Source organism: Prionailurus bengalensis, chromosome B1 (genome assembly GCF_016509475.1).
Source record: "Prionailurus bengalensis isolate Pbe53 chromosome B1, Fcat_Pben_1.1_paternal_pri, whole genome shotgun sequence".
Classification (NCBI taxonomy): domain Eukaryota; kingdom Metazoa; phylum Chordata; class Mammalia; order Carnivora; family Felidae; genus Prionailurus; species Prionailurus bengalensis.
In genome coordinates this window covers 111,797,532-111,941,710 of record NC_057344.1, presented here as the reverse complement: position 1 = coordinate 111,941,710, position 144,179 = coordinate 111,797,532, and the positions used below count along the sequence as shown (strand labels likewise).

The following is a 144,179-nucleotide window of genomic DNA, read 5'->3' as shown; positions in this document are numbered from 1 at the left end:
TGAACCATGAACCGTGAGATCATGACCTGAGCCGAAGTCAGACACCCAACCGACAGAGCCACCCAGGTGCCCTCATAACAAACCTCTTTTAACCACATCTGTGTATATGTTAATGAAGTGACTTTTGTAAAGTACCTAAGGATGGGGGGGCTGATCACAAGGAGAAACAACCATGCAATTAGAAGACTGGAACTTTCAGTCCTACCCCCAGATCTCTGGGAAGGAGAGAGAGGCTGTAAATTGAGTTCAATACTAATGGCCAATGATTTAATCAATCGTGTCTATGTAATGAAGCTTCCATAAAAACTCAAAATGACAAGGTTCAAAGAGATTCCAGGCTGACAAACCAGAACTCATCCACATGCCACCCTGTTGGACCCCAAACTCTATGAGGACAAAAGCTCCTTCATTCGGGGCCTCATCCTATTTATCTCTTCACCTTAACTCATATCTTTTCATATCCCATGTAATAAACTAGTAATCTAGCAAGTAAACTGGTTTCCTGGTTTCTGTGAGCTGCTCTAGAAAGTTAATTGAACTCCAGGAAGGGGTCATGGGAACCTATGATTTATAGCTAATGGGTCAGAAGTACAGGTAACAACCTGGGCTTGCAATTGGCATCTAAAGAGGAGGGAAGTCTTATGAAACTGAGCCACTAACCTATGGGATCTGATGCAATCTCCGGATAGGTGGTGTCAGATTCAGTTGAATTGTAGGACATCCAGATGCTTGGTGGTGTGGGACATCCCACCCAACCCCCAACACACACTGCAATTGGTGACCAGAGTCATTACATGGTATGTTTTATTATGAGAAGTTATTAAATCATATTGGCCAAAGTCTTCTGAAGATCACCAAGAAACAAATATTAAACCAAACAGGCTACCACTTAATGAGGAGTCTCAACTTTCCTTCTTAATTAAACAGGGCCTGGTAATAAGCAGAGGGAATTCATTTTCTTTCTTTGCCTCACCTCCATTCTCTTTACATCTATATACATCCCATTGCAAATATCTGTGAACTTCACCACATTTTCCCTTTTCTCTACATTATTTTAGCAGGTTTGATATGAAGCATATCTGACTATGACCTTGATTCCTAATTATATTATTTGAATTTAATGCTCTGCTAATGTTGTAATGTCAACATTGACATTATTATGGTTTCATTATGCATATATCATGATATAGCATGTGTTGGGCATTGTCTTAGGCTATAGCAATAAGGAAACAGGAGGAACAAAAAAGTATATTAGTTTTATAAGGGATAAATCACTGTGAAAACATTCAAATTTTTAATGGTCTAATTATTATTTCATAATTCTGTTCCATAATGTCAGTGGGTTTAATTTTAATATATGAATGTATGCAATATACAAATGGTTTTGTGTGACTGTTCAATAACAAGAAAACTGAAATTAAATGAATATAAAAGGAAAAATTTTGCTATCTACTACTTTGGAGGAATATTATCCTATCAATATGCCTAATCTAATTAGTACATGATTATCTGATTCTCTGTCTCTATGTTACTTTTTTATCTTTTAGGGGGAAACAATTCCTTTTAAAATCCTAGCTTCAATGAACTTTGATGTCTTCAATTCCAGGGCTTCAGTATACTTTAGTAACTCTATCTGACCTCTTCAATTCCAGTGGCTTCAATACACTTAAATAAATCTCTCCCATGGCCCCACTTTGAAATTTCTCTTCAACCAACTCTAATACTTAACCCAAAAATACCTCTCCCTGACTATAGCTTTCTATCATACCAGCTCTCTCATTCCTACTCCACTTTTAGACTTAAACTATGTGCCCCTGATTTGTCCATTGACCCTGCTGGCCTAAAATCCTTCCACATCTAAATGGAACACTATGATTACCTCATGATGGGCCATTTCTCATCAACAAGTTTAACTCCCCAGATTTTGGGTCTAATTTCATAGGAACTTCAACACAATTTATCAATTTTTTTACTGATCTTTTGTCATCTCTCCCATGTATTTACTTAGCATTCATGTGAGCTCTCCATCTAACCCTAACCTCCTCATTCTTAGCAGATGATCTTGCCTTAAATGCCACTGCATACTTGGTTAAGTCTCAACCATCTTCTTCCTTTTGTTCGTGCTCAGAGAAAGAGGTATACCTCCATTCCTTCATGGTTAATTCTATACTTTTATCATCACCTCATGCCTTCCCAATCTTTCACTTCTTTGTACACCTTGCTCCAACAACTTCTACCTATCTCTTCTGTATGTTCAATCTCTCTTTCTCTCTCTCTACTAGGTCTCTCTTTTCAGAATACAGCATGCCCAACTTTCATCTATTTTCTAAAACAACACAACAAAAAATACCTTCTTCTGATGCCATAGTCACTAACCCTTTATCTTACTTAATGCATGGGTTTATATTTCACATCTTATTTTCCCCACTTACCCTCATCCTATTTACCTTCAAGAGTTAAATCCAACTCATCTTTAAATTATAGTGCATGAGAGCTAGAACAAATAATCCTAAAATTTGTATGGAACCAGAAAACACCCTGAGTAGCCAAAGCGATCTTGAAAAAGAAAACCAAAGCAGGATGCATCACAATTCCAGACTTCAAGCTATACTACAAAGCTGTAATCATCAAGACAGTATGGTACTGGCACAAGAACAGACACTCAGATCAATGGAACAGAATAGAGAACTCAGAAATGGACCCACACACGTATGGCCAACTAATCTTTGACAAAGCAGGAAAGAATATCCAATGGAATAAAGACAGTCTCTTCAGCAAGTGGTGCTGGGAAAACTGGACAGCGACATGCAGAAAAATGAACCTGGACCACTTTGTTACACCAGACACAAAAATAAAGTCAAAATGGATGAAAGACCTCAATGTAAGACAGGAAGCCATCAAAATCCTTGAGGAGAAAGCAGCCAAAAACCTCTTTGATCTTGGCCGCAGCAACTTCTTACTCAACATGTCTCCAGAGGCAAGGGAAACAAAAGCAAAAATGAACTCCTGGGACCTCATCAAAATAAAAAGCTTCTGCACAGCGAAGGAAACAATCAGCAAAACTAAAAGGCAACTGACAGAATGGGAGAAGATATTTGCAAACGACATATCAGATAAAGGGTTAGTATCCAAAATCTATAAAGAACTTATCAAACTCAACACCCAAGAAACAAATAATCCAGTGAAGAAATGGGCGAAAGACATGAATAGACACTTCTCCAAGGAAGACATCCAGATGACCAACTGACACATGAAAAAATGCTCAACATCACTCATCATCAGGGAAATACAAATCAAAGTATGTATCATTTTCTTAGGAGAAATCATTCTTGCAGCCCAAGCCTGATCACTTCCTTTGTCAAACATTTTCAATAAACTGTTCTCTTCCTTCAGAGAATTATCCCAATTGCCAATTATATATAATTTAGTATGATTGATTTATAAATTTTTCCTCCTCACCACTCTTAAAACTTTCAGAGAAGAGGCACATGTCTGATCTTGATAAACACTGTCCCTCCAATATACTACAGAGATCCTAAAATGTATTTGGTGTTCAATAAATGTTTATAAATGAATGTATATGTTCATTGACTACTTCTCATAGATCCCTCTTTGAAAGGCATATTGTAGCTCTTTAATCCAGAAAAACTAATATGAGTCTTTCAGTTTAAAACAAAACACCTAGTTTTTTCTTCATATTGGCAATGCTAAAAGAGAAAGAGTATGTGTAGAGAGAAAAAAAAAGGCAGTTCCATGGAAAATAGAAAGCCAATTCTCTGCCACTGTGGAGACCCTGTCCACTGTGGGAAATAGACCTGAATTTCTTGAAGTTTCTTTCTTCTTCTGAAACATCTCATTTTCAGATTATTGGCCACTAAAGCAAGTAATAGGCTATCCCTTGAAGGAAATTTTGAAAATTTTGTTTTATATATCTACAAATATTTTGAAATCTCTCCCATTTTTTGAGCACCTATGTAACAAATGTCAATTCAGCCTATTGACTTGTTTTAAAGCAATATACTATGTAATAGATCATATATCCACAGTGATCTTCAATACTGAATATAACTATTTTAATATGCCACAGAAAAAGTTTTCTTTACCAGAAGAAACTTAGCTAACCCAACTTCACTCTCACATTGAAACTGGGACTTTGATACCACTAAAGTCTTCTGATGAAAAGATGATGAATGTGGTATAAAAATATGATAATAAATGTCCATTTTTAGTGAGGAATTTTAATAATCTATTAATTTTGCATTGATTTTACATGTTTCCTTTTCCCAGAAGATATGATTTTGGTTCTTTCCCACAGAGACTTAAAAAGTTATCTTTTTTAATACTCTTCTACTCCTAGAATACATTGTCCATCAAATTGTCTGCCTTGGATTTTTCTAAAATAAAGGAAAAAAAACAACACTTTAAAAATTTTGTATATAAGTTTGCCAAAATGAAATTCCCATCAAAGGAAATGTATCTCTCTTCCTCTATTTATTTTTTTCTTTTATGAATACTAAGTAGTAGGTGTGGCTGGTCCTCCAATAGTCCTTTCATAGAAAAATTTAAGTTAAATTCCTGAGAATTTAGGTTTCAGGTTTCAGCTGATATTTCTATTTCTTAGAGACATCATCATGTAGAAAGATGCTCTAAACTGATAATAATGTAAACCTGAAGGGGAAAAAATTAGGTAACATATGTAGCTGGAAGCATTCAATTCTGTTTTTTTGTATTGAAAGTAATGCTACTAAGCAAAAAAGACAGAACCCTCTTTTTAAGTCCTCATAAGTAAGTTTTCATTGTGTTAAGTTCTCACTGAGTTAAGTCTCATGTCCAGAGGACTGATATTTACTAAGGTTTCCTAATGACATTTAGCAACAATGCTAACTCTAAAAAAGGAGACATACTTCAGCAAAATATTTAGATTGTAAACGTTTAGAGAATTAAAGAGTTTGTAAGTGGTTATTAGCACAAAAAAATGCATAGCTAAGGAAATGGAAAATGAGGTAAGAACTGTTAATGTTTTTTATAGTCAGCATATAAGTCACAAATGAGGTTTGTAATTATGGTGTATGCATAGATGTGTCATTAAAGACACATTGTGGTGGGGCACCTGGGTAGCTCAGGTGATTAAGCATCCAACTCTTGATCTCAGCTCAGGTCATGATCTCACAGTTCGTGAGGTGGAGCCCCACATCAGACACTGTGCTGACAGCATGGAACTTGCTTGGGATTCTCTCTCCCTCTCTCTCTGCCCCTCCCCACTCATGCATGCTCATGGGTGCTCTCTCTCTCCCCCTTTCTCTCAAAATAAATAAATAAACTGAAAGAAAGATGAAAGAAAGAAAGAAAGAAAGAAAGAAAGAAAGAAAGAAAGAAAGACACATAGTGGTAAAGCCAACATCAAAATAAGCTCAAAGCATTGGAGCAAACCCTTTCTAGTAATAAGTATACATCACTAACTTACTAAAAAAGGTACCACCTCAACTTGCCTTGAAATTTTTAGCCTATGCCAAACAAGAGTCTTCTCTGAAGAGTAAAATCTGGTAGTATATGTTGATGCTCAAAACTAATACTGTATGGGGGTTCTTAAAAAAATAGGTTTAGAATTACCATATAGTTCATTAATTCCACTTCTAAAATTGGATATATAGAAGAGAGTTGAAAACAAAAACACGAAGAGATATTTATACACCAATATACAGCATTGTTCACATGACAGAATTCACAATAGCCAAAAGATAGAAAGAACCCAAATATCCATCAGCAAATGACTGGATAAACAAAAATGTGTACATACATTCAATGGAAAATTATTCAGTCTTAGATAGGAATGAAATTCTGACACATGAGACAACATGAGTGAACTCTAAAGAAATTATGCTAAGTGAAATAAGCTGGTTACAAAAGGACAAAGATCATATGATTTCATATATATGAGATACATAGAGTAGGCAAATTCATAGAGACAGAAAATTGAATGGTAGATGCCAGGGATAGGGAAGGGGAATGGGGAGCTGTTGTTTAATGCATACAAAGTTTCAATGTGGGAAGATGAAAAGTTCTGGAGATAGATGGTGGTGATGGTTGCACAACAATATGAGTACACATAATGTCACTGAATCACTTAAAATGATTAAATGGTAAATTTTATGGTATGTATATTTTATCACTTTTAAAAATCTTACAAAATAGAGGTTAGCCATATAAAACTTAGAAAATTCAGACAGGCAAAAAATTCTCATAATATTACAATTTCATATAACTACTGTTAACATTGTGGAGGAAGGGAAACAAATACTAATGATTATGATGAATGTGACATGACTATTCACTTCTCTCAAGGAAAATGTAGCACAGTTTAAGCAAAACCAAGTTGAAAGGATCTTTAAATACATCTTTACATATGAAAAACAAAAACAGAGTCCCAGAACAGCTAACGTACTTCCTCCAACTTCACAGAATTTAAAATACATCTTGACTCTTAGCTAGTGTTCATAAACACAAAATATCTATTGCATACATATTTTATCCTACCTACAAAAAAACTAATTGAGTCTTACACAAATTAAATCTATCTATAGTAGCCAGAGTGTTTCACATTTAAAATCTTGTTGAATAGATAAAGATAACACAAGGTTATAGTACTTTAATAATTAGCAGATAGAAAGGCTGTGGAGAGGATGATTTAGATGCCATCAGAGCTTCTATTAGGTATTTCAGTACCAGAAATGATATACATTTGCGTCCAAAATGATCGTTACTGCTTTGTGTTTTCATCTCTTTTTTCCCTTACATCTAGATTACTCATTATCACATTGTTTCTCAAAAGTGTAAAAGTTAATCTTTGGTGTGCAAAAGGAAACTGATTAACACATTGAGCATAGGCCATGGCTCTTACGCAATACTTTATGTGGGCTCACTACAATAAGAGGGAAAAATCCACTTGATCTGGAACATAGCCCTAGAAATTTAGCTTGGCTTGAATTTTAAATAAACATATGTACACACTTCATGTGTGCACCAAAGTTGAGGCTTATCAAGAGTATGTTTCTATTACACACATGCTCAAAAAAGAAGACTTTGTGGTTTTTTTGAGTACACATACCTGCATTACTTACCTCACAAACACCCAACCTGTTTCTGGTCTGTGTGGGTAGTCCCATTCACACTTCATATCTCAGAGAAAAGCTAAGTAATTTGTTACTTTAAAACAAAACAAAACAAAAACCCCCAGAAAACAGAAAACATTTCTTGGTAAGGCTCCAACATTGTTGAGGTATGAGAGAAGTCCATAGTAACTTATCTGGAAAGGGCTCAGTGATCCTTGACCTCATTTGTGACTGTGTTTCCTCCTTCCCTGAATGCTTATTATCCCCATGACCCCAGCGAAGAAATGATTCATCTCCTCCAAGATGAACTTTTCAGGGTATTTGTTATTTAATATTTGGCTGACTCACACATACAATGGAATTTTTTATTGTTTTTCTTTGATTTCTGTTTTATTCAGAGGTTCCTGATCATGATCTTTTTCACCTCCTGTGACTTGTACATGCTTTTCCTTAGGAAGAAGTGCTCTTCCTCAAATACCACATTTCTGGTAAGCACCTATTTGTCCTTCAAGTCCAAGTTAATAAGAAACCTCTGAGAAGCTTTTCAGGCTCCTCACTCCCATCTCATATTGGGCTGATCACATATACACCCCTGTGCTACGAGGGTATCTTGACACAGACATCTCTTGTCCATTTACTCCATTATATTACAATGCTCTCAATTCATAGAGAAAAGAAATATGTCCTCTCCTACTTACTATACTATTGCTCTCTTTTCAGAGAGAATTTTTTTTCATCTTTGTATTAACTGCACCTAAAACAGTCAGTTTCAAATACATTACTACCCAATTAGTTTTTTCTTTGATGTTGATTATTTAATTCTAAATTCTAAAAAGTAGTCTACTACCTTACTATAGGAGCTGAGACTCAAACGTAGGTCTGTTTCTAAAGCCCAAGATATTTCCCCTTCAACATGCTATCTTTTTATCTGTTCACTAAACCTCATTTTTTTTCCTGCCTCCTGACCATATGGTTAGACTTCATTTCCCAGCCCTATGTAAGAAGAAATGAAATATGCCATTCTAGGGCCTAGTCCCTAAAAGTAACTTCCTGTCAATTTGCTACCACTCATTGCTTTTCTTGTCTGCTGGATAGATTCAGTAGATTCAGCGAAGGAATCCAAGATCCTAGAAAATAACAGAGCCACCAGATGGGTCCCAAGTCACCATGTGAAAAAAAACAGGAATACCCAAGTAGAATTATTTTGAGAACAAGAAATAATTTCATATGGCTTTAAGCTCCTACAATTTTTGAAGCTTTTAGTCAGCATTTTGCTGAGTGGCAGTTACCAGAGTGGTTGCACCAGTTTGCCTTTAGTGCAAGAGGGTTCCCTTTCTCTGCATCCTCACCAACACCTGTTGTTTCCTGTGTTGTTAATTTTAGTCATTCTAAACAGATGTGAGGTGATATCTCATCCTGGTTTTGATTTGCATTTCCCTGATGATGAGTGATGTTGAGCATCTTCTCATGCATCTGTTAGCCATCTGGATGCCTTCTTTGGAAAAGTCTCTATTCATGTCTTCTGACCATTTTTTTTAATTTACATCCAAGTTAGTTAGCATATAGTGCAACAATGATTTCAAGAGTAGATTCCTAAATGCCCGTTGTCCATTTAGCCCATCCCCCCACCCACAACCCCTCCAGTAACCCTGTTTGTTTTCCATATCTAAGAGTCTCTTACGTTTTTGTCCCCCTCCCTGTTTTTATATTATTTTTGCTTCCCTTCCCTTATGTTCATTTGTTTTGTATCTTAAAGTCCTCATATGAGTGAAGTCATATGATATTTGTCTTTCTCTGATTAATTTTGCTTAGCATAATACCCTCTAGTTCCATCCATGTTTGCGAACGGCAAGATTTCATTCCTCTTGATTGCCAAGTAATACTCCATTGTGTGTGTGTGTGTGTGTATGTATGTGTATATATATATATATATATATATATATATATATATACACCACATCTTCTTTATTCATTCATCCATCGATGGACATTTGGGCTCTTTCCATACTTTGGCTATTGTTGACAGTGATGCTATAAACATGGGGGTGCATGTGCCCCTTCAAAACAGCATACCTGTATCCCTTGGATAAATGCCTAGTAGTACAATTGCTGGTTTGTAGGATAGTTCTATTTTTAGTTTTTTGAAGAACCTCCATACTGTTTTCCAGAGTGACTGCACCAGTTTTCATTCCCACCATCAGTACAAAAGAGATCCTCTTCCTCTGCATCCTCACCAACATCTGTTGTTGCCTTAGTTGTTAATGTTAGCCATTCTGACAGGTGTGAGGTGGTATCTCATTGTGGTTTTGATTTGTATTTCCCTCATGATGAGTGATGTTGAGCATTTATTCATGTGTCGGTTGGCCATGTGGATGTCTTTGGGTAAGTGTCTATTCATATCTTTTTCCTATTCACTGGATTATTTGTGGTTTGGGGTGTTAAGTTTGATAAATTCTTTATAGATTTTGGATATTTTTTGGATGTTAAGTTTGAGAAGTTATTTATAGATTTCGGATACTATCCTTTTATTAGATACGTCTTTTGCAAATGTCTTCTCGCATTGCATACGCTGACTTTTAGTTTTGTTGATTGTTTCCTTCTCTGTGCAGAAGATTTTTATTTTGATGAAGTTCCAATAGTTCATGTTTGCTTTTGTTTCCCTTGCCTCTCGTGATATGTCTAGCAAGAAGTTGCTATGGCCAAGGTCAAAGAGGTTGCTACCTGTATTCCCTCTAGGATTTTTATGGTTTCTTGTCTCACATTTAGGTGTTTCATCCATTTTGATTTTACTTTTGTAAATGGTGTAAGAAAGTGATCCAGTTTCATTCTTCTGCATGTTGCTGTCCCGTTTTCCCAACACCACTTGTTAAAGAGACTTTTTTTTTTCCTTTGGGTAGTCTTTCCTGCTTTGTTGAAGATTAGTTGACCATATAGTTTAGTTTTCTATTCTGTTCCATTGATCTGTGTGTCTCTTTTTGTGCCAGTCCCATAGTGTCTTGATGACTGCAGCTTTATAATACAACTTGAAATTGGAATCATGATGCCTCCAGTTTTGTTTCTCTTTTTCAGAATGGTTTTGGCTATTCAGGATTTTTGTGGTTCCATACAAATTTTAGGATTGTTTGTTCTAGCTTTGTGAAAAATATTGGTGGTATTTATAGGGATTGCTTTAAATGAGTAGATTGCTTTAGGTAGTATAAACATTTTAACAATGTTTGTTCTTCCAATCTATGAGCATGGAATGCTTTTCCATTTCTTTGTGTCCTCTTCAATATCTTTTGTAAGTGTTCTACAGCTTTCAGCATACAGATCTTTTACCTCTTTGAGTAGGTTTATTCCTAGGTATCTTATTGTTTTCGGTGCAGTTGCAAATAGTATCAATTCCTTGATGCCTTTTTCTGGCGCTTCGTTATTGGTGTATAGAAATGCAACTGATTTCTGTTCATTGATTTTATATCCTGCAACTTTGCTAAATTCATGTATTAGCTCTAGCAGGTTTTTGGTGAAGTCTTTCAGGTTTTCTAAATAGAGTATCATGTTGTCTACAAATAAAAGTTTGACTTCTTCCTTGCCAATTTAGATGCCTTGTTTTTCTTTTTGTTGTCTGATTGCTGAGGCTAAGATTTCCATTACTATGTTAAATAACAATGGTAGACATCCTTTTCTTGTTCCTGACCCTAGGGGAAAGGCTCTAACTTTTTCCCTATTGATTATGAATATTAGCTGTGGGCCTTTCATATATTGCCTTTATGATGTTGGGCTATGTACCATCTATTCCTATTTTGTGGAGGATTTTTATCCAGAATGGATGTGTTTTTGTCAAATGCTTTTCCCTCATCTATTCAGAGGATCATATGGTTCTTATCCTTTCTTTTATTAATGTGGTGTGACACGCTGATTGATTTGAGAATATTGAACTAGCCCTGCAGCCTGAAGATAAATCCTACCTGATCATGGTAAATAATTCTTTTAATGTACTGTCAAATTCAATCTGCTAGTATCTTGTTGAGAATTTTTGCATCCATATTCATCATGCATATTGGCCTAAAATTATCCTTTTTTAGTGGGGTCTTTGGTTTTGGAATCAAGGTAATGCTGGCCTCAATAGAATGAGTTTGGAAGTTTTCCTTCCATTTCTATTTTTTGTAACAGTTTGAGAAGAACAGCTATTAAGTCTTTAAAGGTCTGGTAGAATTCCCCTCGAAAGCCATCTGGCCATGGACTCTTGTTTTTCCACAGATTTTTGATTACTAATTCGATTTCTTTACTGGTTATGGGTCTGTTCAAATTTTCTATTTCTTCCTGTTTCAGTTTTGGTAGTGTGTATGTTTCTAGGAATTTATCTATTTCTTCCAGTTTGCCCAGTTTACTGGCATATAATTTTTCATGATACTCTCTTATAATTGTTTGTACTTCTGTGGTATTGTTTGTGATCAGTCCCCCTTCATTCATGAGTTTATTTATTTGGGTCCTTTCTCTTTTCTTTTTCGTAAGTCTGGTTAGGGTGTTATCAATTTTATTAATTCTTTTGAAAACTCAGCTCTTAGTTTCATTTATCTGTTCTACTGGGGGTTTTTTATTTGTTTCTATGTCATTTGTTTCTGCTTTAGTCTTTATTATTTCCTTTTTCTGCTGGCTTTAGGCTTTATTTGCTGTTCCTTTTCTAGCTCCTTTAAGTGTAAGCTTAGGTTGTGTATTTGAGACATTTCTTGCTTCTTGAGGTAGGCCTATATTGCAATATACTTCCCTTTTAGGATTGCTTTTGCTTCATCCCAAAGGGTTTGGGCTGTCATGTTTTCATTTTCATTTGCTTCCATGTATTTTAAATTTCCTCTTTAATTTCCTAGTTAACCCATTCATTCTTTAGTAGCATGCTATTTAACCTCCAAGAATTTATGGTCTTTCCAAACTTTTTCTTGTGGTTGACTTCAAGTTTCATAGCATTGTAGTCTGAAAATATGCATGGTATGGTCTCGATCTTATTGTAATATTGAGGGCTGATTTGTGACCCAGTACATGATCTATTCTGGAGAATGTTCCGTGTGCACTCGAAAAGAATGTGTATTCGACTGTTTTGGATGGAATGTTCCAAATATATCTCTTAAGTCCATCTGGTCCAGTGTGTCATTCAAAGCCATTGTTTCCTTGCTGAGCTTCTGCTTAGATGATCTGTCCCTTGCTGTAAGTGGGGTGTTAAAGTCCTCTACTATTATTGTATTAGTGTCAATGAGTTTCTTTATGTTTGTAATTAATTGATTTATATATTTGAGTTCTTTCAAGTTGGGGGCATAAATATTTATAATTCTAAGATCTTCTTGATGGATAGACCCTTAATTATGATATAATGCCCTTCATCACCTCTTGTTACAGTCTTTGGTTTAAAATCTAGTTTGTCTGATGTAAGTATGGCTACTCTGGCTTTCTTTTGGCGTCTTTTAGCATGATAGATGGTTCTCCATCCTCTCACTTTCAATCTGCCCATGTCTTTAAGTCTAAAATGAGTCTACTGTAGCAGCATATAGATGGGTCTTATTTTTTTTTATTTTTTTTTATCCATTCTGATACCTTATGTGTTTTGAGTGGAGGAGGATTTAGTCCATTTACATTCAGGGTGATTACTGAAAGATATGAGTTTAGTGCCATTATGTTACCTGTCAAATTAATGTTTCTGGTGATGGTCTCTGTTCCTTTCTAGTCTCTGTTGCTTTTGGTGTTTTTGTTTTTGCTTTGTTTGTTCCCCCCTCCCCAACTCAAAGAATTCCCCTTTAAATTTCTTGCAGGGCTGGTTTAGTGGTCACAAACCAAACATGTTTAGTTTTTGTTTATCTGGGAAACTTTTTTTTTTTTACTTTTTTTTTTCAACGTTTATTTATTTTTGGGACAGAGAGAGACAGAGCATGAACGGGGGAGGGGCAGAGAGAGAGGGAGACACAGAATCGGAAACAGGCTCCAGGCTCTGAGCCATCAGCCCAGAGCCTGACGCAGGGCTCGAACTCACGGACTGCGAGATCGTGACCTGGCTGAAGTCGGACGCTTAACCGACTGCGCCACCCAGGCGCCCCATATCTGGGAAACTTTTTATCTCTCCTTCTATTCTGAATGCCAACCTTGCTGGATAGAGTATTCTTGGCTGCATACTTTCCCCATTCAGCATGTTGAATATATCATGCTACTCCCTCCTGTCCTGCCAAGCTTCTGTGGACAGATAAACTGTGAACCTGATCTGTATTCCCTTGTAGGTTAAGAACTTTTCTCCCTGGCTGCTCTCAGGATTCTCTCCTTGTCTATGTATTTTGTGAATTTGACTATATGATATGTCTTGGTAATGGCTGACTTTTATTGAATTTAATGGGAGTTTTCTGTGCTTCTTGGATTTTGATGTCTGTGTTCTTCCCCAGATTAGGGAAGTTTTCAGCTATAATTTGCTCACCTATACTTTTTGCCACTTTTTCTCTCCATCTTCTGGGACTCCTATGATATGAATGTTATTACATTTTAATAAATCACTGAGTTCCCCAAGTTTATCTTAGTGATTCATTACCTATGTTTCCCTCTTCTTTTCAGCTTTGTTATTTTCCATAATTTTATCTTCTGTGTCACTAATTCGCTCATCTGCCTCATCCACCCTCATTTTTATGGCCTTCATTTGGGTTTACATCTTGGTTATAGCATTTTAATTTCAGCCTGACTAGATTTTAGTTCTTTTATCTCCACACAAAGGGATTCTCTGGTGTCTTCTATGCTTTATTCAACCCCAGCTAGTATCTTTATAATTATTGTTTTAATTTCTAGTTCAGACATCTTACTTATATCTGTATTGATTAAATCCCTGGCCATCATTCTTTGCCTTTCATTCTTTTGAGGTTAATTCCTTTGTCTGCTGTGTTCTCTCCCTCGAATTATGCAGATTATTCTGTTAATCCTTAGATCAATTTCCTAGGTATTCAAAATGTTTTGATGTTGATCTAGCTATGTTTGAGGCATGAGACAAGCCCTGGGTCCTCTTATTACTCCATCATTTTAACTCCTCTCTTGTTCTCACATGTATTCTTATTCCATGTGTTTGCAATAGGAAACTTACTTGGGGGGGGGCACATTCAATCCTTTTCATTCACTGCTTACCAACTCCAGAAACAGTTACTTAAATCTTCCACTCCATCTCTCCTACTTAAATGCTCTGTTATTAGAGAATGTCTACTATATTCTATCTGCAAAAGGGAGACAGTATAAGGGATTCTTCAGTACAAGGGATAACATGGTGATAGAGATCTACATCTTCTCCATTATCCTTCACCTTCTCTTGCCCTTGAGGCCATATTGGGATCTCATGTCTGGCAGGCATTCGACTCCATCCTTGTTCACTACTTTGGTTTCTCTATTCTTTTTGTGGTCCATGGAGGTGTTTGTCTTGTTCTTGAGTTGGTTCTTTCAGATATCTCCTTATAAAGGTTACCTTTCGGGGTGCCTGAGTGGCTCAGTTGGTAAAGCGTCCAACTTCGGCTCAGGTCATGATCTCATGGTTCATGAGTTCCAGCCCTGTGTCAGACTGTGTGCTGACAGTTTAGAGCCTGGAGGCTGCTTCAGATTCTGTGTCTCCCTCTCTCTCTCTGCCCCTCCCCTGCTTGCACTGTGCCCCTCTCTCTCTCAAAAATAAATAAAACATTGAAAAAATAAAGATTATATATCATTACTCTTTGACACAGGTAAGATGTATCATAGCCTGGAAGTCCTCTGTACTTAACCCTTCTCTTCTTTGTAACTATTGACTTTCTCTCCACCTCAAACATTCTGAATGGGGATGTTCCACCCAGGGTCTAGAGAAAGAGGGTATGGTATGGACAGATACCACAAAGTATGTATCTACACATCCTTATAATAAATCCCTAGAAGTGGAGTTCCTGTCTCAAAGGTATGATACCTACAGCTTTTGATATATATTATAAAATTGCCCTCCAGAATACTTAAACCAAGTTATGCTTCTGATTGCAGTATGAGACTATAGCCAACATTATGTATTCTCAGCAGCTGTGATTAATAATTGGCATTTATTCAACATTACCTCTGGTGAAGTCAAACTCCTACATTACCTTCCCCTTTCATCATAGTCATACTTCAGGGAAAGCAATGTTTATATAATAGCATGGCACTTCCTGAATGTCAATCACAGAGTACTCTTCCTGTCAGTTTGCATCTTTGGACTATTTTCACATTCTTGCATGAATGCAACTGAGCATATGGAATGTGTAACATTACGATTTATAATAAATATATATTTGATCCTTATCCCTGTTTCTGGAGTAGAGCTCCTAAAACCCTTGATATTCATAACAAACCCCTTTTAACCACACCTGAATTTATATTAAGTCATATGAGGTGACTTTTGGAAAGCACATAAGGATGAAGGCTGGTTGCCAGGGCAACCAACCATGTAATGAGAGCATTGGAATTTTTAGTCCTACTTCCAACTCTCTGGGGAGGGGAGAAGGGCTGGAGGTTGAATCACTTGCCAATGGCTGGCATTTTAATCAATCATGCCTGTGTAATAAAACTTCCATAAAAACCCAAAAGAACTGGGTTCGGAGAGCATCTGGGTTGGTGAACATGTGGAGATTCTGGTAGAGTTGCATACGCAGAGAGCATGGAATCTCCATACCCCTTTCCACATATCTTGCCCTATGCATCTCTTTTCCCCCTTTCCTCATTCCACCCAAGGAGAGGTGGAGAGATTTATCTGATTGTTACATTTGAGAAAAGAACACTGGGCATGTTCACCTCAACAACTTCAGGTGTTCTCTGAAGAGCTAGGTATGTGAGAACATAGAGTCTTCTTTGCTCCCACAGGGATAGGCTATGTGAGCCCTTAACACTGGAAGAAATAGCTGCAGAAAAGGCTTGGGCCAATGTATCACTGTCATGACCTGGAGCTAATCTGTGATGTTCTCAGGTTCAGTCATCAAACCTATTTTGCTCTCACACTAAGACAATCCTATAAATTATCTTTTCCCTGTAATAATGGTTTTTATTCCTCTTCTTTATTGGGCCAAATAGATATGTGGTCCAATCAGAGCTAATCGCAAAGTTTTTCGAAGGGTAATGGGGAGGAGGGGTGTGAGGCTTGCTTTTTCCCTCTGGACTTGAATGGGGAAAGATGTGAGCCTGTATGTCTACAGGAAGAAGGCAGCCCAAATCAAGGATAAAAGCCAGGTTCTGCTGACATCAGGTAAATTCCTAAAACCGGTTATTCCTGAAGACAACTCTCTAATTTAGACTTCTAGATTCATAATCCATCACATTTTTTTTTATTACTTAAGCTGATATTAGTTGGATTTCAGTCACTTCAAATAGAAAGAGTCCATACACAGGAATTAGCAAAAGGATATTAAGTAAGAAGATATAAGATAATTGCTTTTGGAGTTTGGAGAAGGAAGTTCAGGCTGGGATGAGCTTCCTAGAGAGGCTCTTAGTTTGGATCAGTTAAAGACACCATCAATGAATGATCACTATTATATGCTAAACACAATGATGAATAAAACAAAGCCTCTAATCCCAAGTTATTTACTCTCATTTACTGGGGGAAGATGGAGGTGTAAAAGATTATTTCCATATGAGATGACAGGTTCAATAGCAGAACCATTTTCCCAGTGTGCTATGAGGGCACATAAGAGTGCCTCCCCCATGGGGACTGGGGTGGAGACTGTCAGAAGCTGACACCTGAACTGCTTCTTGAAGGGACTAAGCATAGGAGTTGGCTGAAAGAAGATGGCAGCATAGGGCTTTCCAGACAAAGGGAAATGGAGTTGCTTAGGCAGAGAAGTATAAAATAATATGATGTTGGGGGAGGGGAAGTGCTGACCTAAGCTTGTTGGACCTTGAAGGATGAGGAGGAAGATGGAAACATATGATCACATATGTGGAGCATATGATTTATACAGGGGAAGAGTTGGAGACACCCTGGAAAAATAGGTTGCAGCAGACTTTAAAGGACCTGAAATAACAAGAGGGGCAAGGAAACATAGCCCTTATAATAAGTGATGAGATAAAACTGAAGCAAGCTTTTAACAGAGAATTGCATGATAAAAGCACTGTTTTTAAAAACTAATCTGGCAACAGACTATAGCATGGATTGGATGTTACAATACCAGTTAGGAGACTATTATATTGGTCACACTGAGAGAAGGCAAGGACCTGAACTATGGTAGTGGAAATGAAGTGGGAATGGATGAAAGAAGGAAAGCTACCTATCAGTGTTTGTTCCAATCCTATAGCAACTGGCTTAAAATAGGTATCATGAAGAAATTTTTCATCTCTGCTTGTATGGTGGTTATGGGTGAATGTTTTTCTCTACATAGGTCGCAAATTCTCAAAGGCAGGGACTACAGTTGGTTCTTTGTGATTCTCTAGGTATATAGCAGGTATTTAAAAAATATTATAGGCTTTAATTAAATTCTCAAATTGGGTTTCACTGTTGTTTTTGTTTTTGTTTTGTTTTGTTTTGAGAGAGAGAGCACTGGGCAGGGGCAAAGGGAGAGGGAAAGAGAGAATCTTAAGCAGGTTCCATGCTTCTAGCAAACAGCCCGATCTGGGGCTCAATCCCATGAGATTAGGACTGGAGATGAAACTAAGAGTCAGATGCTTAACTGCCTGAGCCACCCAGGCACCCAGGTTTTGCTGGTTTTATTATTTTTTAAAACTTTCTTCAAATATGTGTCTATGTTTAACTGACAAGGTTATATTGTTTGCATTGTTATAAGAGTCAATAGGAAAATGAGTTCAGTAGGGCACTGGTCCAGGAGAGAGAATACACAGTGATCCCACTATTGTTTACTAAAGAACCATAAGAAGAGATTTAATCCTATTTACCTATGAAATTCCCCTAAGATAAAAAAATGAGAACTCTCTTTTACAAAATACATGGAGACGTTATATTAAAAAGACTGAGGAGGAATAAGGAACAGTCCCTGCTCTCAAAAACTGCACAAGGGGAAAAATGAAGATAGCAATAACTATTAACGTCGATCATTTTCTTAGGATTCAGACATAACATAAGCCCAGGGAATTTTAAGGTTTTAGGAGGGGACCTATAGTTTAATAAATAAACAAATTGATGCTCTCAAGATTATTTTCTTCTACATAGCTTTTTTTTAAATTAGGAAGCCTGATTAAAAGAAAATCAGTTTAAAAAAAAGTAAGCACTGGTACCACTACCATTAACTACAACCCTGATAACTGAAGCCAACACTTTTGCTTTGCTACCAATAAAGCTATGAGTGTTCACATCTTCTGGCATGTGTTTTGTTGATTAATGCAGCTCATGGAGGGATTACAATTTCAGGTAATGTCATGAATGTCTGCAATTGATAAAGCAATGGTTCTTTTTGTTTTACTGGTTGCAGACTGTACTCCCAGAGATTCTAATTCAATAGATGGTGTAGGAATCTTTCAGTGACCACAAACCCTAGATGATGTTGAAGCAAGAGCTCCATGGACCATGTTTGAAAATCACATACTGTCTATATCTAGGTTTCCTATGTCATGAATATCTGGATTCAGGTATGAATCTGAGTATGTAATATGGGACCTAATTAAAATATAGTGGCACAGATAAGAAACAGACTAATTTTGTTCAATGAAAAGGGAAGGCAGGAAGAGGATAAGAGAGAAACTCCAAAAGTAGGTGTATTTGATTTAAGATTTAAAAGATGAGAAGAAATTTTACAATTTGGAAGGGGCAAGAAGAGAAATAACAGTGAAGAAAAAAAGTGTATGCAGAAGAATGACAGGTAGATGTGACAAAATATAAGACTACAAATATAACTTGGGCTACCTTATGCAAAGCCTTGTGCCCTCAGAGGAGCAATTTACCCTTTGGGCTTATGGTTCCCAAACACAACAGTTGCACAGGAAATCTCCTAATGTATTTATCAAAATGTAGGTAGATTCCCAGGGCCTCCAGCAGACCCACTGAGTGAAATCCTTTGGGGAAATATCTGGATATCTGGACTTACAAGAAGGTCCCCCAGGCACTCTGATTAGCAGCCAGTATGGGAACTACTGGTAAACCAAGGGCTTATCCAAACTGACACTTTAGGTCCTTGAGAGAATACAGCATTTGAGAGTTAATTTCAGGAAATATCCACCCAGGAGAGCAAAATATAAGAAGTTCCAAAGCCAGAAATAAGGCAGTCAGAAAATTTCCATAGAGTAAGGGATAGATTACAAAGATGAGAATTTGGTAAATAAATTGGGCCAAAAAAAGGAGAAGATGTGGACACCAGAAGGCAGTTTCTAGAAATAAAGACAATGTGACACAGAGAAGTGTCCGGTGAGAGATTTAGCAGGGGTGGACTTCCTGAACTGTATGCACTGTCCACAGTGCATCTCTGTCCACAGAGATGGTTTAATAGCATCCTTAATCTAGCCAATGATGAACAGATACAGACAATCGGAAGTTGAAAAGACAGATCTAATGAAAAAAATATGTATTGAAGTTTGGAGATATGATTCAATAGAAATGTGACTTTTAAGCAACAGAGTAAAGAGGCACTGAATCATCAAGAGGTAAGAGGGTAATCTGTGCTGCATCTCTTAGTTTTGTAAATTACATAGGCCTGTAAGGACTCAGCTTCCTTTCCCTTCATATAAATATATAGAACTGTTCTTAAAACTACCAGTAGATGGTGCCAGGGCTTTGGTAAAGAATAAGGTTAACACCAATGATCGTAAATTCAATATCTTGTTTTTAAAAAATAAAAATTTGTGTTAAAGAAAGAACAAACCCAAATCAGGAAACTGGATAAATATCTGAAGGCTTATTTCTTGTCCAAGACTTACATTACTCTGATTTTCACACTCTAGTTTTAACTTAAGACCAATAAATTGCATAACCTAGCCAGAAATAAAACAGATCATGAAAGCCACAAACATAAAAACTGAAGAATGTTGAAAATGGTTGTCATGTAAGAAATGTTTATTTGCTATAAAGAAGCCATCTATTTTCAGTGTGAGTTATGACTTGTGGGCTTTAGGCATTTGTATACATACAAATATATTCCAAACTGGACGAATTAATTATTTTTTATAGTAGGCTCCACGACCAACATGGGGCTTGAACTCACAGCCCTAAGATCAGGAGTAGCATGATCTACCATCTGAGCCAGCCAGGTGCCCATAAACTGGATTATTAAATATTATTACTATATTCACATTTTCCTCTGAATTCAAAAGTAAATATTTTTGTGGGCCACTAAAAGTATCATGGGTCCTATACATTATGTCTATTATGCCTAATGGATGAATGCACTCTGGACCCATTAAGTTATCCTAAGAAATGAAACTTAGAGAGTAAAACTAAGGGGAGAAAATAAAGGTGAGGAAGAAAGTATCCCAAGATGTCCATTAAAAATTTCTTTAAAGCTTCAAAAGTTATCTTAATATTATATTAAAACACTTCAAGAAATGTTTTAAATTGCTTCCCATCAGGGAAAATAAGGAGAACAAAATTTCTTAACTGATTCCTTGGTCAACGCATAAGGTGCAATTGCAGTGAATCTAAAACTCCCAGGAATTCATTGCTGAGGGAAGCAGAATGCAATGTACACACAAGACATTGATCAAGTGCTGTTGCGAGAAGAGGTAGAATCAATTTATGAGAAAGAATATTATCACTTTGAAAGATCTAGGTTTCTATTTTGTCAAGAGGGGAAGGATAGAAAAGCAGAAGAGAGCTGCTGTTATTTTTCTCAGGATCTAACTCTGAAAAAGGAAGTTTATGACTGCAATATTGAGAGTGTGCAGTTTTCAGGCCTCCCCTGTACAACGGTAGCAACTTTAAATATAATTCAACATCTTAGGAGTCAGAGAGCTGGAGAGTAGAAGGGCCTAGTCACTGGATTCCTGGGGAAGCAAGGAAAGCCATTCTAAGGCATTCTGAGAGACAATGCGGGTGTCTAGGATCACAGTCAGGAGGGTAGGGCCACTCTCCAAAATGGAGTGATGCCTTTGAACACCATCCTTGCTGTGGAAATTGCTTTATTTGAACTTACCTCCCATTAATTTTTGCTAGACTTCAAATACAACTATTTGATGGAGAGTGCTTTAGTTTTTAATTTGTCCTTAATATTTTAAATATTAAAATAATAACTCATCAAAAATGATCTATATTGGTAAACAAACAAAAAAATCTTTCATTCACATTGGAATGACATGGAGCACCTGGGTGGCTCAGTCGGTTAAGTGTCCGACTTCAGCTCAGGTCACCATCCCACACTTCATGGGTCCGAGCCCCACATCCGGCTCTATGCTGCCAGCTCAGAGCCTAGGGCCTGCTTCAGCTTCTGTGTCTCCCCCTCTCTCCGCCCCTCCCCCACTCACGGTCTGTCTCCCTCTCTCAAAAATAAACATTAAAAAAAATTACGAATGGGAATGACATGATTTGCTTTTTTAAAACTAATTTTCTTTTAATGTTCACACTTCATAAAGACTATGGAGGGAAACTATTCATCTACATAATTAATTCTCCCTATAACCTTTTTCAAAAAGTTAGAGCTACCAAAAAAGAAAAATCTTAACAGTGGGAATAGTGGATTTCTGAACTTCCTGCTGTAATAATAACAAGTTAACATCAAATTGGAATGTATTCAAATTCCAAAACAAATACTTAATTATTTAAACTCAATCTACAGATTTTTGGCACAGAAATACCTGTGTAGGCGAAGACTTCCCAGAACCTACCACATTAATGACTCAGACGGGGGGGGGGGGGGGGGGGGGGGGGGGGGGGGGGGGGTTGGAGACAAAAACCGTGAAGGAATATAGCCTTTTACTGAGGAGTGATGCTTATTAGGGGATTTGAGTCCAATACACGGTTCCAGACAGATGGTAGTGAAAGACTAGCTGACCATATCCCTATTTTTCTCAGCTTGTTCCCCCCTCTCCCCTGCCACTTTACCCCATGAGAGGCAGAGACCGGAATAACAGTCTGTCCCCCAGCTCCTGCTCTTTCAGAGGCATGAGGAACAATGCCACAAAATGACTTTCGTGGCAGCCCTCCAGTTCCAACCCACAAGTCTGGCGATCAGATTTGGGGAAGATGGGTGGGTGTAGGATTCCTAGTGAGTACCATACACACGGAGAATAAGCAATATAGATTGTTTGTTTATGCGTCTCCAAACAATCCTGACCTTGGGCAATCCACTCTCACTTGCGGAAATGTAATGCAGGTCACAGAGCATTTGGTATTCACCTTCCGTTCTATTAAGCTTGCACTATATCCATCACGGAGAAAGAATTCCCTGATGACCAGCCATTCAGAGAAGCAAAATAGGGGTTAAAATCAAATTTCCTGGGTTCAGATCTGGTCTCTGCTACTTATTAGTTGTTTATTGGCCATAAAATGGAGATGATGATAATAATACCTGCATCAGAAACATCTACTGGAGCACCTGGGTGGCTCAGTTGGTTAGGTGTCCGACTCTTGATTTCGGCTCAGGTCATGATCTCACAGTTCATGAGATTGAGCCCCACATCAGACTGTGCACTGACAGTGGAGCCTGCTTGGAATTTTCTCTCTCCCTCTCTCTGCCCACTGCACACACACTCTCTACCACTCTTTCAAAATCAATAATTATTTTTAAAAAAGAAGTATCTAACAAGGATTAAATGAGATAATTTATATAAAGCTCTTAGCTTCCAGCACCTATCACGGAATAAGAGTTCGAAGTTAGGTATTAGCCATATTATTTGTTATTCCAGGAAATGACACTTCAGGACATGTCTTTTAAAGATGGCTGAGTCCCCATAGCTTGCATAGAAAGAGCTAGGGCAGAGGAGTATCCCCCACTGCCTCTGCCAAAGGCAACTTGAGAGTTAGACTTTTGTTTTTGAACTGCAAATGTTCAACAGCAGTGAACAAGAAAGAAACCCCGGCAGCCGTTTCCTCTGGAATCTGGCTAGTGATTTGTCATCTGGGAATTAACTCAACTTGTGGGTAGAAATAAACAAATCTTCCTCCCTACAACCCTATAAAACTACCTAGGGTTATTCTAATTATTTTCTGTACCTAATCCCCACTTCCCAAAACTATATAAAATAACTGCCATCTGCAAGCAAATGTGGCACTCTTGAGGTATGATCCTGAATAGCAAGGATGCATATCTTTCTGTGAATACTGAATATTTTTTTTCCATTACAGGATTTAACAATAATGATATAGACAAGCTCTGTGTTGAAATAGTAAGTAACCCCTTAATGTCAAAATTTGGCCTTTATTTCCTTTCATAAACCACTTCTTATTTCATAGTGTATTACTATACTATTATTTATAAAGCACACTTAGTCAATATTTAATTCAAAATTATTATGAAGAATAGAGTTATCTCCCATAATTTCAGGTCTACATGTTTTCCACCATACACAATTTGTTTCAAGCAAAATAGAAAAATCCCTATCCTCACATTATCAGTGTTCTTTCTTATAGAGAATATGCCATTTCATACATATCCTTCAAGGTCTCTCAGAGATAGAGAATCAGGTAGCATAAGAAATGAAGTCTGTTCCACAATTAGTATCCAGCTCATATTCATTGGGACTACTTGAAGAAATTTAAAAAAAAATTTTTTTTAATGTTTATTTATTTTTGAGAGAGAGAGAGAGAGAGTGCAAGTGGGAGAGGGGCACAGAGAGAGCGAGACACAGAATCCGAAGCAGGCTCCAGGCTCTGAGCTGTCAGCACATCCCTTGCCTCAAGCCTGTGTTCCTCTCCTTTAATTTGTGCTACATACCCCTAAAATGAAGTTGCCTAGCTACCCATTTTCTAAATTATTCATTCTCTCTCTCACTATTAGCAGCCTGGTCACAGAAATACTGTGAAAATGTTAGCATAATCAAGCAAACACCTTGATTTCTTCTTTTATTCAAAACACTATTCCTTGAATACCCTCTGTCTCAAATATTGTACTAAGTGTTGCTTATGTAGTGACAACTAAAAGTTATAATCTTGGGGTGCCTGGATGGCTCAGTTGATTAAGCCTCCAACCCTTGATTTCCTCTCAGGTCATGCTTTCATGGTTGTGGGATCAAGCCCCGTATTAGGCTCCGTGCTGAACATGGAGCCTGCTTGGAATTCTCTCTGTCCCTCTCTCCCTGATCCTTTCCCACTCACACACTCTCTCTCTCAAAATAAATAAATACACATTAAAAAAAAAAGTTACAGTCTCATCCTCATAAGGCTTACATGAAGTGGAGGAATCATATATGAGACAAATAAACTAAAAATAAATATATAATTACAAATTATAGTGAACAAAAACAAAAAGAAGAAGAAAAGAAAGCATATGTCATTACAAAAATGAGGCACACAACTGATGCTAAAGGATCAGAGAAGATAAAATAGAATAAATAACTTGAGACCTATAGCATTCCACAGGGGTTACCTGGGGGGAGATTATTATTTTTTTAATGTTTATTTATTTGTAAATAAGAGAGAGACAGAGCATGAGCAGGGGAGGGGGGAGGGGCAAAGCGACAGACAGACAGACAGACAGACAGAATCAGAAGCAAGCTCCAAGCTCCGAGCTGTCAGCACAGAGCCTGATGCAGGGCTCGAACTCACAAACCGCGAGATCATGACCTGAGCCGAAGTTCAACCAAGTGAGCCACCCAGGTGCCCCAGGGAGAGATTATTCTAAGCACAGCACATGCAAAGTCTCTAGGACAACAAAGAACTTGTCACCTCAAGAAACTGAGAAAGTCCAATATGGTGGAACATCATGAACAATGGGGAGAATCTTATAAAAAGGACTTAACTTCATATAACTTCTTTTAATTCAATTTTTTAATCTAGAAAGTCAGTTAAAAAAAACCTACTGCTAGATAATTTACAGTGTGAATTTAAATTTCAGGTTTCCAGAAAAATTATATAAATAAGCCTGTATTCCAACCTGTCATCTTCCACACTCTCCCATACACCACTCCCCTAAGTCCTGCCTATGTCTTTTAAATTATTTATCAAATGGTCTAAAACTAGTGAAGTACAAACATGAAATTAATTTTGCTTTTCTCCTTTTAACCATGCTCTATAAAATCTCTGGTCTATATTTTAACATCTTAAAGCAAATTATAATCACATCCAGTTATGAATGTCTAACCTAGTCTAATCCAAATTTTAGAACTTCAATCTCAATTAAATTCTGGGTTGTTTTCTTCCCCTCCTACTATTTGCCTGAGTGATTTGGGAAGGAGAAGGGCAAGTTCTGCTCATCCACTCCTCCTATCCCACACCTGGGTTCCTTTCGCCTCTTGTGTATTGATGAGAAAGAGATACAGACCCAAAGGTTTTCAAGGACTAGATTCTAAAGAATCTTCTATGTTAAACTAAAGAACATCAGCTTTATTTTTTTAAAGAGACATAGAAAATATTAAAGGATAATTACACAAATAGGATTTCATTTTAGAATGGCCCGTTTGCTACAATATAAAGAGTAGCTTAGAAGGAGACAAGGCAAGCATTTTGATTACAAAGAGAACACTGGCCTCTTAGAATCTCACTGATTGTTCCCTGTACACGTTTATTCACACAAACTTCTCTCAAAATGTCATGCAACCTCTGTTGGCTTTGAAATACTCCTTAAAATTCTTTCTCCAGACTTGGGCAAGGCTGACCAATCATTTTTAAGATTTATTAAACACTAGTCTCCAAGAAGTGGAATTTCTGTTTGATTCATCTTGCTTGTAAAATAGCCAGATATTAATATGGGACTCTTTTGTCTTAAAGTTTCATCAGTGGCCCCAAAGTCTAAGAATAATGTGTAAATTGAGGTGCGACACTACTGAAGCAATACATCTTAAGGACTGTGAAACTGATGCTGCCAACATTGTTCAATCTTCCACCTCCATTTCAGTAAATGTTGAGAATAAAGAAGCCAATAGAGAAAATGCCTTTGAAAAGAGTTCTAGGCTAGTTCTCTCTAGGTAGAGAGAATGAGATGGGAAAGGGAAGGAGAAATTATTTTCCCTCACCTTAATCCAGGAAAAAGGAGATTCCCTCAAAGAACTTGACCTACAGCATTTGAAGATTGGGAAACCAGAAACTGGACTCTGCCTCTGCAACAAGAATTCTAAAGATGCAAAATTGACTTTTGCTGAGAAGATGGCAGTGTAGGAGGACGCTGGGCTCACCTCGTCCTGCTGATCACTTAGATTCCACCCACACCTGCCTAAATAACCCAGAAAACTGCCAGAAGATCAGCAGAACAGACTCTCCAGAGCCAAACGTAGACAAGAGGCCCACGGAAGAGGGTAGGAAGCAGGGAGAGGCGGTGCACGCTCCACGGACTGGCAAGAGGGAGCCGGAGAGGTGGAGGGGGAGCCCACCGGGCAAGGCAGAGCCCCTGAGTCTGACTTGCAAAAGTGGAGGGGCCAGACTGTGTGAGTTCTGACAGCCAGCAGGACTTAACATCTGGAATGTTATAAGTCAACAGCTCTGCTTGGAGAGCGGGAGGGTGAGAGGACACCAGGAGGGAGAGGTGTTGAGCCCTGGAAGACAGAGCTCAGCTCAGCAGGGAACAAAGGCACTGGCCAGCGCCATCTCCCTCTCCCATCCCCCAGCCGAAACCCCAAAGGGAACCAGTTCACCTAACTTGTTTGCACCGTGCAAACATGCAACACTGTGCTTCTGTGGATCCCTCCCTCCCGGTGCTGCAGGGCCCCTCCAGCAGAGGACCACAGACAGCAAAGCAAGCTGAGCCTGCCCCTCCTGCCCCTGTGCACCTTGTGGATCCACCCCAGCTAATACACCAGATACCGTCAAAGCAGCACCATAAGCCTGGCAGTGTGCAAGTAGCCCAGACAGGGGCCACACCACTCCACAGTGAGTCCTGCCCCTGGGAAAGGGGAAGATAAGGTACACACCAGTCTGACTGTGGCCCCAGTGGGCTGGGGACAGATATCAGGTCTGACTGTGGCCCCGCACACCAACACAAGTTACTCCAGACAGCACAGGGGAAGTGCCCTGCAGTTCCACGCCACCCCAGGGACCATCCGAAATGATGAAACAGAAGAATTCTCCTCAAAAGAAACTCCAGGAAGTAGCAACAGCTAACGAATTGATCAAAAACAATTTAAGCAATATAATGGAACAAGAATTTAGAATAATGGTCATAAAATTAATCGCTGGGCTTAAAAAAAGTATAGAGGACAGCAGAGAATCTATTGTTACAGAGATCAAGGGACTAAGAAATAGTCATGAGGAGCTAAAAAATGCTATAAATGAGGTGCAAAATAAAATGGAGGCGACCACAGCTTGGATTGAAGAGGCAGAGGAGAGAATAGGTGAATTAGAAGATAAAATTGTGGAAAAAGAGGAAGCTGAGAAAAAGAGAGATAAAAAAATCCAGGAGTATGAGAGGAGAGTTAGAGAACTAAGTGATGCAATCAAACGCAACAATATCCGTATAATAGGAATTCCAGAAAAGGAAGAGAGAGAGAAAGGGGCTGAACTGTACTTGAACAAATCATAGCTGAGAACTTCCCTAATCTGGGGAAGGAAAAAGGCATTGAAATCCAAGAGGCACAGAGAACTCCCTTCAGATGTAACTTGAATCGATCTTCTGCATGACATATAGTGAAACTGGCAAAATACAAGGATAAAGAGAAAATTCTGAAAGCAGCTAGGGATAAACACACTCTAACATATAAAGGGAGACCGATAAGTCTAGTGACAGACCTATCTACTGAAACTTGGCAGGCTAGAAAGGAATGGCAGGAAATCTTCAATGTGATGAACAGAAAAAATATGCAGCCAAGAATCCTTTATCCAGGTTTGTCATTCAGAATAGAGGGAGAGATAAAGGTCTTCCCAAACAAACAAAAACTGAAGGAATTCAACACCACTAAATGAGCCCTACAAGAGATCCTAAGGGGGATTCTGTGAGTGAAATGTTGCAAGGACCACAAAGTACCAGAGACATCACTACAAGCATGAAACCTACAGACATCACAATAACTCTAAACCCATATCTTTCTATATTAACACTGAATGTAAATGAACTAAATGCTCCAACCAAAAGATATAGGGTATCAGAATGGAAAAAAAAAAAAACAAGACCCATCTGTTTGCTGTCTACAAGAGACTCATTTTAGACCTGAGGACACCTTCAGATTGAAAGTGAGGGGATGGAGAACTATCTATCATGCTACTGGAAATCAAAAGAAAGCTGGAGTAGCCATAATTATATCAGACAAACTAGACTTTATATTAAAGGCTGTAACAAGAGATGAAGAAGGGCATTATATAATAATTACAGAGTCTATCCATCAGGAAGAGCTAACAATTATAAATGTCTATGTGCCAAATACGGGAGCCCCCAAATATATAAAACAATTAATCACAAACATAAGCAACCTTATTGATAAGAATGTGGTAATTGCAGGGGACTTTAATACTCCATTTACAGTAATGGATAGATCATCTAGACACAGGATCAATAAAGAAACAAGGGCACTGAATGATACATTGGAACAGATGGACTTGACAGATATATTTAGAACTCTGCATCCCAAAGCAACAGAATATACTTTTTTCTCAAGTGCACATGGAACATTCTCCAAGATAGATCACATACTGGGTCACAAAACAGCCCTTCATAAGTATACAAGAATTGAGATCATACCATGCACACTTTCAGACCACAATGCTATGAAGCTTGAAATCAACCACAGGAAAAAGTCTGGAAAACCTCCAAAAGCATGGAGGTTAAAGAACAAAAGAATGAATGGGTCAACCAGGCAATTAGAGAAGAAATTTAAAAATATATGGAAACAAATGAAAATGAAAATACTACAATCCAAATGCTTTGGGATGCAGCGAAGGCAGTCCTGAGAGGAAAATACATTGCAATCCAGGCCTATCTCAAGAAACAAGAAAAATCCCAAATACAAAATCTAACAGAACACCTAAAGGAAATAGAAGCAGAACAGCAAAGACACCCCAAACCCAGCAGAAGAAGAGAAATAATAAAGATCAGAGCAGAAATAAACAATATAGAATCTAAAAAAACTGTAGAGCAGATCAACGAAACCAAGAGTTGGTTTTTTGAAAAAATAAACAAAATTGATAAACCTCTAGCCAGGCTTCTCAAAAAGAAAAGGGAGATGACCCAAATAGATAAAATCATGAATGAAAATGGAATTATTACAACCAATCCCTCAGAAATACAAGCAATTATCAGGGAATACTATGAAAAATTATATGCCAACAAACTGGACAACCTGGAAGAAATGGACAAATTCCTCAGCACCCACACACTTCCAAAATTCAAACAGGAAGAAATAGAAAACTTAAACAGACCCATAACCAGAGAAGAAATTGAATCAGTTATCAAAAATCTCCCAACAAATAAGAGTCCAGGACCAGATGGCTTCCCAGGGGAATTCTACCAGACATTTAAAGCAGAGATAATACCTATCCTCAAGCTGTTCCAAAAAATAGAAAGGGAAGGAAAACTTCCAGACTCATTCTATGAAGCCAGCATAACTTTGATTCCTAAACCAGACAGAGACCCAGTAAAAAAAAGAGAACTACAGGCCAATATCCCTGATGAATATGGATGCAAAAATTCTCAATAAGATACTAGCAAATCGAATTCAACAGCATATAAAAAGAATTATTCACCATGATCAAGTGGGATTCATTCCTGGACTGCAGGGCTGGTTCAACATTCGCAAATCAATCAACGTGATACATCACATTAATAAAAGAAAAGATAAGAACCATATGATCCTGTCAATCCTGTCAATGCAGTAAAAGCTTTGACAAAATTCATCATCCTTTCTTAATAAAAACCCTCGAGAAAGTCGGGATAGAAGGAACATACTTAAACATCATAAAAGCCATTTATGAAAAACCCACAACTAATATCATCCTCAATGGGGAAAAACTGAGAGCTTTCTCCCTGAGATCAGGAACATGACAGGGATGACCACTCTCACTGCTGTTGTTTAACACAGTGTTGAAAGTGTTAGCATCAGCAATCAGACAACAAAAGGAAGTCACAGGCATCAAAATTGGTAAAGATGAAGTCAAGCTTTCACTTTTTGCAGATGACATGATATTATACATGGAAAACCTGATGGATTCCACCAAATGTCTGCTAGAACTGATACATGAATTCAGCAAAGTTGCAGGATACAAAATCAATGTACAGAAATCAGTTGCATTCTTATACACTATAATGAAGCAACAGAAAGACAAATAAAGAAACTGATCCCATTCACAATTGCACCAAGAAGCATAAAATACCTAGGAATAAATCTAACCAAAGATGTAAAAGATCTGTATGCTGAAAACTATAGAAAGCTTATGAAGGAAATTGAAGAAGATATAAAGAAATGGAAAAACATTCCATGCTCATGGATTGGAAGAATAAATATTGTCAAAATGTCAATACTACCCAAAGCTACCTACACATTCAATGCAATCCCAATCAAAATTGCACCAGCATTCTTCTCGAAGCTAGAACAAGCAATCCTAAAATTTGTATGGAACCACAAAAGACCCCGAATAGCCAAAGTAATTTTGAAGAAGAAGACCAAAGCGGGAGGCATCACAATCTCAGACTTTAGCCTCTACTACAAAGCTGTAGTCATCAAGACAGCATGGTATTGGCACAAAAACAGACACATAGACCAATGGAATAGAATAGAAACCCCAGAACTAGACCCACAAACGTATGGCCAACTCATCTTTGACAAAGCAGGAAAGAATATCCAATGGAAAAAAGACAGTCTCTTTAACAAATGGTGCTGGGAGAACTGGACAGCAACATGCAGAAGAATGAAACTAGACCACTTTCTTACATCATTCACAAAAATAAACTCAAAATGGATAAAGGACCTGAATGTGAGACAGGAAACCATCAAAACTCTAAAGGAGAAAGCAGGAAAAAACCTCTCTGACCTCAGCCACAGCAATTTCTTACTTGACACATCTCCAAAGGCAAGGGAATTAAAAGCAAAAATGAACTATTGGCACCTCAAGAAGATAAAAACTTCTGCACTGCAAAGGAAACAACCAACAAAACTAAAAGGCAACCAACAGAATGGGAAAAGATAACGGACATAGGGCTGGTATCCAAAATCTATAAAGAGCTCACCAAACTCCACACCTGAAAAACAAATAATCCAGTGAAGAAATGGGCAGAAGACATGGATAGACACTTCTCTAAGTAGACACTTCTCTAAATAGACACTTCTCATGGCCAACAGGCACATGAAAAGATGCTCAACGTCGCTCCTCATCAGGGAAATACAAATCAAAACCACACTCAGATATCACCTCACGCCAGTCAGAGTGGCTAAAATGAACAAATCAGGAGACTATAGATGCTGGAGAGGATGTGGAGAAACGGGAAGCCTCTTGCACTGTTGGTGGGAATGCAAACTGGTGCAGCCGCTCTGGAAAACAGTGTGGAGGTTCCTCAAAAAATTAAAAATAGATCTACCCTGTGAGTCAGCAATAGCACTGCTAGGAATTTACCCAAGGGATACAGAAGTGCTGATGCATAGGGGCACTTGTACCCCAATGTTTATAGCAGCACTCTCAACAATAGCCAAATTATGGAAAGAGCCTAAATGTCCATCAACTGATAAATGGATAAAGAAATTGTGGTTTATATACACAATGGAATACTACGTGGCAATGAGAAAGAATGAAATCTGGCCCTTTGTATCAATGTGGATGGAACTGGAGAGTGTTATGCTAAGTGAAATAAGTCATACAGAGAAAGACAGATACCATATGTTTTCACTCTTATGTGGATCCTGAGAAACTTAACAGAAACCCATGGGGGAGGGGAAGGAAAAAAAAAAGGTTAGAGAGGGAGGGAGCCAAAACATAAGAGACTCTTAAAAACTGAGAATAAACTGAGGGTTGATGGGAGGTGGGAGGGAGGGAGGGTGGGTGATGGGTATTGAGGGGGTAACCTGTTGGGATGATCACTGGGTGTTGTATGGAAACCAATTTGACAATAAATTTCATATTTAAAAAAATAAATAAATAAAATAAAGATGCAAAACTGTGACCATTATTTCCTTGACTGTAAACAGCAGAGACGGCTGCATTGGACAAGATCTACGTTTCCAATGACAGTGGACAAAGGTGTTTGTCTCATAGGACCCAGATGTGGATCCTGGGGCAGAAAGGCAGCCTAGAGCATGAGAGGTCAACTGGAGAGGCCAAAGGTCCACAATGGAGAAGTATATTTCTGGGAACTTACAGGTAAAGGGGAACTCAAAAGCTGTTAGATATGGGAACATTACTTGTTTAAAGGGAACAGCATTCATAGGTCCTCTAGCAGGGGGAATCTCCCAAGGGGATAAAATGCATCTCAAGAGAAAAAGAGTCCTCTTTGACATGCTTCTTATCTTTGTCCCCTGGCTTTGACTCAGGGTGTACATGTGACTCTCTTTTAACAAATACAATGTGGCAGAAGTGCCATTGCAGGACTTTAAAAGCTAGGTCAAAAAAGACAACGCCGCTCTCATTTTGTTGCCGGATACAACTGGATCAGTCAAATAAAATCTTTCTTACCTCTTACCTGTCTTTTCTGGAGGAAGGGAAAGTCATACCTCGGAGAGGAAGAGGAAGTAGAATTAGGAAATCATGACGAGGCAGAACATGCTTTCCCTGTTCCTAGTCAAGCCGAAGAGAGGGGACAGGAGAAACCTAAATGAGATAAGAATCCTAAGTTTTGATATTATACCTGATAGGAATTTTTATTTACTAAAATGAGACTTTCATATGATTAAAAGAGCCAGAAAGTTGTTAGACCTGCCAAACATTTCATCTAGGTCAGGAAGGAGTAATTCCAAAAGCAGGTTTGAAAAAAAAAAGAGACTAGACAATAATTCACACACCACAGAATCTAATTTATTTGATAAAATGACTACACAGTTTATGATGTCTTTTGAAGCAGGTATAAAACAAGAGCTATGGAGTGAACAGAAAGAAGGAATTACATAGAAAGTAAAAGCCATCTGCTGACTGTATCAAGGCAGGCTAAAATCCTTGGTCTGCTCAGGGTTAGGGCTTTATATGAAATAAATAAATTAGGGAGTACAATTATTAGGAACACACACACACACACACAGATACACACACACAGACAAAGAAAAATTGAGGTATACTTGCTCTTCTTTATATAATACTTCACTGTTAAAAGTTTAGTGGGTTTTTTTTTTTTGTATTTCCTGCAAGCCCAGTGAGTATTGAGCAATATGGGATTAATTTAAAAACTATGAAGTATTCTATGTTGTGGGAAGACATGCATGACCAGTAGATGAAGTGGCACTAATAAACCAGAGTAAGCCGTACATGAATCTCTCTTTTCTGCATGCAGCCTTTTTTTTATTTCTTTCCAAAAGCAAGAAAAGAAGTTTGTGTTTCTCTTAGATGGTCTTTTGCAATATGTCCTATAATTTAAATTTCCTTAAAATAGATACATGTTTTTGTTTTGTTCTGTTTTTTTCTGGGCAGGGATTCTTCTGTCAATAGATATATAGGGCCTATAGTGCCTCCTCAAGGAGGCAGGGGACCCACTTTTAAACAAAACAGTGAGGTGGAAGTGACATTGCATGACTTCCAAGGCTAGGTCAGAAGACCTAGCTGGTCAGACAACAGCTCCCACTTTGTTTTCTAAGATACGTGCTTTGGGACCCCCAGCTGCCACACAGAGAGGTGTTGGTGTTGGCCCTAGTGTTGCCATACTTTGAGGAAGCCCAGGCAACAAGAGAGGCCTCATGAAAGTGTTCCAGTTGATACCCCTGTTGAAGTCACAGCTGACAAATAACATCAGCCACCGGACAAATGAGAGAAGATATCTCCAAATGATTCCAGAACCCAACCCTTGAGTCACCCCTAGCCATTAAGTTTCCCAACCAAGACCCCAGACTATGAGCTGAAACAAGCTATTTGAATTACACCTTATCCAAATTCCTGATCCACAGAATCTGTGAGCATAATAAAATGTTTAGTTTAAGCTACAAATTTGTGAGTGATTTTTTTATACAACAATAGTAAGTACAATAAAACATTTTTTGCAAAATATTGACTTATCCGGCTAGTTTCTAGAAATTAAAAACTCCACCAGTCTCTTTAGCTTATCAATCTCATTTTCCCCTACACATCTGTTATGAGTTGAGTTGTGTCCCAAAAACTTCATATGAAGTCCTAGCTCAAGTACCTCAGAATAGTACCTCAGTATCTTATTTGGTGATAAAGTTTACACAGAAGTAATCAAGTTAAAATAAGGTTATTAGAATGAACCTTAATCCAATATGATTGGTAGTCTTATGAAAGGGTGAAACTTGAAGACAGACATGCATACAAGGAGACAGCCATGTGAACATAAAACTGGCCATTTCCAGCCAAGGAGGGCCTCCTAGAACTGATCCTTCTCTCACAGCCCTCAGAAGGAACAACTCTGTCAATGCCTTGATTTCTGATTTCTAGCCTCCAGAACTGTAAAACAATAAATTTCTGTTGTGTAAGCCACCCAGTTTGTGGTGCTTCATTATGAGATCCCTAGAAAACAAATACAGCATTTAAGCTACAGCCAGTAGTCAGGGAGAATTCCCTGGATCCAGGACAGATGTAAGATTTCATAGAATCGCATTTCATAGAGTCCACTATTGTTGGATATGTCCTGACATATGAGTATTTTCTACAGTAGTCCCATCATACGATCCACTGACCTATTTATTCCTGTGATGGTAAGGATATTACTATGCCCCCCAAAGCAGCCATTTCATCCTTAACCAACTCTGTTATTCACTTCATAAGCCCAAATCATCTGGGGATCACACAGACTGAATTTAATCCACCTTACATAGAATAGTCTTTTACATATTCTGAAACAGCTGCTTGTCTCACAGGAGTATACTCTTCAACAAAAGACACATCCTCAGTCTCTTGCAAAATTTCCTTATGTGATATGATGTCATGTCCTTTCACCACCATGATTATTCTCTTAATTTAAGTCAATTTATGCCAAAACAAGAAAAAAATTGTATAATAAAAACTGTCTGGTAATACCACAGACTACCTTACATGGCAGTGAGTTTACTATCACTGACAAAAGAGGTTTGAAGATTCACTCAGGGATATTGTAGAAAGATTAAATCTGAGAAGATATTAGACTGGCTGTCTTCAAGGATATTTTTTAATTTTATCATTTTATAACATATTAGACACCTAAGATTCTGTTATATTGCCTCAGAAAACATAAAATTTCTAGAAAAAAAATGAGGAATTCTTTTCTAATCTTGAATGGGGAATGGACTTTATAAGCATGGTTCCAAACATCAAGGCTATAAAAGAAAACTGAAAGCTTAACTTCATAAAATTTTAAAACCAGGAATGGCAGTAATTAAAGAAATAAAACAAAACCATTGGCAATAGGTTTTTTACAAAGTTTACAAAAATGAATATAAATGACAAACATGAAAAATGCTTAATTTCATTCATAATTTTAAAATGGAAATGAAAATGAGGAAATTGTATATTCTGCCTATCAGATTAGCATTCTTTTTTAAACAAAACCCAATGTTGTCATGAATTGAAGGAAAAAGAGCTTCCAGATAAGATCCCAATCCTACCCACACCTTGTTAGACTCTAAGCAGAGGACCCAGTGGAGCCACACTGTACCCAGGCTTCTGACTCACAAAGCCGTGAGATTAAAAAATGAGTATGTTATGTTGTTTTAAGCCACTAAATTCATGTGACTTTCAATGGCAGCAAGAGAAAACTAATACATCTATCAAGTATCAAAAGTCCATAAATAGGCCTAGATATATTATAAAAGTGACCCCGAAGTGCTGAAGGATGTCCTTTTCAATAAATAATGCTGGATCCATTTGATTTCTATATTTTGAAAAAGTGTATCTAGACCACTATTTCATATCATATACAATATAAATTCCAAATGGATTGCAGATTTGAAGGTAGGGAGGTGGGTGCTAAGTTTTTAGAGAAAACACAGGAGAATATCTTTGTAAGCTTTTTTTCCCCAACTTTACTGAGGTATTTATTATTGGCAAATAAAACTTCTATACATTTAGGTTGCTAAATGTACTTTTTTTTAGTTTATTTTTATTTATTTTGAGAGAATTAGAGCAAGCAGGGAAGGGGCAGAGACAGAGGGAGACAGAATACCAAGCAGGCTCCATGCTGTCAGCACAGAACCCAATGTGGGGCTCACGAACCATATTATGACCTGAGCCAAAATCAAGAGATGGACGCTTAACCAACTGAGACACCCAGGCGCATCATGGAATGTGGCTTTTTTATAAGGTGTACAATGTGATGATTTAAGATACATTGAGAACCGATTACCACAATCAAGTCGATTAACACATACACCACTTCACATAGTTACCATTTGTGTGCATGTATGGTGAGACATTTAAGATGAACTCAGCAAAATTCAAGTATACAATACAGAATCGCCACGCTGTACATTCAGTCCCCAGAATCTATTCCTCCTATACCTGAAAATTTGACCAACATCTCCCCATTCTCCCCACCCCAGATCCTGGCAACCACCAGTCTATGTTTTCAACATTTTTTAGATTTTACATATAGGTGCAATCACACAGTATTGGTCTTTCTCTGTCTGACATATTTCACTTAGCATAAATGCCCTCTAGGCTCATCTGTGTTGTTGCAAATGGCAGGAATTCCTTCTTTTATGGCTGAATAATATTCCATTATTATGCAGTGTGTGTGTGTGTGTGTGTGTGTGTGTGTGTGTGTGCGTGTATCACATCTTTATGCATTCATCTGTAGATGGACACTTATGTGGTTTCCATATCTTAACCATCGTGAATAATGCTGCAGTGAACATAGGAGTGCACATACCTCTTTAAAATACTAATTTTGTTTCCTTCAGGTATATACCCAGAAGTGGGATTGCTAAATCATATGCAAGTTCAATTTTTAGTTTTTTAAGAACTTCCATAATGTTTTCCATAATGACCGTGCCAATACATTGCCACCAACAATGTACGAGCGTTCTATTTTCTCCACATCCTTGCTAAAACATCTTTTTTCAAAATAATCATCCTAAAAGGTATGAGGTGATAGCTCACTGTGGTTTTGATTTTCATTTCCCTGATGATTAGTGATGTTGAACATCTTTTCATGTACCTATTGACTACTAGTGTATCTTCTTTGGAAAAATATCTATTTGGTCCTTTGCCCATTTTTTAATCAGGTTATTTGGGTTTTTCTGACCTTTATAATCTTGAAGTAACAAAAGTTTCCTAAAACAGGATTAAAAGAGTACAAACTATAAAGGATTTTTTTTAATAAAAAAGTAAATTAATAACTTTTCTCCATCAAAAGATATTAGTAAAAAAAAAAGTAACAAGACAATCTATCTAATGGGAAAAGATATTAAAAACGCATGCATCTGGGTGGGAGGGAGGAGAGGGTGGGTGATGGGCATTGAGGAGGGCACATTTTGGGATGAGCACTGGGTGTTGTATGGAAACCAATTTGTCAATAAATTTCATAAAAACAAAAACAAAAACAAAAAAAACTCATGCATCTGACAAAGGACAAGTATATCAAATATATTTTTTTAAAAAACTTCTGCAAATGAATAAGAAAAATGTCAGAAAACCCAATCAGATGGGGCGCCTGGGTGGCGCAGTCGGTTAAGCGTCCAACTTCAGCCAGGTCACGATCTCGTGGTCCATGAGTTCGAGCCCCGCGTCAGGCTCTGGGCTGATGACTCAGAGCCTGGAGCCTGTTTCCGACTCTGTGTCTCCCTCTCTCTCTGCCCCTCCCCCGTTCATGCTCTGTCTCTCTCTGTCCCAAAAATAAATAAACGTTGAAAAAAAAAATTAAAAAAAAAAGAAAAGAAAACCCAATCAGAAAAATTAACAAAAGACCTGAAGAAACATTTTACAAAGGAGAATATCTTTTTTTTCACTTTATATTTATGTTTATTTAAAATGTATATACAATTGTTTTCAAAATAATCTCCCCCCAATACACCAGTGTTATTAATTTACTCATGTAATTAAGTTGGAGCTTTTTACATTTTTAAAGCAATATGTTTGAGTTGATGTTTTATTTTTTTATTTTTATTTTTTTTAATATGAATTTATTGTCAAATTGGTTTCCATACAACACCCAGTGCTCATCCCAACAGGTCCCCTCCTCAATGCCCATCACCCACCCTCTCCTCCCTCCCTCCCCCCATCAACCCTCAGTTTATTCTCAGTTTTTAAGAGTCTCTTATGGTTTGCCTCCTTCCCTCTCTGTAATTTTTTTTCCCCTTCCCCTCACCCCATGGTCTTCTGTTAAGTTTCTCAGGATCCACATAAGAGTGAAAACATATGGTATCTGTCTTTCTCTGTATGACTTATTTCACTTAGCATAACACTCTCCAGTTCCAACCATGTTGCTACAAAAGGCCAGATTTCATTCTTTCTCATTGCCACATAGCATTCCATTGTATATATAAACCACAATTTCTTTATCCATTCATCAGTTGATGGACATTTAGGCTCTTTCCATAATTTGGCTATTGTTGAAAGTGCTGCTATAAACATTGGGGTACAAGTGCCCCTATGCATCAGCACTTCTGTATCCCTTGGGTAAATTCCTAGCAGTGCTATTGCTGGCTCACAGGGTAGATCTATTTTTAAATTTTTTGAGGAACCTCCACACTGTTTTCCAGAGCGGCTGCACCAGTTTGCATTCCCACCAACAGTGCAAGAGGGTTCCTGTTTCTCCACATCCTCTCCAGCATCTATAGTCTCCTGATTTGTTCATTTTAGCCACTCTGACTGGCGTGAGGTGATATCTGAGTGTGGTTTTGATTTGTATTTCCCTGATGAGGAGCGACGTTGAGCATCTTTTCATGTGTCTGTTGGCCATCTGGATGTCTACTTTAGAGAAGTGTCTATCCATGTCTTCTGCCCATTTCTTCACTGGATTATTTGTTTTTCAGGTGTGGAGTTTGGTGAGCTCTTTATAGATTTTGGATACTAGTCCTTACAAAGGAGAATATCAAAATGGCCAATAAATTTATTAAAATGTGCTGACTTCATTAGTTTTCAGGGAAATGTAAATAAAACCACAATGATGCAACTGCACACCCACCAGAATGGCTAAAATGATAGCATAAATGTAGAGCAGCTATAACTTTTATATACTGTTAGTGACAGAATAAATTGGTATAACTTTGGACACTATTTAGCAGTATCTACTAAAACTGAGCATAGTCATAGTCTGTGACCCAGCAGTTGCACTCCTAGGTATAAACCCGATAGAAGTGTAAACATATGTTTACCAAAACACAGGCACTAGAATGTTCACACCAGCATGACCAGTAATAAAGCCAATTTCCAAAACCTGGAAATTACATGTGCTAGTCTCCAGTTACTGTTTCTCAGCTTCAAAACCACCATTTTGTACCCTGCTTTGTAATGATGAAACTAGAATTCTGCAAACCACATTTCTACTTTGTCAGATAAATCCGTGTATGTCAGGTTCTGCCGGTGGAGGTGCTAAAGAGAGACTAGAGGGCTGGCTGGAAGAGGGAAAAGGAAGTGGATTCCTTCATGTTTTGCTTCCTGCTTCCGTCAGTATCATCCCAATAATGATCCTTCATTTTGGAATTAGCAATTTTGCAGTTTCCAGTTTTTTCCACTCTCCTAGAGCAGTCTCACCATCCTCTTCAGAGACATCAGCACCATCCAGGTCCCTAGAGGGACCCCTTCCCCCAACATCCTGACATACCCACACCAGTTGACCAGTGATGCCTCTTCAGCTTTCTTCAGTTTTGATTTAAATTCCAGTTAGTTAACATAGAATGTAATATTAGTTTCAGGTATACAATACAGTGTTCAACACTGCCATGCAATACCTGGTACTCATCACAGCATGTGATCACCTATTTAACCCATCCTCTCACCCACCTCCCCTCTGGTAACCATCAGATTGTTCTTTTTGGATGTCTTGATACCAGCTCTGCAGAACCACTCCTTCAAACTTCTAGGTTCTGATAACCTCGGCTTCTCCCCTTTGTCCAAGAGCCTTATAGGGTGCTTCCTGCAATTATTATCTTTGCATTATCTTAATGTTCCCTTTGACCCTTCAGTGTTCCAAAACCTACTTAACTAATTATTTATATTAAATTATCTCTTTTGAAATAACTGATATGTCGATAGTCCATCAACAGTAGAATGGATGTGGTATAATATATTCTGAAAATGGAATTCTACACAAAAATGAGCATGAATGATCTACTACTATACCTAATGATCCAGATGAATCTCATTAACAAGAGTAAGTGAAAGAACCCAAACACAAAAACTGTGTAGAATATACAATTCTATTAATATGAAATATAAAAACAATGTACAGTGTTTAGAAGTCAGGATAGTAGTTACCATTGGAAAGATAGTAGGGATGTTGGCTGATGGCTTTAGAGCACAAGAAAGGCTTCTGCAGTACTGGTAATGTTCTGTGTCTTGATCTGGGCTCATGACACAGCAGTGTTCAGTTTGTGAGACTTCATTGAGTTTTACAATTTATAATGTGATCACTTTTCTGTATGCTTATCATGCATCTGTAAAATATTTAAATAATGATGTAGCTTTCAGTTGTAAGCTAATGTTTGTAGACAGTGAGTTTCTATATGTTTTACAAATGTCTTTATATATTCAAGAAAAGGGCAGAATTGAGTAATTTATATTTTTAAAATTAAAATGGCTTAAAATTAAGATATTATACAAAAATAGGCACAGTACTTTTTCTTAACAGTCTTTTTGCATAATGCTTCACATTTGTTTTTTGTAGTCTTGTCTCATTTTTTTTAGAAACTTGTGCAGTACCTTTAGAGCACCCCAGGTAGTTGTATCACCATGGCTTTATAAGGACATGAGAAAACTAGAAATGACTTATGAAATGAATCCTACATTTGTTCTTGAAAACCTGCCAAAACTTTAGATCTTGGTTCCTGTCTTCCCTTTCAGTGTATATGCCCTAATATCTACTAAAAATCTATCATTGTTTCTTATCTGCTTTATTTATACCTATTTTTATACCTTTTCTACACCCCACCTGTTTGATAGTACTTGTTATATCCTCAGCCTCCCTAATGCAATTTATACTACTGGGCTGGACTGTTTGTTCTCTATAGTGAAACTTTCTGTATACCATGATCTGAATGTAGGCCAGACCTTCCCAATACATTTCTGAAGGGTCATCCATTCAATATCTTCTCCATCCCTATTTCTGAGACCTGACCCTTCCTGATCTTCCAGCTCCTGTCCTCTCATAAGAAATAATCCAAGAATATAATTTCCACAAACTAAACATACCCATAAAATGAGAACACAGCATTGCCAATATACAAAGCATTGCCAGTATGCCCCACAGGGTAGTTCATTCAGAGTCTAGATGCGAATCTGTTAAAATCAATTATTTATTCAATCAATATTTATAGTACATCCATAACACCAGCCCTATTTCCAGATTTTGAGTCTACCCTGGAAATTCATGAAGCCAACTTTTTAGTTCTGGCTCTGCCACATTCTAGCTATTTGATCTGAACTACATTATTTAATATTTCTAAGCCTCAATTTCTTGTATGTAAACAGTATTAAAACATTTCTAAGGTTTCATGGTTACCTAAGGATAACCCTTATTGGGAAAATTTAAGTTAAGAGGGGAAAGACATAAGTTTCTAGTAAAGCATAGTTAACTGGTCATGTTTCTATTCTCTTTCATAAATCCTACAAGAAAACGAATTAAAAAAAGAAAAATTGAAAGGTGATATAAGAAAGGATATTTAAAAAGTATAAGAAAAAAAGAATGGACAACAGAAAATGAGAACTATTTCAACAAATTTACTGGAAAAGAAGATGGAGCAGGGATAACTAATTAGCAATATAGCCTGTAACCTAACTATCTGAAGAGAGGTATACCAGTAAACTAGCCAATTTGTTCTCTGGAGGCTCAGGGCTAGGATATATGAGTTCCCATATATTAGGGAGAGAATTAGGGAGAGAAGAGGGGCGCTCAAGCTAAAACCAGGGTCAGGTCAAAAATCTGTACATTTTATGAAGCAGTTAGAAGTCTGGGTCCCCATCCCACCTCACTTGTTAAAAGACTAAAAATTGACTCAAAGAAGTACTGGACTCATGAAATCAAAGAACCATGTGGGGGACAGAAACAGAGAAGAGGATTAAGTGAAAATCTGAATACTGAAAGCTGAGCCTTTCTTCTACTGTCTGTCTACTACTGTCACTTTCTTCTACTGTGTTTTCAGAATAGCAGCCAGACATACACATCACCTGCCTCACACTCACCCTCACTTCCCAATTCATGCTGCATTGAAATATATTCAAAATGTTGTTGATGCACGTGACAGAGTTATTTGGAAAAATTAACAAAAAAGATCTTAGCAAACTTAGCAGATGGAAAGATGAGAGAATTATTAACTGCAGGAAAAAGTATTACATGAGAAAGAGGGGTGGTGTAGTATGTGCCGTGGCTTAATAGTGCATAACATTTGCACAGTTTGAATAATGCTAACACTGAGTATTGATTTAGCCTAAAATTATCTTGTACGTTGGGGGTGAGGGAAGGAGAGTGGCTGGACATGGGAGTGTGCTGGGTATGATTGGTCTTCCATATACACACTTACCCTTTCAACATACCCCCTTAGTTATAGAGGCTGGGAAGCTAAAAATGGCCATATTTCCCAATGGCCTTGAAGCTACAGGTCTGGATGGAATTTAAGTTCTGTCGTAAGATGCACTTGCTTGGGATTTGGAAGGCCGTGGTGAGGTAAAGGCCATTTCCTCGTGGCTGTGGCTACTGGTAAACAAGGTTGAACAGATAAGAGTGTTTACAGTGCCAGATTTCACATTCCAATGTCTATTTAGGACTTTATGGGTGCGTCATGCACTCTGCCTGTTATGCCATTGAATCCAATAGTTCTGTGGTGGCCTTTGCCTCCCACTCAATTGTTGTCTGCCCCATCCCCCGCCCCCAGAACAATTTGGTAATCACTAGTTCCCTGCTCTGAATCCCTAGAACAGTTGGTTTCCAGAACTGAACAGTGGTACTGGGATAAAACTAAATCCCAAATGACAAATTGAGAAACAACAATATGAGCACATTACTTACAAATCTAGACTTCCCTAGGAGGGAAGTCAACTGCCAGAGTGGGAGTGAGTAGCATTTGAGGCCTGGGCAGACACAGAAATGAACACATTTTATAAATTATACTGCAGCTATTCTAAAAGCATAAAGTGGATTTGGCCTCATTCATCTAATATCATTGTTCTAAAATTAAAGATAATATTACTGTAGGGCAGTTTTAAACAGTTTCAATCATACACATATGCCAATTGTCTTCTTTAAAAATTTTTCTTATATCGGGTTAATAGTATTCATACAGCCAAAGGAAGAAACATATTCAAGTATTCCACAATCTGTCTCACCATACATCCTTTCATTGACCTCTGAAACAGAAGAATCAGTGTGTGTTAATACAATGTTTTGATGCTTTCTTTTGAACACATATACAAGGAGTCTTACTTCCCGTCTCCCCTAGATCTCTAAGAATTTTCAGGAAGCTTATGTTTCTATGACCTTTTTGGTTCTGTTTCTCCTGAATTACCATTTTGAATCTGCTAATTCTTTTACGGCCTGGATGGGTTCACACAAGGAGCTTAGTTCCTTTTCTTGCTTTTCTTCATCCTCTTAGGAAGAAAAAAAGTCATATTTTCTTATATGGAAAAATTAAAGTCAAGTCAACTTTCTCCTTCACACTCATCTCAGGGATTCCCATTACACAGTGTAGGAACCAGAAAAAACTTTAAAATTATAGCTGTCAGGTCAGCCACAGCACATTTTCTGAACAGTCAAAACTTTCCCCAGGGTAGATTTATAGGAAGACAGGTTTTAATTCAGACTGCACGAACAATAACTTTCTGATTATAAGAAAAGCAAAATTATGAGAAGAATGTCAAAATGAAATGACAATTTGTCCTATTTGAAAACATTATGAAAAGATAAATAGTAATCTCTCCTGAAGAGCTTATACATTTTGATTATCTTTTTGCCACTGTGTGATAAATCTGTATTCACTGTCTCCCTCAGAAGTACATAGAATAAGATTAGGTAAAGAATCCCAAAGTTATCCGTGAAAATAAATTCCTTACTCTATGTGTGTGTGTGCACACATGTGTGCATGTGTGTATGCGAGATGATGTTTTTATTTAATCATGTCTTTAAAGCATTAATTTTTTTTTTGCTTTGGCAAACATATCATTGGCAATATCTCTCAATTTTTGTGTGATATTTTGATTTCCACATAAGCAGCAATTGGATTAAGGTGTAACTTTAAAACATTTTCATTCAGCAAACTAGTTTCTAAAACTGCAGAGGGGTGAGTATCTTTTTTTAGGAAATGTTTGTGGACCACTTTCCTCATTAAAGATTGAAACCAGCAGATGAAAGAAGCTGAAAACTGAAAGGACAAATCTCCAGAATATTTATTTCTTATTTCCATTTATTAATAAGAAATATATAAGTGATTTTGTGATTTTTCAGGCTTTTTAAAACAGCTTAATTGAGTTATAATTTACATGTCACAGAACTTGCCTGTTGTAAGCATACAATTATTTTTAGCACATTTGTAGAATTGTGTAACAATCACCACAACCCAATTTTAAAATATTTCCATCACCCCAAAAAGTTTTTTGGTACCTATTTTCAGCCATTCCTATTTCTACTCCCAGCCCCAGGCAACAAATGATTTACTTTTTGTCTCTATAGATTTATCATTTCTTAACATTTCTTATAAATGAAATGAAGCAATATATAGTCTTCCATGTTTGACTTCTTTCACTTAACAAAATATTTTAAGGTTAATCACATTATAACATGTATCAATAGTTACTCCTTTTCATTGCTGAATAATAACCCAGTGTGTAGACAGATATACCCTATTTTGTTTATCAGTTCATGGACTTCTGGGTTGCTTCCACTTTTGGGCTATTATAAAAAAGTTGTTATAAACATTCATGTGCAAATTTCTGTATGGATACAAGTTTCCAATTCTCTAATTGCTGGGTCATATGGTAATTCTATGTTTAACTTTTTGCTATTTCCAAAGCAGCTGCATCATATTTGTGTTCACACCTGCAATGCAGAAGAGTTCCAATTCCTACGCATCCTGACAAAACTTACTAGTCTTTTTATTATTATTATTATAGATGTCTTAGTGGGTTGTGTAGTGGTATCTCATTGTGGTTTTATGTTGCATTTCCCTAATGATTAATAATGTTGAGCATCTCTTCATGAGCTTATTAGCCATTTCTATATCTTCTTTGTGAAATGTTGATCCACATCTTTTGCCCAATTTTAATTGAGAAGTATGTCCTACAATTATTGGGCTATAAGTGTTCTTTACATAGTCTGGATGGAAATACTTTACCAGATATAATATTTACAAATATATTCTTCCAATCTGTGGCTGTTTCTTAATTTTCTTAAGACTTTCAGGTTTTGAAATGGGGGAGGGGGGATTTAATTAACTCAATATTATGTAAGAAAGATACTTAATCTAATGATTTTAATTTTTTAAATCCTCAGACACAAACTTTAGAGCTTCTGGACAATAATGCAGACTGAATTTGACTGTAATTAAAGCCTACGTCCTAGAGGATAAATTATAATACAAGGAAAAACTTTTATAGTAATATATGTTGATATAAGACTAGTGGTTTACAGCTAACTCACTTGCAGGGGTTAGCTGAAGGTGGGAGTTGGGGGGTGGTGTGTATGTAGATCTGATTTGTAAGCATTTCCAATTTCCATGGTGTAAATACTTCCCCTAGACTATTTCAAGATTTAACAAGCAGCTCATAAAATACCTGAATATTTAGCTCTTGTCTCTAGAGAGCCAGAAGAAGCTAGCTCTAGCATTTTACTGAAAATCTATAATTGGACTGGTGACAAGAAGTCTTGAAGAGAAACTCCAATAAAAAAAAAAAAGACAGGGGAATGCCTGGTGGTTTAGTCAGTTGAGCATCCGACTCTTAATTTTGGGTCAGGTCACGATCTCACAGTTGTGAGATGAAGCCCAGCATCAGCATCAGGCTCTGTGCTGGGCATGGAACCTGCTTGGGATTCTGTCTCCCGCTCTCTCTCTGCCCCTTCCCTGCTTGCAGATTCTCTCTCTCTCAAAATATTAATATTTAATTTAACATTTATTAAGCCCAACTGCTTTGGAAGAATTTGCATATTACCAAGAAAGAAGTGGCTGATACTTTATGTAAGAATGAAAGCAAGATGAGTTTGTTTTAAGAGAGAGTCCTCTTGCGTGCACACCAGAGGAAGAGAGGCAGAGAGAGAGAGGAAGACAGAAAATCCCAAGCAGGTTCAATATTGTCAATGTAGAGCCCTACTCAGGACTCAAATTCATGAACCATGAGATTGTGACCTGAGCACAAATCAAGACTCACAGGCTTAACTGACTGAGGCAACCAGGTGCCCTTGAAGATGAGTTGTTAAGAATTCAAGTCTACAGATTTAAAAAAATATATAGGTGGGGACTTTAACACTCCACTTACAGAAATGGATAGATCATCTAGACACACGGTCAATAAAGAAACAAGAGCCCTCAATGATACATTGGATCAGATGGACTTGACAGATATATTTAGAACTCTGCATCCCAAAGCAACAGAATATACTTTCTTCTCGAGTGCACATGGAACAATCCCCAAGATAGATCACACACTGGGTCACAAAACAGCCCTTCATAAGTATATAAGAATTGAAGTCATACCATGCATACTTTCAGACCACAATGCTATGAAGCTTGAAATCAACCACAGGAAAAAGTCTGGAAAACCTCCAAAAGCATGGAGGTTAAAGAACACCCTACTAAAGAATGAATGGGTCAACCAGGCAATTAGAGAAGAAATTAAAAAATATATTGAAACAAATGAAAATGAAAATACAACAATCCAAACACTTTGGGATGCAGCAAAGGCAGTCCTGAGAGGAAAATACATTGCAATCCAGGCCTATCTCAAGAAACAAGAAAAATCCCAAATACAAAATCTAACAGCACACCTAAAGGAAATAGAAGCAGAACAGCAAAGACACCCCAAACCCAGCAGAAGAAGAGAAATAATAAAGATCAGAGCAGAAATAAACAATATAGAATCTTAAAAAACTGTAGAGCAGATCAACGAAACCAAGAGTTGTTTTTTTTTTTTTTTTTTTTTACGTTTATTTATTTTTGGGACAGAGAGAGACAGAGCATGAATGGGGGAGGGGCAGAGAGAGAGGGAGACACAGAATCGGAAACAGGCTCCAGGCTCTGAGCCATCAGCCCAGAGCCTGACGCGGGGCTCGAACTCCCGGACCGGGAGATCGTGACCTGGCTGAAGTCGGACGCTTAACCGACTGCGCCACCCAGGCGCCCCAAGAGTTGTTTTTTGGAAAAAATAAACAAAATTGATAAACCTCTAGCCAGGCTTCTCAAAAAGAAAAGGGAGATGACCCAAATAGATAAAATCATGAATGAAAATAGAATTATTACAACCAATCCCTCAGAAATACAAGCAATTATCAGGGAATACTATGAAAAATTATATGCCAACAAACTGGACAACCTGGAAGAAATGGACAAATTCCTAAACACCCACACGCTTCCAAAACTCAATCAGGAAGAAATAGAAAACTTGAACAGACCCATAACCAGCGAAGAAATTAAGTCAGTCACCAAAAATCTCCCAACAAATAAGAGTCCAGGACCAGATGGCTTCCCAGGGGAGTTCTACCAGACATTTAAAGCAGAGATAATACCTATCCTTCTCAAGCTATTTCAAAAAAAATAGAAAGGGAAGGAAAACTTCAAGACTCATTCTATGAAGCCAGTATTACTTTGATTCCTAAACCAGACAGAGACCCAGTAAAAAAAGAGAACTACAGGCCAATATCCCTGATGAATATGGATGCAAAACTTCTCAATAAGATACTAGCAAATCGAATTCAACAGCATATAAAAAGAATTATTCACCATGATCAAGTGGGATTCATTCCTGGGATGCAGGGCTGGTTCAACATTCGCAAATCAATCAACGTGATACATCACATTAATAAAAGAAAAGATAAGAACCATATGATCCTGTCAATCGATGCAGAAAAGGCCTTTGACAAAATTCATCATCCTTTCTTAATAAAAACCCTTGAGAAAGTCGGGATAGAAGGAACATACTTAAACATCATAAAAGCCATTTATGAAAAGCCCACAACTAATATCATCCTCAATGGGGAAAAACTGAGAGCTTTCTCCCTGAGATCAGGAACACGACAGGGATGTCCACTCTCACTGCTGTTGTTTAACACAGTGTTGGAAGTGTTAGCATCAGCAATCAGACAACAAAAGGAAGTCACAGGCATCAAAATTGGTAAAGATGAAGTCAAGCTTTCACTTTTTGCAGATGACATGATATTATACATGGAAAACCTGATAGACTCCACCAAAAGTCTGCTAGAACTGATACATGAATTCAGCAAAGTTGCAGGATACAAAATCAATGTACAGAAACCAGTTGCATTCTTATACACTTATAATGAAGCAACAGAAAGACAAATAAAGAAACTGATCCCATTCACAATTGCACCAAGAAGCATAAAATACCTAGGAATAAATCTAACCAAAGATGTAAAAGATCTGTATGCTGAAAACTATAGAAAGCTTATGAAGGAAATTGAAGAAGATATAAAGAAATGGAAAAACATTCCATGCTCATGGATTGGAAGAATAAATATTGTCAAAATGTCAATACTACCCAAAGCTACCTACACATTCAATGCAATCCCAATCAAAATTGCACCAGCATTCTTCTCGAAGCTAGAACAAGCAATCCTAAAATTTGTATGGGACCACAAAAGACCCCGAATAGCCAAAGTAATTTTGAAGAAGAAGACCAAAGCGGGAGGCATCACAATCTCAGACTTTAGCCTCTACTACAAAGCTGTAGTCATCAAGACAGCATGGTATTGGCACAAAAACAGACACATAGACCAATGGAATAGAATAGAAACCCCAGAACTAGACCCACAAACGTATGGCCAACTCATCTTTGACAAAGCAGGAAAGAACATCGAATGGAAAAAAGACAGTCTCTTTAACAAATGGCGCTGGGAGAACAGGACAGCAACATGCAGAAGAATGAAACTATACCACTTTCTCACACCATTCACAAAAATAAACTCAAAATGGATAAAGGACCTGAATGTGAGACAGGAAACCATCAAAACCCTAGAGGAGAAAGCAGGAAAAGACCTCTCTGACCTCAGCTGTAGCAATTTCTTACTTGACACATCCCCAAAGGCAAGGGAATTAAAAGCAAAAATGAACTACTGGGACCTTACAAAGATAAAAAGCTTCTGCATAGCAAAGGAAACAACCAACAAAACTAAAAGGCAACCAACGGAGTGGGAAAGATATTTGCAAATGACATATCGGACAAAGGGCTAGTACCCAACATCTATAAAGAGCTCACCAAACTCCACACCCGAAAAACAAATAACCCAGTGAAGAAATGGGCAGAAGACATGAATAGACACTTCTCTAAAGAAGACATCCAGATGGCCAACAGGCACATGAAAAGATGCTCAACGTCGCTCCTCATCAGGGAAATACAAATCAAAATCACACTCAGATATCACCTCACGCCAGTCAGTGGCCAAAATGAACAAATCAGGAGACTATAGATGCTGGAGAGGATGTGGAGAAACAGGAACCCTCTTGCACTGTTGGTGGGAATGCAAACTGGTGCAGCCGCTCTGGAAAACAGTGTGGAGGTTCCTCAAAAAATTAAAAATAGACCTACCCTGTGACCCAGCAATAGCACTGCTAGGAATTTACCCAAGGGATACAGAAGTGCTGATGCATAGGGGCACTTGTACCCCAATGTTTATAGCAGCACTCTCAACAATAGCCAAATTATGGAAAGAGCCTAAATGTCCATCAACTGATGAATGGATAAAGAAATTGTGGTTTATATACACAATGGAGTACTACGTGGCAATGAGAAAGAATGAAATATGGCCCTTTGTAGCAACATGGATGGAACTGGAGAGTGTGATGCTAAGTGAAATAAACCATACAGAGAAAGACAGATACCATATGTTTTCACTCTTATGTGGATCCTGAGAAACTTAACAGAAACCCATGGGGGAGGGGAAGGAAAAAAAAAGGAGGTTAGAGTGGGAGAGAGCCAAAGCATAAGAGACTCTTAAAAACTGAGAACAAACTAAGAGTTGGTGGGGGGTGGGAGGGAGGGGAGGGTGGGTGATGGGTATTGAGGAGGGCACCTTTTGGGATGAGCACTGGGTGTTGTATGGAAACCAATTTGACAATAAACTTCATATATTGAAAAAATAAAAAAATAAAAAAATAAAAAATATATAGGTAATTTCTACAAAGGATGAAAATGAAAATAGAAGTACTCTCTGGAGCAGAAAATGGAGAATATTTTATAACACTGGTATCACCACTATTAATGAGGCAAAGGAATTGGAGTGAACTGTGATAGCTGTGTGGAATTCATTCCATGTGATCTGAGTGGTACTGACCCATCCCATCTCCCTACAGCTGCAAACACACAACACTGGTCAGTCACAGCACTCACCTCCTTATCCTCTAAGATTGGTTCAAGAAAGGCAGATGAACCAAATCCAGAGCCCTCCCTTGAACTTTTACTGGAAGGAGCAAGAAAGAGGTATACTCTTTTTGCTGGGGTCATTGGGCATGAGGACAGCCAAAGCTTGGAGTTGTAGTTTTCTCAAATGGTGGACCCACTCTTCTCCCACTATTTAGTCATGGGATTTGCAGGGGATTAAAAAACATCAACTATCCCATCTCTCTACAGTGCAAAGCATTCTCCCTGGCTACAGTGCTAATCTAGAAGTAATCCAATTAAAGCCAAGTTCAGGACTTTCAATCAGAGTTTAGGGAAGTTAAAGTGATCGAGTGGCCTCTACCAGTCATGGGAAAAGTCATCCTAAGGAAAAATCTAACACAAGGAGGCTGGAAAAGCCTAGAAATTCTCAGAGAAAGATCCAAAGCCCTGATGAAGCCATTCTTGAAGATTATATGTGAACAAATAAGTCTTTTTTTTTTTTTTTAGTCAGTGTAAAATCAATTTTCTATTACTTACAACAAAACCATCCTATCTGGTTCAACATCTTTCTGCCCTAAGTTATTTTGTTTTTTCAGCTTTTTGGTATCACTTAACACTGCCAATCGCTTTTTAGAATTTTGTCCTCCTGGGCTTCAACCCTTCACTCCTCATTTGCTCTTTAAAGGCATGCAGCATATCCATGGAAAGACATAAACAGCACAGCACATCACTGTTGATCCAGGATCATTTCTTCTTTTTCACCATCAACCTCTTTTCACATAGGCTTATGTGAACCAATTTTGGACTGCATGCTCACTCTAACCTTACATGCCATCGGAACAGTGCATCTGCTAATTACCCACTGACTCCCTATGGAGAACTCTGGTCCCTCAGGTAAGAAATATCCTGCCTTGGAGTCCAGCCTAGGCTCCTGAGATTTGACCAGGCTGATCCCACAGGACACAGGACACCGGAAACCGCCAAGAAAGGGAATCACACATCTGTGTCAGCACTTTCTACTGGTTCCTTTCCTGCCTTTTTGAGAACTCTATTTCAGTTCTTTTCAATACCTCTAATGGTCATGCCTACTTCCTAACATTAGCATTTCCCCAGGTTCCAGTGCCACATAATAATCCCAATTTTTATAGTCAAACAAAAATAAATCCACAATAATTGAGTCATCTGTCCGAGTCAATAGTGACAAAATCGGGCTTGGAATTCAACCTTCTACAGCCCAGAGAAGTGTATTATTTACTTCCATAGCAGGTTGAACAGCCTTTGTTGAGAAAACTCCATGGAGCACATTATATTTGATTCTGGGGGTGACATTTTAAGCAGAATATTGATATTATAAGTCCTTCTAAGAAGGAAGGATCCAAAAGCTATTTTCAGGTGAGGAAAGAGACTAAGAATGTTGTCTCTTGGGAAGAAAACTCATAGGAGAGAGCAGACAGCTGTCTCAAATATTTAAACATCTGGGCTATATAAAGAAAACCAGATTTAATTCATGCTTTCTCATGAGGAAGATCAGGAACAATGAGCAAAAGTTACAATTAAGTCAATCTGGGTTAAATGCACAATAAGAGAAACTTCTAATAATCAGAATTGTTTCCAAATATTGTTACCTTGTGAGGTGGTGAGCTCCCATCAGTAAAAAGTGTCAAGCAGAAGTTAGGCATCAAGAAGTCAGGGATATTGGAGCCACACATTCCTAATTTGAATTGATCAGATAGCTTTTAAGGAAGATTCCAGATGCTTTTTTTTAATTCTAGAATGTGTCTCAAATGAAATGCAATCAGCAAAATTTTAATTGGTGCTTCTCAAACTTCAGTGTGCATAACAATCACCTGGAAAGCTAGTTAAACCATATAGCCAAAGCTCCACCCTCCAGAGATTCTGATTCATTAAGTCTGAGGTGGGGCCTAAGAATTTGCTTTTCTATTAAGTTCCCAAATGATGCTAATTCTGCTGGTTCAGGGACCATGCTTTGAATAGCTCTACAAATCATAATTATTTATTAGATATTTGTGAAGAGATGAAAGAAAATTAAAAGGCTTTGGCAAGCAAAAAGGGAAATAAAAAGTAATGTGCACTTGGCATTCATATAGGAAATAAAACAGTGTAATGACTACTTCAAAGGAAAAAATCCTTCCAAAACACAGGCCACATCTACCCAACAGTATAAAAACATTTGGAGAGGAAATTAATTGGTACATATGGTTGTGGGTGTTCGTTTCTAACCATACTAAACATTCCATCAAAGCCTTTCTTTTATACATTTGGTTAAGTAATTCCAATGAGAGGATGCCATGTAAAAACTTCCTATTTGGGGTCAGATATCTACTCAGAACTAGGTATCTCTACTGCTTATCTCTAACACTTTCTTTAGCAACTCCACCCAGACCAGTGATAAAACTGAGAATGAGCTTGTCAGGAATTAAGGAGAGCTGTTTGGGACAAATAGTATAATTCAATTTCTAACTGTCTTTACCTTTGAAATGGAAATCTGAGGCAATCATTTAAAACTATAAGTTCCTTAATGGAAAATTCAAATGGACAAATCCTTATTCCTCCTTCAAAGTTCATCCCAAATTGCACTCTCTCATTAAGTCTCTGCTGATCCTATCAACAGACTGAGCTCCAAATCCTTATCTCACTATTTACTATATTCTGACTTGCAAATGCTATTTGTTGCACTAGTGTAGGCCTAATAACACAATGGGTTAAACAGAGAATGCGTAATATACAGAATTATTAAATTCTGATATATAAGTATATAGGAACAAGTAAAGGAAACTACGTGGTAGCTTAGGGCTGAGGGAGAGTAGCCAAGGAAGAACAAAGTTGAAAAGGATTCCTTTCCCTAAGACTGGGGTTCAGACCTCATTGGAGAAGGTACAGTTTAGCCCACTGGATAACAAAGGAGTTCCCTAGTGTGCCCTAACCAGAGTTAATTTGGGTCACTGGAAGAGCAGGAGACATCCCTCTAGATTACGGGCTGAGGATAGCTGATCAGCAGCCAGAGGTGTGGGTGTGTACAGGGCATTGGAACCGTGGGTGCAGGCAGGCCACAGGCACTGGAAAAGGGAGTGACGACTCCTGGAGTGAAAACCCTCCAGACTCCTGGCGATCCACATTCAGGCCTGCACAAGGAATTAGAGCACTGATATGAGCAAGAAGCCTTCAGGACAGCAGTCTCTATGTCAAGGAGAAGGGTGCTATGGGAATCTTATTGACAGACTAGGCTGAAGCTGCGAGATCACCTACTGACCACAAAAAAAGGCATGTGGCTGAAGCAGATCTCCACCAGGTGTCCTCACACATTCCACCAGCTGGAAACAGCAGTAGACACCCTTCTAACAGTCTCTAAATGTTCAGAACAGAAAAACGTATAGAGAAAGAGAGTAGATTAGTCATTATCAGGGACTGGAGGGGAAAGGAGAATGGGGGATGACTGCAAATGAATATGGTAGGGAGAGATGAAAATGTTCTAGAATTAGATAGCAGTGATGTATGTACCACATAATGCCCATACTAAAAACCATTGGATTTCAGGCTTTAGGGTGAACATTATGATATGCAAATTATATATCAATAAAACTATTATTTATTTTGAGAACTAAGATTTCAATATATACTTCCATTTTCTTCTTTCCTTTCCAAGTACAGTTAGATTCAAAGAACCTGTATTGAAAACATAAAATTTCTTTCTTTTCTTGGAACAATTATGATATATAGAAAATTGGAATGTAATAATCAGTGACTTCAAGTTTCATATATAGATATCAAGATATCTAATAATAGTTATTGGTTGTCATGAATTCTGAAAACCAGTGAGATAGTGGAGAGACTATGGGGCTCAGTAACTAAGGGAAGAGAAGACTTGAGCAAGCCACCTCTTGCTCTATCCAGGTTTCCAATTACTCACTTGTGAAATAGGAAGTTGGGACAGATGACCTTCAACATCTACATGTTTCCATTATTTGCCCTAGAAAATTAGTTTTAGAGTCAAAATTTCAAAGACCTTTATTGTTTATGAATTAAATAAATGGTAATAAGAATTATTTTCTAACAAAAAAATACATATTAAATGTAGGTGGAATTATACACCGTGCTTTTCTTTTTCTCTTGACAAAGCCTGTGTCTCTTTATCACTAGGCTAAAAAATGTAATTCTAACCCTGTATGTATATGTGTATTATATTATTATATTTGAATTTTTATGTTTTCTTTGAAGGAATCTTTATCCACTTGACTACTTGAGCCTTCTGATTCTATATATACTTATGCATACTTTGATTACATAGATTTCATTTTTCTCTGTGGAAAGTTAAAATACAAGCAGCTAAAAAAAGCATGAACTATTTCCGCCAGCCCTCTCCTGGGACTTTGTTCCCAAGTTAGGCAGTTATTTAAAATTGAGCAATTGTACTGTCTTTTTTTCTAATGGTTATCATTTCAAAAACTCATGGCACTTAAAAAAAAAACAGAGAATAAAGCAAACCTACTTCAACTGGTCAGTGTGCTCCCTTGAAACACAGCAGATACTCTTCTATCTACCCATATTTGGATTTAAGTATATATTTAGACTCTTTATCCTAGGGACCTGAGTGTTTTGTACTCTGAAAGCACGTGCTCTTCTATTAGTCATCTTAAGAATCCACTTTTCCCTTCCCCTTCAACAAAAAGCATAAGGGCTAAGAAAAAATAAATAATTTGATCAAGAGCAGAAAGGGAGGATAACCAATAAGAAAAAAAAAACACTGCAAGTCAAGTTCCTTGAGTCCTAATGTTAATCTGCTCCCCACAAAAGATCACTGCCTACTCACAAAGCCCTCCTCCACTACAATCAAAACTAACCCAACCTTATGAGAAAGAATGAAATCCTGCCATTTGCAACAGTGTGGACGGAACTGGAGTGTTTTATGCTAAGTGAAATAAGTCAGTCAGAGAAAGATAGATATCATATGTTTTCACTCATATCTGGAACTTGAGTAACTTAACAGAAGACCATGGGGGAAGGGAAGAGGAAAAAATAGTTTCAAACAGAGAGGGAGGCAAACCATAAGAGACTCTTAAATACAGAGAACAAACTGAGGGTTGATGTTGGGGGGGTGGGGAGAGGGGGAAAATGAGTGATGGGCATTGAGGAAGGCACTTGTTGGGATGAGCACTGGGTGTGGTATATAAGTGATGAATCATGGGAATCTAACCCCAAAACCAAGAGCACACTATATATACACTGTATGATAGGTAACTTGACAATAAATTATACTTAAAAAAATAAATAAAAATAAAGTAATAGATCAGTCTCTAAAAAAAAAAAAATTATCTGCCTTTCCTCTGCGTACCCACAACATGTTACTTGAGACTCTTTTTAATGCTTATTTTATTCCGCTGTGCATTATATTACTTAAATGTCTGTCTCCCCCATTAGAATTGTATTTCCTTGAATCATGTGTCAGAATATCACTAAGTCACATTGAATAGAAACCTCATTTCTCAGTTTAAATCTCTCCAAATTCTCCTAAAATGGGGAAAGATGTCTACTTGATATTTATGTTCTTTGAACAGCTCCTTGTACAATGATTTCATTAAGGGGGTTCTCAATACAAGTGGTTGAACTAAATTCACCTGTGAGATCATCAGTTAAACCATTTGAAATGGCCATTTCCTCAGGTCAAAATTTAGTAAGAATTCCATTACACTGGCCCAAATGCATTTCAGAAACCCACTGTTCAGTGTTAGCTTTATTTTTTCCCCTACAGTGGGCTCTCCTATCAGGGACTTCACATTCAAGTAATTTTGTCAACATTTCATATGGCTCAATTTAATAATTTTCACCAAAGAGTTTTAAATGTATATACATATATTCATTATAAAAGCACCATTTGAAATTAATTTCCTCCTGTCTCTTACGGATTTGATTATTTAAAAGTTAGCAGGGTGAGTGGGCCAGTTACCTGTGAAGGGAAAAAAAAGTGGGGAGCAATGGTTCTTAGTTTTTTGGGGTATTAGAGAATACCCCCTTTGAAAATATGGACATACTTCCCAGAAAAATACACACACACACACATACACACACACACACACACACACACACACACACACACACACACTCAAGCCATTTTGCAAATAGTTCCAGCAGGTTAATAGATCTTTCCATCCTCACAAAGCCATCAGTTAATAACTCCTCTTCCAGAGAACTGCACTCAGAAGATTAAGAAAAAGTGTCGAGTTTTTGTCCAGTAATTCCAGGCATTTCCCAATTTTAGAACCAGAGTAAAAAATTAATCTGTTTGGGGATCTCCCCCAGTCCACAAATTACTAGATGGTTGCTTCTCTTCGCCTGTACAAATACAATTAAAGTGGAAGATCATATAATGTATTGTCCAAATTGTATTTGAGGGCAAAAGGAGCATTAATAATTACACTAAGACAACAGAACCATGATCTATTAAGAAAACATTACCATTAAATATTAAATATATCAGACTTCTATTGTCCAAATGACCACACCATTTTTTTCATTTTCCACAAAGAACTGGGTGGTTCAGTTGGCTAAGTGTCGGACTCTTGATCGTGCCTCAGGTCATGATCTCAAGGTTCATGAGTTCCAGCCCTAAGCAGGGCTCTGCACTGACAGCATGATGCCTGCTTGAGATTCCCTTTCTCCCTCTCTCTGTCTCTCCCCAGCTTGTACACGCATGCTCTCTCTCTCTCAAAATAAATAAATAAATAAACTTAAAAAACAAAAACAAAAAAAAAAAAATGACCAGATTTATGGATTTCTTTTCCTTTTATATTTCAATTGGAGCAAGTAAGTCAGTTAAATTCTATAGGACTCAGTCTTCTCACCTGGAGTAGGAGTATTTGGAAATGCTTTTTATCAGAAATGTTTCTAAGTAAAGTTTCCTAAGCTTCCTGTTTAGAAAAAAGAAAGAAAGAAAGAAAAAGACTTAAAATCACAGTATATTTGTAAAGGCCAAATAAACTGAATTGATGAAAAGTCACTAATGCTTACAGTCTACCAAAATCTAATTTTCAAGCACAAATTGTAAAAATGTATTATTATAACCACACAACTAACATGTATAGAGTATTTACTATATGCCAAGCAATATACTAAGCACTTCATGTATTTTCTCATGTAATTATCACAAAGAGGTAGGTATCTTAGTCCCACTCACAGATGAAGAAAACAGAACTTAGACACTTGATTGAGGTTACACTGCTAGTGAATGATAGAATCAAGGTCAAAACCCAGTCTGACTACAGAGCTTGAGATCTTCATTGTTAAATTAAAGCTAATGAGTTCACCAAGTAATGTCCCTGTTTTGAACTTAACTATCAACCAGTGGCCCTGACATTAAAAAATATATATACTGCATTTCCTAAGTGTCATAAAAGATACCTCTTTCACATCCCTTAATTGCTTATTATCACAGAAAATGATAAAAGTCACTCTCTCGGTTTAGATCAGGAGAATATAGTATATTCAATTATTGTTAGTCCATATTAAAAATGTCAAGTCTGTTAAGACCAATTATCTAAGGAATAATTCATAATGGACTACATCCTTGAATATGAAATGGCTACAAGTGTGAGGGATATGACTCCATCTGAAAGAATTTTTTAAATGACAACCTAAAAATTATATTCTATATTTTTACATGTGGTACTTAGAAACAAATTCTATTGAAGCATTTTTAAAAATCTTAAAAAATTATATTTTTGATGTTTATTTATTTATTTTTGAGAGAGAGAGAGCGAGCATGGGTGGGGGTGCGGCAGAGAGAGAAAGAAAATCCCAAGCAGGCTCTGCACTGCCAGCACAGAGCCTGACATGGGAATCAAGAGTCGGATGCTTAGCCAACTGAGCCACCTTGTGCCCTAAAAATCTTAAAATATAATTTAAACGTGAAATTGTCAATTGCTTTCAGTATTGAGAAGCTACATTAGCACAACATATGGTTCCTACTAATGCCATTTTAAAGACCCCACCTTATATTACTTACTACCTTGGAGAAAGTCTTAGTCCTTAGTGGATTTTTAAACCTAATGATAGATTTAAATATCTTAACCTTGAAATCTAATATTGTAAGTTAACATGCAAGATTATAATGCAGATTTTCCTGAAGACATATGGAAAAGTCAAGCAAAATTTGGGAAGCATTTCATTAAATAACCAAAGTGAATCACTTTACCAACACTTAAAATTGCTGAAGGCTGTGCCATTTTAATTTTTTTACATTTATTTATTTTTCGAGAGACATAGAGAGACAGAGCACAAGTTTGGGAGGGGCAGAGAGAGAGACACAGAATCTGAAGCAGACTTCAGGCTCCGAGTGGTCAGCACAGAGCCCGATGCAGGGCTCGAACTCACAAACTGTGAGATAATGACCTAAGCTGAAGTCAGACACTTAACTGACTGAGCCACCCAGGTGCCCCAGGACTGTGCCATTTTATATGCTCAGGACTATACAGTAACTACACAGTTAACAAACATTAACAATCATAGGGTATCTGCCTATAACTGCCCTCCTATCCTTACATGAGTCAGCCAATTTAGGTCTAGGACAAGGCAGAACAAAAAAAAAAATTTTTTTTTCAAAATAGAAAACTTTCAAGACCCTGGGGATGTTCCACTAACGTATCCTGATGTTTTATCACCTCGAAAACATTTATTATTAGTTGTATAAATGCTTTGTATTCCCTATGAGATTTTAAGCACTCAACAGCATGGGAGATCTCTTAAGCAAATATGTGATACTAGCAAAATAACAAAAATAACAATAATATCAGAAGATGTAAATATTAAATTAGTCTATAATATTAGTGACATAAAAGCTATAAACTTTAGGAAACAGAAAGGACTTAAGTTTTTCGTGCCTTTCACCTAGTACATAACTTAAGTTCCCATAAATCTTAATACTAACATAAATTACAACCAATTTATTTTTTCCTACAGATATGCTGAAAGTAATATAAACTTCCATTTAGAGGTCACTGTATATATACCAAATTACATAATTAAAGCTAAAAATAATAAACATTTGTGTCTATCTACTAGACAACAAAAGCTGGAGATAAATTGACTTGTAAACTATCAAACTATCAAAAAATAGGTCCAAAATCAAGAGCATCTTTAAACACAGGTCAGAAATCCTATTAAATGAAAGGCAAAACTTGAAGAATGTTTTAGCACCACTATCCAGAAACTTAAAACCAGCCGGGTACAGGAAAAATAGAGGGAGGTTTCTTCAAAACCACCCACACAGTGGCTGTCCTCCTCCTCCCAGGTCTGCCCATGGAGACCAGCTTCCTGCTCAAGCATGAGGAGCACACGGTGCATATGGAAAACTGTGGAGTCAGCCAAATTCCCACCCACCTCAGTTCCTCTCCTCAGCAGCTCCCTGACAACACACAGAAACCAATCGGTTCTATGTGATGGCGAGATGAAAGCCAGGACCCACTTCTCTTGCAAATGGAAATCTTTAACAACATTGCAGGGACTCAACAAACCCACAGAGCACATGAATGAAACATCAAGAGTTTTAAGAAGCAAAAGTTGAAGAGGTGTATTTTATTAGAAAAGGAGATTTGAGACAGGAAGGAATGGAGTTTTTATATGCAGATTGTTTACAGTATAGTACTATAAGTGTAATTTCTCTTCCTTATAATTTTATTAACATTTTCTTTTCTCTACATTGCTTTATTGTAAGAATACAGTATATAAAACATATAACATCTAAAATATATACTGTCTATAACTAGAATATATACTGTTTATATTATCAGTAAGTCCTGCAGTCAATAGGTTATTAGTAGTTACATTTTTGGGGAGTCAAAAGTTATATGTAGATTTTTGGCTCCACAAGAGGTTGGCACCCATAATCCCTGTGTTGTTCAAGGGTCACTGTAGGCACATGAAGGAAACTAATATGAGAAATGAAATCCCTTTCAAAGGTGTTAGGAAAGTAAGAAAAAAATTGAGTAATGTAAATAAAAATTAAAACCTTGTCTCTCCAGAATCATGAGTGAATGAATTATGGTATGCAGAGTTTTTTGGAGAGTTGGAAATACATCCTTTAATACATATTTAAAACATATTTGGGGCGCCTGGGTGGCGCAGTCGGTTAAGCGTCCGACTTCAGCCAGGTCACGATCTCGCGGTCCGTGAGTTCGAGCCCCGCGTCGGGCTCTGGGCTGATGGCTCGGAGCCTGGAGCCTGTTTCCGATTCTGTGTCTCCCTCTCTCTCTGCCCCTCCCCCGTTCATGCTCTGTCTCTCTCTGTCCCAAAAATAAATAAACATTGAAAAAAAATTTTTAAACATATTTAACCATCTTGAATGCAAATCTTTCTAAAATCTATTGTACATTACTTTGACTTCCTAAACGTGCTTATTCGTATAGGCTTATGATAAGAAACACTGTGCAATGATTTACAAACTCCAATCTGAGATGAGGTGCAGGTTTGACTCATAAGAATCACTTGGGACACCTCATAGAAATATAGAAAAAAGATTCTGGTTTGGGGGGTAGAAGTAAAGCCCGGAAATCTGTGCTTTTTAAAAACTTTCTCAGGTGATTCTGATTCACAGCTAGTCTCATGAACCAAGAGTATAAGAGGAAGAACATTTGCCTGACCATTAGTATTTAGGTAGCTTTATTTCTAAGAGTTGTGCATGTATTCAATGCACAATGATCGGGCATCTAATATATCCTGTTATTGAACACCTAAAATGGGCTTTGATATATCAAGATGAATAAAACATGGTCAGAGAGTTCATATTCAAATAGGGGAGCCAAATACATAAATATGGTACAATGAGTCAATCCAATAACAGGATGCCATGAAAATCATTCAGTGGACAGTGAAAGACCTCCTGTTTTAGCCAGGGCTTCCTGGAGGAGATGGCATCTGAGGTGAGTCATAAATGTTGAGATATTTGCCAAGTGAATTTGGAATGAGAATAAGAAGGGAGAAGGGGGTGATGTGCCAAGTCTCCCCCTAATTATACATACAATATCAGGAGTTGATGGTAGAAAGTAGGGAAGGAATGGTTGAGTTTGAAGTTCATCTTGCAGGCAGTGGAAAGCTGTTGCAGTATAAAGTCGCTGTCACCATCAGACTTAAACTTCAGTCAGATGTCTCCGGCTGGATAAGCGGTATATAAATTTAAGAAAGATAAGAAATGAAAGGAGAAAGAGGACTTAGGAAATTGGTGGGAAAATTCCAGGCACATGATATCGAAGGTCTCATATAAGGCAGTGAAAATTGATATGGAAAACGGAATAAACATTGGAGGAAAATGGAGGCAAGGATGACTGCCCACCAGCAAGACTATATAAGACAAGTAACTTTTCCTTTCTAAATGTCATCAATAAAATGTGGAGCCTAGATGGCCTTTAGGAGAACTTCGAACTCTAAAAGACTATGAATCATTACAAAACAGATTATTTTATTTTTCAATGATGTCCTCAAAGTATCTTAAAGTTCACCTTACACTAAGTGACTCCTGGACATTTTAAAATATTTTTTTATTGTTCTCTAACATATTGCTAAGTTCTCTCTTGGTGTTAATTTATACTTTGCAATAGTAGCTGCTGACAGCATGCCTGTATATAGTACTTCTTCCCTCTTCTAACTTTTCTATTTCATATGTATACTGTAGGTACAAAAGTTAGGTAACTTAAGGAATGTCCCTCTCTTCTGAACTCACACCACTTCATTTGTAATTCCCTACAACATTTCTTCCTTCTATACTGCTTTACTCTTAGTTGTGTAAATGCTTTCTTTTTTGTATTAACTTGTTTTATTTTTTTATTTTTTTAAATTTACATCCAAATTAGTTACCATATCATGCAACAATGATTTCAGGAGTAGATTCCTTAGTGCCCCTTACCCATTAGGCTCATTCCCCCCTCCTATAACCCCTCCCGTAACCCTCAGTTTGTTCTCCATATTTGAATCTCTTCTGTTTTGTCCCCCTCCCTGTTTTTATATTATTTTTGTTCCCCTTCCCTTATGTTCATCTGTTTTGCCTTTAAGTCCTCATATGAGAAGTCATATGATTTTTATCTTTCTCTAATTTCACTTAGCATAATACCCTCCAGTACCATCCACATAGTTGCAAATGGCAAGATTTCATTCTTTTTGATTGCCGAGTAATACTCCATTGTATACACATATACTACATCTTCTTTATCCACTCATCCATCGATGGACATTTGGGCTCTTTCCATACTTTGGCTATTGCTGATAGTGCTGCTATAAACATGGGGGTGCATATGTCCCTTTGAAACAACACACCTATATGCCTTGGATAAATGCCTAGTAATACAATTGCTAGGTTGTAGGGTAGTTCTATTTTCAGTTTTTTGAGGAACCTCCATACTGTTTTCCAGATTGGCTGCACCAGTTGCATTCCCACCAATGCAAAAGAGATCCGCTTTCTCTGCATTCTCGCCAACATCTGTTGTTGCCTGAGTTGTTAATGTTAGCCATTCTGACAGGTGTGAGGTGGTATCTCATTGTGGTTTTGATTTGTATTTCCCTGATGAGTGATTTTGAGCATTTTTTCATGTGTTGGTTGGCCATCTGGATATCTTCTTTGGAGAAGTGTCTATTCATGTCTTTCTCCCATGGATTCTTCACTGGATTATTTGGTTTTTGGGTGTTGAGTTTGATTAAGTTCTATATAGATTTTGGATATTAACCCTTTATCTGATATGTCATTTGCAAATATCTTCTCCCATTCTGTCAGTTGCCTTTTAGTTTTGCTGATTGTTTCCTTCACTGTGCAGAAGCTTTTCATTTTGATGAGGTCCCAATAGTTCATTTTTGCTTTTGTTTCCCTTGCCTCTGGAGACGTGTTGAGTAAGAAGTTGCTGTGACCAAGATCAAAGCAGTTTTTGCCTGCTGTCTCCTCAAGGATTTTGATGGCTTCCTGTCTTACATTGAGGTCTTTCATCCATTTTGACTTTATTTTTGTGTCTGGTGTAACAAAGTGGTCCAGGTTCATTTTTCTGCATGTCGCTGTCCAGTTTTCCCAGCACTACTTGCTGAAGAGACTGTATTCCATTGGATATTCTTTCCTGCTTTGTCAAAGATTAGTTGGCCATATGTGTGTGAATCCATTTCTGGGTTCTCTATTCTGTTCCATTGATCTGAGAGTCTGTTTTTGTGCCAGTACCATACTGTATTGATGATTACAGCTTTATTGTACAGCTTGAAGTCCGTGATTGTGATGCCTCCTGCTTTGGTTTTCTTTTTCAAGATTGCTTTGGCTACTCAGGGTCTTTTCTGGTTCCATACAAATTTTAGGATTATTTGTTCTAGCTCTGTGAAGAATGCTGGTGTTAGATTGATAGGTATTGCATTGAATATATAGAATGTTTTGGGTAGTGTTGACATTTTAACAGTGTTTTATCTTCCAATCCATTAGCGTGGAATATTTTTCCATTTTTTTGTTTCTTCTTCAATTTATTTCATAAACTTTCTATAGTTTTCAGTGTATAGATTTTTACCTCTTTAGTTATGTTTATTCCTAGGTATTTAATGGGTTTTGGTGCAAATGTAAATGGGATCGATTCCTTGATTTCTCTTTCTGTTGCTTCATTATTGGTGTATAGGAATGCAACCAATTTCCGTGCATTGATTTTATATCCTACGACTGTGCTCTTTTCATGAATCCGTTCTAGCAATTTTTGGTGGAATCTTTTGGGTTTTCCACACAGAGTATCATGTCATCTGCAAAGAGTGAAAGTTTGACCTCCTCCTGGCCGATTTGGATGCCTTTTATTTCTTTGTGTTGTCTGATTGTGGAGGCTAAGACTTCCAATGCTGTGTTGAATAACAGTGGCAAGAGTGGATATCCCTGTCTTGTTCCTGACCATAGGGGGAAGGCTCTCAGTTTTTCCCCATTGAAGATGATATTAGCATTGGGTATTTCATATATGGCTTTTATGATCTCGAGGTATGCTCCTTCTATCCCTACTTTCATGAGGGTTTTTATCAAGAAAGGATGCTGTATTTTGTCAAATGCTTTCTCTGAATCTGTTGAGAGGATCATATGGTTCTTGTGCTTTCTTTTATTGATGTGATGAGTCATGTTAATTGTTTTGCAGATATTGAACCAGCCCTGCATCCCAGGTATAAATCCTGCTTGGTTGTGGTGAATATTTTTTTTTAATTTTTTTTTTAACATTTATTTATTTTTGAGACAGAGAGAGACAGAGCATGAACAGGGGAGGGTCAGAGAGAGGGAGACACAGAATCTGAAACAGGCTCCAGGCTCTGAGCTGTCAGCACAGAGCCCAACGCGGGGCTCGAACTCACAGCCCTCACGGACCGAGAGATCATGACCTGAGCCGAAGTCGGCCGCTTAACCGACTGAGCCACCCAGGCGCCCCTGGTGAATAATTTTTTAATGTATTTTTGGATCCGGTTGGCTAATATCTTGTTGAGGATTTTTGCATCCGTGTTCATCAGGGAAATTGGTCTATAGTTCTCCTTTTTAGTGGGGTCTCTGTCTGGTTTTGGAATCAAGGTAATGCTGGTTTTATAGAAAGAGTTTGGAAGTTTTCCTTCCATTTCTATTTTTTGGAACAGCTTCAAGAGAATAGGTGTTAACTCTTCCTTAAATGTTTGGTAGAATTCCCCTGGAAAGCCATCTGACCCTGGACTCTTGTTTTTCGGCAGATTTTTTATTACTAATTTGATTTCCTTACTGGTTATGGGTCTGTTCAAATTTTCTATTTCTTCCTTTTTCAGTTTTGGTAGTGTATATGTTTCTAGGAATTTGTCCATTTTTTCCAGATAGCCCATTTTATTGGCATATAATTGCTCATAATAGTCTCATTATTGTTTTTATTTCTGTTGTGTTGGTTGTGATGTCTCCTCTTCCATTCTTGATTTTTATTTGGGTCCTTTCCTTTTTCTTTTTGATCAAACTGGCTAGTGGCTTATAAATTTTGTTAACTCTTTCAAAGAACCAGCTTCTGGTTTCATTGTCCTGTTCTACTATTTTTTTGGTTTCACTAGCATTAATTTCTGCTCTAATCTTTATATTTCCTGTCTTCTGATGGTTTTGGGTTTTATTTGCTGTTCTTTTTCCAGCTCCTTAAGGAGTTAGGTTAGGTTGTGTACCTGAGATCTTTCCTCCTTCTTTAGGAAGGCCTGGATTGCTATATACCTTCCTCTTATGACTGCCTTTGCTGTGTCCCAGAGGTTTTGGGTTGTGGTGTTATCATTTTCATTGACTTCCATATACTTTTTAATTTCCTCTTTAACTTCTTGGTTAGCCCATTCATTCTTTAGTAGGATGTTCTTCAGTCTCCAAGTATTTGTTACCTTTCCAAGTTTTTTCTTGTGGTTGATTTCGAGTTTCATCGTGTTGTGGTCTGAAAATATGCACGGTATGATCTCGATCTTTTTATACTTACTTAGGGCTGATTTGTGTCCCACTATATGGTCTATTCTGGAGAACATTCCATGTGCACTGGAGAAGAATGTATATTCTGCTGCTTTAGGATGAAATGTTCTGCATATATCTGTTAAGTCCATCTGGTCCAATGTGTCATTCAAAGCCATTGTTTCCCTGTTGATTTTTTGATTAGATGATCTATCCATTGCTGTGAGTGGGGTGTTGAAGTCTCCTACTATTATGGTATTACTATTATGGTATCGATGAGTTTCTTTATGTTTGTGATTAATTGATTTATATATTTGAGTGCTGCCACATTTGGCGCATAAATGTTTACAATTGTTAGGTCTTCTTGGTGGATAGACCCCTTGATTATGACATAATGCCCTTCTACATCTCTTGATACAGTCTTTATTATAAAGTCTAGATTGTCTGATATAAGTATGGCTACTCTGGCTTTCTTTTGTTGACCATTAGCATGATAGATGGTTCTCCATCCCCTTATTTTCAATATGAAGTTGTCTTTAGGTCTAAGGTGGGTCTCTTGTAAACAGCATATAGATGGATCTTGTTTTCTTATCCATTCTGTTACCCTATGTCTTTTGATTGGAGCATTGAGTCCATTGACGTTTAGAGTGAGATATGAATTTATTGCCATTATGATGCTTGTAGAGTTGGAGTTTCTGGTGGTGTTCTCTGGTCCTTTCTAATCTTTGTTGCTTTTGGTATTTCTTTCTTTTTTTTTTTTTTTTCATCTTTTCTCCCCTCAGGAAGTCCCTCTTAAAATTTCTTGCTGGGCTGGTTTAGTGGTCACAAACTCCTTTAATTTTTGTTTGTCTGGGAAATTTTTTATCTCTCCTTCTATTTTGAATGACAGCCTTGCTGGATAAAGAATTCTTGGCTGCATATTTTTCTGATTCAGCACACTGAATATATCCCCCCACTCCTGTCTGGACTGCCAAGTTTCTGTGGGTAGGTCTGCTGCAAACCTGATCTGTCTTCCCTTGTAGGTTAGGGACTTTTTTTCCCTTCCTGCTTTCATGATTCTCTTCTTGCCCAAGTATTTTGTGAATTCGACTATGATATGCCGTGTTGATGGTCAGTTTTTGTTGACTCTAATGGGGGGGGTCCTCTGTGCTTCCTGGATTTTGATGTCTGTGTCTTTCCCCGGGTTAGGAAAGTTTCTGCTGATTTGCTCACATAACCCTTCTACCCCCATTTCTCTCTCTTCCTCTTCTGGGACCCCTATGATTCTGATGTTGTTCCTTTTTAATGAGTCACTGATTTCTCTGATTCTTAAATCATGCTCTTTTGCCTTCATCTCCCTATTTTTTCCTGCTTCATTATTCTCTGTAAGTTTGTCCTCTATATCGCTGATTCTCTGTTCTGCCTCATCCATCCTTGCTGCCGCTGCATCCATCTGTGATTGCAGCTTAATTATAGCATTTTTAAATTTCATTCTATTTTTTACTTCTTTTATCTCTGCAGAAAGGATTCTCATCTGTTTTCGACTCCAGCTAGTATTCTTATTATCATGATTCTAAATTCTGGTTCAGACATCTTTCTTGTATCTGTGTTGTATCCCTGGCTGTCGTTTCTTCGTGCTCTTTCTTTTGGGGTGAATTCTTGCTGAATTCTGTGGTTCAGGTTGTACAGATTGTTGTGTTAATCCTCCAATCAGTTTTCTAGGTGTGTCGGATGGTTTAGTGTTGGTCTGGCTGTATTTCATGGACACGAGACACACAAAAAACTTCCATGCTGTTCCACCATCTTGGCTCTTCCCCTGTATAAATGCTTTCTATGCTTTCTCAAGGTTTAAGCAAGTGAGAATAGGTCTCATAATATTCTTTGTGCCCTTCTCCCATAAATAATTTCATGCACAATCACACTGTACACAGAACTTAAATGATTCATAGGTGTCTTTTTACACCAAGATTGTTAAAATTATGAATAGATTATGAATAAGCAGAATGAAGACGCAAGCAGCATTTTTTTTTCCTGAGTAGGGTACTACAGTGTTCAAAAGATTTAAGCGTTTCTCAGAAGACCTTTTGCTTAGTTCCTCGTTCTTAATTGTGTTCTATACAGAAAATGTTATTAAGAAGCAGAGACAAAAACCAGCAAAACATCATTAACACAGAAAAACCTGAAGATAATCAAGTACAATTTGAGAAAAGAAGCAACTATCAAATGAATAGATAGATAGATAGATAGATAGATAGATAGATAGATAGGGGTGGCCCCTGATTTTGCACATAACGAATTTCTTAAAATCTATGTGAGAGTTAAATGTGTACATTTTAGTTACAAAAATCCTTTAGGCCCATACATCTCATAGGTGCAATTTGAAAATATATGTCTAACAACCTGTATCAACTCTTTACTCTTATCCTCCCTGATAACTGAACTTCACAGATGAGTTGAACAATTTAAACCTAAATAGTGTATTGTATTTATAAGTGTCATCATGTGTACCATTGTGCTCAGCAGCTGGAGAATGATTCTTTTGAGCCATTAGAGGAAAAGGGCCAATAGATCAGTGTGGCCCTATCACCTTCTATTCAATCAAATAGAATAATAGCTATTATACTCAATTGAATTTTGACATAACATTTTTATAGAGATAAGAGGCAGTATGCTAGAAAAGTAAAAGTTCTGTTGAAACATATATAAAAGTACGTATAGACCTCATAAAATTAATTGTAGTTTTACAAAGTCAAAATCATAAGACATGTCTCCAATCTTTTTGGTTTTAGCTTACTTGATACAAGATGGGAATTTTCCAAAAATTTTTAATAGGAAGCTAAGCAGACCAGCAGGTCTCAAAATGAGCACAGATATGGGATGAGTTTTACAGAGTAAGCCGTTAATGCAAACCTAATCAAAATTTAGATATAGATGAATAAGCTCAAACACTGATTATGTACCTACTACGTACGTGGCACTTGGTAAAGCACAAAGGATAACAATGGATCTTCTCTCTAGAAACATATAGAGACTTTTCTCAATTAGAGAAAGTAACACATAAACAAAGGAGTTACTATAATGTGGTAATTGCTAGGATAGAAATATACATGTATTATTGGTTTACTAACAGGCTTGATAGACTACTTCATTTAAATCTACCAGTTTTTCCTCTTCCCTCAGTCTTAGTAGCATTTATTTGCCAGTTGTCAAAGTCACTCCCTATTCCTGAAACTTGCCTTTTTTGTCTTTCATACCTAAATCAAAGATGGCAAATAGATGGCACTTGTGCCATAGCTCACATTTCCCTTGCCATGGCAGTCATTCCTTCCCAAAAAAAGTTCTCAAATGCCATCTTATACCGTGTACCAGGATGTCACCAAGAATAACTGGCACATGAGATGAAACCCATCTTCTTCCCTTATGTGGATTTACTTCCACTAGGACCATATTGGCAGATGCTGGTTCAGCATAGGGTCTGATTTCTTGCCCAGCCAAAAACACATACTTTTTAATTTCTGTTTCAGGGTTTTGTATTCCCTTTTGAGCTAACCAACTCAAGGTCCAAGCTCATCTGTATTCAAAGCAGAAATAACCATTGGTTTCCCATATGCAATGAAAAATCACGTACACCTCATGTTATTAGTTCTACTCACATAATATTAATACTAATTAATGTTTTAATTTTGTACTTAAGTGCCAATAGTACCCACATATTGCAAATATGAAAACTGAGGATTAGAGTGAGTCAGGATTGGAATTCAGGCAGTCAAGACTCTCAATTGTTAGCTTGTAGCCTCTATCACCTCCACTTTTCCAGATCCTTCTAAATGTTTCCAGGCAAGGGCAGCACTCCTCTGAGAAGTTCTTAGTTGTTTGTTTGTTTGTTTGTGTTTTTTTAAGTCCTTAGTTTTCTTTACATGCTATTTTAAACATACATTGAGAGTAACAGACTTACTCAGGAAAATACACACAGGAAAGCAAGTAGGACAAAATATTAACATCTGGCCAATCTGGGAGAAAACTCTCTTGGTATTCATTGTACTATTCCTGCAACTTTTCTGAAGGTTTGAAATCTTTCAAAATAACAAGTTGGAGACAAAAGAGTAATAGACCTAATTTTCACTGGGTAATGGGTCTTAAAATTATAGATGCCTTAGAATACTAATAGAACAATTTATATGTCCATTAAACCATTTTTAAAATTTGAGGAGGGTGGAGAAAATAACCTTTGGTAATTTAAATGAAGTGATAAAGGAATTTGCAGATAAGAAAACTGCTTCTATCTTTTTGCTTTTGAGAATTAACCTCTCTAATAAGAACAACTTAACCAACTGAAATAAATGCAAAGGACAGCAGCCAAGACATACAGGCTAGATCTGGAGGCAGGAAAAGTCATATGGAAATAATACAATTTTAAAGCAGGAAGAGGTTTTTAAAATTTTCTACATCAACCTGCTCATTTTACTGATGATGGAATTCAATGCCAGACTTTAAATGAACTATCCAAATGTCTTCACTCTAATAGCAGCAAAACTACTCATTTCTTCTGTATCTCAGTTACAGTCTGTATCATCCTAATTCCTTTAGTAAGTGATGAAGCCATCCCAAGATGGCTTATGAGAAAAGGGGTTGGCAGGGGTGGCGGCTAGGGGTGGGAGAGAACATTATGGTGACAGATTCATTGGCCAACATAACTGAAAAAGGCACACATGGGTAACTTAAGTTTTAGAGGAACTGGCTAAAATTATTCCTCTGTCAGTCGTGTATTCCACTAGGTCCACTTCGTTACTTGGCTTTGTAAGGTGGTTCTCCTGTGGTTCCAAGTTCATATCATCATCATACACCAATCCTGTAGACAGAATTTTGCTTTTCTTATAACATAAACAAAAGTCCCAGAATTGAATTTTGTTGACCCTGACCAGACTGACTTGGTCATGTGCCCACCCTTGAACCAATCACTGTGGCCAAGGCGGGTAACAAGGGTGAAATGCATTTGATGCACTTAGTAAAGGCCATATTCTCTGGTCCTGGACTCAGGAATGAAATCATATTCCCTGAACTCACAGACTGAGAGTGGGAGAGAGTTGGATCAATAAAAAAAGCTGGGATACTGTTAACACAAGAAGTAGGTACAGATAACAAATGGCAAAATCCAAAAATTCTATTACATCTGTCCATAAGTAAGTTGAAAAAAATAAAGGCTGAGAGAAGATAAAAACTGCCTTTTAAAAAACACCCAGGGTGCCTGGGTGACTCAGTCCAGTCAGTTAAGTGTCCAATTCTTGATTTCAGCTCAGGTCATGATCTCATGGTTCATGGAATCGAGCCCTGCGTTGGGCTCCACTCTGGCAGCATGGAACTTTCTTGGGATTCTCTCTCTCCCTTTAACTCTGCTCCTCCCTTCCTCTCTTTCTCTCTCTCTCAAAATCAATAAATAAAGAAAAAATGTCAAAACACCCAAAAAACTTTCTTGAAGGGAAAAGAAAGACTAATCTGTTTTCTTGTACTTCATGAAAGAATAAGGACCAATACTCAGAGAAAAAAAAAAGGATACAGTTTCAATTCAGTAGATGGAAAGAACTTTCTAACAATTAAAGATATCCAGTAACAGAACAGGTGGCATCATGAAGTAATGAGTTTCCCATAGTTAGAAGCCTTCAAGCAGAAGGAGGGTGACCATCTGTCAGGAATGCTATAGAAGGGATCCCTATCCTGGGTGGGAGGTTGCTCTAAACTGCCGGTTAGATTCCTTCCAACTCTAAGATTCTAAATTATTGAGAACAGCATGAATAAAAGATCCAAACTCATTCAAGAACTAAATTATTCAACAAAAGGTAATAAAACTTTCAGCTATGAAGTTGAACCAACCAGACTTTGGGTGCCAGCCATCCCCTTTTACAAAGAAAACAGATACAAATCTTTGAAAATGATTATTTTTATTTTTTTTAAGTTTACTCATTTATTTTTGAGAGCAAGAGTGCATGCACGAGCAAGGGGGTGCTTACTGAGTGGCTCCGCTACTATTAAGCTGTACTTTTTTCTCTTAGCATTATATTAAATATGTTTACTACACTGATAAATAATCTTCATTGTTACCATTTTAACACCTTATACATACAATTGTGTTGGTATATCATATTTACTCGGCCATTTTCCTACTGCAGGGCATTTAGGCTTCTTTGAACTCCTCACTATAGTTCTACTGTGAACCTGTTTATATACACAGCCTTTTCCCCTTTTGAACTATTTCCTAGATCTGGGGTTAGTGGGCCAAAGGGTATGGATATTTTTATGGTGCTGAATATGTACTGCCAAAAAAATGTTATCAGTCTGCAGCGCTACTGGCAATAGCTGAGTTTAATCGCTCCCCTAAGGCATTGTCCATATTAGGTTCAATTCAATATTTTAAAAATTGCTAACATATATTAAGTGGTACTGTATAATTATTTACATGTCCTTTTTCCCCCCTCTACTAGTGAATTAGGATAGTCTTCTCAATTTTTTTTTTCTTTTAAACAAAACACAACTCTTAATCTCCATTCCTACTGTAGGGAAAGAACTCAGCAGTGCATATAGACGCAAAGTCACACCAGAAGAGAATAAAACAGTGTTAAGGTAACCAAATTAGACCCTAGTTGGAGTCCACTCATACTAAGGCCCACATTAGCAAACCAAACCTTAACTAAATTTCTATGCTTGCCTCTCCCAAGAAACGAAGGCCTAGATCAACCAGTCAGCACTTGCCTGCACAACACAAGTTACCTAGCCCAGCTCCAAACTTCCCTTTGCTCCAGTCAGCAAATGCCCAGTATAACTTTCTTATTCCTGCTCACTTTGGTCTATAGAACTCTCTTGAATTGAATAATTCTTTGAAACTCCTTTCTAACTACTATGCTGGATGCTGCTCAATTCATAAATTGCTGAATAAAGCCAATAAGATCCTTAAAATCTACTTGGTTGAATTTTGTTCTTTAACAACAGAAAGCTTAAAAATTAATTCCAAGAAGAAGGACAAATTTCTCCTCCTCTGACTCACAGTGGACTCTGGGAATGCTAGAGAGCACTGAGCAAGTATTGCTTCAACATCTCTCCGATGCAGCTTCCTCAAATTGAAAGAATGCTAAAGACAGTGAGTGTTCTCAAATAAGTTCCTTTTCCTTTAAATTCACATATATCAGGGCACCTGGGTGGCTCAGTCAGTTAAGCATCTGACTTCAGCTCAGGTCATGATCTCATGGTTCCTGGGTTCGAGCCCCGTGTCAGGCTCTGTGCTGACAGCTCAGAGCCTGGAGCCTGCTTCTTATTCTGTGTCTCCCTCTCTCTCTCCCCCTCCACCCCCTTTCAAAAATAAACAAACATTAAAATTTTTTTTAATGAATTCATATATATCAATCCAGAAACCATACTTTTGCCTGGGATTTGGGTAAGATTCCAAACATCTCAAAAATAATTCCCCATACCGAAGGCTCTGCTAAACAAAAAAGCACATAAAAATCATATAATAAGCAAAAATTAGAACACAAGAAACATAAATTAACATTACAGTAATGTGAAAAACAAACTAAAAATGAAGTTTTCACAAATAACTGCACTTGTTTTTCTAAGATTATATTGCTGAATGAGTGCAGATCACTCTGATTTGTTCATTTTCCTTTCTGGAAAGACATCCAAAAAGAGTGGAAGAACATTAAAAAATAAGACATTAAAGGTGTGAAAGTAACAGATTAAAAGTCCTTGTTCCCACAGCAACTGCACAAGACACATTGTACTACATAGGCTACTCCTTAGACAGGCATCAATTTCTTGCCACTTATTATTTCCCGGGAAAACACAAGATAAATACAATAACAAAATCACAACTAAAGTACACACAATTTGAAACCAACATGTCATAGTTGTCTAGGTAATAGCAAATATATTTGCCATGGGAAACTGGCAATAATAGCTTTATATGTATATTATCCTTATTTTGCAGCCCAGTGAAAGTAGCCCTCCCCAATATGATCAAAGTATAGATCAAAGTGTGTTATATGTGATATAACCTAAATAATGTCTTTTTCACAAAATGCTACTATAAGACTTTTTTTTAAAGAAGTGATTCCCTAAATCTCCAGGAAAGACCGAAGTCTCTATGAACAGAAGATTCACAGGTCAAAGGGAAACTCGTTCACTAAATGAAAGGTAGACAACACTAAGAAAACATTGTAACATCAGTTATGGGCAAGAATGAGAAGATGCTGACCAGCCTCTGGTGGAAGTTCTTGGCTTTTGCCAGATAAGCAGACTAGAATTTGAAAGAGAATAAAATGGAAGCTTCTTAAGAGTAGGGATCTCGATCTAGGGCCGAATGCCTAGTGGTTTTCAATAAATACTTGTTAAATGACTGAATATAATTCTCCAAGAAGCCTGAATCTCTGAAAGGCCAGATAGTATATTCTAGACTAAAGGACTTGTGTAAGACTTGACCCTCAAGTTGAACAAAACTAAGCTCTATATTACTCTTTTTACTGCTCTGCTATACACATGCAGTGCCTTCTGAGTCCTCACGCATTTAAGGAATTTCTGTTCATTCTGTAGCCTGACTGAAGAGTGCATAGCTGCTTGACTTATCACATTATCAGACACAAACAGAAACAGGGAGAACCTCAACATGTGCTTTAAGCTCCAAAGAGTTGGCAATAAAAGGTTGATGCTCTCTGTGCCCCTGTATATAATCATAAAGCTTTTCATAAAAAATACATAAGGCCACTTTCTTTAAGAAACACTACTAAAAGCCAAAGCAAAATTTCAAGAATGAAAATGTTGTCATTAGAGAAAAGCAATGAGGCCCATCAGGAATGTTTTTGGCTTCCCTTGGTGACATTTGTTTCTGATTATATATATAATATTAAATACTTTCTTCTGGGTTTTTAAAGGCTTTTAAGACAAGAAATAAACCAAATTCATTTTCTTTGTAATTTGTGATATCCAAAGGCGTATTTTCTAGTTTCTATAGTCCTGATCCCCAAAAACAGGAAGTAAGTTTTTAAGCCTTTTAAGTTTCTATTTTAATTCCCTCTCTGGGCCTGAAGACATTTTAATAGAAGATCCCAAATGACTCTTATTCTTCTCCATACATAGGCATATCATTTTCCATTGACAAATAGCCTGATATTTTATCTATACAATAGTCTATCATTTTCTCAAAGAACAGATAAAAGATATAAAGTTTGTTTTTAAATGCTCATCGATTTCCCTTCAACAAAATGGGTAAGGTAGTTTAATATGTGTTTTCTAACACCACCAAGCAATTAACTCAGTTCTGACACTATCTACCTGAAGATAAGATCACAGAGCTCACACCTTAAGAGCTCAGTGCCACAGACTGCCCTCCTTTTGATGCCAACTGCAAGTCCAGGTTGTTACCTGCGCTTCTGACCAGCTGGCTCCAAATTGGAGGTTTCCATGACCCCATCCTCGCTTCAGTTAATTTGCTGGAACAGTTCACAGAACACAGAGGAACTTTTACTAGCTTATTATAAAGGATAATGTAAAGGGTAATAAAAAGGATACAGATGGACAGCCAGATGTAGAGGTACATAGGGCAAGATATATCAGAAAGGGCACTGAGCTTCCATGTTCTCTGTGCGAACCACTCACCTTGCAAATCGAAATCTTTACAAGCTCACAAGCTCTCGGAACCTCTGTCCTTTTGGGCTTCCATGGAGGCTTCTATCTAGACGTGATAGATTAAATCATTGACCATCATTGATTGATTCAACTTCCAACACCTCTCTACCCTCCTCCAGTTCAGGGGGTAGGACTAAAAGTTCTAAGCCTCTAATTACCAGGTCTATTATCCTGGCAACTAGCCCCCCACCCACACTTAACTAGGGGCTTTCCAAAAGTTTTCTCATTAGCATAACAAAAGACACGTTACTGCTCTCCCCACTTAGGAAATTCCAAGGTTTTCGGAGCTTTGTGACCAGATTGGGATGAAAACCAAATACATGGTTGACCCTTGAATGACACAAGTTTGAACTGTGCAGGTCTACTTATCTGTGGATTCTTTATGGTATTATCAGGTATTTTCTCTTCCCTATGATTTTCTTAGTAACATATTCTTTTCTCTAGTGTACTTTATTGTAAGGATACAGCATATAATATATATAATGTACAAAATATGCTAATCAACTATTTGTGTTGGCTTCCAGTCAACACGAGGCTATTAGTCATTAAGTTTTGGAGGAGTCAAAAGTTATACATGAATTTTTGTGCAGGTCAGTGTCCCTAACCCCTGCGTCCTTCCAGGGTCAACTCACAATATCACAGGTAGTAAGAAGATTTATAAATTAGTTGTACCCCCCTTACCATCCACTAAAAGAGACAGACACATTCTTGCCCATTTCTAGAAATATACACAAAGGCAGATACACTACCAAATGCTCCCAAGACTCCAACAACCAACAGAGAAACGCTTAACAGAGACAGAGACGCCGACCTTCAGAGAGATACAAGACGGGAGCCAAAAGGAATAAAAGAGACAGAGAAGTGTGTATTACTTGCACAGGATGCACCGCTACTCAGGACAGGCATGCAGCAGCACAGCCAGGCACAGCCCCAGGGCCAGGCAAGAACAGAGGTACCCCACTGGAGCGTGACTGTGTGTCACACACACACCCCAACGCACACGTGCTCTCTCCTTCACAGTCTCTTACATACACACACTTTCTCTCTCACACACTCCTTTCCTAACACTTTCACACACACATACACACCCTGTCACACACATACAATCTCTTCCAATTTCTCTGTTATGTAGTACATAATCACTCTCACACCCTCTAACAGTCTCACACAATCTCATACACACACAGACTCTCATCTTACACAATCTCACACACATACATAGTCTGCTAATGTACATACTCACACACACACACACACACACACACACACACACACACACACACACACACACACACACACAGAGTCTTACAAACGCGCGCCAACACGCACACATCCCGTCTTAGGTCGCACACACGCGCGCGCGCGCGCGCGCGCGCCCCGCTGGCTCCGCCCCCCGTCGTGGCCCCTCCCCCGGGTGCGCTCCGCCCCCGGGGCCGGGGCCGGGGCGGGGCGAGCCGGTGACAGGAGAGGCCGGGCTGGGCTGGTACTTCTGGCACCCTGGCCGGCGGGGCGCGCTCCGGAGGCTCCTGTCTGTGGCCGCGCGGCCGATCTCAGGGCGGCCCTCGTCTGACGGCCGCTGCCTGGCGTTTCACGCTTGGCCCCTCCGGCGGCCGTCCCGGCGGCGGGAGTTGGCTACGGGATGTGCTCGGCCGGGGAGCTGCTTGGCAGCGGTAGCGGCGGGGAGCGCGACGAGAACGGGGACGCACTGGCGGAGCGGCCGGCGGCGGGGACGGAGAGGGAGCCCGGGGCGAGCCCGCGGCGGCGCGGGCAGCGGCCGCTGGCGGAGCGCGAGCAGGTGAGTGGGGAGGGGCGGCGCGGCCCGGCCGGTTTCCCGAGCCCCACCCGGCGGCGGAGGGAAGTGGGCGGGCGGGCGGCGCCTGTGCTCTGCTCGGCGCGGGGCGCTGGTGGCCGCGGCGTTCGGGAGAGCTTCCCCGAGGAGAGGTTAGACGGCGCGCTCGGGGCCGGACTGCGGGGTCGTGCGCCAGCGGTGTGGCCGGTGCCCTGGGATCGCGTGCCTGCCGGGGTCAGCGCGGCCCTTCCCCAGCTGTCGGGCAGAGGAGGCTCGGGCTGGCGCCCAGGGCTCTGGGGAAGTACCCTCCATAACGGTCACTAATCCCAAAGCCCTACATGTAAACACTTTTTTTTTTTCAACTTCAAGTCCATACCCCCGTGCTGTGCCGTAGGGGACAGCTGGTCCCTTCCTGCCCTCCATCTTGGCATTTCTGAACACACACCTAGCGCCTCTGAAAGGTGTGGGTGTATTTCTCTAGATGTGCAATCAGTGTCTGACGGCATGTGTAGGAGCGAGTATTACAATAGCTATCTTGACGGGGACTCTCCAAGAGCAGGTTCTTCACATGAACACAGATGAGATCTAAACTTCATGCTAAAAGTGAAAAAGCAAGAAAACTGCTTTCAGTTCGTACCAAAGGGAAAGAAGTACTAAGAGTCCAGCTTTCATAAGGGAAAGGAGAAGTTGGGTAATTTTTGAAACTCTCTGAATTTGTTCTCATTAAATGGAGTATGATAATAGGCATTACAACATATCAGATGTCTTCAAGATTAGGCAAGAAATTTAATCAAAGAAGCTGAATTATATGGAGGATAGCTTTTCACCAGCAAAGACAGTAATTAGACCTTCAAAAATAACTGAGATAAGCCAACCTGCGGAATCACGTTAAGGAGCAGGAATTCAGATGATTATTTGCCTTTACTACAGCCTATTTACTGTTGGGACAATCCGTTGATACCTGTCCCCTCTTGTTATTCTCCATCTGTCCTTTTTGTCACATTTCACAGACTCCAGTGTCATCACCAAATGCATTAATAGATAAAGTATAACTTCTAGTATTTCAACATTGCATTTAGAGAACAGAAATACTGGGGCGCCTGGGTGGCTCAGTCAGTTAAGCGTGGGACATCGGCTCAGGTCACGATCTCACAGTCCGTGAGTTTGAGCCCCGCGTGGGCTCTGTGCTGACAGCTCAGAGGCTGGAGCCTGCTTCAGATTCTGTGTCTCCCTCTCTCTCTGCCCCTGCCCCACTCACGCTCTGTCTGTCTCTCTCAAAAATAAATAAACATTGAAAACATTTAAAAATAAAGAAAACAGAAGTACCAATGTGTGGCACATACAAAATATGCCTTGGCGTTAGTCTTGCTCACCATGTGGAAGTGCAATTTTTCATCCTAATGCCAATATAAGAGATGGCATGGTGACTGAAGCAAATAATTGGTCGCTAGGAGATCTTCCTGATTCCCTTCCTAGTGCCCCCCTCTAACGGTACCATGACTCAGTAGCTAACGGGTTTGGTTTCCTCTTGCTTTAGTTGTTCATCTGGAAAAGTGAAGAAAACAGCAACAGGAACTCCATTGGTGGCGGTGCTAAGGCAGGTACATTTGACTGAGGTTCTCAAAGTAAATTTTCAATAGGTTATAAGGGAGCGTGTCAAGCATTACTTCATTTACACTTCTGTGGATTTCACGTCATCAGTATCTCTGGTCTTACCAAAATTGCTTATGGTACAAAGAAAAAGGATGAAACAAACAAACAAAAAAAAAACCCGAAACATGTAGCCTAGAAAACATGTATCTTACCACTTTGCATACCTGCTTCTGTCATTGCCTGTCATGGAAATTTGCTTTCCTGTACTCCTTTGAAATGTTTGAAAATATTACTATTATTTTTAATGTTTATTTATTTTTGAGACAGTGAGGGAGACAGAGTGTGAGCAGAGAAGAGGCAGAGAGAGCAGGAGACAAAGAATCCGAAGCAGACTCCAGACTCTGAGCTGTCAGCACAAGAGCCCTACATGGGGTTTGAACCCACGAACAGTGAGATCATGACCTGAGCCGAAGTTGAATGCTTAACTGACTGAACCACCCAGGTGCCCCTGGAAATATTATATTTTATTAGATGATATATTTCTGTACTCTAAGCCTACATACCTAGTAATTAAAAATTAACTTGAGATATGCCCTTACCCCTGTATCAGCACCAAAAAAACCAACTTCTTATCAAGACACCAAAAATGAATGAAAAATTGGGGCAACACAACCCATTGGTGTAAGAAGCAAGCTTTTGTGATAAATCATTTATTGATAATATGATTGCCAAGCTTGTTTTCTTTTTTTTTTCTCAAGTCCTGCCAATGAAATTTAAATTTTTATGCATTCCCTTTCAATGATGGTAACCACCGATATAAAAATACCTGAGGGATGGGGCGCCTGGTGGCTCAATCTGTTAAGCATCTGACTCTTGATTTCGGCTCAGGTCATGATCTCTGTGGTCCATGAGTTCGAGCCCCACATCGGGCTCTGTGCTGACAGCTCAGAGCCTGGAGCCTGATTCAGATTCTGTGTCTCCCTCTCTCTCTGCCCCTCCCCTGCTCACATTTTGTCTCTCTTTCTCTCAAAAATAAATAAACTTAAAAAAAAAAACTTGAGGGAGAGATAAATGATTTCTGTGACTATAAAACATATCCTAAGAAGTTGTTTCATTTAGTTTTTCTTTAAGGGATGGTATGTGTTTGCTATTTTCAGGGCACATGGACTCCAAATTACAAACAGAATTTTTTGAAAATTTGGTTTGTAAACTAGTGATTTGGAATTGAAAATGAATTTTTCCACAGAAACAATGATATGAACAGAAACAAAACCAAAACTAATTAGCTGGAAATGAGGCAGAGGCCACCTTCCTGGTGTCTTTTCTGCTTAGCACACTCACTTGGTGTTCCACAGTCCTAGTCTTATGGCTGTTGAGGGACAGACAATTGGCAGCATCTGTGGCTGTGGCAGCAGCAGTCACCATGGAGGCGCCTTTCTATCTGGATCAAGGCCGCGGTGGTGCGTGTGCTCTTGAACACAATACCTCCAGAAGGCGCCTGACTTTTGCTCTTTCAGCTCTTTCGGTGAGTTTTTTCAGTCCCTATTTTTTTTCTATGAAATTCCTTCCTGTCTCTATTTTCCTCACAGAGTTTCGCCCTTACTTGATAATTTGATGAAGCAGATTTCTTCCATTAGCTATTCCCCAGGCTAAAGGTTCCTCCACATGCATCCTTTCCTTCACTGATTTTTCTTTCCACTTCTGGCTGAAAGGTTCATGCCCTTCCCTCAGTTGGAAGGCTCTTGTAGCACCTTTAACCATACAAATCCTATCTTTGGCTCATCCTGTGATACCAGCTCAGAATGTTATCTATATCTTGGCATTATTACATGTAATACTGAAATACTGGTATTAATATAGATATTTTCCTAATAACTAAGATACTGTCCCAGCATTTTTTTTTTTTTTTTACTATTTGTCCTTAAATGCCACTTTACCTGAGAGGAAACTAAGTTTCCTCTGTCCTTCTGGCCTGAGTCTCTCCAGGTAGGATGATTGACAAAGGAGGCCTCCACTGGAAAGAATAAAACGAGTCCTTTAGATGAAGCAACTATGTCAAGCTTGAAGTAGGAGTCAGGCATCTAAGAGATAAGCAAGGGAGAGAGGCAAAATGCCCAAGGGGTTAAAGGGACATGGTGTAACTATCCCACGTGTGTTCATTTTGCGCACGAAAGATGATTCAAGTATGTTAATGACTGTGAACGTCAGGTGGCTTTTTATAAGAGAGTCTCTGATCTGCTGCATAGCTGAAAGGCTAAACATCTCCAGTCCTTTTATTAGATGCTTACAGCGTGAATAGCATCTGCTTTCAGATGTGGCAGTTCACAACCTGAATAACCTAAGATGGCCCTGCTTACCTCCTAGAGCATAGAGATCCCATTATCCTCCAACTGACTTTAGAAACATTATCTTTAGCTCTAAGATCTTTCTTTATGATTGTGAAAGTAATGTACTCTGGGAAATGTAGGAATATAAAAAAAATCTAAGGAAGAAGACAAAAACACTTAACATCCCAGTCCGAGTAACATTTTGTTAAAAAATATCAAACACTAAAAAAAATATATCTCAAACATTTGGTATTAGTACATTTACCTCTCTCTTTTTCTCTCACATATTACCATACTCGTATATATACACACATATGTTTTTTAGCATGTTTTAGTGTAATTGAATTTGCTTTCTTGTTTCAACAATTTAGCATGCTGTGTAATTTTCCCATGTTATCAAAAATTATTTGTAAAAACTATTTTTAGGGCTGTCTAAGAGTCCACTTCTCTACTACTGTGCTTTTAAGTTGTTTTAAACTTTCTTCTATAAAAATGCTGCAATGAAAATCTTTGCTTGTAAATCTTCAACATTCTAACGTGCAATAGATTCCTAGAAATGGAAGAAGTAGGTCAATGAGTCAAACTCTTTGAAGCTTCTTGTAACATTCTAAAAGGTTGCATTCAAGAAAGGTCACACCAATGTACACTTCCAGTATTGGTGTGTGAGAGCACTGATTGGAAACCATCCATGCCTGTAATGAATGGTATAATTTATGGATTAATCTTTGCCAAGTCAGTAGGCCAAAATTATCTTATGTTGTAAGATCTTGCTAGAGAGGTTTACTAAACCTTTCATATATTTATTGAGCAGTTTTATTTCTTTTTAATCATGTTCTTTGAACTTTTTTGACACTATTATAAGGTATTAATCTCTTATTTCACATTGATTAAAAATATTTTCTGTTTACAATTTACTTTATAATTTTGTTTATGATTTTTTTGATTTCGAAATGCTTTAAATTTTTATTAGCTAAAGGAATTTATTTTGGTAATTTCATACACACCAATCACACACACACACACACACACACACACACATAATATATACATGTCTATATCTGTTTAGAACATTCTTTCTAATCCTACAATCAGTTAAAGATCCACCAATATTTTCATGTGTGTATGTGTGTATCAATGATTTTATTTTTCTATTTCTATGTGCTTATTCTGTTTAGAATAACTTTATGTGTTCTGTGAGGTATGGAGCTAATCTGTTTTTTCTCCCAGTCATTGAATATTCCAATTTCTCCCTGGCTTTACAATCCTATATAGTAGTTATAAATACTAAAATCTATATTAAACTTATATTTTTGTTGGTATTGTGAATGAGATTTTTTTCCCACAAATCATTCTTTTGCTGCTGGTTTCTAGCTACTGGTTATATATATTTAGTTTTTAATTAGCTACTTTCCTAAATTATTTTATTAATTCTAATGCTAATAAATACTAGTATCTCTTAGACTTCATTCTTTTGCATCTTCTAGGTATATAATCATCCAGTCTATAGATAAGGTTGATTTTGCTTCCTTTCAAATAGTAATGTTTCATTTCTATTTCTTGCCTTTGTGATGCCTAGAACTTTCAGATCAATACTGGTTCATAGATATGTAGGTGAATAAATGAAGAAATCTTTATAAAAGCACTTAAGTACTTGCCAGAGTTTGTGCTGCAGGATTATCTGTTTAAAAAAAAAAAAACAACTTCAGCAGAAAGAAGCCTTATGCTTTCTCTTTGATCTATTAAAACTATGGCCAACAGGACAGATTCTAGACCCAGAATACCTGGGTTTGAATCCTAACTTTGCCACTTACTAACTATAGCTTTGGGCAAGTTAATTATCCTCTCCAGGCTTCAGTTTCTTCATCTGTATAAAAGGAATAATAGTTGTATCAATCTTATAGGATTGTTGGGAGGATTACATGAGTTAATAATGTGTGGAAAGTACTTAAAGCAGTCCTTAGCACATAATAACCATGTAAATGTTAGCTTTGGGACCTAATTTTCAACTGAACCCACACTGAAAAGAAATCTAAGAAATGTTGTTTTCAATTTTTCTAGCCTCTGCATTTAGAAAGTCACCCTAGGAGGAAGTTGCTCCTCAGTTTTAATGTGTATTCAGATCATCTCTTGTTGAATGCAGATTGTGATTTCTTTGCTCTGGGTGAGGCCTAAGATTATGCATGTCTAACAAGCACCCAAGTGATGCTGATGCTATGTCCACATGCCACACTTTGAGTGGCAAGGGAATAGAGGATAAGCAAGTCGGTCTACATTATTCACCATATTTGCCCTTCAACAGAGTAGCAGTAATAGATATATGTAAGAAAGTTATTTAACTATTCCCTAGAAGGGTATATTTGAACTCTTGGTGAGGTGCGAGAAGACAACAGTTGTCCCCCAACCCAGTCATCTGTAATAGGTCCCACAACTAACTAGTACTGGAGAAGACCAGTACCCAGGTCTCCAATTCTCAAGCCAGTGTTTTTTCTTATATGCAAAGAGGCTTCCCACACAGTGGGAGAACAGTCTCTGATAAATCTGCTCCTCTCCCTTACACTGTGGAGTTCAAACTAGATATTTGTTCATACCTACTTCTTTTCACACTTTAAATTATTTCTTTATATGTGTCTTATTTATTTAACAGAGGAATTTGGTCTTAAGCAATTGTGGGAACTGGTTAAGCAGTCTGTAAGTCTTTTGAATCATGTCTGAATATGAGCTTGAAGTCCACTGGGCAGGCAGTAAGGAAGAAAAGATGGATATAAATAATGGGGAGAAGCGGGAGCAGCCTGGACCCATAAGCGTGCACTGAAACTCCAGGAAAACTGGAACCTTGGCTTTCACTGTGTCCAACCTTGCCAATGTGGGTGACCTGCTAGAGCTAGGGCCTTTTCTCAAGTGACTAAACTCACACATCTGGACGAGGAGTTGGAGAAGCTGGAGGAGCATCTGGGGAAAAGGAAAGCAATTATGGATCCCAGTGCAGCTTTGGGGTGAGGCACTCGGTGAGGCAGCAGATCAGCTACAGAGTGGCTGCACCCCCGTGGCCCACCCTAACTTTGTGTTGTGCAAGAATCCCTCAATCATGAAGATTTAGAGCCAGAGTTCACCACCACGTCTCACTGAATGGTGTGTCCTAGAAAGTGGTTCGGTCAACTGGGTGGGAGTGACGCTGGGGAGAAGGATTGAAGAAACTGAATGATATTCTCCCAAGATTGACAGGGCCACGAGTCAGGAATCACCATCAAGAAAAGCCCCAGATGATGGTGACATTGTTGGTGAAGGGAGCATGCTTTGAGTAGCAAGATCTGTTCTCTTTCACACTTTTAAAAGCAGTTTTCAAGCAAGAACTATAAGTGTTTATGAGTTTAGTGAATTCAGCCATAAACTTAACCTAATCTTGTTTCCAAGGACATCCAGTCACTAGAGTAACTCAGGGAATAATTTTGCATATGGTAGGTATCTTTTGTTCATTTTTTATCATTATTCAGAGTGAAACCTCTAAATCAGTAGTTTTTAACTGGAGCAGTTTTGCTTGTAGAGGACATTTGGCAATGTCTGTAGACATTTTTCATTGTTAAGACTAGAGGGCTACTACTATTTCTAATTGAAATAGTCCAGGGATGCTGCTAAACATCCTATAATGCACACAACAGCCACTTACAACAAAGCATTATGTGACCCAAACATCAACAGTGCCAAAGGTGAGAAACCCCTCTTAAACTGTATTAGGGTTATAGTAGTTTCAGTTGTCGAAAATAATTACTCTGCTAAGAGATATTCCAAATATTGAAGACTGCATGCCAAACAGGTGGCCCCTGATTATTTCTCTTATCTCTTCTTCCAACAACTTCTCTTAAACAACTTTCTCCATTTTGCTCTCTCTTTTTCACATCCTTTCTCTGACCCTTTCCTACCACCCATCTCCTTTCTGTCTGTCCATATCGAGTGTCTCATTCTCCCATTGTCTCTTATACATCTCTAGCCATCTCAGCCACTTTCTCTTTTTCTCTGTACATCTTTCTACTACCTCCTCTCCTCTGTAGAAGCTCAGCGTTATGGAACAATGAAAAAGGTTGTGGAGTAGGACAGTTCTAACTGTGAATTCTGACTTTACTATTTTACTAGCCTTATCATTCCTTAGTCCCTCAGAGACAATTTCCTCATTGTAACAGATATAATGCCACCCACTTCTTGAAGTTCTTATGAGGATTTGGTAACATTTTGTTTACAAAATACCTAGCGTGTAATAGACCCTCAGTGAATATTAGCTCCCTATTTTATCCACACCTTTCCTATCATTTTTCTCTGGTTCCCTTCTTATTCCTCTCACCAAACCACATCATAAAACTATATTTTTAGTATATATAATATTCAGGTTTACATAATAAATATTACTTAGATATTGAATAAAGTATTAAGAGTTACTCATCTAAAAATCAAATAAATTAACTGTTTAATTTCTCTAAAAATAAATAACCCGCCAACCTAAATTACATTGCTTTTGGTATAGCTCTTCAGTTGACTTCTTTTTTTTCCTATTGTGACTCATTGGTCCTTCCTGGGAAAAAGAGTATCCACCTTCCTCTATTCAAGAAATTCTCAATTTCCTATTCAATAGAAGTGGTAAAGTAAGAATAAAGGGAAAAACTAGAAGTTTTATGACATTAACCTTGTCCTGAGAGGCCTAAGTAGAAACTCTTTATCTTTATTCCCACCTTCTTTAAGCCTTAGGACACTATCTTCCTTTTCTGCCTTCTCTGGAATTGCAATCTTATCTTGCTGTAGCAGCCTTCAAAAACCTTAGGAGTCCCTATTGGTCATATTTTAGTTCAGTAAGTATATTGTGTGTGTGACGGGGTGTGTGTGTGTGTGTGTGTGTGTGTGTGTGTGTTTAAGGGAAATGATAAATAAGACAAGCAAAGAGTAGTTTCATTCCAGCAGCGAAACTGACTTTCTAGTTAACGTGATGCAAAAGACATTTTCCATCTTCTGATCTATTTTTTCCCCCCATATCCAGCGTTTTTTCTCCATCTAACTTCATGGGCAGCTACACTTTATCTTGGCAAAGGAGGAGGAAATGATTGGTTAAATTTTTCTTGCTGTTTTCTTACAGCATCAACTATAGCTTATCAGAGTTCTGAACAACAAGAAAACACACTGCAAATGCTTTGAACTTTATGGAAAGTGAAATTATTAAATAAAATTATATTAAAATTGATTAATAAAATTTATAATATATCATATTGTATAATATATGTAAAATAAATAATAAAATTATATACAGTAATAATAAAATTATTAAAACTTAGTATCTAAACAGTGTTGAGGAAATTAAATTTCTATTTGTGGATTTTACTATATTCTCTTTGACATAATATTTTCTAATATCTCTGAGATTTTTTTAATTCTCTTTTTCAACTAATCTGAAAAAAATGATTTTTGTTGTTTTATCTTCTTGCTCAAAATTTTACTTGAACATATGCAGACCATCCAAAGAGGCAAGGAACTTACAGCTGTTTCCCATGACCAGCAGATTTCATCAGTCTGATTGAGTTCAGAATTCCTGATTCCATGGTGTTCAGAAGTAATAACATGTAACAGAACCTATTGTCACTTCTGCAGTTGAGAATTAAAAAGGAAAATCATTTTTAAGGAAAGGTGTTTGATTTTGGCTACTTTCAATAGACATGCTATTCTATCTTGTGGTAACATCTAGCATACCGCCCTGTACATACAAGGTATTCATTGTCACTAGGTAGTTCATAACTTAAAAAATACGTAGATTTTAAGAAAAGCACAAAACATAAATTTTTACCCTGCAGCTTGAATTAATCATTTTCTTTACTTCATGGCCTAATACTATCTCATGTTCATGCACAGCCCTTTTCTTCTTAATTTTTTTCTTTATGTAACCATTCTCTTCCTCACAATAGGCAGCTTTTTTTTAAGCAATTTCTTCCCCCAAGGAGGGGCTCAAATTCACCATCCTGAGATCAAGAGTCACATGCTCTACTGACTTACTGACTGAGCCAGCCTTAAGCAACTTTTTAAATATGTTTGATAGCTTTGGCTGAAATTGTGTGTTATCTTTTTGAATACTTGATGGTTTCATTTGGGTATGTTTGCAACTATGATTTAACATGTTGGACCCTAACTCTTGACTATAGAGAACAAACTGATGGTTACCAGAGGTGGGTGGCGGATGGGTGACATAGGTGATCAGGATTAAAGAGTACACTTATCACGATAAGCACTGAGTAATGTACGGATGTGTTAAATCACTATACTGTACTCCGGAAATTAATATAACACTGAGTGTTAACTATACTGGAACTAAAATTTAAAAACTTAATAAAGTAAGTAATAAAAGAAAATATTGGATTCCGTTTGTTAAAATGAAAATGAATACAAGTTTTAGTACTTTTCAGTTTATAATAATTTAATAGACTAATTCAAGAACTACCCGATAGTAAACCTGAAACTAATATGTGTGTCAATTATACTTCAATAATAATTTTAAAAAACAATTTATAGTACTGTACATTAAAAAGGGTGGATTGAACTGTATGTAAATTATACCTTAATAAATCAAACCAACTTAAAATAAAACAAAGAAGATCTAGCTGATATTCTCATTGATTTTTATCTCCTCAAAAAGTTTTTTTTCCTTTATTGGTTCTATGTAATTTAGTAGGAGATAAGTGTAAATAAATGCTATAACTTTGCAGTTAGTTAGAAATGGTAAATAAGTTATAAATCTAATAATAAACATGTTATAAATCATAATATATAATGCTGAAGTTAGGTGAAGTTTTATATGGTTAGTAAATGTTTGTATTTAATGTAATTTTGTGTACATTTTGTAGGAAATAAAAATTGCAATTATATGTAATGTCCAAGGAGCAGGAAAATGTATTGTCTCATTAGAAATAAAATAAATGCAATTTAAAACTATTAGGAATTATTTTTCACTAACCAAGTTGCTAAAGATTAAAAAGGTAAATGGTGTGGGTTTAAAGAAATGACATATGACCTAAGAATAAAAGTATAAATTGATTCAGTCTTTCTGGAGGGAAATCTTGTATCAAACCTCACTAGTACATACTATTATTGCCCCCACTTTAACTATGTAAAAACCTTAGCACAGGGAGGTTAAGTAACATATTCAAAGTATCACAGCTAGTAAGTTGCAGACTTGAGATTCAAACCCATGTTTAAAGCCTGAGTTCTTAACCACCAAGCTAGTGTTGGGCCATAAAATCAATTCAGTGGATTGTGAACAGGATAAGATAGATTTTAAAAAGTGTTAGAATCTATCACACATGCTATGCGTGTCCTTTTGTAGAACTTTATATGTACTGGGTCATGGTATAAAATACATTTCTAACATGGATCACAAGTCAAGATCAAGATCATAGCCACCTTAATTCTGTCTCATGGCCTTTGCCTGGACTCTTTGCCCCAAATCTTCCTTTGACAGATCTTATGTCATCAACCTGTTATCTCTCCAAGATCCCAGCTCTGCTTGCCGTGTACAAAGAACCTCTGACCCAACCCAACTTCCTCTATTCCACTATCCTGTTGTATGTTCCTTATAGCTCTTCTCACTATTTGAAATTGTGTTAATAATTTGTCTGTTAAAGTGTTTATTCTCTGCTGCTTTCCACTCCCCGCGCCCATTGGCTCACAGAAAAACATGAGAGCAGAGATCACATTATATGGCAAATGCTTCAATTATTTTGGCATCCCTAAGGTATAGTATAGAGTCTATAAAAACTTCTACCGAAAACAACGCTGCTGGTAAAAACTCAATTGATGTCTTTGCTGAAGTAATGTGGCTTCCTAGGGGCAATTATGACAAGACTTCATTTCGAAAGAGAGAGGACTTTATATATAACATAAACATACTCTATTGTCAGAATCAACAGAAAAGAAACTAGTAGTGTTAATCGTGCATTGAACTAAGAATCCTGGTAAAATACTTGTAAGAATTTAGGCAAAGATCATGTTCCTTAATATGCTGTATTTTAAGACCACCACACTATCAAGAAAGTGAAAGGCTAATGAACACAGGAAATTAGAAAATACTAACTGGTATTAACTTATGTAATTAGTCTAAATTTGCAAATTTATTTTTAATTTTTCTTGAGCTCAACATATAAAAGATAAAAGATAATACCCAGAACTAACATAAATTAAAATTCAGATCAGTCATTTCAATAATGGCATTGTTAAAGGATAATTTTCAAAAAAAAAAAAAGTAAAATATAGTGGTCATTAAATATAAAGTGATCACGTTAAGGACTTTATTTAACTCATCATTAATGAGGGACCCAAGCAAATGTTTCACCTGTTTGATTCACAGGTGAAATCAAAGAATTGAAAATGCTTACGGGGAAAAGATATGTTGAAATAAACTTACAAATGGACATGAAACTGCCTTTTTCCCGTAGGCAGGGGAGGGAAGACAATTAAAATTCCACAGGAACAGAATTAATTTGTGTATCTATAGATAAGAATTATTTTTAATTGCTTTTGATTATCAGTAATTTATAGATATAAAATAGCTCAAAAGCTATGAAGGTTAAACAATAGTCTAAACAATGCATAGTTTCTATAAATTTTTTTGTTTATTCTTAATTTCACTATAGTAATAAAGTAATTTCTAAAATTTGCTTTATGGAGTAGATTAATTTTTGGATAGTGAGAGTATTTGATCTCTCCTTTTATAATGTCTCGTGCTGCTGGAAAATATTAATTCTAATCTTTTTTCATGGTAATACTGTATATATATATTCAATATACATATGAAAATACCTGATTTATATGTATGTGAAAAGCAAAGATTGATTTATATTTGAAGTTCTTTCTGTTGGGTTATATAGCTAAAATTACCAGATTCTAAGATAACTACTGAAAAAAATTTTTAAGTTTATTTATTCTGAGAGAGAGGGAGCACGAATGGGGCAGGGGCAGAGAGAGAAGGAGAGAGAGAATCCCAAGCAGCCTCCGTGCACTGTCAGTGTGGAGCCTAATACAGGGCTTGATCTCTCAAACCAAGAGATCATTACCTGAGCTGAATCAAGAGTCTGCCATTTAACCAACTGAGCCATTCAGGTCCCCCAAGATAACTACTGAAAAATTTTGATGAGAACAAGATTGCTGCTTTCACATTTATGCCTAGTTTTTATTTAGCACACAAATTCCAACTCTTGTTCCTATCATCCTAGCACTTATTGAATGGTTATTGGTTCAAAGACAACTTTGTCAACTTAAGAGTTTCACAGGAGTGTAGAAGTACATTAATTTAAGTTTTAAATTTAAAGAAGGGAAACAACAAAGTAATTTCTTCATAGAGAGTTAACCATTTACTGTGACCATCCTTGGTATCAATAAAATTACCCAGTATAAAACACTGGAGAATAAATTAAAAAATTACATACCAAACTTCTTCATTATTCTTCATTATTCAATATGTATACACAGTCTATTTAATAGTAATATAATTAAAAGGATAAATGATTCTGCCATTTCTGGATAATATTTTCCTTTTGGAGTTTAAATGATTCACTATTTGTAAATCTGTCTTCGGACACCCTATACTTGATACTGTTTTAAGACTTCAGTTGCTTTAGGGCGCCTGGGTGGCGCAGTCAGTTAAGCGGCCGACTTCAGCCAGGTCACGATCTCGCGGTCCGTGAGTTCGAGCCCTGCGTCGGGCTCTGGGCTGATGGCTCAGAGCCCGGAGCCGGTTTCCGATTCTGTGTCTCCCTCTCTCTCTGCCCCTCCCCTGTTCATGCTCTGTCTCTCTCTGTCCCAAAAATAAAAATAAACGTTAAAAAAAAAAAAATTAAAAAAAAAAAAAAAGACTTCAGTTGCTTTAACAACCTGGCCATATACCGAAGATATTTTCTTTCTTCATTTGTATCATATTAAAAGCAATTACTTTAACAACTGATTATAGTTATTGTATTATAGACAGTTTTCTGTAGTATTTGTTCCTTATTTTTCTGGCTAGCATATACTTTCTCAATAGCTTTTTACTCATTCATTCATTCAAAAAATTTATTGAGTTCCTACTATTTTCTAGGCAATGCTCTAGGCACCCAGGACACAAACAAACAAAACAGCCTCAAATTGCTCTCTTCATTAATCTTGCATTGTAGTAGGAGGCGAGAGAATGAATAAATGAACAAGTACATCACTGGGTTATAAGTGCTATGGAAAAAACAAAAGGGAAGGTGTAGGGAGTGTGGTCATGGAGGAGGGTTATTGTTTTAAATAAGGGGATCATGGAAAGGCTCACTGAGTTGACATTTGAGCAGAGACCTAAAGGAAGTGAGAATTACTTGACTGTGCCCCTTCTTTTGCTTTGACTTTCTTGGAGGTAGAGCCAAATTTGAGGTTCGGGTTTAGTAATTGTGGTAACATATATTTCCCCAGTCTAGTTTCTCAGTTCTTTCTCACCCATCCCACCTTCCAGTTCTCTAGTTTTTATTACTATTTCATTTGTTCGTACTGTAAGTGAATTCAAATTCTTTGTGGAAAGAAGAGAGGAAAAGGTAAATTAATTATGGACTTACAAATTTCATCTCTTAAAAAGTAAATTTCCTAAGGTGTATCATATAATCACACCTTATAATGAATTTATTTAACATATTTGCTTTCTTTTTAATGCCTGGTTCAGTTCTTTTGAACTAAGGTTTGCATCGCAGTTTATTGCAAAGAGCTCAGATTTATAGTCAGAAGTCTCCTGCCTTCAAATCCTGGCTGCTTGTCTGATTCCAGGAAAGTCACTTGACCTCTAGAGTCTAACAACACCCACCTAATGATGTTTTTGTGAGGCTCAAAGGCTTGGAATATGTGTGTTTAATAAGCTTATTGAACAAATGGCTAATAAGCAAATAAAGATGGGGCAGGGACTCCATTTAAAAATGGGCAGAAATCAAATTAAAACTACAGGGATTTTTTTTTCTGAAGAGATTAAAAGTATTTTGCTAATAATTTTCTCTTGGCCAGGATGTGATTTAAAAAGTGAGAGCTGAATCATATAAAACCATGTAAGCATTAATAAAATCGTTAGAGTACATGAAATCTTCAACTGGAGAGATGGTAGAATAAGATGAGAAGATGGCCTACACATAAGTCCCTGCGGAGTTCTAACATAAACTCAGAGGGAAATAAGCCAGCAGAAGTAGACCAAACGGGACAAAGGAGGTGAAGACATCTAGAATGACCTGCAGGCTTCTTGCTTGCACTTCTGTGTTGTGCCATTCTCTGAGGTAGGAGACCCTGGAGGAGGGCCAATTTTAGGACAGATGATTATGAGTTTGGTACAGAACATGTTGAGTTTGAGTTTCCTATAAGATATCTACATGGAAATGCTGAATATGCAGTTGAGCACACAAGTCTAGAAATCTGAAGAGTTGTCTGAGCTGAGAAGTAGTGCTCAGAAAAACAAAAAGAAACTATGAATCTGTTATAAAATTGCAAGTCATTTTAATTAGTAAGGGAGAGGGCAGCAGTTTTTTAATATGATGATTTGAGTACATATCCTTCCTTAAATATTAAATAGCTTAATGGCAGGGAGTACAGATAATTTATTTTGTGTACCCCACAGTACTTACTTTGCTCATGGTATGCATTCAATTCTTATTTATTGAATTAAACTAAATTGACTTAAGGGATTATTTTATAAAGCAGACTGTTCTGTGTGAGTCAAGGATTGTGAATTATTGGAGTTGGACTTAAGTAATCAAAGATTAGTGGTACTCAGGGAGGATGTGACACACACCAAGAACCAGAGTGTGGTTTCCTGAAAGTAAGCAGCTGTCAGTCTGGCAAATCAGTCAGGTCTGTGCAGGTTTGCCACAAGTAGGGCACAGCACATCTTGCATAAAATGCAGGTGCAAAACGTGCTGAGAGGAGAGGATCATAACTTTACAACATAACTATGGACTTCACGTCAGTGGGCAGAAAACTTGTAGTCATTTTCACTATATCACCATTCAACTAAAATTAAAACGACTATTATACTTCATTATAAAATAAGGTGGCTTTATGTAGATACACTGTTTTTCAAAGTATTTCTTCCATGAGAAGTGTAATAAGCCCACATACTTGGCCTTATTTACAAAACCAGATTCCTACAGATTCTTTAGTGCCATAAATAATGAAGAGAAGTCTTTTTCCTCCACTTCATCTAAATGGTTGATTGATAACTTAATGGGCATTTCATTTCAAAAGAATTGCACCACAGTGGTTAAATCAGAACTGCAAAGAGAAATATCATCCAAGTCACTGATTTGACAAAAAGCACAGTGTATAAAACAAGAAGCTATTATTGTACAAAACAATAAACAACTCCTAAGCATTGTTATATGAGTGGCATTCTCATAGCTTTTTTAAAAATTGTCATATTCATAAATACTGTTAACTTTGCTGTGAGACAAAAATCTCATTATAGACCTTAGTAAGAAATTAATGATAAAGAGTTAACTTTATTTTTTTTATTTTTTTTTTAATGTTTATTTTTTTTCAGAGACAAGATCGGGAGTGTTCAGGGTGGTATGGCCATAGACTATTTTTTTTGAGAGAGACAGAGACAGAATGCAAGTGGGTTAGGGGCAGAGAGAGAGGGAGACACAGAATGTGAAACAGGCTCCAGGCTCTGAGCTGTCAGCATAGAGCCCAACGCGGCGCTCGAACTCACAAGCTGTGAGATCATGACCTGAGCTGAAGTTGGACACTCAACCGACTGAGCCACCCCAGCGCCCCATAAAGAGTTAACTTTAAAGGCAAATTAATTCTAACAAGGATGGTTTTTATATTTGCATAGTTCTATTAGACATAACTGCCATGTTTATGTCTCCAAATTTAATACGGAAAAGAAATATAATAGCATAAGAAAGTAGAATTTCCAAATTTTCATAAAGTTATACTTTTATAGCCTAGGTACAAACTTAAAACTTCTATCCTAGATCTGATTTGTTTGTTCTTCTAATGTTCAATACTAGTTAGTTAACATATAGTGTAATATTAGTTTCAGAAGTAGAATTTAGTGATTTATCACTTACATATGACACCCAGTGTTCATCCCAACAAGTGCCCTCCTTAATGCCCATCACCCATTTAGCCCATCTCCCCACCCACCACCCCTCCATCAACACTCAGTTTTTTCTCTATAGTTAAAGTCTCTTATGGTTTGCCTCCCTCTCTTTTTTTTTCTTTCCCCTATGTTCATCTGCTGTTTCTTAAATTCCACATATAAGTGAAATCGTATGGTATTTGTCCTTCTCTGACTTATTTCACTTAGCATAATACACTCTAATTCCACCCATGTCATTGCAAATGGCAAGATTTTATTCTTTTAAAATCTGATGTAAAAGAGGTATTCATGAAGTCATAAATATTGATGATTCTTTTAAGAATTGATGATTGCTTTCAAGCAACCAGAACATCAGCCTTCAGTGATAGAACTCGTCCTTTTAACAATCTGTCTTCATCTACTTGGTGCTTTAGATTCTGACTAGTGCCTCTAATTTTGTAACATCTTTGCCTTTCTTGGTTTTGTTTTTAAAGAAAGTATGACTTGCTTAATACATAAGGGTTACAATTCCAATCAGGATCTCTATTTTATTTCTTTTGTTTTAGGAATAAAAAGGTGTATTATAGTATAAACCCACTTTTGTATTTAGATGTATGGGTGAGAGCATTTGGAATTATGAAAACAGGTTAACCTTAAAAAGAAATAGCAATACCTCTGACCTCTAAGGAAGGAGAAGTTAGATGAGTGGGAAAGATTTGGAACAATAAATATAAAGAATTAGATTAACAGCAAGAGGAGGCTGAAAGGATTTGAGAGTATGGAAGGAGCACTGGGGGAACACTGAAACGATGTGGTTTTATAACAAGGCATACCACAATTTTTACCATAACACTTAGCCTAGAAGGAACAGGGAAATTAGAGGTTACTGAAAGTCAGGCAGTGGTAGAGAACATGGGATTATGAATTCATAGTTGAAATGGTAGGCTGTGGGTTCTAAACTGCAAGGAGAAAATAAAATCCAAAAGGACTAAATCTGTAACCCAGAGGCTTTTACAATTTATAATTGCTTCTTTCTTAATATTTGTTTTCACGTATTTGTTTATCACCGTATGATACCGTTGTTGGTGTTTTGCAAATGTGAGACTCCTGCCCTTAAAAGAAAGTAGCAACGTCTTTAAAAAAAAAAAAAGTCTTTCTTCTGAGAGGCTGAGTGGGATAGTAGAGTGGATTGAGTGAAACAGAATTCCAGTATTTTGAGGTAAAGGGAGGCTTTTCAGTCTCAAATCCCTCTGAAACTGACTCCCAACTTATTTCTGTCATTGTTCTTCCTTCATTTTTATCTCTTCATAATTATATTCTTTCAAAAATTATGTTATTTATAAGTGATAATTGGAGTACATTCTACTATGTTAGAAGTTCATTGTTCATTCTACTAAGATAAGATGATTGCAGGGGGGAATAAAACGTGGTTATTTTCTGTCCCAAACTGAATATAGTTAGAAAAATGAAACCCAAAAAATCTTCCTCTAAAGTATTCTATGTGTTTAGTCTTTTTTTTTTTAATTTTTTTTTCCAACGTTTATTTATTTTTGGGACAGAGAGAGACAGAGCATGAACGGGGGAGGGGCAGAGAGAGAGGGAGACACAGAATCGGAAACAGGCTCCAGGCTCTGAGCCATCAGCCCAGAGCCTGACGCGGGGCTCGAACTCACGGACCGTGAGATTGTGACCTGGCTGAAGTCGGACGCTTAACCGACTGCGCCACCCAGGCGCCCCATCTATGTGTTTAGTCTTTATGCCAGTTTATGCTGCTTTTCTTTTATATGGGGTAGGGGCACTGATGGAATTAAGAATTAGAGATTGGTTTGGCATTTACTTTTTTTAAAAAAACCACAAATTTCAAATCCTGGTCAAATAGCAAGTATCACACTTGAGACCAGGTGTTATACTGTAGAGTGAGCCAAAGGTAAACATCACAAAACCATTTTTAAATAATTTAACATTTTTGCTGAATGTAAATGAATCCAGACAAGTGTAACTGTTTGAATCGCTGTTAAAAACTGATATATTAAAACAAATAGAATGCGAATAATTACAAGATTGGTTTTGTATTTATTAAAAAAAGCATATAGTGGGGCGCCTGGGTGGCGCAGTCGGTTAAGCGTCTGACTTCAGCCAGGTCACAATCTCACGGTCCGTGAGTTCGAGCCCCGCGTCAGGCTCTGGGCTGATGGCTCAGAGCCTGGAGCCTGTTTCCGATTCTGTGTCTCCCTCTCTCTCTGCCCCTCCCCCATTCATGCTCTGTCTCTCTCTGTCCCAAAAATAAATAAACGCTGAAAAAAACATTTTTTTAAAAAAAAAGCATATAGTGCAGAGCTTTAGAATACAGGCTTTAGAGCAGAATGTGCAAATGTATGTCTTCACTTTGGTAATATTGATGAAATCACATAATCTTTCTTCCTCAGTTTCCTCTGTTTTGAAGATCAAAGTACTTTAAAATACTGCACAGCACATAATATTCAGTAAATGTTAAGATTTTTTAAATTAATAAATATGTTGTAAAATTCATTAAAAACTTCACTTGAACATTATTTAGTTGTTGTTTATAGGTCTTTTATTTGTCTACATAAGGCATCCCTACATAGGGCCACCCTTTGAGTTGAAGAGGAATAAAAAGCAACAATGAGTCTTTGCAGGTGATTAAATGCTGAAGTAAAGATGTTTTTGATAACCACAGAATCAGTTTATACCACATCAGTGCTATACACAACTATTGTATTATATAACAAGACAAAAGCAATTAAACACACCATGTCATTTTTTTTTTCAAACTATATTTGAAAGCAGTGTCTTTATAATTGTTTTTGTTGTTGGTTTTGGTTTTATGCCAACTCTGATTTAAATTTTTTTTTACCAAATTGACCTTTTTTAAACTAAATGCCAAACATTTTGCCGCTCTTTTTTTTTTTTTTAATTTACATCCACGTTATTTAGTATATAGTGCAACAATGACTTCAGGAATAGATTCCTTAATGCCCCTTACTCATTTAGATCATCCGCCCTCCCGCAATCCCTCCAGCAACCCTCTGTTTGTTCTCCATATTTAAGAGTCTCTTATGTTTTGTTTCCCTCACCCCGTTTTTATATTATTTTTGCCTCCCTTCCCTTGTGCTCCTCTGTTCTGTGTCTTAAAGTCCTCATATGAGTGAAGCCATATGATATATGTCTTTCTCTGACTAATTTTGCTTAGCATAATACCCTCCAGTTCCACCCACGTAGTTACGAATGGCAAGATTTCATTCTTTTTGATTGCCAAGCAATACTCCATTGTATACATATATACCACATCTTCTTTATCCATTCATCCATTGATGGACATTTGGGCTCTTTCCATACTTTGGCTATTGTGGATAGTGCTGTTATAAACATTAGGGTGCATGTGCCCCTTCAAAACAGCATACCTGTATCCCTTGGATAAATACCTAGTAGTGCAATTACTAGGTCATAGGGTAGTTCTATTTTTAATTTCTTGAGGAATTTCCACACTGTTTTCCAGAGTGGCTGCACCAGCTTGCATTCCCACCAGTAGTGCAAAAAAGATCCTCTTTCTCTGCATCCTTGCCAACATCTGTTGTTGCCTGAGTTGTTAATGTTAGCCATTCTGACAGGTGTGAGGTGGTATCTCATTGTGGTTTTGATTTGTATTTCCCTGATGAGTGATGTTGAGCATTTTTTCATGTGTTGGTTGGCCATCTGGATGTCTTCTTTGGAGAAGTGTCTATTCATGTCTTTTGCCCATTTCTTCACTGGATTATTTGTGGTTTTGGGTGTTGAGTTTGATAAGTCCTTTATAGAGTTTGGGTACTAACCCTTTTTCTGATCTGTCGTTTGGAAGTATCTTCTCCCATTCCGTCAGTTGCCTTTTAGTTTTGCTGAATGTTTCCTTCACTGTGCAGAAAGAAGCTTTTTTATTTTGATGTTTCCCTTGCCTCTGGAGACATGTTGAATAAGAAGTTGCTGTGGGCAAGATCATAGAGGTTTTTGCCTGCTTTCTCCTCGAGGATTTTGAAGGCTTCCTGTCTTACATTGAGGTCTTTCATCCATTTTGACTTTATTTTTGTGTCTGGTGTAACAAAGTGGTCCAGGTTCATTTTTCTGCATGTCGCTGTCCAGTTTTCCCAGCACCACTTGCTGAAGAGACTGTCTTTATTCCATTGGATATTCTTTCCTGCTTTGTCAAAGATTAGTTGGCCATACGTTTGTGGGCCATTTGTGGGTTCTCTATTCTGTTCCATTGATCTTAGAGCCTGTTTTTGTGCCAGTACCATACAGTATTGATGATCACAGCTGTATTGTACAGCTTGAAGTCCGTGATTGTGATGCCTCCTGCTTTGGTTTTCTTTTTCAAGATCGCTTTGGCTACTCGGGGTCTTTTCTGGTTCCATACAAATTTTAGGATTGTTTGTTCTAGCTCTGTGAAGAATGCTGGTGTTATTTTGATAGGGATTGCATTGAATATGTAGATTGCTTTGGGTAGTACTGACATTTTGACAATCTTTGTTCTTCCTACTCAGGAGCATGGAATATTTTTCCATTTTTTTGTGTCTTCTTCAATTTCAACATTTTGCCACTCTTAAACATATCATATTTTGCCCTAAATATACTTGTTTTTATATAAATGTCTACCTCCTTACTAAACTTTTAGCTTCTTAAAGTTAAAGATATAGTCTTATTTATCTAATACATTACAGGCATCAGAAACATGTTTGTTGAATTGGATTGGTTCCATAAATAAAAGTGTTTTTACAAAAAAAATAATTATAAATGTTATATTGAATATATATGATAACTTAAGTTTTACTCTTATATGTATTTGGTATGTTTTCTTCTTTGCTTATGATTTTCTTTCTGGGTTGCCAGGAATTTAATATGGGGAGTAGGAAGAAGGTGATTATTTTAATGCTCAGAGTATTCTTGATTTACTTTTCACATTTCTACATCTTTTACAAACTTTTCCAGGAGCTTATAAATACTAATAAAAAAAGTATTTAATTATGCTAAAATTACTTTTAAAAACAGATTTGGGTATGACATTTAATATGTTGATAACAACTAAGGGAAAAACAGAACTATTCTGAGATTTGAAAATCTGGTTAATTTTCCTAAGGCTTAGTTTAAAAAATGAGTTAAGTCAACTAAAGTACTTGCTAGACTCTGCTGAACAACAAAAAAAAAAAAAAAAAAAAAAAAGAAATGAAAGTTGCCTCTTTAATGTTGGGTGTGAAAGGAACTGAGAAAGGGGGAAAAAAGAAACTCATTGGTTTTTTTTATTTAAACTTTATAACTAAAAAAAGACTTTTCTTAGTGTTAGTAGAAGAACTATTTGATGAAATAGATCCTCAAAAGTTGAGCTTTTATACTCAGAATTTGACATGACAGGACATATGAAAAATAATAAACACTCTTCAAAGGCTTAAGGTCCCAGGACTGATTAAAAAAAAATAGCTATCCACCATTCAGGATCATCCAATTCACTGTTACAGGAATTGTACCTCATTTCATCATCAAAAATAATTAATGTCCAGAAACAACCAAGGCAGAACTTCCAAAACAATGAAGTAAGGAACTCAGGGGGCTTTTCTGCCAGCAAAACAACAATTTAACTGGTGAAAATTACTTAAAAACAGCAATCATTCAGTCTTTGGGAGTTGTTCTAAGTGCATACAGCAAACCAAGAAACATTCATTAGGGAAAATCTACTAAATATCAGAACAGTGAGTGTTTGTGGCATTTGAGCCACAACCCAATCCATTACCTCTCTCTCGTTGCCTTCCCCTCACAGTGCTGTGTTACAGAAGCTACAACCCAAGCATGTGTAGCCAAAAAGCCAACAAGAAGATGAAGTTTCCTCTCTCCCTAACTCCTAGCCTAGAGCTGCAGTTTGATCATGAAGGAGTAGGCCTCTGGTGTTTCTCATCCCCATCCACCCACCCCCACCACCTCCATGTTGTAGGAATTCTGTTCCACAAGGGCATGGCTGAGAAGACCACTCCCCTTTTCCCCAACCAGCCCCTACTCTAGCAGAGCAAGCTGAGAATACTGCAGCCCAATTGCCCTGCCCTAACTCACCATGAGGTAGAGGTTCCACACAAAGTAGGGCAAGCCAAGACCAGAGCTGTTCCCCACTTCCATGCCAACTTATAGAGCAGGGTTGTAATTGGGAAAAGAGGGTCTGTGTCCCCAATTCTAGTGCATTGGTGCAGGTGTTCTACCCGGGGGTAAAGGCAGATCATAAGGGTAAAGAGCTCCATAGATCTGAGTGAGAGGACTGACTATTTGTAAGAAGAAGTGTAGGGGCGCCTGGGTGGCGCAGTCGGTTGGGCGTCCGACTTCAGCCAGGTCACGATCTCGCGGTCCATGAGTTCGAGCCCCGCGTCAGGCTCTGGGCTGATGGCTCAGAGTCTGGAGCCTGTTTACGATTCTGTGTCTCCCTCTCTCTCTGCCCCTCCCCCGTTCATGCTCTGTCTCTTTTCTGTCCCAAAAATAAATAAACGTTGAAAAAAAAATTTAAAAAAAAAAAAAAAGAAGAAGTGTAGAATTCATGCATGATGGTGTACAATACAGATCTTGATGAAGAGAAATTAAGAGAAGGCTGGTAGCCCCATAAAGCATCAAAACAACAGAGCAGCCAAAAGTTTTAAAGAAAGAACCAGTGAAAGAGTCAGCCAAGAAGAGCCCTCCTGGCATCATAATCAACAGTGTGATCAGGAACATAGTGTGCATGTGCAAGGCTACACCCACTTAGGAGCAATCAGAGCAGGATGTGGGGCAGACTTGAAAGCATTCCCCAAGTTGCACACAGACCCATCAACACAGGGCAAAAGCCTCAGAAGAACAAGGGGCTTCAACACAACCTGTGATCAAACACTTATTGAACAATAATAAGCTACTCTGACTCAGGGGTAACTCCTAGGAAGCAAGCCTCCTATGATATCATGGATATTCCTGGCAGTCTGGAGAACTGTGCAGATGCCCAAGGCTGTGCCATCTTAGGAGTAGAGTGGGAACTTCCAAACTACTAGCCCTGCCTGAATGTGGGGCAAACAAGTAAAATCCCTGAACTAGAATAGCAATGTCCAAGCTACAGATACAGCCAGTAGTAGAGAGTAAAAATCAACTGGCAAAGGAGCCTCAAGTGCAACTTTAACCAATAATTCGCTTATGCTAACCCAAGAGCAACCCCTAAATAATGAGTGAGAAAATATGGTGGGAAAATATGAGTAAGAAAATCAGAGGCTGCACACTGCAGGGGAAAGGACTTTGCAAAATTAGTTCAGCCAAGTCACTAAGCAAATAAACAATCAAGCAAACAACAGCAGTGATACTGATAGTGATACTGATGCTACAACAAATAGTTGTAGTTGAGACATGGAAATAAATAGAAAGGTATGACCCATAAACAGGGGAAAAATAGGAAATAGAAAATGCCTTTTATGGGTCCCAGATGATGTATTTAGCAAAGACTCCAAAGCAATATTACAAATACATTCAAAAAACCAAAGGAAACCATGCCTAAAGAATGAAAGTATAATGACAGTGTCTCATCATATAGAGAATATTAAGAGAATTTTTTTAATTAAATGGAAATTCTGGAGTTGAAAAGTATAATAAACCAAATGAAAATTATTTGAACTGGAAGAAGATAAAAATCAGTGAATTTGAAGATAGATCAATAGATACTATACAAGCTGAAGAACAGAAAGAAAAAACAATAAAAAAATAAGCAGAGCTTAAGAGAATTGGAGGACATGATTAAGCACACCAGATAATATAGGCAATGGGAATAACAAGGAGAGGAGAGCAAAAGAGATAGCAAAAATATTCTAAGATACAATAGCCACAAATTTCTCAAATTAATGAAAAACATTAAGCTACACATTCAAGAAATTCAATAAAGTCCAAGTAGAATAAACACAAAGCAGTCCACATCCAGACATATCATGATTGAAATGTTGAAAGACAAAAAGAAAAAGAAGATCTTGAAAGAAATAAGGGAAAATAACTCATCACAATGGAACCCCAGTAAGATTAATAGTTGACTTCTCATCAGAAATATTGGAGAACAGAAGGCAATAGGGCAACACATTCAAAGTGCAGAAAGTAAAAACCTGTCAATGAACAATCTTATATCCAGCAAAACTATCTTTCAGAAATTAAGGTGAAACACATTCCCAAATAAACAAAAATTGAGAATTTTTTGCCAGAAGATCTGTCTTAAAAGAACTATCAGAGGAAGTTATGAGGATGAAAGCATGTAAACCAGAGAATACTATGAATCCACACACACATAAAAACAAAGAGCACTCGTAAAGGTAATTATGTAGATAATCCCAAAAGATAGTATAATTGCATATATCTTCTCAACTGATTTAAAAAGAATTGCAAAGAACACTATGTACATAATTGTATTGTTGAGCCTAAAACATACTGAAATGTAGTACACTTGACAATATCAGTGCAAGAGGCAGTTGTATTGTTGTGAGGTCTTGTATTGGAGTGAGGAAATGACACTAAATAGGAATTCAAATCCACAGGAAGAAATGAAGAGAACCAGAAGGGAAAGACGTTGAGAAGACAGATTATATATCAGCTAAAGAACAAGAGATATTAGAAAAAATATAAATGTTTGTTCTTTTATCTTCTTTTTAGACATGTCCTCACAATTGCTTATGACTAGCAACTGGTCCCTTTTCCATGCTTACAAAAGTTCACTTACAAAGACAAAGGGCAAGATTTATAATAAAAGTTAAGGCATGTTCGTGTGTGTGTGTGTGTGTGTGTGTGTGTGTGTGTGTGTGTTGTAGGGAGGGAGCATACAAGCTAAAATAAGCCTCTTGAATCATTACAGTACATAATCTTGCCAGGTGCTATGGTTAATGCAATAAGGAAAACATTATTCTGGGATTTAATGTTTTAATTAATTAATAAGGTGCTATTTATTAGTGTTCCTTGCATATTGATTTCCCTGGCATGCAGTAATTGGGATCTTTACTATTATTTGTTTGGTTACATCTTCCCTACTTTCAATATTCATACATCAGTGCTCATGGAGAGGAAGTCTCCTCCATTTAAGATGCTATCTTTGTTCTAGTCCCCAAATTTTCTGTCTTACTAAAAAAATTTGGGTTTTGGCTTCATAAATGCTCAACTCATACCTTATGGCTAAGCTATAGAAAATCTTTTACATACTGAGTTTTAAAATGGGGATAGTGTTACCTAACTGGTATAGTGCCATAGTTCTGGAATCAGTCCAAAATTTAATCTTGGTGTTTCCATATACTATCTATGTATTATGTATCTCTAGTTGAGTGAGTGGTCTCAAACACATCATAATACACCTACTTCATAGGGTTATTTTTCATTTTAAACGGAAATACATAGGAAACAAGCATAGCAGATGTTTAATACAATGTTTATTACCTTAAGGCTTAAATGTGAGTGGGGAGGATGCAGGGAACAGAGGGTTGTGACCAGAATAGAATTTATTTTAGAGGAAAGTTAGAAAGTAGGATGAATTAGTACAGTGGTTACATATTATACCTTGTAAAATCTTGTAATCTAGGTGGAAGTGCCTAAAATATGGCAGGCACTGAGAATATAAAAGTTAAGAGGGAAAAACATGATTTTTGCTGTTCTGCTACTTACACACCATTGAGGAAGATAAACATGAATTAGATTATCACACAAACAAAACACAAAATTCATCTGATGTAAGGATAGCTATGTGGTATGATAAGAACATTTAATAAAGAGATTTTTCTAGCAGAGAGGCCCGAACAGACTTTCTTGAGAGCTGAAGAATAAAATAGTAATTAATACATGAAAAGAAGAAGATAGAACATACTGGGAAGAGGAAATAACCTTTAAAAGCTTTCAGTCAAGAAAAGTAAGGGAGTATGAGAGACTCAAATTAGGACAGGGAGAGGAAAGTAAAGAAAGTGAAAGAGGGAACAAAGTATAAGATGAGGCTAAGTGAGAAAAGCTAGTAGAATCATGTAGGAAGAATTAGGTAGATTAGGGAGATATTTAGGATTTAGACATAAAAATCGACAGGACATACTGATGAATTGGATGTAGGAAATGAGGAAAGAATTTTTGCAGATCATTCCTAGGTTTTTGGCTTGTAGAAATTAAGGATGGATTTCATTCCTGACAGTCTATCTGTTCAATGAATGAAGACCTCTTTTGAGGAGGAAAATCATGGGTTTGGCCTTGTATGTGTTGAGTGTTGAAATATATTCAAGGTATTCAAGTGTAAATGTCAAGAAGGTAGTTGAATATATGGCTGTAATGTGCTAAATAATTGACTTATTGGTAGTAAATATAACTGTAAGATTTGGGTGAGCTTATTTGGGAAATAAAATGTGCAATGAAGAAAGATGAGGGCTTAGGACCAGAGGTTGAGGACCAATAGCTGGGTTGAGGATGGTGAACTTACAAAGGAGACTGAGAAGGTATAGCCAGAGGGATAAAAGTAGAACCAGGAAAATGTGATGTCCTAAAATGGAAAAGAAGAGAAAAAAGGGTCATTGTGAAGTCTACTTAGGAGTGGAATAAATGAGAGCTGAAAAATGTCTAATTTATTGGTAAGAGTTTATTGGCAACCTTTTCAAGAGCTGTTTTGGTGGTGTAATGGGGACAGAAGCCAGATTGGAATAGGTTGAGATGTGAATAGATGGAGTAATTCTCCAGGGATCTCTTGTACTAAGAGCTTTTGTTTAGGATTGTTTTTTCAAGGATAGTTGTTGTTAAGTAAATAGACTTGGAAGATAGGGTTACTGTCTCCTTCTGGAACAGAAAGCAAATTTGTTTGCTGTCCAGTATAATAAAGATAATATCTCCCTCTGGGACAAAGGCCAGACAGGTTTGCCTATAGCCCAAAATAAAAGATTAGAATTCTCAAAGTTCAGAGTTCCTCAGCTGTGATACAAACCCATTGCCTGCAGCATCTACCTGTGCCCCTCTGTATCACCCTATGGGACTTAGGAGGAAAGGGGAACCAGCATCAACATGAAACTCATGCTGCTTCCTGTGGCCTGAAAAATAAAGTCCTTGTCTCTAACCTAAGAGTCTTATGTCTTCTACCAGCATCCATGAAACTGTGATAGGTTAATGTGTTAACCTGTAGGCAGGATAAAATGTCAGTCTCTTATAGTTCTTGACAACCATGAAAAAATGGGAATAAGCCAAGTGAATTGTTTCAAATAGTTGGGCTATGAAAGAGACAGGCAAAACTAATAGGGGATGTGGCACGGAGGGAGTCTTTTATTAAGGGGTTAAGATCTAAGCATGTACAAATAGTAATGAGGAGCCCTTGAAAGGGAGAGATTGAATATATATGAGATAAAGGATAATGGAAGAGGGATAATCTAGGCTAGGAAAAGATCCTCCACATAGGTAAGAGGAATTAGACATAGAAAAAGGAACACTTCCTCATTTCTTTATGAGTAACAAAAGAGAATGGAGAAAGAGGGACATAAACTGAAGTGGCTGTTACATTTAGTATCACAAAGTTAAGGAAGCTCTTTTCTGACTACTTCTCTTTTCCCTGAGAAGTAGGTAGTCAGATAAAATGCTAGAGGAGGGGAATAGAAAAAGAGAGGAGCAGGAGATTTGAAAGAAAGAGGAGGTTTGAAATAGTCTATGGGGAGAGCAGAAAAAAATGAGCTGAGCAGAGAAATGAAGTAGGAGTTCAGGGTATTTTAAGATCTTATTAGGGGCTAATGGCTATAAACTAGTGGTACCAGTACCCAATAGTATGACTTTCTCTAGCATCCTTAGGTACAGGCAGAGAAAATAGTTAGGCTCCTCTAAAATTAAGGTTTTACCCAATGAGACAATGAAGTTTAAAATGTTATTGAAATTCTGGGCCATAGCACTCAAGCTGAATGAGGATAGAGAAGAAAGGAACAGGCTTAGCTAGTGGATTGAGAGAATTTGTACATCAGTGGACTACAAGCCCAGTGTAGTTGGAAAGAGTCATTAGGAGTAGTTGAATAAACAAGTTGAAAGGGGAAGAAGTTGCAGCAAGAAGATTTAGGAGTTGTATTCATTCATTCACTAGTTCTTTCATCCATTCAATAAACCTCAATTCACATAACAGTATGTGCTATCTAAAAATTATTTTCCTCTTGCTTGGTATGCCTCTTGAGATGTGTAAATTTACCTGCCTAGGTATGATTTCCTTGGGTTTACATTATTGAGACTGATCCTTCTTGACAGCTAGGGAAGGCCAACCAAAAGTAGCAAGGAGAAATCAGCATTTTAGTTTTTATACTGTGTTCTCTGAATGCAGTAAATAACCATTTATCCACTTGTTCTTATGGTAGTTGTTAAAAACAACACTTAGAAAGTTATATCTAAAAATTTCTACTTGGATAACCACCATTAATTGCTGTTTTTAACATTATTAATACATTTGTCATGTTAGTTGTTGCTAGTAACAGTAAATCCAAGTTTAATGAGGAAATGGCTGAGTACTATAAAAAAGAATACAAGCTTTAGAAGTAACTATCAATACTTACTGTAAAAAAAATGGATATTAAGTGCCATAATGAATGTAAAGTGCTTAACACAAAATTTAGCATATAGTACACATTCAATTAATAGTGTCTATTATTTTTATCATGGTCATCATCATTATCATCATCATCTATGTTCAAAATTCTTGATTCCAACTGAAAAAATTTCAACTTCTACTGGATTTTGCAAAATAGGAATTTTTTGGCTCATGTAATTAAAAAGACCAAAGGTAGATGCACTAGCTGTATTCAAGTATTGACACTATATCGACAATATCATTTCCTGGCTTTATATTGGCTTCATTTATAGCAAGTTTTCCCCTCATGAGAATAAGATGCCCTATATCTTATCAGCTAACCAATAGCGGTGAAAGAAAAAGTGTCTCTTTTTTAATAGTTGCAGTAATGGGGTGCCTGGGTGGCTCAGTTGCTTGATTATCCTACTTCAGCTCAGGTCATGATCTCACAGCTCGTGAGTTCGAGCCCCACGTCAGGCTCTGTGCTGACAGCTCAGAGCCTGGAGCCTGCTTCGGATTCTGTGTCTCCCGCTCTCTCTCTCTCTCCCCTCCTCTGCTCATGCACTCTGTGTGTGTGTGTGTCAAAAATAAATAAACATTAAAAAAATAGTTGCAGCAAAAGTCTTAGAGTTGTTCCATTGGCCTATCATTGATTACATGTTTATCATATGTCCAAGGAAATGGAATATTCTGATTGGCCTGCCTAGACCTGGGGAATGGGGACATCTTCAACCAAACACAGGGACTAAGAGTAGATTGGGGATGGTTTTGCCATAGTTAAGTCAAGGTACTGCTACCAGAAAAAAGATGTAATAAATACCAAACAGGCAAAATAGCAGATTTCCAATCCTGCACATGTAATCCTGTGCAGTAATACAAATGTAATACTTCAAACAGGAAAAGAGTTGAAAGTGAATTTTAAATTGTCACCCACTCAGCAAAAGCCTGTTTATAGAATGTAGCCCGTGTGCTTCTTAAAGTGAATAAACCGAGGTCCTGCCATACTAATATGCACAGATTGTTCCATAGGTAAGGATGTCCATAGAAAACATCCCACCTCAACTTCTATATAATTAAATTGTCAAAACATTTGAAGAAAAATACAACTGAATTTAATTATCATGAGAAAGATGATCACTAAGCTGTTAATTATCTCCAGCAACATGGTACAATAGAAAGAGAAGTAAACATCATAAAATATAAATCTACCAAAAATATAATAATAATAATAAATTTACCGCATATTGAATGATTAGTGTGTGTATTCTAAAAGCTTTTTATCCATTTCTTCATTTTATTACCGATTCTATAAGGTAAGTATTATGTTCCTTTTATACATGGGGAAACTGAGGGTCAGTGATTAAATAATTTGCCTTGAATGTGTGCAGAGCGACATATGAGTCTGTTCTATTTGCTTCCAAAGCCTGTATTATTGTTAGTAGCCTGATGACTTAACCTCATATTCCTTCTTTCTAAAGTAGGGGATTTCGATTTATTTATCTTTAAGGATACTTACCTCTTAAAACTCCCATGATTTGGGGCACCTAGGTGGCTCAGTTGGTTGAGTGACCGACTGTTGCTTTCAGCTCAGGTCATGAACTTAGAGTTCGTGGGTTCGAGCCCTGTGTGGGGCTCTGCACTGCCAGGGCAGGGCCTGCTTGGAATTATTTCTCCCTCTCACTCTGCCCCTCCCCAGCTCATGCTTCCTCTCTCCCTCTCAAAATAAATAAATTAACTTAAAAATATCCTATGATTATGTAAAGGTTCATCTTTAATTTCCCATCATTAATTTTGTGTATCTTTTAAGAAGGTCTTGAAACAATTTTATCACCTCATTATTTTTTTTAAGTTTATTTATTTTTGAGAGAGAGAGCACGCGCGCACTCAAAAAAGCAGGGAGGGATAGAGAGAAGGAGAGACAGAATCCCAAGCAGGCTGCGCACCGTCAGCGCAGAGCCTGTTGTGGGGCTCAAAGCCACGAACCGTGAGATCATGACCTGAGCCAAGATCAAGAGTTGGACACTTAACCAGGTACGCCACTGAGGTGCCCCAACCTTTTTATTTTAATGTAAATCTTAAATCATAAAAAATAATGACTATTTTGGTAAAAAAAAAAAAAAAAAACACTTCAGTGTGCATGCATATCATAGTACTATTGTACAATCATGAAGGAAACTGTGCTTTTGCCAAATCTTTCATCAGGACCTCACATACAAAGAAAAAAATTTGCCAAATACACAAAGTGACTAATGTTAGAAGAGAGGGAAAAGCACCACCTGAATTTCTGCACTGGTGTACCATTTTATGTATGGAGTGTTTTGTTTGGTTGATTTTTGGGTTTTGTTGTTGCTGTTGTTGCCTTAGTGCAGTTCTGCCAAGTATATCTCTGCATTCTTGCTTGGACTCTTTTTCCACATTTGTTTTTTTGCTTGTTTTCTTTAGCCAAGACAGCAGAAGAGATGATTTATTGTACATGTGTTACATTCAGCCACAAATGAAAACAGAATTAGTCCCGAAAGTCACAGACAGGTCCAGGGCAAAGAACAAAAACGGACTGTTTTGATATGAGCGAGGCAAGTCTCTCTAAGGTGGTCATTACAATCAATGGCATGCATGGTCTAGATCCATTGAATCAAGCTCTAGAAAGTAGGCATGTAGTCCAACAATTGGTTCCAAGGTCTCTGGCCTCTAGCTTTCCTTATTTCTGCTCCTGTGACTCCGTGGGACCACAGGATAGTGGTTTACTTGGACCTCTGCCTCATCTTTCTCCTTTTACGCTTCAGCCTGTGCATTCGCTTCTTCCTCCACTTGGCTCTCACAGCATGGAGGTTTCCGAGAAGATCGTGCTAAGGCCGAGAGATTTGTTTCCACCTTTGAGTCTGAATTCTAGTCAATACTGAAAAAGCCATGAAAAATCCACTTAGCTGTTGCAAATAGCTTTGTCTTGTTTAAATTTTTATGTAAGATAAAAATAAAAATTTGAGTAATTTTTTTGCTTGGTAAACTCACTGTAAACTGTGAGAAAAGATGTAAAGCAAAAAGAGATGCTGGTGTTCCTTTCAGTTTGTTAAATGTGCTCACTCATTCTGTGAAAAATGAAAACGTGTTACATGGTTTTTCTTTTTTCAGACTTCAAATATCTAAAATTTCTCTGCCAAATAAGCAGCATTAGACAGATGCTAGCTATCAATAATATAATAATAACTAGAAGGAGTGTAGTATAGGGATTCATGGTGAGGGAGTATAGTATAGTTAATAATTAATTACTCTTAATGGAGTTAAGAGTGTCTGGATTCATATCACAGCTCCTTCATTCACTAAGAATAAGTCAATGACCAGACATTTAATACCTGTGAAATTTAGTTTCCTTATCTGCAAATGAGGGAAAATAATAACGCCTCCACAGTTTGTAGAAAGATCAAACAAGATAATGCTTGTAAAGCACAGTGCCTGGCACATAGTAGGCACTTAGTGTGAGTTTTCTATACCATTAATAATACTGCCACTACTACTATTACTCTGAAAATTATAAGCATGTGAGAGGGAGTCAAGGACTCAAGAACTCATCTGTTTATATTACTCTCTACTATTAAAATACAATGGTTTGGCTAGCAGCTACTATATCTTGTAATCTAGTCTAGAATTTATTTATAAATATTTGAACAAATTCACAACTGTACTCATGGAGGAATAAAATATTTGATGTTACATGTAAGTTTTGTTTATTTTGTGTGGGTATTTCCTAATATTTTGTTATTATAAAATATTTCTGTGGTTAATTCAACAAATATTTATTATTAATAGGCCAGTCACAATACAATATACTAAATACTAATGTAAAAATTTATAAGACATGGCCTTTCCCTTCCTATCAAAGCTAGTGACAGGAAATAGATATACAAAGAAATAATTTTATAATAAAATATTGTGGTAGGCAGAATAATGCCTCCCCAAAGATGTCCATATCTTAATCCTTAGAATTTGTGAATATGATAACTCACATGGCAAAAGAGATTTTGCAGGTGTGATTAAATTTAAGGATCTTGAGATGGGGAGATTATTCTGGATTGTCCCATTGGGCTCGACCTGATCACATGGGTCCTTAAAAGCAGAGAACCTTTCCCTACTGAGATCAGAGAGAAAAGTTAACTACAGAAGAATGGTCAGAAAAACTGCAACATTGCTGGTTTTGAAGATGCAGGAAGGGGGTCGAAGCCAAGGAATATGGATAGCCTTTAGGAGCTGGTAAAGGTAGGCAACTAGATTCTCTCCTAGAACCTCTAGAAAGAAATGCAGTCCTGCTGAGATTAAACTACAGAACTATAAGTTGATAAATTTTTGTTGTGTTAAGCCACTAAGTTTATAGCAATTTCTTTTATATATATATTTCTTTATATATACTTATTTATTGATTATTTATTTATTTATTTATTTCATATATATATTTCTTTTATATTTATTTTTTTATTTTTTGTTTATTTTCTGTGAGACAGAGCACAAGCAGGGGAGGGGCAGATAGAGAAGGAGGCACAGAATCTGAAGCAGGGCAGGCTCCAAGCTCCAAGCAAGTGTTCAGCACAGAGCCCGATGTGGGGCTAGAATCCACGAACCATGAGATCATGACCTGAGCTGTCACTTAGCCGACTGAGCCAGCCAGGCGCCCCTACAGTAATTTCTTATAGCAGCAATAGAAAACTAATACAAACACAATAAATTGTCTTTATTTAAGGATCATATGTGAACAAATAGAAAATAGAATCATTTTCCAAATTTGTGTCAGGAGAGCTAAGGAGATATTTCCAAGAATACCTACAAAAGTCATGTTCCAAAGTGGATCACATGTGCTTTCCAAAGCCAGCTTATGGTAGAGGGAAGTTTATTACTCTTAGACTTATTATTGCTGGAGCTGTAGGTGGGGTATGCCTCACCTGAGGAATACGGGCTGGAATAAGGTTCCAGGCTGGAATAAGAAGAAAGAGGATGCTTAATAATATTCAAAACAGAAATACTAACCCCATTAAAATCTATACATTGCTTTGAAATTAATATAATAAAAATAATTTGGAAAATAAAGATCATCTTTTATTTGTCAAGAAGTGAGAAAGGTAGAAAATCTATCAAGATACTGCTCTAATGCTTGCCAGACACATGATCAATTTTCTCCATTTATTCAACAAATATGTATTGAGCTCCTTCTATGTGCTGCTATTCCCAAGACAGCCCCTGCTGTATACTAATATTAGAGGATATCTATCAATGGCCAGCAAAAAACAGATATTGTCCCTATCCTCATGCACAGTGATAGAGACATTCATCAAATAATCACACACACACATTTACACTGATTCAGAATACATTGAAGGAACATTATATAGTGCTATGAGACTGAGTTGAAGCTTAAGCTGAGACTGAATGAAGAGCAGGCATTAACTGAGCAAAGAAGGGAGGGAAGAGTGTGGTAGGCAGAGAAAACAGCAAGTACAAATACGTGGCAGGCAAAAGCACAGCCTGTTTAGGGGCGCCTAGGTAGCTCAGTTGATGAAGCGTCTGACTTCGGCTCAGGTCATGATCTCATAGTTCATGGGTTCAAGCCCCACATCGGGCTCTGTACTGACAGCTCAGAGCCTGGAGCCTGCTTCAGATTCTGTGTCTCCCTCTCTCTCTGCCCCTCCCCTGCTCACACTCTATCTCTCTCTCAAAAAATAAATAAACATTAAAAAAAAAAAAAAAGCATAGCCTGTTCAAGAAGTTAAAGACCCATGTGGCTGAAACAGAGAAAGACAAAAGGAGGCTGATGACAGGACGAGGCCAGAGACCCAGAGAGAAGCCAGACTAAGCAGGGCCTCATAGATCATGTTAAAAAGTTTGGTCTTTATCCTGGGGGGGGGGGGGGGGTTGGTGATTGCATTTGCGATTTAAAAGGATCACTTTGGCTGTGGTGTGGTAAATAGCTTATAGGGGAGCTAAAGAATATGTGCAAAAGCAGTTAGGAAACTTGGAATAGTCAAGGCAAGAGATCTTAGTAGATTATTTTGGGATTACAGCAGCAGATGGAATAGCAATATATACAATAAGGAAGTATTTAGAAGGTGAAATAAAAAGGGTATATGTTGATGAGCTTGCTGTAGGGGGGAGGACAAGGGAGGAGTCATGAATGCCTCAGGTTTCTCACAAATCATCCAGACAGTGTAAGTTCTATTGTAAATAAGAATTTGTAAAAATTACTGAATTGAATTTACTTTTGATATCTGTATGAAACAGACCAGAAAAAGCAAAATTCTGTTCCTTGTTGTGGTAGTTTTGTAACCTTACATGTATTTCATTTTATCTACCATATCCACTACTCAAATCATAATATATTTCTTTCTTCATACAATTTTCCTAATTTTAATGTATCGTAGTAATTCTATGTAACTAACCCAACTTACCAGTTTTGTAAACTTAAAAAAAATCATTAAATCTGCTAATTGATGGAAAGAAGGGAGAGATCAAACTAATCAATTATAACCATGCAGGTCTTTATCTCAACTACTGAATCTACAGTGGAGTACTGATGGCAACTACTACTTGACCTCAGGAACCAACTGTTAAATTCTCAGGAACGTTGTAAGCTAGCTGTTAAGGAGCTTGAAAGTGAGCGCAGCAGGAGCACTAGCTACAGAAACTGGAAAACACTACAAAACTGGCAAACAGTTCAAATTAGAAATCCACCTACCCCAACTCCCACCCCCCACAAAGCCTTATGAAACACTTACCAGCACACCAATGTTTGTACCTCTTAGAATTGTGGTATTTGAGATGGGTATTCTGGATATAGAAAATACTGTGATGAGATTGACTATAATCTCACGGATTTAAAAATGCTGCAGGAGGAGGGCGCCTGGGTGGCTTAGTGGTTGAGCATCCGACGTTGGCTCAGGTCATTGAGCCTGGAGCCTGCTTCAGATTCTGTGTCTCCCTCTCTCTCTGCCCCTCCCCGACTCACACTCTATCTCTCTCTCAAAAAATAAATAAACATTAAAAAAAAAAAAAAAAGCATAGCCTGTTTGAACTCACAGCTAGTGAGTTCAAGCCCCGCGTCGGGCTCTGTGCTGACAGCTCAGCCTGGAACCTGCTTCGGATTCTGCATCTCCCTCTCTCTCTGCCCCGACCCACTCACATTCTGTCTTTGTCTCTCTCTCTGTCTCTCTCTCTCTCTCAAAAATAAATAAGCATTTAAAAAATAAAAATAAAAATGCTGGGTGTCTGGGTGGCTAAGTCAGTTAAGCCTCTGACTCTTGATTTCAGCTCAGGATCTTGCAGTCGGTCGGTTGGTCATAAGATCGGGCCTGGATCGGGCTCCACTGGGTGTCGGCCCGCTTAAGATTCTCTCTTTCCCTCTCCCTCTGTCTTTCCCGTGAGACTGCATGCATACTCTCTCAAAAAAACAAATAAATAAAATATGCTGCCTATTTTCCACATTCTTAAATGTTTTTCCTTTAGGATTGTTTGAAACCCATCTAATTCATTGCTGAATATCTTGGATGTTTCCACAGAACTTCATTTGTGAAGATATGCCACTTTAAGCATTCGTCTAATTTTTATTTTTTTCTCTCCTTTAGATTGCCCAGATTAAGAAGTGCTGCAGTAAAGTGGCAAAATTTTACTAATTATTGAATCTGGCTCTAGGTGTATAGGAGATCAGAGTACCATTTTTCTCTAATTTTGTGTGTGCTTGAAGTTTTTCATATTAAAATCAGAAGCAGGCTGCAGCAGCCACATCTCGCCCAACCCAGTCCTTACTGGATCTTTCACTTCCTGTCTCAATCCCAACAGGTATTCTCAGGATCTGAGCTGATGTGATCCATTGCTGCCTCTCCATCTGGCCTCTAGGAGTTAACTAATTCCTTATTTTGATTTAAGTCTTGCAACACCTACTTCTTCCCCGAAAAACCCACAAGCAGTCTGTAGAAAAATTTAAAGTAAATCTTCAGAAAGAACCATACCAGATTAGGGTAATTTCTTTGTACTACAACCACAAAAATACTGAAAAAAAAAAAAAGTCTTAAAAATCTTCAGTAACCACAGAAAACCCCAAAGTACAACGAGTGCACAGATTAAAAGAAATTGGAAAAAGTAAAAAAGAAAACAAAAAACTTTAATAGAAAGTGAAAAAGAGGCCAGAAATGCTATCAACAATGCAAGACACTAGAGGAGTAGAGAGAAGTGGGGGACCAGAAAAATTATAAACTAAATCAAGTAGTCTTCAAGTTCTGTCCTAAAGAAAAGAAGGGCTTGATCTCAGGCAAGAGTGAGACTTTTTTTTTCTTTTATAATATAGTATATTATTTATGGAACACAAAACAATATGAGAAGCTGAGAAACATAAAATTCACCTAGTCACAGCACATCAGTGACATTTTCTTGGGAGTTGGCTTCCAGGTGGACTTTCGGACTTCTTGTACAAATGTATTCCAATTTGAAAACTTTGTCTCTTCTGATGGGATTAATAAGAGGCACTTAGGATGTTCGTAGAATTTGGACAAGAGAGTATGCAAGGCCCTACACTGAGGTCTCCTTAGCTAGGGCTAAGAATGAAAGATCACAGCAGTAATGGCTGAGGATTGCTCAATGGTAGCAATAACACTTGCTCAAGTCGGGGTGGCTGGGTGGCGCAGTCGGTTAAGCGTCCGACTTCAGCCAGGTCACTATCTCGCGGTCCGGGAGTTCGAGCCCCGCGTCGGGCTCTGGGCTGATGGCTCAGAGCCTGGAGCCTGTTTCTGATTCTGTGTCTCCCTCTCTCTCTGCCCCTCCCCCGTTCATGCTCTGTCTCTCTCTGTCCCAAAAATAAATAAACGTTGAAAAAAAAAAAATTAAAAAAAAAAAAAGACTTGCTCAAGTCAGCTGAGTCTAGGTTCCTTAAAGTCTTAGTGTCAAGGGAATGGATTAAACAGCTTACTTACACAAGACAGAGCAATCTGAGGCCCTGCCTCAAAACAGGAGATTGGTAGAAAGGTTATTTTGAAATCATGGTAAATGATAAAGGCAGTACAAACATGATTCCTCATTTAGGGACCTGTCTTTTATGATCCCAAGAAACTAGAAAATGAAGGGAAATGAATCAGCTCCTCCTTAATCTTATAAATCAGTGTTCTGGTAGTTGAGGGTCCAATGTTAATTCTACAGAAATCAATAAATTAGTGCTTTCCATATTCTTGAGAGTGGGCACACTCATAGTTGTTTTATATGTCAATGAAAAGGAAGACTCCCAAATATTTATTGAGTGATTATCAGAAGAATGCCCAGTACTTTGGGAGAATGATTATTATTGGGAGTCACTATTCTTAAGGACCTTCATTATTCTTAAGGACCTTCCCATGGGGGAGCCTGGGTGTCTCAGTCAATTGAGCATCTGATTCTTGATTTTGGCTCAGGTCATGGATCCCAAGGTCATGGGATCAAGCCCCAGATCAGCATCTGTGCTGAGCATGGAACCTGCTAAAGATTCTTTCTCTTTCTCTGCCCCTCTCCCCCACTCACTTATACTCTATCTCTAAAAAAAAATTTTTTTTTTAAAAGGAACCTCATCTATTTCTCATTTTATGTTTTGTGGTTTTTTGTTTTTGTTTTAAAGGATATTGAAGAATCACAAAACCACACTGGCGAGCCTGTTGGAGATGACTACAAAAAGATGGGAACACTTTTTGGTGAACTGAACAAAAACCTCATCAACATGGGCTTCACAAGGATGTATTTTGGAGAACGAATTGTGGAACCAGTAATAGTTATTTTCTTTTGGGTTATGCTGTGGTTCCTTGGTCTACAGGCCCTTGGACTAGTTGCTGTTCTTTGCCTTGTCATTATTTATGTGCAACAGTAAAAAATGGCTAAATAAGCCATTGTTTGACATTTGGTAGCCAGATATGTAATTGGTGAAGTTCTATATTTCACTACATGAAAGCCGAAAAATTTGCCTTGTTTCAAATTATGTGCTGTTTTGTAATTAAATTTGTAAGTGGATGTTGTTTAAAATTAAACTCAACTCTTAATTATAACAGGGTTGAACATACATTTTGTAGCTTATTCAAAAGTCTTGTTTTACTACTGTGATCTGTGCCCACTTTTAAATACCCCTCCCTATTCCCATGCCAAGTCTTAACACCACCAAAAAGTGGGCAGGAAAAATAACTGGATATGGGATTCAAATCGGGCAATAGAGGTGTTGCAAAGAATTCCAACAAAACATTTTAGAATAAACAGGATGAAACAAGGATATTTAAAATGTTTTAATGGTAGATTTTCCCCACCCATACCCACCAAATAACCCCATGTTATTTGGGAAATAATTTGGATATCTATGGTTCCTGCTCAGATCAAATCAATATAAATGGTAATTACATATACACTACCTTAAAATTGTGATAAAAATCAGTAAAGCTAGCACATTTTCTAAAGATTGAAAAGAATATATTTATTATGGCTGGTGAAACTTCCCAAGTCCAATGTAACTTTTTTATAATGTAACGCTTGGGTCTGGAATCACTTCAGTATATCATTTGAAGTTTTAGACACTTTTGGTGCTAATTACCTTTTGTGAATTTTTTAACTCTCATAAGACATGTCTATTGCTGGCTGTACCCCGTGGTAATGCTGTATTTTCTTGTATCTAACAAGTTGCATATTTTTTTCCTAGAGAGACATTTTCCATGTATTTTTTTCCAGAAATTTACATTTTGTAGTTCTTTTATAACAATTATTCTAAGATTTAAAAAATCTATTTCCTATTTTGGCATGGATTTTTCCCCCAAAATTGATTTATATTATGGCTGAAATTTTTTACTATGCCTTTAAGAAAACAAAAAAAAATCAGTTCATTTTCTTTGATATTTGTATTGGAAAGGTTCAGTATTACAGTACCAAACCAAATGCTTAAATTTGGAATTTAATAGTCAATTGTAATAATATTCCTCTAAGGCTAAAGCCAAGTCAGTAATCGGCCAGTCATGTTATTAGTGTGTCTTAATTCAGTGCTTTGGGATTTTGTATTGAAATAAGCATTTCTTTAAATACACTTTAAAAATAGAAAGTGGCTTAGTGATATTTTGGATTTTGTTAAAGAACCTAAAACCTGTACACTTTTGTCTCAAAGACGTTCTATATACATGAAGGAGGGGTACTAAAGATAATTATCTAAAAACTCAAATTAAGTAAGGGGAAAATGGGACAATGGGATATTTTTGTCTTTGGCAAGGCAGTAACTAAAGAGTATAAAGTGTTTAATATTCCACTTTGTAAAGTTTTTACCCAATCCTGTTTTAAAAATTTATTCTATAAGTTCTCAGCATCTTCCACGCTGAAGCAGAAAACTGATAAAAAAAAATGTTCAAGTTAGATTCTAAAATCAGATAATCCTGAACACAAATATACATCAGAGGGCACTAAAAAAATATTGTGTATTTGTATAAATACGGACCTTTAAAGTTTGACAAAAAAGGAAGACTTTGTATTATATCATTGTGTTTTTATTGGGTTTGAAATATTTTTATAGTAACCTTTATGAATTTAGCCTAAGTGCAAGTGATTTGAAAAGGTGTCTTCATTTGTGTACAGTAGAATTGTGAGGTTATTAAGAGACATCATGAGATTTTGTATATCTGAATTAAATATTAAAAAGTGCATTCTTTTCTAATGCTACCAAGAATTTTAATTTTCCTTTGGAATATAAAAAAAGATACAGTATGCATAATAATAGCTCTGGTTCCACCAGTGCTAATATTGAAAATATTTTAAAAGTAAGTTTAAATAGTAATTATTTAGTGTACTGCCAATACTATGTATCTATACACTGCTGTTAATAGAGTACATGTTAAATTACATAAACAAATGAGATATTTTGCTACTCTTCCTGCATTTTTGTATTGGTTAGAGCAGTATACCATCATATTGTTTGCTTTGTTAGGGAAAAAAACAGACTCTGCTTATTTGATGGAAATAATATATTTTCTTTTATGAAATATAATAGAATGTAGTTAATACTTATACCCTGAAATGAAAAGAAACTGGTCACTTCTTTGGTTCATGGTATAAGGAATTAGATGAAAAATGACTCTCAATCATTTCAATCTCAGATACAAGCCAATTTTAGAAACTGTTACTCCTTATGAATAAAGACACGGAAGTTACAATGCTAAGGTTATTAGATTATTCATGTGTGTGTAATTCATACCACAGTTCTCAATTCAAAGGGAAAGGTCGAGATCTACAAATAAACTGACTACACATGAATAGGTCAATTTTCCCTCAAGTAGAAACTCAGTATTTTGTAGAATTCAGTTCCCTCATATCTTAAGCTGTGATCCGCAAGGTAGTTTCCCGTTCCTGGCCACCAGCCAATCACACTTGGTCCAGTAGTGTGCTGGAGCCAGTTTGCACTGACTTGCAAGGGACAGTTGTGTACATCCCCCTAGTTTGCCTTCAGTAACATCAGTTGGTAGCTTGAAATTGTCTGTGAAGGGAGTATTCACATTTACACTATAAAAACTGGCAAACACAACAAATCAGGGCTCTTTTTTTTCCTGGCAAGCCAGTTATTAAACATATATCAGCATGCCACCTATTAGCCACTCTAGAGGTCACATCCCCGTTTTGACTTCTATGGATATAAAAGGAAGCATGTTGAGGCAAATCCCCATCAACCAATGTAAAACTGTATTTGGATCTTTTCCATGTGGGAATTATGAGTTATGGTTGTCTTCTGACCAACACATCTCTATGTGTTTTGATCAGAGAAAATCTCTCTGGGCTGTCGCTGAGCTGCACGTAACGTTAAAGGCTATCCAAATGATCAGGAAATAAACAGTTATAGAACTGATGGAAGGAAAATTACAGCATAAGGAAAGATTCATTGTGAAGTAGAAAGTTCAAAATAGTCAAAGCTAGATATTGAGCAGTCAAAGGCTATTTGGTTTGTAGATTATATTTAACAGTTATTTTACAAATGTTTACTGATTTTAGGTCATGTTAAATGTTTTTATTGTCAACCCATGTCTTCACAAGGTAAAAGAAGACAAACAATAGAAGACTTTCATACCTGTTAATATTTGTAGTACTAGACTTGGCCAAGGAGAATATAAGGAGAACACAGCCTGTTTTCTCATCACCTTACGCATTGCCTTGAACAATGTCACCACTCCCATGGCATCAGTTACCATTTCATACTAACAGCTCTCCATTCTGTATCTCCAGTTCAGAACACTGTACGAATATAAAATCCATACATTCAATTGCTTGCCCAACATTTGTACTTATTTATCCCTTAGTACCTCTGATTCACTGTATCCAAAAAAACAAAAAAAATAAAAAGGAACTCAGGATCCTTTTCCCAAACCTTTTTATCTTTCTGTGTTTCCAATCTCAGCAAGTGATAGTTGTCTCAGAAACTGCCCACATATAACCAGTCACCAAGCCCTGTCTATTTTATTTCCTAAAACAATGTCTTTAATCTTTACGCTTCTCTTGATTCCCAGTATCACTCACTTGGTTCATACCACCTTCATCTCCCTAGATGGCTATCTCAGAATCCTAGGTGGTCTCCCCTGCCTTCGTTTTCCACTCCACAGTCAGAATAATCTTTCTAAACCATAACTCTGATATCTTTGGCCTAAATCTTTTCAATGGCTTCCTGTCACCATTATGACAAAGTGCTTAATCTGTTTTATAAGGCTCCTCAAGAACTGGTTCTTGTATACTTCATCTCTCCATACTACTACCATCCCTTTCTAAGACTTAGCTTTAGGAATTAGTTTTTCTGTTCCTTGTGAGAGAAGTGCTTACTCACTTCCAGAACTCTGTACATGCTTTAGCTTCTTTATTTAATCCCTCCCCACCAAACTGACCAACACATCCACAGCTTTAAGACCTTTAGACACAATATCCCCCAGGAAAATTTCTCTGACTCTTAAATCCAGTTTTGATATTTCATGTGCTTTCTGAGAACCCTGTGCTTCCCTTATCAGCACTTGTCATGCTATATTATAACTATAATATAGCTATTATAATAGCTTATTTGTCAGCTTCTTCCTTTAGACAACAGACTTCACAAGGGTAGAGAACATGTCTAACTGGTTCATAAATTGCATTGTCAAACACAATGCCTGGCACATAATACATACTCAAAATATTTAGCAGATTAATAAACCACCTTCATTTATTCATGTACTCCCTATAGTGCATTAACAAAGATTTAGCACTGGTTGTACTTTAGAGTTCTTTAACTCCAAAAGTATGCTTATTGTGCATAAAGAAAGTGAATTGATGTATATGTTATCATTTATAAAGTTTGTTCACTTTTAATGGAAGAATATAGCTGTTATTTGCATATACAGTATTACTACTATTCACTTGCATATTTTTAGGAAACTGTGTGAATTTTCAGTGTTGTACTTGGTAAAATCACTATTTCTCCAGAAAGGATACTTTCGAATGCATATGGTCACTGATGCTACCTAAATTTCATATGTTCTAGTATTTTTTTTAATGTTTATTTATTTTTGAGACAGAGAGAGACAGAGCATGAATGGGGGAGGGTCAGAGAAAGAGGGAGACACAGAATCTGAAGCAGACTCCAGGCTCTGAGCTGTCAGCACAGAGCCTGACGCGGGGCTCGAACTCACTCGAACTCACGGACCGTGAGATCATGACCTGAGCCTAAGTCAGACGCTTAACTGACTGAGCCACGCAGGCGCCCCTGTTCTAGTATTTTTCAATAGACTTTTATCTACTAAATTTTAATTTAAAAAAAAAAACAACAACACAGAAGTTGTGAGGAGGAATTCTCAAGTATCTAAGCTTGGGTATTTTAGGCTACAGAATAAATTCACTACTAGAATGTTCTAGTCACCCAGATCATAAATGTTAAATAACATGTATATAAAGTAGTTTGTTATTTTTTCCAATAAATAATACTCTTTCACAACCTTACATTCTGAGACTCTCTTCTGACTCCCTCTGTCATGTTCTCTTTACCGGTTAATTGCTGCCACATCAAGTTTGGAAATTGCCAAAGCAACAACATACCTATGAGTGAATCATCTCTAATGCTGCAGCAGAAAGCTAAGGCCTGAAACATGTATGGCTTCCCAAGCAACAGAGTAGTAGGAAAACCTAGATTAAGATCAACTTCCGCATCCAAGCTGTACTTCTCCTTTGTTGCCATGACTATTGTGTAAGTTAGAATTATTGAATGAGCTCTGCAAGGGCCTGCTAAGATCCAGAACTTAGTCATACACATGCTTATTAAATTTGAGTTATCTTTTCAGCAGTTAAAGTTGTATCGTTTAGCCTTTCAGCAACTTAATTAGTTGGAAATTTCCTTGATAGCTTTCCAATCACCACAGAATACAATGAATTTTATCATAAGACCGTGGTCCTTTTTTCTTATTGGTTTACTGCTTTATTATAAGAGGCTAATTGAGGTATATTTTTTCATGTTTTTTTAACAGAAGAATGAAAATTCTATATAAAATATACTTATTTATACCATAGTTTTTTAAGACAAAAATCTTGAGTTATTTTTCAAGGGTAGGGGATGGGATATGTAAAACTTCTATCAATATCTGAGTACATATGCCATCTACTGAATGCCCTTCTCTGCTATGACTGCTTGTGTTGCAGAGTTTCTTAGTTTTACATATGTAATATCAAAAATATTTATGATTTCATTATTTAATGTATTTTCAGCTTTAACAGGCACATGGGTGTATACATAAATGCAACATACAAAGGCTAAGAAGAAATAATTACAAAAGGAAAATACACTGCTTAGATGTTGGTTTGGAAGGCTTAACTTAAATTGATCTTGCACAAAACTATGAAGGTGATTTTTCATATAAGGTGAAACATTTCTTCAAATAGTAATTAGATCAGTGGCTTTCAAAGGTTTTTAGTCTGGTTTGCCCTAAGTGAAATCTCACGTGAATAGCCAATATCTATAAATGATAAAAGCAGGGCTGCTATAATTGATTTTGCTGTAGGTCCAGTTCCCTGGGAAACAGACTCAGAAAAAATTAGCATGCAGGAAGTTGATTAGGGAGTGCTCTGGCATCAGCAACTGTGAAGGAAGAAAGGAAGCAGGATTGGACAAAGGGAGGTATGCAATACAGTCACAGCAAGGCCTCAGCCACTCTATAGGGTGCCCTCAAACGGAGAAGTCCCTAAAGCATTGACTTGTATTGGAAGCTCTTCAACCAAAAGCAATTCCCAGAGAGAGCTGACAGCTGGGGCTTGTCACCTGGCAGCTCTCCCAGCAGTTAGCAAAGTCCTTGGCTCTGAAGAGAGGATCTGAGCTGCCCAACACAGCATCCACTATAGACTCTTGTTTTCTCACCTTACTTGATACCTGAGTCACTTACAAAACCCCACTCTTCAGGGTACAGTATGAAGATGACTAATTTAAATCAGAAACTCACTGGTCAAGGTGGACTTTCAAAGGGTACAGCCTTTAGTCTGTTGTATTGCCTGCTTCCACTTTGAGATTCAGGTCTTCAATTATGATCAAGTTTTAGTTGACTAAACATTACCCCCAGGATTCAGCAAAGACTTGAAGCTACTAGGAACAGATGAACAAATGATTGACAGACAAGCCCATTAGTTAAAACTGGAAGTAGGAAATCCATGAGATTTAGTATATGTAAACTGTTTAGACCAACTATTGGTCTCTCAGATAGGGCCTCAAAAGACATCAGACATCAGGACAAACTATCATTAGGTTGTGTCTTGGGATCTGGGTATGTTCAAACCTAGATATAGGTCAGTCTGCTCTGTGCTTTCTGGTCCTTTTCCCAAGCTCCAAAGCAGTTTTAATTCTCAAATTTTGGAAACATGTTTAAAATAAGATTTTCAGTGGCGGAGCAGAACTCACTTGTAAAGAAACTGTATCTTGCCCCACCCCCAACACACTATTGCAACTGATTTATGACTTGGAGATTTGGCCCTAATCATGACTTTCTGGTTTAATTTTAGCACAAAAGTTCTCAGCAATAGGAATTGGTAATTGAGTAAGCACTTGAAAAAAGCTTTCTCTAGTCTTGGCCCAGAATATTTTGGGGGCCCCTAAACATAATTTTAGCTGCTATTTTTATCCCTGGAATCTTAGGAGGTGGCAAGATCAAGCAAGACAGTGGCTGCAAGCCAGTTACATACTGAAACTATAGTAGTGTTTAGGCATGGTTTCCCCCTTTGGTCGTATGAAAATATTAGAACAATACACGAACCAACTCTCAGATATAAAGATCCAAATTTAATACCTTATTCTGATATTTACTAACTACACAATTTGTAGAAGTCATACCCACATCTCTTTAAACTCCAAGATCCTCATCTATAAAATGGGGTAACTGTTATGGTTAAATAAATTATTGCATATCTTTTTGTTGTGCCTTATACAAAGCAAGCTTTCAGTGAATGATGGTAATTATTTTTAAATATAAACATTCACATATAAGAAAGGACATCGTTCACTATCCATGGAAAGCTCATACACTGAGAGCCATAAAAGGTCTGATCTATTTTATTGTTAGCAAAAGACTGATAAATACAAAGAAATTCCATGCTGTGATCCCAATTCCTCAGGACTGAAATCTTTCTGAATTCTCTTATTAATGTCAAATATTAGTGCTTCATGAATCAAAATGATCATAAAAATCAGGAACGAAGAACCTAAAGATTTGATGAACAGAAATGAAATAAATATGCTCTGTGCACCCACACCTTCTTTAATGAGATACTATGTTTTCTTTAAACATCTGCTTACTACAATACCATGCATTTTCTTTTTTTTTTAAATTTTTTTTAATGTTTATTTATTTTTGAGACAGAGAGAGACACAGCATGAACGGGGGAGGGGCAGAGAGAGAGGGAGACACAGAATCGGAAGCAAGCTCCAGGCTCCGAGCCATCAGCCCAGAGCCTGACGCGGGGCTCGAACTCGCGGACCGCGAGATCGTGACCTGAGCTGAAGTCGGACGCTCAACGGACTGAGCCACCCAGGCGCCCCAATACCATGCATTTTCTGTTGCTCCTTTGCCTTAGTAAAATTAGGTGTAGAATTACACTCACCAATGAATATACAATTCTGCCATAGATTTGAACAATTCACAAAATGAAAACAATTCCAAAAATACTTTTCTGTTTTACTCCATTACATAGGCCAAGAGTATTATGCTGTGTTTATAGAATCACAAACATTATCTTCCTTTGCTTTCAAAGTGAAATTTCAAACTAATCTATGGTCTGTATGTCACGTTTTTAGTATGCACTAAAAACGTTTCATCAAGGTAAATATAATTGTATATTAGTACTTTCACATACCAAATCCTGTACCTAGCAATATGGATACATTGTGCACAGCTAGATAGTACAAGCCAATAAAGACTATTAATATGTTGTGTTTACAAGAGTGTTAATATGTTCGTAAAGTCCTGCCTTTTAGTCTGTGAAAATATGCTAACAGCATATCATAATCTTAGTTACTCTTTATTTTAGCAAATCTTCGATTACATTGTTCCATCCTGGGTTCCTCTTTCATATCCTTTTCTTTCAAGTAATTCTCCCTACCTGAAAAGTGGAAGTTCTTCCAATCAAATGTTTACAAATATGAATGTTTTATAATAAGCTATGGCATATCTTTAGTGCCATCTCCTAATGCATTTCAAAACTGGTTCTCCCACATTTTCCTTAACTGTCAATTTATGCTTTCAGATATTTTTATAAGATGCTTAGATAGAGCTGATGTTGGCCAAATACAGTTCTTCTCAGGCATTTCTCCCTTTTTCAAGTTATAAGAAACATTTCTTGGGAGCTCCATGCCTGGCTACCTGATGGTCACAATTGCCTCCCTCTGTGATGGAAATCTGTGCTTTACCATATCACTGACACCCAAGTGGATGGCATAGGCTTTTTTCTGCTAACTTGGTTTGCAAAGGCCCTAGACTGACAAAGAAGACATTATTTTTGCAATGCAGAAAGATTTAGAGACAAAAAGCCCTGAACTTTAATACTCGTTTTAAATGACAAGCACGTCAATGGTACCATTTACTAGCACTAGGTGTTACTGTTTCATCTCTGCCACATCAAAGAAGACAAACTGCTACTAAAACTACCTCTGCCAGGTGAGTCCCTCCCCTTCATCGATGACTGCCAGAAATGTTCATACCGGGAAAAATAGTAATGCTGAATCCTGAAAGTATATCCATATTTGATGTTTTGTGTCTCCATTGACATCTAATTAAAGAGCAAGAATGGTACCCCAACTGCCTCCCTCTTCTATTTTTCCTAATTTACTGCACTTCCAGGCCTATGTAGCACTTTCTTCCTAGACGAGCCATGTTGTTCAATGCAGTAAATCTAATCTTCAGAGGAGGCCTAGAGAATGAACAATTATTTTTTGAGTAGATTTGGCACATATAATCATAGCAAGACTGAAATAAAACTTGCTGTGAGACACCATCTGTTGCCAACTTTTTTCTTTAAATACAGAACAAGGGATATCGGTATGAACTCATGCTCAGTTTAATATAGATGCAGATAAACAATATGGAAATAAGTAGAGATATGTGTGTATGGCATCTGTATTGAAGGAGTTCATGACATGCCACCCCAAAATATGCTGCTTTGGTACATTGATTACTTTGAGCTGAAGGCACTTGAAAATCAGCAAATGCAGGGAGGGGCTTTTTCTGTGCTTCCCTTATCTGCCTAAAGACAGATCCTCCAAAAGAAACTCAATTGTCAAAACCTGCCTGGGAGTTTCACCAACCAGGGACCATTGACTCATCACAAAACAGGAGACTAGAAGTCAACACCACACCCAAACTTTGTCACAAACCATCATACCTCCAATCTATTCTTCTAAGAGCCCATTCATCTCCCCTAAAGATCATGAACTGTCCCCTAAATTGCCTACATCCCCACTCCCCTTCCTCTATTAAGATAATACGTAAGTTCTAGGGGCGCCTGAGTCCCTCAATCGGTTAGGCGTCTGACTTCGGCTCAGGTCATGGTATCAGGGTTCTGAGTTTGAACCCTGTGTCAGGCTCTGTGCTAACAGCTCAGAGCCTGGAGCCCGCTTCAGGTTCTTTGTCTCCCTCTGTCTGCCCCTCCTCTGCTTGCACTCTGTCTCTCGCACTGTCTCAAAAATAAATAAACATTTTTTAAAAATTTAAAAATAAAGATAATACATAAGTTCTCAAATCTCATTGATTTTGAGGGGTATTCACATTTTTCCCCCTGTGATACTTCCATGCAGGTAGTAACAATTAATAAATTTGTACACCTTTTCTCCTGTTGGTTTGCCTGTTGTCAGTTTATTTCATAGACCCAGCTAATCAAACCTAGGAGGGTAGTCTTTCTCCTTATAATATTGACTCGTATTTCTAAGTTGAGAGAACTTAGAAATAACAACACCCCAGTAGTAACCGGCACACAAGGCCTTTGTGTCTAATACTATTCTCTAATAAATGGAACCCAGGGTTCCTGGAGAAATGGCCAATTCTAGGACTGGGCAGGATATATACAAGATGAGCCTGAGTTAGTGCCAGGAAGTAAGGAAGTGCTAAAATCACACACACACACACACACACACGGTATAAGAACCAATTGAAAGAATTCCCAATGACCGAAGCTAGAACAATTTGACCAAGAAAATACATAAAGTATTGGATTACAACCCAAAGTATAAAATAAATATCCATGAGTTCATCCTGATATAAATAAATGATTACAGAAGTAAATTAATGGGGAAAAGTAGACAAATTTCCTGTACAGGAAAAATTCCAAATAATTTATGTAGACACTGCTCCTTCAAGAACATGGAGCATCATTCCCCACCCCGCAAATGCAAGCTTTTACTTCCCAAAGAGCACAGTATGGAAGGGAGTAGGGGAAGTAACTTTATGTAGAAGAAGCCTGACAAACACTACCTCAGCCAGGTCATCAAGCTTAATATCACCAGTGATAAGTCATGCTGACAGCATATGACCTTGGTAGGATTTGATGAGAATGTTATTGTACATGTGTAGTCTTCCTCTCAAGAAACCATAACTCCAGGCTGATTCTGAGAAAAACATATGACAAACCTAAATTGAGGATCATCCTACAAAGTGTCTCACTGGTATTCCTCAAAACTGTCAAGGTCATCAAAAACAAGGAAAGTCTGAAACACTGTCCTAGACAAGTGGAGGCTAAGGATGCGTGATGATTAAATGTAATGTGGTATCCTGGAAAGGATTCTGGAACAGAAAAAAAGACATTAGGACTCAGGAATTCTGAATAAAATATAGACTTTAATTAATAATAGTATGTCAATATTGGCTTGTAATTTGTGCCAAACGTAATAAACACTAAGTATAAATATTAATGTAGGATGTTAATCATAGGAGAAACTGGATGATGGATATACAAGATCCCTGTGTATAATCTTTGCAATGTTTCTATAAATCTAAAACTATTCTGAAATTAAAGTTTATTTTTGGGGGACACCTGGGTGGTTGAGTCAGTTGAGCGTCCGACTTTGGCTCAGGTCACGATCTCATGATTCGTGAGTCCTAGCCCCACATCGGTCTCTGGGCTGACAGCTCAGAGCCTGGATCCTGCTTCAGATTCTGTGTCTCCCTCTCTCTGCCCCTCCCCTGCTCATGCTCTGTCTCTCTCTTTCAAAAATAAATAAACATTAGAAATTTTTTTAAGTTTTTTTTTAAATAAGTAATTTAACAAATTCTGCCTGAACTCTTAATCATGTCAGTAATTACATATTGTCACCTTTACAATAAATATAATTTGTGTTATCAGACATGAGTTTCTAATGACTTCTGCTTTTTCACACTCTTCTTTTTATACACTATTTTATAGTAGCAATATAAAATTCACATTAATTCACTCTCCTTTGTAAAATCATTGATCTGTAACTTTCCTTGTGAGCATTTGATCAATGTTTAATCATTTCCTGTGGGTGGGTGAGAAATAATAAGAATCTAACTGTTGTAATACACAAGCAATAGCTCACACCCACGAGAGTGTTTGGGCATAACATATACTCCCATACTCCTAAAGCGTTCCTACTAGGTATGGGGCATACCTCCAAAACACCCTGGAAGTGGGCAGGCTGTGACGGTGACAGAGTCTGTTGGCTCAGAGGACCTGAAGAGCCTCACCACTGTTGAGTATTCTTATCTGCTCAAGACCACACTGTGCTGGAACACCATCTCCTTCCCCCACCAACATTCAAAGAACAGCCTTAGTCCCAGAGGCAGTCTACCCATAAGAGAGCTCACAGACCCCAAATATCTTAAAAGGTCTTTTAGGTCAGCTTCCCAGCATTGATATCAATATGGCCCTCTGGCCTTAGAGGACCCTGAAGAGGAATCATGTAGGGAGAGGTCCTGCGACCTCACAATCCCATCTGCACTCACGCTTAGCCATGGGGCATCCTCAATATATCTGCATATCACTAAGAGGCCCTCTCAGGAAGAAATAGCCAGGTACTGGGTACTCTCTGGAGTGCACGGCTTTACAAGATTTGATAACTGCTTCTGACAGCAACACCTGTTTTCCTCTCATTAAGAGACCTCTGGCTTATGAGAATTTAAAAACATTTCTGCCTAAATATATGCAGTATACTCTGTTCTATTTTGAAGGTCAGCTACTCTAAATATCCAATGGTGATTATGAGGACTATCTATGCATTGAACAGGTGACATAACAGAGGAAAAAAATTGCCCTTACTTGGTATTCTTGACTCCTGCCTTCTAGGAATTAGGCTGTGTCTTAGCTTTCCTATTTGTAAATGCCAATTTGATGTAACTCTCAAAGAGCCAAAACATTATCAGATAAGGTTTAAAAAAATATTGAGTTCAGTTAAATATTGAATTTAAATGAACTTGGTTATATTTATATGTTAAATTTATATATGTATTTACTATGAATGTTTATTATATTTACTTTATTTTTTATAAACATTTTCCAGGAATATAGTAAGGTGCTAATAGTGGTGACCTCTGAATGGTGGGTATGTTTTTATTTAATAATTTTTGTTTAATTTCTTTTCTACACTACATGTACACTAATAATAAAAGGTTATTGTGTTTAATATATGTTAAATTATGTATTCAGTGCATTAAATTTCTCTACCTTCTACCTGTTCCCTGCCTGGCAGAAAAGTGGTTTTTAAAAGGATAATCTATTTAATGAAATAGAAAAGCTGCAAAAATTAACTAAGAATGTTAATAAACTGAGTTTCTATTAATAAATAAATGCTTCTCAAAGTTTTCCATGAGGTGTTGGCCTTCAAGATGGAAATTTCCAAACTATTTTCACTTGCTACTATAAAAATTGCATGAGTGGTCAGGCCTAAACACAGATGGGAAACTTGGTGATGCCTGGATGACAAAAAGGATAAGGGCCAGATGCTGAGCTGTTTTCTTTACACTGCACCTGGTCTATGGGGGCCCAAAGTGCCCCAAAGGTGATGGCATAATTGGTTGTTGAGAAAATGAGCTTAATGTCATGGAAAGGTCAGTTGTAACATTGAAAACTATTTGTGCTGAGAACTTACTACTGCCACTTACTTTGAACCTAATTTTTATACAGTTCTTTCTTCAACTGTTTGCATGCCTGGGATAGGTAATGAAAGGGATCGGTAAATGAAATTTAACCCTGGGATCGGGTTAAATTCTGGAACCCCTAAAAATATGTTTCATGAAGTTCCCTACTTCTGCTGCTTGCTCACTCCTGCCATAACAGAATTCCAGGAAAGAAGGGAATAATTCCAAAGCAAGGCCAAGAGAAGTTCCTTCTGGAGCCCTCTTGGGGCATCTGCTGGAGCTGTCCTGTTTTTACCCTCAAGTCAGCAATCATGCCTATTTTAATATAACTGATCAGATAAATAGCAGGCCCAAAATTCTTATTTCTTAAATCTTATTTCCTTCCTCTGTGATACTCAAAGCACCTTACAGACCTGCTCAACCAGGCTTTCCCACTCTCTGAATAGCCTGGGAATTAGGTATAGCTGCTGACACCAAATAATTTAGCTCAGTTAACTAATGACTTGCTCATCTATGGACAATTGTCTATCCACCAAGCCCTACCACTGCTTTCCTCATTTCCTTTCATGCAAACTTGTATAGAACTTATTTAAACACTGCAAAGGAAAGATCAAGTTTAAATACAGGTTTTTTTTTAAGTTTTTATTACTTCTTTCAGCATTTTCTCAAAACAACAGTCAATGGTTCTTACCTGTATGTTATCCAGACATTTGCATAGAGAAGGGAATTCTTTGGAAGCATTCTGTGACTTTACTTGGCATTTGCTTTCTGCACTGAGATTTTTGTTTTGCTTTGTTTTGTTTTGTTTTGTTTTGTTTTTTCACCAAGATTTTGGACGTGTGCTTTTTCTGTTGAATCACTCAATCCATAAACACTTACTAAACATCTACAATCTGCAAATCAATACAGACATTGCATGCTATAAGAAATACAAATTATAAGGCCTAGTATTTACTCTTACAAAGTTTATAATCTAGCTGAAGAAATCAGAAATAAATATGAAATTTTTAATAACAGCAAACAGATAAAAATAGGTTGTAGATCTAATTCTGTGGTTGAATATGATAAAGTTAGAATACTATTAGATGAGACAATGACATCAGCAAAATTGTGGCATAGGAATTTCTAGTACTTTTACAGAGCATATTGTAGAAGTAAACTTTCTTAGAAACACCATTTATAAAAATTCAATACTTAAAGTGAGTTTGGAAAATACAAAAAGTGATAACTCTGCAAAACAATGAGCAAAGAATAAGGTTGATAAAAGTGGAACAAGGAAAATGAAAAAGAAACTTTATTGGACCAGAAAAGGAACACACTTGTGTGTGTGTGTGTGTGTGTGTGTGTGTGTGTGTTTTGGACGTTTGCGTAATATCTCTGGAAGATTATACCAAACACTGATAATAGAAGTTTCTTCTGGGTAGAAAAACTGGGACAAGAGAAAAGAGTCTTAACATTTCACTGTGTACCATTTTGAAGCTTTTTATTTTGTTCTATGCATATGCATTAACTAGTTTAAAAAAACAAAGCAAACAATTTTTAAATGCATGCATATCACATCTAAAAGGATTCATACCAATATGTTAATACTGGTTGTTTTTCTTTTCTCTTTTGTATTTTATAGTTTTAAATTTTTCTACAGTAAATGTCTATTTAATTTATAATTGAAAAAATATCTATTTTTAATTTTTTCTAAAAGCATGGTGAATAACCAATGAATCAATATAATTAAATAGTTATATCAATATTCACACTGTATGGTATTACCAGTTGTTGCACATAACCTCACTTAAGTCAACAATATAGAAAACTAAATATAGTTCTCATTAAACAGTATTCATTTTCAACTAACCTCTTTTGTTTTCACCATTAATTCCATACCTTAAGGATCCTATCAGGTATTGTTACAGATTCTTGAATTAAGTGGTCCCTGACCCTCCATATTTAGGAGTCTGGGAAGTACAAATTTGGATAAACAGCACTCCAAACACACTTTAACATGGCTAATTTTTATATGTCACCTACTCAAGACTGGTCCTAAAGAAGCAGATGCAGCTAACATAGAGTAATTTACAAATTACAATTTCATACATAAAATATATGTAAAACTTTTATACCTATACCTAGTAATGCCTTGGATTAATAGGTGGCATGAGAAAGTTCTAAAAAAATTTTATTATGACATTTTTCCAAAGAAAATATACAAATGGACAATAAGTATCTGAAATGATACTCAACACCATTAGTTGTTAGAAAATAAAAATGAAAACCCACAAGATACTAGTTCACACTCACAAGGATGACTATAATCAGTAATAGACAATAACACATTTTGGCAAGGATGCAGAGAAATTGGAACGCTCATACATTGTTGATGGGAATGTAAAATTGTGTAGCTGCTTTGGAAAACAGTTTAGTAGTTTCTCAAAAAGTTAAACGTAGAATTTCCATATGACCCACATATATACCCAAGAGAAATGAAAATATATTCACAAAAATCTTGTACATGAATGTTCACAGCAGTATTATAACAATCAAAAACTGGAAACAACCCAAATATCCATCAGGTGATGAATCACTTAACAAAATATATATCCATACAATGGAATATTATTTAGCCAAAAAAAGGAATGAAGTACTAATAAATGCTACAACATGAATGAACCTTGAAAACATTATGCTTTAAGTAAAATAAGCCAAACACAGAGGACCACATATTACTGTATAATAACATTTATATGAAATGTCCAGCGATAGAAAGTGGATTAGTGTTTGCCAGGGGCTGAGAGGAGGAGAGAATTGGGAGTAACCACTAATGAATACTGAGTTTCTTTTAGAGGTGATGAAAATGTTCTAGAATTAAAACAACTGACAGTAATGGTTACACAATCTTATGAATATGCTAACTACTGAATTGTACATTTTAAGGAGTGAGTTTTATGGTATGTGAATTATATCTCAATGATTTTATAAAATTTGATTAAAAGCTGCATGCCGAAGGTCAGGGTATCAACCTGGTTATCAACCTAAGTTTATTGACCCAATGGCAGAAGAACCAAGAGAGTTAATTCTTTGGGAGACCATGATGATATTATTACTGAATAAATCGCATATTTATGGGGCACCTGGGTGGCTTACTTGGTTAAGCATCTGACTTGGGCATAGGTCATGATCTCACGGTTCGTGGGTTCGAGTCCCGCATCGGGCTCTGTGCTGACAGCTCAGAGCCTGGAGCCTGCTTCGGATTCTGTGTCTCCCTCTCTCTCACTACCCCTCCCCCACTCATGCTCTGTCTCTCTCTGTCTCAAAAATAAATAAACATTATAAAAATAAGTAAATAAATGAATGAATGAATGAATGAATGAATCAATCAATCAATAAATAGTATATTTAAACTAATGCAGTGCAGACCATATTTACAATCTCTTCAGGGATATGCTAATTCTAAAAGTTTGCCTTGGAACTTACCACTAAAAGAAAGGTAATATGACAAAAAATAAAAGCAAATTTGTTTTTTTTCCCACAAACTTTCACTGTAACAGCATAGTGGTTTTGGTTATTTTTACAATTCTTATCACCAAGGTTGAACTACCACACAGAGAAAACTGACAATATGGTCTCAAATATCAGACTGGACTTATTACAGCAAGTGTTTGACAGTATATAGGAATATGACCAAAGTCTGACTTTTAATATCTATCGAAACATTTCCTTCTATATTATACAGAAAGATTATGCAGTCTGTGTTTTCATTAACATAAACTAAACATTATTATGATTGGTTTTAAAATTAGAATCCTTTTCTAATGTTGAGAATATACTGTAGTTATTCAATTTCTATGTATTATTGACATATTTCAATGAAAACATGTAAATTCTCTTGGTTTTTCTCCTGAGTTATGTGGTCATTTGTTAATATAACATTGTAAGAGAACAATAAAATTGCTGAATAACAGTTCTCAACTCCCATTTCCCTCTTCCTCACCTATACATATGGAGTACTCAAAGTTTTACCTAAAAGTGTTAAAGTGTTAATTAAAACATTCTTACTTAGCATTCCATTAGGAAATTTTTAATAAGCCAATAAAGTAGACTTTATCTCATCATGCTGAATTAGCTATTTACTGCTGCCTAACAAATTACCCCAAATCATAGTGACTTAAAACAAAAACACCTATTATCTCACAGGTTTTGTGGGTTTGGAATTTCAGGGCAGCTTACCTGGGTGATTTTGGTTCAGAAACTCCCATAAATTGTTGGAGCTACAGTCATCCAAAGGCTTAACTGAGACTAGAAGATCCGCTTCCACAATAGCTCACCTATATGGCTATTGGCAGGAATCCTCAATTCCTCACTGCACATAGAGCTGTTTAATGCATCCTCAAAAGCTGTCAACTGGCTTCCCCCAGAGCCAGTGACCCAAGAGAGAGAGCAAGGAAGAGACCATGATGCTTTTTATGATCTAGTCTTGAAAGTCACATATCATCATTTCCACCATATTTTGTTAATAAGAAGTGAGTCCAGCCCACACTCAGAGAGACGAATTAGTCTTCACTTTAGAAAAGAGGAATGGCAGAGAATTTGTGGACATAATTTTAAATTTCCATAAGGCCTTTAAAATCAATTGATCAGCATGAGTATAGTTAACGCATTAAAAATAAACCTCATGTATACATTAATTTGGTCCCAAATTTCACTTGACTAATTTTGGAAGTTCTATGATAGGACTCTAGTTCTTTTGTTTGGACATTTTTTCCTCTATTTCATATATCACGATTTTCTGAAAGAAAAAATCAAAGATTAACAATAAAAACAATGAGACAGAGACTATTAATTCTCATCAAATTATGCCTATGCTTCTGCATATTTCAGAGCCTTGCTTAGAGTTTGGGTGGCATCATATAACAAATTCTCAACAATAAAATGTAAGTAGAACTGATGAATGTCACATCTATGTTAAGACAGATAAGGCTGAGTTGCCTTTTTCTAGCCCTCTTTTTCCCTCCTGTGACACCCTTGAATAGTAGAGGTTCCAGGTGGTGGATCTACCAGAAGGAAGATGTCTCAATTGCTATTGGACCATGTTGTAAGTGAAAAGTAATCATTTATTGTGTTAAGCCACTAAAATGTGGGGTTTAATTTTTTATCCAGCGTAGCATAAAGTGACTAATTCATACTGCCAACACTTTAAATATTTAAAAATACAATTCTCTTATGTCCTAAACAAATGTGTTTATCCTTTTTGAAAATTAAGATATTCCCTTTCAAGAATAAATAAAAGCAACTGAAACTAGAATTTAAATCCAGTCAAGGGAGCCTCACACTGATTCCCAGTTAACTATGATCCAATTATAGACATTAAAAAAAAAAAGCCTCAAGTACAAAGAAACTTTGAGGAAGAATTAATGATGGCAATTCAATCTCAGCAAAACATAGCCATTAAGAGAAATGATAAAAGTTCATGATTTTATGTTCAATTCACTCAAATACTTATAAAGCTAAAACTAAGACTTAAAAAATAATTAACAGATGAAAGAAAAAACAAGCTAAATAAGCATATTCCTAATCTTTAGAGACTAAAATCTAAGATAAATAATGTTTTACATGTCACAAAACTTAGGGCTATTTACATTCTAAATAATATAAAATAAAATTCTTAAATCTTAAATTGGAGTACTAGAAGATAGATTAAGGGAGGTGAAGAGGATGATGTTCAAAAGCACAAGTGAAAGAATTGGGAATTAAGAAAACCAGCAACAAAGGAAAAGCAGGAAAGACCAGTAAATCAGAGGAAGAAAGAGGGAGCCAGTACTGATAATGAATTCTTCATTTTAAAAGAAAAAAAGGACAGATGATTTGTTATTTTATTTTTTGCCAGCAGGTGGCAGCTCCTGCTAAATATATAATGGGAATGTTTCTGAATTATTTCTATACTGTCTCCAAGTTAGGCTCTCACTTTAAAAGGGGGTGGGGGGGTTGCCAAAATTGTATGTCAGTCACTTCTCAGATAATACTAAAAGTAATAATTTTTCAAAATAGCTCAATATAAAACAAATACCTTCCAGGGTATATTAGAAACAAAATAACATATGTACATTTCTTCTAATGTAACAATTCTCAGTTATTTCTTAAACCTTCTGGGATTGTGTCCTCTTTTGTTGTTTTTGTAAATTTTGAATTGTCAGAGCTCACTGTTTTATTCTAGCTCAGATCATGAAATGCCAGGATTGGGTGGTTAGGACATAACAGTATACTAATTACAATAAAAAATGGTATATATACACAAAGATCACTGTTTATTTTGTCAAGGATACACACATTTCTAAATAAATATCAGGAGACTGTATTGGAAGGGCATATATTGTACACGCTAATACTTGTGTCTTTGGAGGAGAGGGAATAGGACTGAGGCTAGAAAATGAAAGGGGAAAATTAAATACATTCAGATTTATCCCTAAGTATTTCATGGTTTTGTTGCTTTGATAAATGGCATGTTTTTTATTTCAATTTCCAATTGTTTGCTTTTAATATATAAGAAATGTAGTTTATTTTTATATATTGATCTTATATCCTGCAATTTTGCTAAATTCGCTTATTGGCATTACTACGTTTTTTTGTTTTTTGTTTTTGTTTTTGTGTTTTGTGTGTAAATTCATTGGGATTTTCTAGGTTAAGTGATCGTGTCATTTATGAGTAAAGACAAAGAATGTCTGTTGACAGTCTGCATTACTATTATTTCTTTTTCTTGACTTATTTCACTGTCTAGAACTTGCTAGTTAATAGAAATGGATTAGAGCGGATATCTTTGCCTGGTTCTTGATCTTAGCAAGAAACTACTTACTCTTTCATCATTAGATATGATAATAGCTCTAGGTATTTAATAGACTCTACTTTTCAGGTTAAAGTTCCCTTGCATTCCTAGTTTGCTGGAAATTTTTATCATTTATGGATGTTTAAATGTCATTTTTTCTGCATCTGGTGAAAAGATCATATGTATTTTCCTTTTTAGTCTATTGATATGGTGAGTTACACTGATTAATTATTGAGCCTGAACCAAGCCTACATTCCTGGGATAATCCAACTAGGTTATAATGTATTATCCTTTGTTTATATTACTAAATTTGATTGCCTAATATTTTGCTGAAGATATTTACATCTATGTTTACATGATATTTTGGTCTTGTCTTTTCTTGAAATGCTTTGTCTAGTATTGGAATCACAATAATGCTGGTCTCATAAAATGAGTTGGGAAGTGTTGTTTTCTATTTTTCATAAGCATTCAAATAGAATTGGTATATATCTTCCTGAAATGTTTGGTTGAATTCACAAGTGAAGCCATCTAAGCCTGGAGTTTTCCTTGTGGGAAGAAAGTTTTTAGCTACTAATTCAGTTTCCTTAATAGATACAGGATTACTTGATCTATCTCTCCTGGAGTGAACTTTGGTAGTTTGGGTATTTCAAGGAATATTTCCATTCACTCAAATTATCAAATTGGCATAAAGTTGTTCACACATTAGCTTGTTTTCCTTTTAAGGTTTGTGAGGTCTGTAGTGATAGTGTTTATTTCACTTAAAATGTTTGTAATTTGTGTTCTCTATTTTTTTTTTATCATGCTAGCTAGTAGCTTAACAATTTTATTTATCTTTTCAAGGAAACAGCTTTTAATTTTTTTATGGTGCCAATTTTAAATACAGTTTTACTTAAGACATTGCATTTTCCACTTAACAATACAGTGCTTATAAAGTGCAGTGTTGTATTTCCTTTCCTTGTGCACATATTCCATATTCAAGTATCAAGTATATTATTATCAAGTATCAAGTATATTAACTATAGCAGCTCAACTTCACTGCCATGGAATTTGCTACAAATTTGGGTCCTTCAAATGTCTTGTGTGGAACAATGCTAGACCTGTTCTCAGGTTGGCTTAATCAACCTCTTCAATGGTGGGCCCAGAGGAGGCACCACCAGAGTGGGGAGCTCCACCACCAGGGAAGCCTCCAGGCATTCCTCCAGGCATGCCTTCTGCACTCTGGTACAGCTTCGTGATGATGGAATTGCAGGCCTTCTCCAGCTCTTTCTGCTGATGTTCGAATTCTTCTTTTTCTACAGTCTGGTTCTTATCCAGTCAGTTGATGATCTCATTACACTTGTCCAGAATCTTCTGTTTGTCCTCATCGTTGGTTTTACCCTGAAGCTTTTCATCTTCGACAGTTGCTTTCATGTTGAATGCGTAAGATTCAGGGGAATTCTTGGAGGACACCTTGTCTCGCTGCTTCTCATCTTCAGCTTTGTACTTCTCAGCTTCCTGGACCATGAGCTCAATGTCTTCCTCACTCAAGCGACCTTTGTCGTTTGTGATGGTGATCTTTTTCTCTTTTCCTGTGCTCTTATCCACAGCAGAGACATTGAGAATGCCATTAGCATCAATATCAAAGGTGACCTCTATCTGAGGAACACCATGGGGGGCAGGAGGTATGCCTGTGAGTTCAAACTTCCCCAGTAGGTTGTTATCCTTGGTCATGGCACGCTCACCTTCATGAACCTGAATGAGCACACCAGGCTGGTTGTCAGAGTAGGTAGTGAAGGTTTGGGTCTGTTTGGTAGGAATGGTAGTATTGAGCTTGATGAGAACAGTCATGACTCCACCAGCGGTTTCAATGCCAAGAGAAAGGGGAGTGACATCCAACAGCAGCAAATCTTGAACATTTTCAGATTTGTCTCCAGAAAGGATGGCTGCCTGCACAGCTGCACCATAAGCGACAGCCTCAGCAGGGTTGATGCTCTTATTCAGTTAGTTCCCATTGAAAAAGTCTTGTAGAAGTGTCTGAATCTTGGGGATACGTGTAGAGCCACCCACCAAGACAATATCGTGGATCTGAGACTTGTCTAGCTTGGCATCCCGAAGGGCTTTCTCTACAGGGTCCAGGGTGCCACGGAACAGGTCAGCGTTTAATTCTTCAAACCAGGCACGAGTAATAGAGGTATAGAAGTCGATTCCTTCGTATAGAGAATCAATCTCAATACTGGCCTGGGTGCTGGAAGAAAATGTACGCTTGGCGCGCTCGTAAGCGGTACGGAGGCGATGGACCGCCCTCTTATTCTTGCTGATGTCCTTCTTGTGTTTGCGCTTGAACTCCGCAATAAAATGGTTTACCATTCGGTTGTCAAAGTCTTCTCCACCTGAGTGGGTGTCTCCAGCAGTAGATTTGACCTCCAAGATACCGTCTTCAATAGTGAGGATTGACACATCAGAAGTGCCACCTCCCAAGTCAAAGATCAGCACATTCCTTTTGGCTCCAACCTTTTTGTCTAAGCCCTAAGCGATAGCAGCAGCGGTTGGCTCATTGATGATTCGAAGTACATTAAGACCAGCAATAGTTCCATCATCTTTGGTAGCCTGACGCTGAGAATCATTAAAATAGGCAGGTACTGTGACTACAGCATTGGTAACAGGCTTCCCAAGGTAAGCCTCTGCAATTTCCTTCATCTTTGTCAAAACCATAGAAGATACTTCCTCTGGATAGAAACTTTTGGTCTCTCCCTTGTATTCTACTTGGATCTTGGGCCTGCCAGCATCATTCACCACCATGAAGGGCCAATGCTTCATATCAGATTGGACAACAGCATCATTGAATCTACGTCCAATCTGGTGTTTGGCATCAAAAACTGTGTTGGTGGGGTTCATTGCAACTTGATTCTTTGCAGCATCACCGATCAATCATTCGGTGTCAGTAAAGGCGACATAACTTGGGGTGTTTTGGTTTCCCTGATCGTTGGCAATTATTTCCACTTTCCTGTGCTAGAAAACACCCACACAGGAGTAGGTGGTGCCAAGATCAATGCCAACTGCAGGTCTCTTAGACATAGTTGCTTCAGTATGGGCCCGGCCCCACTTGCTAAAGAAACAGCTACCTGGAGAGCTAACGCCGCATTGAATGAGCAACAGCTTTTAATTTTATTGACTTTCTTTATATCTCTCTGTTTCCTATTTCACCAATTTCTGTTCTTTTCATTATTTCCTTCCTTAAGCTTACTTTGCTCTTATTTTCTAGTTTCTTAAGGTAAAAACTGAGGTCGTTATTTGTGAATTTTCTTCTTTTTTGATACAGACATTTAATGCTATACATTTTTCTCTTCACAACTGCTTTAGATGTCCCAAATTTTATATGTTGTGCTTTTACCTTTATTCAATTAAAAATACTCCACAATTTCCTTTATAATTTCCTTTAGAAATTTAGAATTGGGTTGTTTCATTTCCCAATATTGCGGGATCTTTCTAGACACTTTTCTGTTACTGATTTCCAGTTTCTTTTTTTTAAATAAAACATTCACTCTTTTTGTGTGCATGACATGTGTTCATGAAAAAATATGTACAAGCAAACAGAAAAAAGCTCATGCCACAGAGAAATAAGCAGTTAACTTTTTGATATATGTATGTATGTATGTATACGCACACACACATATTTAATCCTACATATGTGACCTGATACTAAATATACTGCTTTGTAATCACTTATGTTTTACTTTACAATATAGAATGAATATATTTTCATGCAGATGTGTCAAACTTTCCAATTGGAAAACAGACCTGGAGAATGAGTCGAAAATACAAAATACGGTGAGATGCTGGTAACAAGGAAACTACCTAAAACAAAATTCCACCAGATGATTAAAGGTAAAACGAAGGTCAAAGATACATCAGAAAACACTAACAGAAAGAAAACAGGGGCCAGATTTTAATATCAGACAAAAAAAGGAATTCAAGGCCTAAAGCACACACACAAGGTAAGGATGCCTGCATGAATGTTTGCTTCCAATGCATCATCACGAACTTGTTTCTTACTCTTATCTCTTCCCTAAGCCTTTCCAATTCGTCTACTCTTATTTCTTCAAGGACCTAATGCCTCACAGGAGTTTCTTCCTTAAACCCCTGGCCAGGCTGGGTCAGCAGTCCTCCTCTAAGATTTCCGTCTGCTTCCCGGCTTACACCTTCTTTGGAAGGTTGAGGATTTCCTTCTGCCTTCTATGGTACATTTTCCAAAGGGCGGTCTGCCTTGGCCTTTGGCATGTTCTGTGGTTTTCCTTCATTATCTTCACGACTTTTACATGTTAAGTATTTTTCTGTTATTTCTTTTGAATAAATTAATCCTGCAGGGATCCAGGGGATTTTCCGACCTCTTCCCACACTCAATTTGTGTCATGCCTAAAATACCAAGAGTCCTGAAAGATCTGGGACACTTTTCTCCTCCAGTAAGGCCTAAAGCACACACACAGGCAATATGTAGTTTCTAGTTTAATTCTTTTGTGATCAAAGAACGTATATTTTTTATGACTGCAATCATTTTAAATTTGTAGAGATTTCTATATACAGTCTACGATGAATATTCTATCGGTACTTAAGGGACACCTGGGTGGCTCAGTCAGTTGAGCCTGCGACTTCGGCTTACATCATGACTCACAGTTGGTAAGTTCGAGCCCCACATCAGGCTCGATGCTGTCAGTGCAGAGCTCACTTAGGATTCTCTGTCCCCTTCTCTCTCTGTCCCTCCCCCTCCATCTGTCCCTCCTCTGCTTGCATGCTTTCTGTCTCAAAAATAAATAAACCTTTAAAAAAAAGAAAAAAAGAATGCATATCTTGCTGTTATTGAATGGAACACTCTATAAATATCAATTAGATCAAATTGATTATTTAGGTTTTGTAGATTCTTGGTGATTTTTTGATCTACTTTTTCTATCAATTACTGAGGTAGAAATATTGAAATGCCAATAATATTGTGAATTTGCCTACTTCTTTCAGTTCTATCAGTTTGTTTCAGTTTTCTCAAATTGTGTTATTAGGTATATAGATATTTATGATTGTCATACCTTTTTGATACATTGATCTCTTTATCCCTGGTAAAATTTCTTCCTCTAAAGTCTACTTTCTCTGATAGGAATATAGACACTCAAGTTTACCTTTAATTAGCTAATACATGGTTTATTTTTGTGCAACCCTCTTTCTTTTATCTAGTCTATGTCTTCAAATTTAAAGTACCCTTATTTTAGGCAAAATATAGTTGGGCCTTGTTTTTATATTCAGTCTAGCAAAGTCTGCCATCTGACTGGGGTGGTGGAAACATTTATTTTTAATGTAATTATTTATATAATTGAATTTACATCTATCACCTTGCCCTTTGTTTCCCTTTTTCCCAGCACTAGACTTCATTGCTTATTACTTGATGGGCAGCTCAAAGTGCAATGGAGAGGGTTGTCATTTCTCCTTGTCCATTTTCAGCCCAATGCAGGCCGTGAGTGCCCAGGATCTTGGGTGTGGGCTTTTTATTCCTGGTCTTCCCTGGCCCAGGAATCAAACTCTAGGTAGTCTTGGGCTGGGGAGAGTTTTCTGCCCCTCCTCTAGCCCCCTTTTCCTATTTACTCAATGTGAGGCTCATGGTAGGGGCAAATGGATTTCCTGTCCTTATCTCTGTGGCAAATGGCTTTTGCTTCTACCCCTCCCTCAGTAGAACCATATCTTTGCCCAGGTCTAGGGTAAGGAGTTTCCTCTTCTCTTAGAACAGCAGATGGTTTTTGCATCTAACACCACCACCACCACCACCCCCCCCACACACACACACATACACACACTGGGTCCTAGGAGTAGAATGGTTTCCTGGCCCTCCCCCAGAGGTTTACAGCTTCTGTTTTGCATATGAGAAAAGTCTGGAAAGTAGACAGATTTTCATGTCTGTGTGCCACCAAAGGGCATGCTCTCAGATCTCCCTACTTGCACTCAATCTTTCTTTAGTATATGTGCTGCCGAAGCAAGCACACACTCAACCTTTCTTGTAAACATGATGAAGAGGCAATGGAAAACACTGACGAATGAATGAGGACTCTAGCACTCCCAAAGATCCTAACTTGTCATACTAGCCCAGCCTTTAAGATTTGTTAAAACCTAGTTTTTTTTTCTTTTCTTGATTAATAGCAGCAACCTCTTCCTTTTGTGCTCTGCCAAAGGTGAAACAATTATATGTCTCATTTCTCCTTGGAGGGACTTGTCACCCTGTAGATTGTCTCTGCTTGCTTTGCAACCTCAACTCTCTGATGGACTCAATAAGATTTATGATTCCATAGATTACCTGGCTTTTTCTCATTGTTAGGGTGGGAGCAACATTGTTTTTGTGGTGGGCAATATGCAGGGAGATAGATGAATGAGACTGGCTGGCATAATGTTGATAATTGTTAAATCTGAGTGATGGCAAATGGAGATTAATATTCTTTTTTGTTTCTACTCTTGTATATGTTTGAAGTTGTCCATAATAAGTTTTGCAACAATTGACTGAATATTGAAACATTTTTTAA

At 37.3% G+C, this 144,179-nt stretch overlaps 1 protein-coding gene and 1 pseudogene across 1 annotated transcript; one reads left to right on the top strand and one right to left on the bottom strand.

Moving 5' to 3' along the window:
* Positions 1-77,356: 77,356 nt before the first annotated feature.
* Positions 77,357-119,435, top strand: FAM241A (family with sequence similarity 241 member A). The gene is made up of 2 exons (XM_043570351.1): positions 77,357-77,702; positions 116,879-119,435. Exons 1-2 carry the CDS (start codon positions 77,547-77,549, stop codon positions 117,122-117,124), a joined length of 402 nt encoding a protein of 133 aa, XP_043426286.1. The 5' UTR covers positions 77,357-77,546; the 3' UTR covers positions 117,125-119,435.
* Positions 119,436-138,659: 19,224 nt separating this feature from the next.
* LOC122477391 lies at positions 138,660-140,801 on the bottom strand (annotated as a pseudogene).
* Positions 140,802-144,179: the final 3,378 nt, after the last annotated feature.

Excerpts from the sequence above, each read along its gene's own strand:
- FAM241A (XM_043570351.1), top strand. The coding sequence starts at position 77,547 with ATGTGCTCGGCCGGGGAGCTGCTTGGCAGCGGTAGCGGCGGGGAGCGC. Across the intron at positions 77,703-116,878 it reads CGCTGGCGGAGCGCGAGCAG|GATATTGAAGAATCACAAAA; the intron begins GTGAGTGGGGAG and ends TTTGTTTTAAAG.